The sequence below is a fragment of the Xenopus laevis genome, chromosome 7S (assembly GCF_017654675.1).
Source record: "Xenopus laevis strain J_2021 chromosome 7S, Xenopus_laevis_v10.1, whole genome shotgun sequence".
NCBI classification, from domain to species: domain Eukaryota; kingdom Metazoa; phylum Chordata; class Amphibia; order Anura; family Pipidae; genus Xenopus; species Xenopus laevis.
This window is the reverse complement of record NC_054384.1, coordinates 101,376,154-101,498,587: the sequence shown is the minus strand read 5'-3', so window position 1 is coordinate 101,498,587 and position 122,434 is coordinate 101,376,154. Positions and strand designations below refer to the sequence as shown.

The 122,434-nt window shown below is 39.5% G+C and overlaps 3 protein-coding genes across 4 annotated transcripts; 1 reads left to right on the top strand and 2 right to left on the bottom strand.

Annotated features, from left to right (window-relative positions):
- Nucleotides 1-14,239: 14,239 nt before the first annotated feature.
- Nucleotides 14,240-37,841, bottom strand: tmem143.S (transmembrane protein 143 S homeolog). Of its 2 annotated transcripts, none has more exons than XM_018228249.2 (8): nt 37,697-37,841; nt 33,592-33,813; nt 31,334-31,438; nt 28,341-28,535; nt 21,982-22,118; nt 18,492-18,771; nt 17,026-17,215; nt 14,240-14,944 (listed from the first exon to the last, which is right to left on the bottom strand). In XM_018228249.2, exons 2-8 carry the CDS (start codon nt 33,790-33,792, stop codon nt 14,775-14,777), a joined length of 1,278 nt encoding a protein of 425 aa, XP_018083738.1. In that variant the 5' UTR covers nt 33,793-33,813; nt 37,697-37,841; the 3' UTR covers nt 14,240-14,774. The 2 variants fall into 2 exon arrangements, with proteins under 2 accessions (XP_018083738.1, XP_018083739.1); XM_018228250.2 differs by lacking the exon at nt 37,697-37,841 and adding an exon at nt 37,572-37,682.
- Nucleotides 37,842-37,847: 6 nt separating this feature from the next.
- On the top strand, nt 37,848-50,604 carry syngr4.S (synaptogyrin 4 S homeolog). The gene is made up of 5 exons (XM_018228251.2): nt 37,848-37,978; nt 41,499-41,616; nt 44,030-44,267; nt 46,920-47,059; nt 50,383-50,604. Exons 2-5 carry the CDS (start codon nt 41,515-41,517, stop codon nt 50,581-50,583), a joined length of 681 nt encoding a protein of 226 aa, XP_018083740.1. The 5' UTR covers nt 37,848-37,978; nt 41,499-41,514; the 3' UTR covers nt 50,584-50,604.
- Nucleotides 50,605-58,931: 8,327 nt separating this feature from the next.
- kdelr1.S (KDEL endoplasmic reticulum protein retention receptor 1 S homeolog) lies at nt 58,932-78,234 on the bottom strand. The gene is given in 5 exon segments (NM_001089931.1): nt 58,932-59,411; nt 63,454-63,706; nt 66,129-66,287; nt 70,617-70,717; nt 78,021-78,234. Coding segments are annotated over 5 exon segments (639 nt in total). The 5' UTR covers nt 78,112-78,234; the 3' UTR covers nt 58,932-59,376.
- Nucleotides 78,235-122,434: the final 44,200 nt, after the last annotated feature.

Here is a 122,434-nt window from a genome sequence, read left to right as displayed (position 1 = left end):
TTGCAGCTAATCTATTGGCAATAAAATACCTCCATAGCTTTCCTTCTCCTTTAAAGAAACAGGTATCAATCATATCGGAATATCGGTATCAGCACTGCGGAATCATTTCATTTGTACCTAAAAAGTCTACTGAATAAGGAGTAAGAGACAGAAACACTTAAAACAGCTTTTATGGTTTCATACATTTTTTTTGGTTGAAGTCTATTGCCTAATAACACAACAGGGGTTCCAACCTCATTCCTATAAACCCGCAGCAGAAAAGGTCTTTTTGACAAGCCTTCCAGCAGCTAACATAGGAAACTACACACACAGCCCTTTATTTATAGCCCTGGAGCTATTTTGAAATAGTAATCTATTTTAGAAAATTTATTTTGATGTAATTATAGAGCAGTGTAATGAATTCTCCAGGCTATAAACTTCGGTCAGCAAGGCCCCATACTCGGGTCAATAAACTGTAGACACCGTCTGAAGTGGTTGGATCAGCGGCATATGTCGGCCTGTGCATGGCCACTTAAAGGGCTTGTCCACCTTTGAGTTGAATGCCAGTATGATGTAGAGAGTCAAATTCTAAGACAATTTGCAATTGGTTTTCATTTTTTATTATTTAAGTATTTCAATTAAGTAAATTTAGTAGTTATTTAGCTTTTTATTCAGCAGCTCCCCAGTTTTCAATTTCAGCAAGCCGGTTCCTAGGGTCCAAATTACCCTAGCAACCATGCCTTGATTTGAATCAGAGATTGGAATATGAATAGGAAAGGCCTGATTAGAAAAATGAGTAATAACAAGTAACAATACATTTGTTGCTTTACAACCATTTGTGTTTAGATGGGGTCAGCAACATCCATTTGAAAGCAGGAAAGAGTCAGAAGAAAAAGGCAAAAAATTAAAAGACTATAAAAAAAATAAATAGTGAAGACCAATTGAATAGTTGCTTAGAATTGGCCATTCTATTTCATACTAAAAGTTTAATTAAAGGTCAACTACCCCTTTAAAGGCACCTTCTCTTGCACAGCGGTACTCCATAGCTGCAAATAGGATGTTTAGCGGTATTGTCTAGGGTTAATTATGAAATTATTTTGGTGTCAAAATTCACGCATTCACATTTTAATCCCCCAATTCAAATGTGAGATTTACCACATCTGGAACATAGAAACAGTTCTAATTCGAATCTTCGCCACCTAAAATCTGCCGAATTCATTTATAAGTCAATGGCAGAGGTTCGATGACCCATTTGAAGATATTAATTGCCTTCCTCAAATTTCGTTCGTATTCTAATCGAATATGAATCAAATTTTCTGGTTGTTCCCATTCAATCTAATTTTAACAGATCAATTTTTTTCATAAATAACCTCCCAGTCGAATTGTGAGTACATTCGACTGGGAGTTTCGAAATACGACCCAGTGGTGTTCCCAGAATTTATTTGTGGTGCAGTTACATTCAAATGTGGCTAGGGTTGCCACCAGTCCGGTTTTGAACTGGACACCCCAGTAATTAGAAGGGTTGTCAGGGTCAAAACTACCTGCCTGTTTCTCCAAATTAGGAAAACCCGGTAGGATTCCCTGAGATTGACACAGCGATTGACCAATCGGCACGCCTCAAACCTCACTGACCCTCCCTCACCGCGTCACCGCCCTGCAACGTCCATCGTGGAGTTAGCAACCCTACATGTGGCTCAAACATTTCAGAATTAGTTGCCATAGAGATGATGATACCCAAATTTACAGAACAGTTACATTGCCATCTAGTGGTCAATAAGATCAATGTCCAAGGAATAATAGTGAATCCATAAAAGTCCATGAGGCAAATTCACTAACCTCTGAAAATTCGCCAGCGACGGCTTCGCTCACATCGCAAAACTTCCCAATGGGTAGATTCGCCAGGACAACGCTAATTCACAAAAATCCGGTTGCGTCCAGGGTGCAGAATGCTGCCGAAGTTGCGCTAACGTTACTGTGGAAATCAAAGCAAAGTTGCGCTAGTGTTGGCTAATTTGCATACGGCGGAAAGTTAAAGTTGAATGGACGTATATGTTGCAGCAAATACATTACACTACACAAGTCCGGGAAACAATATAATAAAATAAAGTTTTTATATTGCCCTACACCAGTGTATAGGAAATGTAGGGGGGAAGCCGTTTACCCCCAAAAAAATTTACGCTCTTTTTCGGCCTATCACCCTGAAAAAAAAAAAAAATGCTAACGTTTTTTGGGACTTAGAAAAATTTTCTTTGGAACTCCTATCTACTCTATTGCACTTTGCCTGGTCTGAAGTGGCGAAGGCAAGTCTGGCGCAAGAGGTAACGTTCAGTAAAATCCGCATCTTAGTGAATTTGCGTAGTTACGTCCATTTGCCAGAGCACAAATTCGCCAGGTGTTAGGGAGCAAAGTACCGCTAGAGTCTATCTCCTTCGCTAGCAAAGTTATGCCAGCGTCCGTTAGTAAATCGGCGACATTTCGCCAGCTTTAGTCACTTCGCCCTTTAGTAAATTTGCCCCCATGTGTTTTAAAAAAAGTAAATTCCACTGATGCTCCCCTCCACCCATTCCGAGTGTGTGAAATATCATTAATGCCGCAAGGAATACAGTGTTGAACACTAATGAAATAAGATAATTACGCCTCTCCTTTGTGTCATTGGGTAACTGTTTCCCGGAGTTCATAGATGCACTGAAAGTGACTTAAATTGAATTCGGAGTCTTGGTTGCCATGGTAACAATAATATAAGTCACTTCTGGATGTCAATGTTACATTCCACTCATCTGCATCAGTTTCAGATTGGGAGCAGGGGGCACATAGAGCCAGTAGCCTCGGATAACTTGGACAAATCATCAGATTCTGCTAAATCCTATCAGCACATTATTCAGTTGCTTGAGCATTTATGGCAGTGTGTTCCCAATAATATTATATTTCATTATATATCATTACCAGTAAGGGGGCACCGATTTCTACAGTTACGCCCCCCCACTAGCCTGCACTATATGGTAATAACCTGCGAGTATCCGGCTGGCCTGCACATCACTAGTGCAGGAGATCAAAGAGAAAGTCGGGACATTTCATTAACAATCCGGGACTGTGGGTTGAGCTGTCAAAATCGGGACTGTACCGCGAAAAACGGGACAGTTGGGAAGTATGGACCAGTTGTGACTAGGCAGGTTTAAAAAAGTAAAAAGGTTGAACTTGATGGACGTGTGTCTTTTTTCAACCAAACTTACTATGTTACTATGTTATGTGACTCCCAAAATGGGTCTTCAAAATGGTCTTCCATTTAAGACAAGAAGAAGAAGAAGAAGAGAATTCCAGCACAGCTAGACTGCTATTTGTTTATGCATAAAGTGATTTTTCCATTTAGGCTGATCATTGTGATGTCATTAAAATGGAACGGAGTCAGCCAAATTGCTTGGCAGGGGGCCCGCACGAATAATCTGGATCATAAAGTCCCACCAGAAATCAACAGAACTCTATGAAATATTGCTTCATGGGCTGGAGGAAAAAACGTACTAGACATCTACTAGACATGGCCATTCCAGCTACAGATAAGTTGTATCTTCTGCCTTTTCACAATAAAATGAGCATTTGTATAACAAGAAAAGCACATTAAATATGGATTTCATGCAAATAACTCGGTATAGCAAAATCCCTAAAGTAAGTATGAGCAATCACATTTATATCCGTTTTATTTCTTTTACATTATTTTTATTGAAGCTCATGTCATACACTGAATACATTCCGATCCATTTCCATACGTTCAAACAGAACAGGCTCCCCATCAATCCACCCACCCCCACCAACCACACACTGTATATTTATAAGTAGAACCAGATTTTCTGTGGCACATTATGGGGTACACTGTGATATGCATCTCCCTCTTATCCCATCACCTCAAATTCTGGCAGCCCACCCTTGGAGTATGTGAGCCCCCATGGGGCGAAATTGTACAATGAGAAACCAGGCTATAGGTTTGATCAGATTGATCCAGTACAGGCCATAAAATCAACATACTTGATTGCCCCAATGTTTTGCCAATGACTTGATCCTTCTCCTCGCCTTTAACTTTAACAGGGTTGTTCACCTTCCAAACACTTTTTTCAGTTCAGTTGTTTTCATATTGTTCCCCAGAAATAAAGACTTTTTTCAATCACTTTCCATTATTTATTTTTTACCGTTTTTCCAAAATCGAAGTGTAAAGTTGAAGGTTCGTGTCCCTGGTGTTTCAGTCTGACAGCTCAGTAATTCACTCTGAACTGTTACAATTTTGCAACATTTAGTTGATACATTTATGAGCAACATCTCTGGAGTATTAGCAACTATTGTATAAAGTCTAACAGCTGCCTGTAATGAAACCCAGGGATTCTGCTCAGCAGGTACAAGATAAGAAATGTATCCATGTATAAATGTATCCATTTAGAACAGTTTACAGGGTCGGTGACCCCCCTCCCGGAGCTGCTTTAGAAGGTGAAAAATTACACTTTACACTTCAATATTAAAAAAACTGTGACATATAGAATATAGAAAGTAATTGGAAAAAGTCGTTATTTCTGGTGATCTATCTGAAAACAACTAGTTGTTTAAAGGTGAACAACCCCTTTAAGGCACAGATTTCGCATTGTGAAGCAAAGTAGGGTAGAGCTCTAGTCTATGATTCATTTTGGCTCTAACAAATCAGCACTACTTCTTTGGCTGCCAGGGTCAGCGACCCCTATCTGACTGCTGAAAAGTAGAAAAAATTCATTAAAAAAACTGAAAAGTAATAGTTAGCAATAGGCCATTCTATACCATACTAAAAGTTAACTTAAAGGAGAACCTAACGCCCCACTAATAAAAACCCCTACCCAGTACCCTACATGGTCCCCCCTCCCCGTGATAACACTTGTAAGTGCCCCTAATATTTTACTCGCCTATAGGTGCAGAGTAAGCGCAGCAGAGCTCATGGGCGCTATCTTCTGGCTCTTAAGATTTCTTCGGGAAGTGAACGCTGTATTGACTCATGCACAGTTGGAGCAGTCTTCTGCAGGCAACTGCGAATGCGGCAAAAGTGCCGGAAATTGCCAATGGAAAGGAAGAGGACCCGAAGAAATCCAATGAGTCGGAAGATGGCACCCATGATAGAGTCCTGCGCCAAACCAATTTGTAAAACACGAACCCGACCCGCACACTTACCTGCTTGGACCCGCAAGTACCTTATCCGCAACACGATCCGCCACCCGCTGACCATCAAGAAACAGGTGCTGTCATTGTAAACCAGAAGTGACATCATTAGAAGTATCACAAAACAAGAGACCTGCGGCACAACTGTTGCAATTGAATAAGTGATTAGTATTTATTCATCTCATAAAAAAACGGCAACGTTTCGGGCCTCCACTGTGCCCTTTATCAAGCCATCAGGCTTGATAAAGGGCACAGTGGAGGCCCGAAACTTTGCCGTTTTTTTATGAGATGAATAAATACTAATCACTTATTCAATTGCAACAGTTGTGCCGCAGGTCTCTTGTTTTGTGATACACAATTTTTGGGCTTTTTGGGCAGTATTGAGCCCGACACCTGAAGGCACCTGACACCAACCCGGTGATACAGACCTGTGACAGCACTCCAATCTTGGGATCATTAGAAGTAGGCGTGATCAGAAAAAAAGGAGTAAAACAGGAAGTGTGTCGTTGTAAACTGGAAGTGACATCATTATAAGGCGTGGTTAGAAAAAAAGGAGTAAAACAGGAAGTGCTGTCGTAAACTGGAAGTGACATCATTAGAAGTAGGCATAATCAGAAAAAAAGGCGTAAAACTCACTATTGTGAAGACCAGCGACCCAACAACCCGAAGAACCGGCAACCCGCATTTTTATTAGTGGGTGGGTTGAGTTTTCCTTTAAGGGCACTCGCCTATTGGCTTTTTACTTGCACTGCAGGTATTGATTGATTTTGGACTGCCCCGTTAATCTGCACCCACACCATGGCACATCTGATCAGAACTGGATTAAGATCAGGATTAAAAGAATCAATTAACACTTGCACTGCTGTGAGAAATAGGACTGCACATAAAATGTAAGTAAAACAGTCATCTTAAACACCCCTCACGCCAAAATCACCCCCCCCCCCTTTTCACAGCTGCTTCTTCAATACAAATATTTTGGCAAATGCAAGTGTTATAGAGAGAATACAAGGCCTCTGTTATTAATTCATATAGTACAATGCTGATCCCAAGAATAATCACTAACTTTTTATCTTTTTTTATGTACAGCAGGATTGGTCGCCTCAGCCGATACCAGCGAATCAGAGACAGTTTATTGTTCTTTTCTGCCTTCCCCTTGATCAATTAGAAGATAAGTGAGGTTGAACTTGATCACGGTCTTCTTTGTAACTTTAAAGGGGAAGTGATTAACTTTTAATATGTTCTAGAATATCTATTTCTAAGCAACTTCTCAATTGGACTTCATTTTTTTATTTTATTTAGTTTTTCAATTATTTGTTTTCTTTTTTCTGACTCTTTCCAGCTTTCATATGGGGGGGGGGTCACTGACCCCATATAAAAAAACAAAAGGCTACACATGTATTGTTATTGCTACTTACCTCACCTTTCTATCCAGGCCTCTCCTATTCATATTCCAGTCTCTTATTCAAATCAATGCACGTTTGCTAGGGTAATCTGGACCCTAGCAACCAGATTGCAAACCGGAGAGCTGCTGAATAAAAAGCTAAGTAATTTAAAAAACCACAGATAATAAAAAAATGAAGACCACTTCAAATTGTCTCAGACTATCACTCTCATGCATCATACTAAAAGTTTTAATTTAAAGGTCAACAACCCTTTTAATACTATGCTGTTCCAGAAAAAGCAAAACGATATGGGAGATGTTCCATATGTAAATCAAGTGGGTGCACTTAACCCTTTATGTTGTGAAAAGAAAACCCCACTTCCTTTATACGTGGCTTACTGGGTGGGCACACAAATGCAAAAGTGCATTTTCAGTTGTAAGGAAACGATGCGGTGACTTTCACCAATGAGTATATAGCTGCCAAACTGTCAGCCATTGCTCAAGTCCTGTCTAAGTGCCGGTTCCACTCTGCTGGGCTCCAGTTAATAGGCAGCAGCACAGCCAGGATTCCCTGCTCATGAAGCACAGCTCTGTGTAAAGACACCCAGCAGTGTGGAAAGGGGGAGACAGGGAAGGGGATTGGAATTAAAGCAAACAGAAGGTATACTTTCCCTTTATGCAGTGCCATTCTGATCACAAAGATGCCAGCTAGACCCGTGTCATTAAGCTGAATGCTCAGCACCTGGGGTTTTTCCGGATAACGGATCTTTCCGTAATTTGGATCGTCATACCCGAAGTCTTCCAGAAAACCATGTAAACATTGAATTAACCCAATAGGCTGGTTCTGCTTCCAATAAGGATTAATTATATCTTAGTTGGGATCAAGAACAAGCTACTGTTTTATTATTACAGAGAAAAAAAGAAATAATTTAAAAAAGAAATTGGATTATTTGATTATAATGGAGTCCATGGGAGGCTGCCTATCTGTAATTCGGAACTATATGGATACCGGGTTTCTGGATAACGGATCCCATACCCGTCATTAAATTCCGATTTCCACTAAATGGTTACACGCAGGGTCAGACTGGGGGGCCCAGGGCCCTTTCAGGGACCCCTGCCGAAACGTTAGTTACCCCTGCCTGGTAACATGAAGTAATGGTGACCATACACGGGCCGATAAAAGCTGCCGACAGACCGAGTCGGCAGCTTATTGGCCCGTGTATGGGCCCCCCCGAAAGTCGGCCAGATCTCGATCGGAAGGGACTAAAAATCCCGTTGGATCGCGGCCGCATCTATTCGTTGATGCGGTCCCGCGATCCGACTGCCCTTTAGGCATCGTTAGGATCCGATCGTTGGGCCCTAGGGCCCACGATCGGATCAGCCCGATATTGCCCACCTCAAGGTGGGCATATCGGAGGGAGATCCTCTCGTTTGGCGACATCGCCAAACGATCGGATCTCTCCATGTATGGCCACCTTTAGGTTTAAAATATGCCGAACTCTGTGATCAGTGTTCCTACATATCTGGTATGTATGGTCCTAGGGCATAAATACAGAATAGAGATAAAGGTATAGGATCTATTACCAGAATGCTTAGTACCTGGGTGTTTCTGGATGAGGGTTTTTTTGTAATTCTGGATTTCATTTATTTGGTGCCAAGGATGTGTGTTTGCTTTACTTTGGCATTTAATTAAACAATGTTTAATGCAGGTATCCCTGTTATCCAGAAAGCTCCAAATGACAGGAAAGCCAATTCTCACAGAGCCCATTTTAAGCAAATAATTCTTATTTTTAACAATGATTTCCCTTTTCTCTATTAATAAAACAGCTCTGTCTGCGCAATGGTAACTAAGCTGCATGAATCCATAGGTGGCAAAAAAATCCTATTGGGTTTATTTAATGTTTAAATGATTTTTAGCAGACTTAGGCTAAGGCCACACTAGGCGATAGCGCCGCGATTTGACTCGCGGCAACTTTTCAAAATCGCCTAGCGAGGCATTTTCGAGCGACAGTAGAGAAAAGATCGCCGCGTGTGTTTTTACGCTGGCGATTTTTCGCGATTCCCCATAGACGCCAGCGCAAAAGTTTCCCCAGCGATTGCGGCTTAAAAGTCGCGGCGAGAAGTCGCCGCGAGTCAAATCGCGGCGCTATCGCCTAGTGTGGCCTTAGCCTAAAGGTATGGCGATCCAAATTACAGAAAGATCTCTTATCCAGAAACCCCCAGGTCCTGTGCATTCCAGTTCACAAATCCTATACCTTTACCTAATATAAATGTATGGCTTTTGAGTTATTTTGCTTTTTATTCGCAGCTATGAATAAGCAATTTCAGTAATCTGTTTGCTAGGGTCAAAATGATCCTAAGAACCATACATTGATTTAAACAAGAGACTGGAATATGAATAGGAGAGAGACTGAATACAAAAAGGAACAATGAAAGTTCCAAGAACAATAAATGTGTAGCCTTACAGAGCATTTGTGTCGAAATGGGGTCAGTGACCCCCCATTTGAAAGCTGGAATGAGTCAGAAGAAGAAGGCTAATTATTAAAAAAAAAAAAAACTATAGAGAATGCAAAAATGGCGACCAATTGAAAAGTTGCTTAGCATTAGCCATTCAATAACATACTGAGGGGCATATTGACAAAATCTACATTTTTCTGAGTATTAATATAATATTAATATTTATTTGGAGTTTTTTCCCAAATAGCTTTTTTTTTGGGCTTTCTCCCCCGAAAAGCCCAAATTTTTGCCTGAAAAGTCCGAATTTTTTCTGGCTAATTCCGGAGCAGACCACAGAAACTTCCAAATCTGATAGGGACCACTCCCATTGACTCACATACAACTTCGGTAGGTCTGCGGCGTTGGATTCTGTCTTTTTCCATCCTCGGGGTATACCGTAATAAATCTTGAAAAATTCAACTTTTTTTTCCACTAAAAATTCAGATTTCATGGGTGGAAAAAATATTAAAAAAAAAAGAATTTTTGAGTTTTTGGCATTCAGACTTTAAAGGGGTGGTTTACCTTTAAAATGTTAAATGTTTAATAACGTTTAGTATGTTATAGAATGCCCAATTTTTCAATTGGTCTTAATTATTATTTTTTTTTATAGTTTTTTAGTTATTTGCCTTTTCCTTTGGATTCTTCTCAGCTTTCAAATTGGGGTCACTGACCCCATCTACAAACAAATGCTCTGTAAAGCTATACATTTATTGTCAATGCTACTTTTTATTACTCGTCTTTCTATGCAGGTCCTCTCCTGTTCATATTCCAGTCTCTTATTTAAATCAGTCCATGGTTGCTTGGCTAATTTGGACCCTAGCAACCAGATTACTGACATTGCAAACTGGAGAGCTGCTGAATAAAAAGCTAAATAACTCAAACAACACAAAAAATAAAAAATGAAAGCCAATTGCAAATTGTCTCAGAATATCACGCTCTACATCATACTAAAAGTTAATTTGAAGGTGAACAACCCTTTTAATAAATAACCCCTTAAAAGTTAAATTAAAGGTAAACCGCTCTTTAACCCCTTCCTAAATAACATATCTATATGAACAGCAACAAATGGGCCACTACAGTAGCAAGTAACAGAGTTGATACAAGAAACACATGATTTTACAGACTTCCTGCATGACGGAGCCTAAACGATTGTCTCTTCAAACGACTCTTCTTGGCGTATTTGTATGCACTTCACAGCTTAATCTAATTTAGGAATGTAATCGAATAGCGCTCTCCCGGCATCTCCAACGCTGGAATTTAATATCTCAGAGTTTGGTGGTGTCTCCAGTAATTCATGTAATTATGCTAACTAGTCATTTTCTTTTATGGCCAGAAGAGATAATAGCGTTTTCAGCCCTAATTTTTCAAACGTAATTAGCGATACAACTCCCTGTCCGACAAAGACGAGACATTTATTTCCGTCGTTGGTTTTTAAAAAAAAGAGAAAAAGGAAACGTCACTTGATTCCAACTCTTTCTGGGTCGCCGGGATCCATCAAGGTAACAAACGCGTTCCGCGGCTCAATGACAGGTTCATTTTGCAAAGAAAATGTTTTTTTTCACTTTCGCAGAAAAAAAAAAAAGGGGGTTCTGGAAACCTTGAGCAGCCCAAATGAAGTAATGCTTCAGCGGCCTTTAGCAACAGCACTTGGAGCATGAAATCTCTGGCAGATGGAGTTTCTCAAGACTGCAGATTTATAAGGAATAGAATGTTGATGAAAGTATTTGCAGGTAGTAAATACGATTGCTGTATTGCTTATTTCTCCATCCCTCTCACTGTATAGATTCTACTTGGGGTGTCAGTATCTACTGCCTCTTACTGTATAGAATGATAAGGGCTCGAAAATAATTATTTTGTTTGAAACAAATTCAAAGATAGTGATTAACTGTGGAACATGTTTGATTTGTTTTTTACTGGTGTTTCATCTAGGCATCTCTCTCGGCATCTGTTTCTCTTCATTCTCTCTTCATGCAGCAGTTGGGTGTCAGATATTCATTGACAGTTAGATCCAATATATCTTATAGGGGCTCCCTTTCCTAGTAGATCAATTAGAGCTCACTCAGTACAAACAAAATCTAACAAAATAACTGCCTTTTGCACAGATTCTGCATGTAGAGAGACAGGATTTCTGATGATTTTAATAGAGTGAGCTCTAATACATCTTCTAGGCAAAAGGAGCCCCCCTATAAGATATATTGGATCTAACTGTCAATGAATATCTGACACCCAACTGCTGCATGAAGAGAGAATGAGGAGAAACAGATGCTGAGAAAGGAAAAGTGATTATAAAATTGATTATTTCAAAAAAGGTACAGAATTTTTAATTGATTGAATTTAGAAAGTTTCTTATTTTAGTATGAGGAAGATTATATTAAATTTTCATTGTCGCGATAGTTCCCCTTTAAGGTAATATTTGCAATCTATCCATGTCTGCACTGATCTAACTGGCATGCCTGGGGTTAATGAATCTCTCACTAGGGATGGGCGAATTTGACCCATTTAGTTTCTCCTAAAATTAGCTGCCGGCGAAATGTCGCCAAAGCCCATTAAAGTCTATGGGCGTCAAAAAAATTTTGTTGCGCGACAACATTTTTTTGCGCGCGTCTTTTTATTTTGATGCACGACACCATATAAGTCTACGGGCGTCATTTTTTCGGCAAAACAAGGCGAAAAAATTCGCCCATCCCTATCTCTCATTGGACATTTTTGCTGTGATCATACATGGGAATAATGGAGTGCTCATTGTCCATTTCTGGAGTGATCTGGCAGGGTAATATAATGCCCACAGATCATTTCAGAAGTGATCTTACTGGCATGTCCGGGGTTACTATGCTTGTTATCCATTTTCTGTAATTGTTATACAGCTATGACTGGGATTAATATGCTCATTATCTATTTTCTGTATGGTTATACTGGCATTTATGGGTAATATGTCTGTAATCCATTGTCTATAATTAATAAACCGTCATGTCTGGGGTTAATATGTTCATTATTTTCTGTAATTATTATAATAGCATGATTGGGGTTAATATGCTTGTTATCCACTTTCTGTAATAATTATACTGGCATGCCTTGATAGTTACCGATAAAGGAAGTTCTGCCAAAGCAGTAGTGGCCTAACATTTTCAGTGTACATTTCATCCATTTTTTGGGGTCTAAAGCTCCACTTTTGCCTTAGGCTGCACTTTCCCATGTATATAGAACAAGACGACAGCTAGGGGGCATGGTGGCAGGCAGGCTTACATGTTTGGACCCCTGGGATGAGGTTCTCATGCGGGCCCTAATTACTCCAGTACAACACTGTACTTGGGGGTCAGGGCCCCCCATAAAAGTAATATTGGTGGTCAGGGCCCCCCCATACAAAAAACATTTGCGGGCAGGGCCCCCATTAAAAAATTATTGGTGGCTAGGACCCCACATGGTAAAAAAATTGATGGCCAGGGCCCCCCTACATTATAAAAACATTGGTGGCCAGCGCCCCCTTAAACGTCCATGTAAAAAAAAAAATTGCCCCCCAGAAGTTTAAAAAAAAAATGGTGCCCAGGGAGGAGGACAGCATTTTTTTCCATTATTGGTCACAGAATTTTAAGTCCCAGTAAAGCTGCATGGCGATTGGATGAGCTGGAGGGGAAGTTCAAACATCAGCTATCCAATCCCTGGCATCTCAACTGGGACTTAAACTCTGTGACCAATAAGGGAAAGGAATGGACAGAAGATACCTCCCCCTGTGCTCCCACCCTCCCTTCCGAAGTGAGGCTAATCAAGTAAGGGCAGCGCAGCCGGGCCCCCCTTACCCTCCGGGCCCAGTACAACTCTCCCCACTGATGGCGGCCCTGACTGTTGGTGATATAAAAATAAAAAGAGGGCTTATTTCGCCAACTGCGGACAATTGTGTGTGTGCGGATCTGTGAACTACAGGAGTGCGTTTGATCTAACACATTATAGTAATTTATCCACACCAGTTTGGCTATTCCAGTCTTGATAAGGCAATAGTAGTAGTATGGGGGCAAAATCCTTTATTACCCAATCTTCCAAGCAAAATGCAAGAAACCAGTGATACCACTTTCACCCCTGAAAGCCAACAAATACCAATATGGCAGATTCAAATCATAATAAATCAGTAAAATACTTATTTTCAGTGCATTTATAAAAAAAAGTGGATGTAAAACATGCTATAGAACAGTATATATTTTCCCTTTTGGTAAATGGAACCACAGGGCCATCGGTCTAGAACCTGACATTTGGGGGCAGCTCTATCAAAGGTCGAATTTTGACTTCACGTGAATTTTTTTTTTACTCTGATAAATTCGAATATACTCAAAATTCGAATGGGAGGTTATTTAAGAAAAAATTTGAACGTCTAAAACTCGAACGAATATTACCGACTTCAAATTGACTAAACTCTAATCGAGTTTTTCTTATGAAAAAACTTGAATGTCAGGAAGGCTTTTAATATCTTCAAATGGGTCACTGGACCTCTGCCATGAACTCGGCAAGGTTCTAGCTGGCGAATAGTCAAATTTGAATGTTTCCCAGGGTACAAGGTTTGATAAATTTCGAGTTTGGATTATTCCTAATTAGAATTTGTGAGTTTTGACCAAAATTACAAATTAGAAAATATATAGGAAAATTTGAATTTACTATTCGACCCTTAATAAATCTGCCCCTTGAAGTTTCTAGTTTACGTTTGATATGTAAGCTTTGGTAGAACCACGCAACAACTCTTAATTAAGACGAGTTAATTAAGACGAGTGCAAATCTATTCCAGTGCAGTTTCACGGGAACAATTCACTTTAGATATGGTCAGAGCAATTCTGATATTAAAACCAAATGTTTGGATGGTTGCTCTGGGTTTCTGCAGCAATGCAGTTTGCCCCATAATAGTAATTTAGCTGCCTCCGAAGTGTTTGGCTTCTGGGTATGAACAGCCATCCCTCCTTGTGTATTTAAAGGGTTTGTTCACCTTTGAGTTAACTTTTTGTATGATGTAGGGAGTGATATTCTGAGACAATCTGCAATTTTTTTATTATTTGTGGTTTTTTAAGTATTTAGCATTTTATTCAACAGCTCTCCAGTTTTCAGTTTCAGCAATCTGGTTGCTAGGGTGCACATTACACTAGTAACCATGCACTGATTTGAATAAAAGACTGGAGTATGAATAGGAGAGGTCCTAAATAAAAACTAGCAATAACAATAAATGTGTAGCCTTACAGAGCGTTTGTTTTTAGATGGGGTCAATGACCCCCCTTTTGAAATCTAGAAAGATTCAGAAGAATAAGGTAAATAATTAAAAGACTATAAAAAATAAACACTGAAGACCAATTGGAAAGTTGCTTAGAACTGGCCGTTCTATAACTTGTTGAAAGTTAACTCAAAGGTGAACCACCCCTTTAAAACAATAAGTAATAGCAAATACAATCTGAGCTCAAAACCCACCCACTCATGTGCACTTGACATTGTTTTATACTTACAGTCAGTCAGTCACATCAGAATAAATAATGTTGCAAAACATACAAGCAGTAGCAGCAGAGTAGACAAGCACAAGCATAGAGATTGCCATGCTCACAAGTCAGTTTTAAGAGTCCAAGGTGACTTTTAGGAAATGGCAGTGAAATTCAGATCCAAGGAGCCCTTGGGGTGCAGTCACCAGACGCAACAGCAGCATGGATCATACAAAGAAAAAGAAGTGCAAGTTTCTTCACTGAACCAAGTATCACAAAAGATATCTTTGATTCCCTTCAAATGGGCAGTGGCCTCACGTCAGCTTCTCCGAACTATTTGGTAGAGGCATTTCTTTGTTTTTTTCACTTAAATTATTCATATAATGGAGCGCACGCTGAGCAGAAAATGTGATCTCTAGTCCTGATTTTGATTTCAGCCAGGCTTCCACTTGCTCCTTGACTTGTGCAACTGTTTTTGGATCCTCTGAAATGGAAAAGTGAGAATGAAAAAAAAACAAGTCTTGAAATCTGTTATATTTTCTTCTGCTCTAATGTCTGACTTAATCAGACCGTCTGCTGTTTAGGAAAGATATAAGAAGACTTATGTGAGGTTTCTAATGTTTTTCCTAATCAGAAATAAGGGTTATTAAGCTGTATTAAAAGAGGCATTGATTCACGGCAGGAAGGGGTCATTGTTCCACTTTATAGAGCACTGGTAAGGCCCCATCTAGAATATGCCGTACAGTTTTGGTCTCCATCACTCAAACAGGACATTATTGTATTAGAGAGGGTGCAGAGAAGGGCAACTAAGCTGGTAAAAGGTATTGAAAATCTTAGCTATGAGGAAAGACTGGCCAAATTGGGGATGTTCACGCTGGAGAAGAGGCGCTTAAGAGGTGATTGCCGGAACGAGCGGCCATGTTGTGTATAGCGCATGCGTCTGCTCCAACATGGCCACTCTTGTCGGGAGCTCCCTCCCTGTGCAGATGTCCTAGCGCTGGTTTTAAAAAAAAAAAAACTACTGTTACCCCCCAAACCTTAGTGTGGGCTCTAAGTGCCCTTTAAAGGGGAAGTAAAGTCTTAAATAGAATAAGGCTAGAAATGCTGTATTTTGTATACTAATCATAAACATGAACTCACTGCACCACAAGCCTAATCAAACAAATGATTTATGCTTTCAAATTTGGCTACAGGGGGTCACCATCTTGTAACTTTGTTAAACATCTTTGCATGACCAAGACTGTGCACATGCTCAGTGTGGTCTGGGCTGCTTGGGGATTGTCATAAATTATCAAAACAGCACAAGTCAAATAATATCTGCCAGAAGCTGATACAGCAAGACTGATTAATAATCAGAATATACAGACTGCACTGGGTCCTGTGTTGTCATGTAATCTAATGGGGATTTTATTGTTTTTGTATTGTTTAATACAAATTTTCTCCAACTCTGCACAACCAGCGGCTGCAGCAAAATAATCCTCCAAATAGAATCCCAGTTTATCTGTTTAAATCTGGCTCCATGATCTTTGTCCCTGCAGTTGGAAACAGTAAAGGCAAAAATAAAATCTCTAAACAATCGCCGACTGCTCTACGAGGAAACAAACAAAGCTGCTTGAGTTCTGCATGGCTGGGAAGTAAGGTGGGAGGGCTCCCCATGCTGTTCAAAAGTATGATCGTTTCCCTGCAGAGCAGCTAGGGACCATCTGAAGTTTCCTATCTACAGCTGTCAGATCAAGTAAATGAAGGGAGAATTTCACTGAAAACAGTCAGGTTTCTTATAAAAACGGTACACATTTTTTAATTAAGTATATTGGTTTCTTTTTCATTAAAGAAAGTAAAAATGGGATTTTATTTTTTTTGCCTTTACATGCCCTATAAAGGTAAAAAAAAAGGTTATATGTACCCCGTTCAGGGTGGGAAAATACTTTCTTAGAATAACTGTTTAACGATTTTGTTTAATTTATTTTACTAGCAACACAGATCATATGATTAAAGGACCAGTAACACCAAAAACTGAAAGTGTTTTAAAGTAATGAAAATATCATGAAGTGTTGCACTGCGCTGGTAAAACTGTTGTGTTTGCTTCAGAAACACTACTATAGTTCATATCAACAAGCTGCTGAGTAGCAATGGCGGAAATTGAAAAACGGCTATATGGCACAGGATAAATAATGGATAACAGATAGCATTATGTTCTACAGAGCTTATCTGATATCTGCTGTGTAACTTGAGCATTTTCTCCTTTGAATAGCTGCCCCCATTGCTACATAGCAGCTTATTTATATAAACAATAGTAGTGTTTCTGAAGCAAACACAGCAGTTTTACTAGTGCAGGGCAACACTACATTATCTTTTTATTACTTTAAAACAATTACATTTTTTGATGCTACTGTTCCTTTAACAAAGCTAAACTCAATAGATTCAACTGCTGTAGTTGATCGGCAATTAGCTTTGAACAGTCTACTACGCGTTAGAAATGAAAAGCAAAAATGTGATTGGTTGCTACTGTACTGGAGCAATTTAACATCTATGTTCCCCCGTGTCTGTACAGACATGAACACTTGCCTGCTTCATTCCCTTCTCTTGGAAGGTTGAGTTTTTTCAAGAAGCTATGAGCCAAGATCACCTCCTTAGCTTGTTCTTCTTGAGCCCTGAGAGTGAGGGCGCCGAGCAGTTCAGAGTTATTGGAAGTGCTTTTGTAATACAGCATGTGTGCCAGTTCCAGTGAATGCACATTCCGACGCTGAGAGAACACCTGAAGTGGGAAGCAAAGGGGAGACGATATGTCACAGCTATAGAAAACGTTATGGATGCAGAAGCAGTGAACTGTGTAACTGTAGCCCAAGGCTAAAGACAGCATGCCCAGCTGTAAGGATGTATATGAAGTTGTCAGCGTTAGTACGAATAAAGCTTAGATAAACTTCTCATTACATTGCGCTTTATCCCATGCTTTTTATGTTATCCCAATCATTTTTAAAGGGGTGGTTCACCTTTAAATTAGCTTTTAGTATGTTATAGAATGGCTAATTCTAAGCAACTTTGGTTGGCCTTCAAATTTTCTTTTATTATAATTTCTGAATGATTTGCTTTTTTCTTCCGACTCTTTCCAGCTTTCATATGGAGGTCACTGACCCCATCTAAAAACAAGTGCTTTGTAAGGCTACAAATGTATTCTTATTGCTACTTGTTATTTCTCATATTTCTATTCATGCCTCTCCTATTCATATTCTAGTCTCTCAATGCATAGTTGCTAGGTTAATTTAGGCTCTAGCAACCAGACTGCTGAAATTACAGACTAGTGAGCAAAAAGCTAAATAACGGAAATAACCAAATAACAATAAAACGAAAACCAATTGCAAATTGTCTCAGAATATCACTCTCTACATCATTCTAAAAGTTAATTTAAAGGGGAACTATTGCAAAAATGAAGATTAAATATAAGCTTCCTCATACTGAATTAAGAAACTTTCTAAATACAAACAATTAAAAATTCTGCTTTGTTTATGAAAAACAGTAATCAAGTTTATCTTCACTATGTCTCTCTCAGCATCTGTTTCTCTTCATTCTTTCTTCATGCAGCAGTTGAGTGTCAGATATTCATTGACAGTTAGATCCAATATATCTTATAGGGGGGCTTCCTTTCCTAGAAGATGTATTAGAGCTCACTCCTATAACTGATTCCAGTACAAACAAATTCTAATAAAATAACTGCCTTTTGCACAAATTCTGCATGTAGAGAGACGATAATGATGTGTGATGATGATTTTAATAGATTCTAATACATCTTCTAGGCAAAAGGAGCCTCCTATAAGATATATTGGATCATTCACTTGACACCAAACTCCTGAATGAAGACAGAATGTAGAGAAACAAATGCTGAAATAGTGAAGATAATTTTTTTAAAATGTTTTATTGATTGTATTTAGAAAGTTTCTTATTTCATGATGAAGCTTGTATTAGTTTTCGCGATAGTTCCCCTTTAAAATTGAACAACCCCTTTAAGAGCTGGCTGGTCATTGTTCTTACATTACCTTCCAAGCACGAAATGTCATGAATCCGGCAAAGAGGAACAGGAGTAAAGAAGATCCAATTTTCAGATCTGTGAGGACGACCATGCCCACGTTGACAAATACAATTCCTCCGCTGACGAGCAGCATAGTGTTGAGCAAGGTGCGATCAAATCTGGAAGTGCGAACTTTCACCACAGGAAGCAGCTGCTCCAAACCTTCGAGAGGGATGTCCTTGAAGCATTTTAAGACCATGTGGCCATTCCTGGGACGGGCTGCCACAAGGACTCTTTTAAAGTAGCGCCTGTTCGTAGCAGATACAAACCAATTGTAAAAAATAAAGGTGTGAACAGAAAAATGCCACTAATTTTTAACAGGAAAGTAGTTGATCAAATAGATATAAAAAATATATATAGCCTATTCTCAGGAACATCATTCTTTCATATTTCAATAAACTAAAATTCTAATTTTTTTCTTGCATTAGGAAGTATCAAACTGTGAAGTCTCTTTCCTTTATCTCAGAAAGTGGCAGCTTTCTTATATGCTATGGCTTAGATTCGAATGACTTCAAAACAAAGGGGCGCAGCAAACAACTACATTATATGATGTTTAAAGGGGAAGTAAAGTCTTAAATAGAACAATGCTATAAATTCTGTACATAAACTTACTGAACCAGAAGCCTAATCAAACAAATGATTTATGCTTTCAAAGTTGGCCACAGGGGGTCACCATATTGAAACTTTGTTAAACATGTTTGCAAGATCAAGACACATGCTCAGTGTGGTCTGGGCTGCTTAGGGATCGTCATAAATTATCAAAACAGCACAAGTCAAATAATATCTGCCAGAAACCGATACAGCAAGACTGATTAATAATCAGAATATACAGACTGCACTGGGTCCTGTATTGTCATGTAACCTAATGTGGATTTTTATAATTTTAGTATTGTTTAATACAAACTTTCTCCAAATTTGCAGAACCAGTGGCTGCATCAATATAATCCTTCAATGAGAATTCCAGTTTATCTGTTTAAATCTGGATCCACAATCTTTGTCCCTGGAGCTGGAGTTGGAAGCATTAAAGGCAATTCCTATCCACAGCAGTAAATGAAGGGAGAATTTCACTGCATACAGTCAGGTTTCTTATAAAAAAAAGGTACACATATTTAATTAAAGTATATTGGAGATAGGTTTCTTTTTCATTAAAGAAACTAAAAATGGGATTTTATTTTTTTGCCTTTACATGCCCTTTAACCTGATTTATTTAGACAACTAGTGAACAAGGTTTTAGAGGGGTTTGCACCTACATTTGTTAACACTGTGTGATCAGAACTGCTAGGATTGCTTACATTCCTCTTTGGATCTATGTTAGCAAGTACGGCTCTTAAAACTATTATATATCAAGCTGGCGGCATGCACATGCACTTTTTGGGGGAGTCAATGGTAGGCAGGCAGCATAGGACAAAGGAGCAGAAAGACAGGGACACACAAGCTTCTACAAGGAAAACAGGTTTATTTTCCCACTTCTAAACAAACACAGTCAATTATGCACAGGGGTGATTATTGTGGCAAACAAACATAAAATAAAAACCTTGCCCACTGAGCACTAACTTCACACTTTGAAGTACCGTATATACTCGTGTATAAGCCGACCCGTGTATAAGCCGAGGTACCAAATTTTACCTACAAAGTCATGTGACTTGTGCCTGCACTTTAGGAGAGAAATGCTTTCTGGCAGGCTGCTGTTTTTCCTTCTCAATGTAACTGAATGTGTCTCAGTGGGACATGGGTTTTTACTATTGAGTGTTGTTCTTAGATCTACCAGGCAGCTGTTATCTTGTATTAGGGAGCTGCTATCTGGTTACCTTCCCATTGTTCTTTTGTTTGGCTGTTGGGGAGAAAATGGGAGGGGGTTGATATCACTCTAACTTGCAGTACAGCAGTAAAGAGTGATTGAAGTTTATCAGAGCACAAGTCACATGACTTGGGGCAGCTGGGAAATTGACAATATGTCTAGCCCCATGTCAGATTTCAAAATTGAATATAAAAAAAATCTGTTTGCTCTTTTGAGAAATGGATTTCAGTGCAGAATTGTGCTGGAGCAGCACTATTAACTGATTCATTTTGAAAAAAACAAAAACATTTTTCCCATGACAGTATCCCTTTAAATAGCCTTTCCACAGGACAGCTTTCCTGTGGAAGGTGAACTCCAATGTCTGGACTGGATCTGTGGAATGGATTCCCTGGCTACTAGAGCACTGATTCTATGTTCCATAACTCCCTTCCTGGAGCCTCTCTCAGTCCCTGGGGAAAAAGTAAAGGCTAGAGTGACCTTTTTCCTCCTTTTCCCTGTCAGTCTACCACACCTCCTACTGCAATATTCCACGTTATATTTGCATTGATGCTGGTGCTTACTAATAGGATAACAAAGCAACATTTCCTTTCTGGTTATGAACAGAAATCCCTTTCAGAAACTGTTGCCCTGCCCCGCAAGCCATCAGACAGAGCCCACAATTTAATTTAGTCACTATTAAAAATGAACAGCCAGGCAGGCACTACAGACCTTAGGGTATCAATAAGCACCTTGTACATTTACAAAAGGTCAGCATCACAAAGGCAGCCTAATGATGTCTGCAAATGGAATTAGCCGTTTTTGAAGTCTCTTTTTTTATATTTTAACAAAGTACATTTAAGTGTTTTGTAGTTTCCGGTAATTCATTACTGTAACAAACTGATAGCCCTTGTCACACTAAAAGGACAGGATGCTTATTATATTCTGACAAGTGTCTGCTATGGTGAAACAGAAGCATAATTTCTATTCGCCTTTACTTGTTTTATTTCAGTGTTGCACTTGTAAAGTGAGAATACAACTGGCAGTGCTGCAACAAGGTGTTAAAAGAACAACTAGAACTTAATATGTATATTACTGTGTGATTAAAATTGACTGTATTTTAATGAACTGTTTGCTTACATGTGCTTTAGATCAACCCTGTTTTGTTTTAGCATTCAAAGAATACTATCAGACCAAGGAGTTCATTCAAAGAATACTTTTAATTACTTTGAGTTACTATATTTATTATAATACACAAGTTTTAGTGAGTCATGTGACAAAATGATATCACTACTCCCCGGTTATAATTGATGACACACCGTTTATAAGGATATAATTTACAAGATATTCATGAATTTTATATCCTTATAAACGGTAAGTAGTGATGTCATCAGTTATAAACGGTGAGTAGTGATGTCATTTTTGTCACATGACTAAATACTAAAATGTATGTATTATAATAAATAAAATACCCCGTTGGAAAACGTAACCTCGGAGTTCCATGACCTGTATAAAAAATATATGGTCATGGAACTCATTGGTGGGTTATAATATCATTATATTTTACAATAGGGGGTACTTTATTCACTATATATATATATTTATTTAACAAAAAATGTATCTCAATAAAGAGGGCACCCTGTATTTACATTGCACATGAAGAACACCCATTAATAGGTCTTGCCTTTCTGGTGGGGTGCGAGGAGACCTGGAAAAGAAGGAACTCTTGGGACTGGTGTTCATCTGAGTGGATAGGGGTCCCAGTCTCTGTCCGAGGGCCCAGAACCGTATATATTCATATTTGTCAAGGTTCACATAGACCTATAAACAGAAAGATTTAGTTACATAGTTAAATCGGATTGAAAAAAGACAAAGTTCATCAAGTTCAACCCCTCCAAATGAAACCCAGTATCTATACACACACCCCTCCATACTTTCACATAAATTCTATATACCCATATCTATACTAACTATAGAGTTTAGTATCACAATAGCCTTTGATATTATGTCTGTCCAAGAAATCATCCAAGGCACTGTTAGGGGTAGATTTATCAAAGGTCGAAGATCCAAGTAATGGGAGTTTTTTTGAACTCCCATAACTTCGAAATTCGAAGAAAAAAAGATGAACCGAAATTTATTAAAAAAATCTAAGTTTCTTTCTGCGGGTGAAAAGGCTGTATTCGAATTAAGATCGTTATTTGATCTACAGATGGAGTCACTTTATTTTGTACGTTTATCGCGCTGTAACGCTAGTTGAGCTGCAGAAAGTGCGATGTGTCATGAAGCCTCAACGCGTTTAGCGCATTTACCAACATGTAATACAAGTTGCTGCCACTAGAGGCCGCTAAGCGCTAGGTATTGTGATCAATTCCAGTATGCAGTGCATGGTTTACTAAGGGAGAAAAGAGATAGAGGCATTTACGTTGTAGTAGTGGCCTAATGGATTAAATGCTTGCATTTTTGCCAAGGGGTTCAATGTTCAATCCCCGCACTATATGTAACTTTTCTCCCCCTCTAATTTATATTAAAAAGATAAAGATAATTTATATTAAAAAAAATGATTTATATATTATCCTCCCAGATTTTTTCCTTCAGCCATCTCCATGTCTCTCTCTCTCTCCTTCCTGATTTTTTTGTGTCTCTCTCTGATTTTTCATTTTCTCCTGTGTCTGTCTCTTCTGCCGATTTTACATTTTACCCTGTGTCTGTCTCTTCTGCCGATTTTTTATTTTACCCTGTGTCTGTCTGTCTCTCTGATTTTTCATTTTCTCCTGTCTGTCTCTCCCTCCGATTTTTCATTTTCCCATGTCTGTCTCTTCTGCTGATTTTTCATTTTCTCCTGTGTCTGTCTCTATCTCTAACTTTTCATTTTTACCTGTGTCTGTCTCTTCTGCCGATTTTACATTTTCCCCTGTCTGTCTCTTCTGTCTATTTTACATTTTCCCCTGTGTCTGTCTCTTCTGCCGATTGTTACATTTTCCCCTGTGTCTGTCTCTATCTCTAATTTTTCATTTCTCCCTGTGTCTGTCTCTTCTGCCGATTTTACATTTTCCCCTGTGTCTGTCTCCTCTGCCGATTTTACATTTTACCCTGTGTCTGTCTCTTCTGCCGATTTTTTATTTTACCCTGTGTCTGTCACTTCTGCCGATTTTTCGTTTTCCCCTGTGTCTGTCTCTCTCTCTGATTTTTCATTTTCTCCTGTGTCTGTCTCTTCTGCCGATTGTTACATTTTCCCCTGTGTCTGTCTCTATCTCTAATTCTTCATTTCTCCCTGTGTCTGTCTCTTCTGCCGATTTTACATTTTCCCCTGTGTCTGTCTCCTCTGCCGATTTTTCATTTTCTCCTGTCTGTTTCTTCTGCCGATTTTACATTTTACCCTGTGTCTGTCTATATCTCTAATTTTTCATTTCTCCCTGTGTCTGTCTCTTCTGTCTATTTTACATTTTACCCTGTGTCTGTCTCTTCTGCCGATTTTTTATTTTACCCTGTGTCTGTCACTTCTGCCGATTTTTCGTTTTCCCCTGTGTCTGTCTCTCTCTCTGATTTTTCATTTTCTCCTGTGCCTGTCTCTTCTGCCGATTTTTCATTTTCCCCTGTGTCTGTCACTATTGTCTATTTTATAGTTATGAGAAGTCGTTGCTACTAGTAACAGTCTTCACTGTTAGGAACTTTTCTTTACAGAATCCACAAATCAGTGTGTCATTGGAAACCCTTTGTTACATTTACATAAGTGGTGACAATGACGTGTGAATGCTCAACTAATTCTTGTGCAAATCAGCTGTGGTTCTATTCCAAGATCACCTGTAATTGGAAAAGGTGCCCGAGCTCTGCTAAATCCACACAATAGATTTTTCATTTTCCCATGTCTGTCTCTTCTGCTGATTTTTCATTTTCTCCTGTGTCTGTTTCTTCTGCCGATTTTACATTTTACCCTGTGTCTGTCTCTATCTCTAATTTTTCATTTCTCCCTGTGTCTGTCTCTTCTGCCGATTTTACATTTTCCCCTGTGTCTGTTTCTTCTGCCGTTTTTACATTTCTCCCTGTGTCTGTCTCTTCTGTCTATTTTACATTTTCCCCTGTGTCTGTCTCCTCTGCCGATTTTTCATTTTCTCCTGTGTCTGTTTCTTCTGTCTATTTTACTTTTTACCCTGTGTCTGTCTCTTCTGCCGATTTTTCATTTTCCCCTGTGTCTGTCTCTCTCTCTGATTTTTCATTTTCTCCTGTGTCTGTCTCTTCTGCCGATTTTTCATTTTCCCCTGTGTCTGTCTCTCTGATTTTTCATTTTCTCCTGTGTCTGTCTCCCTCCGATTTTTCATTTTCCCATGTCTGTCTCTTCTGCTGATTTTTCATTTTCTCCTGTGTCTGTCTCTATCTCTAATTTTTCATTTCTCCCTGTGTCTGTCTCTTCTGCCGATTTTACATTTTCCCCTGTCTGTCTCTTCTGTCTATTTTACATTTTCCCCTGTGTCTGTCTCTTCTGCCGATTTTACATTTTACCCTGTGTCTGTCTCTATCTCTAATTTTTAATTTCTCCCTGTGTCTGTCTCTTCTGTCTATTTTACATTTTCCCCTGTGTCTGTCTGTCTCTGCCGATTTTACATTTTACCCTGTGTCTGTCTCTTTCACAGGGTAAACAGACACAGGGGAAAATGTAAAATCGGCAGAAGAGACAGACACAGGGAGAAATGAAAAATTAGAGATAGAGACAGACACAGGGGAAAATGTAAAATCGGCAGAAGAGACAGACACAGGGTAAAAAGTAAAATAGACAGAAGAAACAGACACAGGAGAAAATGAAAAATCGGCAGAGGAGACAGACACAGGGGAAAATGTAAAATAGACAGAAGAGACAGACACAGGAGAAAATGAAAAATCAGCAGAAGAGACAGACATGGGAAAATGAAAAATCTATTGTGTGGATTTAGCAGAGCTCGGGCACCTTTTCCAATTACAGGTGATCTTGGAATAGAACCACAGCTGATTTGCATTTGATAAAGCACAAGAATTAGTTGAGCATTCACACGTCATTGGCACCACTTATGTAACAAAGGGTTTCCAATGACACACTGATTTGTGGATTCTGTAAAGAAAAGTTCCTAACAGTGAAGACTCACAGAATTACTAGTAGCAACGACTTCTCATAACTATAAAATACACAATAGTGATAATTAAGTAAGACACTATTATCAAGTATCACTATTGTGCATTTTGTAGCCATGATAAGTAGTTACTAATAGTAGCTGTTTATCTAGTTACATAATGTAGCTAAGCCAAGATTGAAATGTACATACATTTACATTTATTTAGCTCTGTTACATGTAATTAAAATATAGTTTTTATTGATCTAGAGTTAAAAAAGATTCGAATCTAAGACCTTTCATTTCTAAGACCATTTCCTTCACCACTACACTACAATAGTCACATATTGAATGAATGCCGTGGGAGAGGTACTGAGGAAGATGAAACATCGGGAAGCGAGGAACAGAGGGGAAAATGTAACAATGGCAGAAGAGACAGACACAGGGGAAAATGTAAAATCGGCAGAAGAGACAGACACAGGGGAAAATGAAAAATAAGAGGGAGAGAGGCACAAGGGAAAATGTAAAATCAGAAAGAGAGACAGACACAGGGGAAAATTAAAAATCGGCAGAAGAGACAGACACAGGGGAAAATGTAAAATCGGCAGAAGAGACACACAGGGGAAAATGTAAATTCAGAGAGAGAGACAGACACAGGGGAAAATGTAAAATCGGCAGAAGAGACAGACACGGGAAAATGAAAAATCGTCAGAAGAGACAGACACAGGGGAAAATGTAAAATCGGCAGAAGAGACAAATTGAGTGAAAAAATAAAAGTATGTTGGGAGTTAAAACCAGCACTCTATCCACAACGCTACTTCCAGTATATGTTTGAATGGATTTATCTTACTTAGTGCCACAGGAGACCTATACAGAATACAACTTGTAAATAGCGTGTAAGATCAGGCGCCACCTGGTGGTCGTTCATGGAAGCACACCTAATTTAATTTAAGCTCCTTTCTTTTCTGAACGTCGGGGCATCGTGTTTCCCTGCATGTAACGCGACCAGCGCGTTTATCTTGATCCGTTACAGCGCGCCAGATGTACAATTCCTTCTGGCTGCATCTGTACTTCCATTCGAAGTTTATCCAAAAAAAAAAAAAAAACTTTGATTTTTCAAAGTCCACCAAATGACTCCAAAATAGGTTTCAGGAGGTCCCCCGTAGGCTAAAAAACAGCAATTCGGCAGGTTTTAGATGGTGAATAGTCAACGTTTTATTTTAAGTTTTAAAGAGACAGTACATCGATATTCAAATTTTTTCAAATTCTAATTGAATTTTGGCCAATTCGAAGTACACAAATATAGCTCAAAATTTGATTTTTTTTTTTACTTCGACCTTTGATAAATCTGCCCCTTAAAGTCATTAACAGAATCAGCCATCACAACATCACCCGGCAGTGCATTCCACAACCTCACTGTCCTGACTGTGAAGAACCACCTATGTTGCTTCAAATGAAAGTTCTTTTCTTCTAGTCTGAAGGGGAGGCCTCTGGTACGCGATCCTCTTTATGGGTAAAAAGGTTTGTCTATAATGTCCTCTAATGTACTTGTAAAGTCAAATCATGTCCCCTGACATTTTTTCTCGGTCCCTCTTGACAGGTCTATTAATGGAGAACCTTGAAATCTGCCAGTTTGTTATCTGCTTTATTCTCTTCACTTTATGAATAGGGTATGGATCAATGTTCACTGTTTATTTTGTATATGATTATAGCTAGATGACTGACCAATGATTTTGAGATGTGACTAGTTTGCATTTAGGGCAACTAGTGTGTGGACGGAAATTCCTTCTTTGAGGAAGCTATTAAAGGGGAACTATTGCGAAAATGAAAATGTAATATAAGTTTTCTAAATACAATCGATTAAAAGAAAATAATTACGTTTATCTTCACGATCTACACTATCTACCTTAGGCATAGAGGCGGGGCAGGCAATTACTTTCACTTTCCATTCAGCACTTCCTAGAAATTGCTGCTCTCCCCACATTCCCCCAGTTCTCTTAACAATTTTAATTGTGTAACCAGGGCATGGAGATGGACATCGGGTCCCCCATTCTGTTGCACAAACAAGATTCTGAGATGATGCAAGGTTTGCCTTAATAACAGTGTCCACAAAATGGCTCCTGCCTGCTTCCTATAATTATGAATTCCCAGAATAAAGAAAACAAGATTCAAATAATTTATACAGTGTAATTAAAGTTTATTTTGCTTGACTTTTATTTGCTTCACTTGATAAAATAGGATTTGGAATAATTTTTTTTGGTCCCCTTTAAGATATGAAGATCCAAATTGTGGAAATATCCATTATCTGGAAAACCCCAGGTCATTTGTATTCTGAATAACCGGTCCTGTATCTGTAATAACAATATTTTGATGCTGCTTAGCAACAAGCTGTGCACAAATGAAACCAACTGTCCAATTGTATATAAAGAAAGGGACTTAAATACAGTAATTCATTCTGATAAGGACTAAGCACAAGTGACTCTCTCCTTATCAGCGTTCACACAGACTCATGTTCACATGTAGTATAGTCAGATCAATTACTACTTATGGGACATCTGGGGATACATACTAACTACACAAAACATTCATGTGTCTCTCTGTGTCTAAGGGGTACAAAAAATATATAATTTATATACAAACAAAACCGATCACATTAGCTTGCTCTTTGCCTGTAGGCAACTATAGCATTTCTGCTGCTACACACACACAAATGCTCTCTGAAGCCTCATCACAGAGAATGTGATATATAAATATTTATTCCTACGGTAAAGAAAATCAGCACCTTTACTAATACAAGTATCTTTTTACAGCGATGAATAAAGAGAAATATATTTATATTCCATGGAGAGTTCATAAAAGCACGGAAAACATAAACACCGTCTTCACCACGGAAATAACAAAAGTAGAAAATAATAATTATGCTCTCTTACGTGAAAACACATCAAAGCTTATTTGGATGTTTTACCTGTACCCCATCCTGAGGGTGATGAACAATGAGTGCGTACGCTAGGGCATCCTCTGACAGAACGTTGAAATTGGCCTGATCCAACACTGGCTGCAGTTGGTCCAAGACCTCTTTTTCTTTAAGGAGTTTCTCGGAATCCATTAAAGGTACCTCGAATATCGCATCACGGTCTGGGTTAATGGGATCATACAGTAACTTTGGAGGAAAAGTAACATATAAGTTTGTATATTCTTTCTTGCATGCATTTAAAAATAAGGCACCAATATTAATTTTTACAGAAAGTGGAATGGCTAAAGGAGAACTAAACCCTAAAAATAAATAGGGCTAAAAATGCCATGTTTTATATACTAAACTTATTGCCCGAGGCTAAAGTTTCAGCTTGTCAATAGCAGCAATGATCCAGGACTTCAAACTTGTCACAGGGGGTCACCATCTTGGAAAGTGTCTGTGACACTCACATGCTCAATGGGCTCTGATTGGCTGTTGAGAAGCTAAGCTTAGGGCTCGTCACTAATTATCCAGCAGAAAATGAGCTTCCCCTGTAATATAAGCTGATGCTACAGGGCTGATTATTAAATTCTGATGCTAATTGCACTGGTTTCTGTGCTGCCATGTAGTAATTATGTGTATTAATTACTAATCAGCCTTATATTGTGACATTTCTATTCTATGGGTACTGTATATTGTGAGTGGCTCCCTAAGTTCAGTAAGTGACAGCAGCACAGAGCATGTGCAGTGAATCAGCAGAAAAGAAGATGGGGAGCTACTGGGGCATCTTTGGAGACACAGATCTTTACTGCTAAAGGTCTGTGGTTGCCTTGGGCTGGTACAGAAGCACAAAACATAATGAACAAAATTTCTAGCCTGCTTATTTAAAGGGGTTGTTCACCTTCCAAACACTTTTCAGTTCTGTTGTTTTCAGATTGTTCGCCAGAAATAAAGACTTTTTTCAACTGCTTTCCATTTTTTATTGTTTTTACAGAATTTAAGTTTAAAGTTTAATTTTCGTGTCTGCGGTGTCTCAGTCTGGCAGCACAGTGATCCAGGAGCATCTGAACTGTTATAATTAGGGATGGGCGAATTTGTCCCGTTTCATTAAATCCCTAGTTATAATTTGCTACATTTATTGATACAATTAGTATCTCAGGGATTCTGCTCAGCAGGGACAAAGATAACAATTGTCTCAACTAAATGTATCCTTTTAGAACACTTAGGGCAGGCATGTCCAAAATCCAGTCCGCGGGCCAATTGCAGCTCGTTTTCAAATTTACACTGTCCCGCAACCCCTGGGGCCCACAATCGGATCAGCCCGATATCGCCCACTTCAATGTGGGCATTTCGGGGAGAGATCCACTTGTTTGGCGACATTGGTCTATGGCCACCTATAAAGAAGGAATCACCCATTCATGGGCAGGCCCAGATTAGGAGAGAGGCCGCCTCATCACGGGCCTAGGGCGGCCGTCCAGTATTCCAGTATAAGCCAAAGCATACCACTTGCTCAGCTCTGACTGTTTAAAATCTGTGGCATTTATTTTCACAAAGCATTGGCACCCAACAAGCCACCCCAACCCATGATCCGGTACCTTTTTTTCGCTCACGAAAACGGGAGTAGAGAGCAGTGCCTTCTATCTTCTTCCTGCGGCGGCTGCGCGCAATGATGTAATGGCACGTTAGCGCGTGAAGTCATGACGTCACTGGATTAGGTGCTAGTTCTCGCCGGAGGGTGTCACGGAGCCAAATCGGGCACTCGTAGCAAAAAGTTTGGACGCCACTGATTTAGGGGGTTATTTATTAAAAGCGGAATGCCAAAAATTCTAGTTTTTTTTTTTTTTTACTATAAAATCCGAATTTTTAACACCCTCGGGGTATAATAAATTCAGAAAAATTCAAGTTTTTTTTTCCATAAAAAATTTGGATTTTATAGTAAAAAAAACTACTTTTTGGCATTCAGACTTTATTAAATAGCCCCCTAAGTGTTCTAAATTCAAATTGAAAATTAAATTTTTTCTGAATTTATTAAACCCCGAGGGTGAGGAAGTTTGAATAAAAAAGTACTCCAACTCAGACCTGCCGAGTTCATGCAGAAGTCAATGGGAGAAGTCCCGAAGATATCCAGATATTCGATGGGTTTCGTGCAATAATCCGAAAGTTTTGTGGCTTTTTGGGCGTCAAATCCAAAAAATTGGTAATTGGTAAACTTTTTTCACGATTGTTTCGAGTTTTTTTCCCACTCAGGAAATTTTCAGAAAAATGTATTGATAAATTAGGGGACACAAACTGTGAGGATTTGGTCGGAGTAACTTTAAGAAAATAATTCGATATTTTCAGATTTCGATAATATTGGAGTGTAAAGTTTTATTTTTTACCTTTTACAGCAGCTCTGAGAGGGGGGGTCTCCGACTCCAAGGGTGTTAAGAGTCGGAGACCCCCCCTCTCAGAGCTTCTGTAAAAGGTAAAAAATAAAACTTTACACCCCCTTAGTCGGAGACCCCCCCACCCTCTCAGAGCTGCTGTAAAAGGTAAAAAATAAAACTTTAAACTCCAATATTAGAAAGTAATTGGAAATAGTATATTTCTGGTGAACAATCTGAAACCAACTGAACTGAAAAAAAGTGTTTGAAGATGAACAACCCCTTTAAAGGAGAATTCAACCCTTTACCAAAAAATGGGGTTCCCAGATAATGGATCTCATATCTCGACTACTTTTAGAGCCAGGTATTCCATATCATCTAATAATAAATCGTATTAAATATAATCACACATTCTACTGTAGGATATATCCTACTTACTTATAACCCTGCTTTTATGGTTTCCGGGGAACCACAAAAATAATTAGGAAATTCTGGAAAAAAAAATCAAACGGTTCTTTCCTGTGATGGACTGTGAATAATTTACTAGTTATACAGTAGAACATAAAAGTGGGGCTCTACTGTATTATCTATAAGGCACAGATAAAAATAATGATATTTATTGAAGAGATAAAAATGATTTACCTGAAGTGCTTCAAGGGTGGAGTGGTAGGGCTGAAGAAGGCTGAGCTCCAGCTGGTCTACAAAGGACAAGAAAGAGCGTCTTTCGGAGTTATCACAGTGAATGTCCTACAAAAAGTTGTATTTATTATATTAAGAAAATTAACAACTCTGGATTCAAATTGTTGAAACTGGAATATAATTATTGCATACATAATAATGCTGGGAGACACATTGATACGGCCATCTACTGTCCCAAACATATAAATATATTTTCCATATGATATGGTCTTCTTCCGCAGACAGTGCTGATGTAGATATTCAACTGGGCCCCCCACTCCCCATACCAACTGCTATTCATTGGCAGACAGAGAATGAAGTCTCGACAGTATCTGCAGTCCAACCAAATGACTAGGGATGCACCAAATCCACTATTTTGGATTTGGACGAACCCCCGAATATTTCACGAAAGATTTGGCTGAATACTGAATCGAATCAGAATTTGCATATGCAAACTAGGGGTGTGAAGGGGAAAACATGTCTTACTTCCTTGTTTTGTAACAAAAAGTCACGCAATTTCCCTCCCTGACCCTAATTTTCATATGCAAATTAGGATTCGGTTCAGTCGAATCTGGCTGAAACAGGCCGAATCCCGAACCGAATCCTGGATTCGGTGCATCCCTACAAATAACTAATGTGTATTATATGATATCAGCGGCTGGTTGATTCCTTCCAGACAGTCAACATCTTATTGTCCTGTGTATGGGGTCCTCTCAACCAATAGCTGGCCAAAAATCATCCAGACATTGATCAGGCAGCTTTAAAAATCCCTTTAGCTTGTAGCTGTGTCCCTTCTCCCGGAGTCCTGCATTTACCATTGTTATTGTAGTCATATGTTACATTACAGTTACGATCTAATAATTTGACCCAAGGCGCATCTCATCAACTCAATACCACCAACCTCAAGGTTAACAGGGAAAGATCAGCTTTTGGAGACCTCGACATACAAGTGTATCTTTACAGGTCAGATTTACGAACGTTCGAATGGTGAATTCAAATTTTTGAATTTCTTTTTGGTCAAAACTCACGATTTCAAATTTAAAACCACCAACTTGAATTCAATCAATCACATCTCGACCCTGGAAACAGTTCAACTACTCGCCACCTAAATCCTGGCGAGTTCATGTACAAGTCAACAGGAGACGTCCGTTGAACCATTTAAAGATGTTTATTGCCTTCCTGACATTCAATGGTTTTTTTTTCGGAGGAATTCGATTCAAATTTTTGAATCGTTCGTATTCGATCAAAGGCATTCGAGTTTTTACATACATAATCTCCTATTCGAGTTGTGAGTACATTCACATAAAAAAATTCACATAAATTCGACCTTTGATAAATCTTCCCCTAAATGCCTGCTCAAGTCATCCATACCTGTTACCCAACCAATAATACACAAAGGATCCCTAGAGGGAAAAGTATTTACCGTATGCACTGTTTGAGGCAAAATATAAAGATATAAGAAGTCAAATTCTCTGACCTATATATAAGCACGTTGTGCTCTCCTAACATTTTACACTTATTTAATAAACAATGACACTGCTCATGAAATGTCTTGGTGACTTCTAGCAGAGGTTAATCTATCCATATGCTGAAGTCTTGCAATGTAAAGGTTTGCAAGTGTTAAAGGAGAAGAAAAGCTACTGAAGCAGTTTATTGCTAATAGCCACAATAGTGCAAGCTATAACACTATATTTATTCTGCAGAATGCTTCACCATACCTAAACAGCTCTAGAAACTCTCTCTTTTTGTTTCGGATAGCAGCTGCCATATTAGCTTGCTGTGACATCGTCTCCTGCCTGAGTCTCTCCCTGTTTACTCATAGCTCTGGGCTCAGATTACAGCAGAGAGGGAGGAGTGAGGGGGGAGAGGAGCAAACTGAGCATGCTCAAGCCCTGACCTGGAGGTTTAAGCTGAAAACAAGAAGTCTGTTACAGAAGCCCATGAGTACAAAATAGAAGGAAAGAAATGTAGTGTTTCTTTTGACAGAGGACTCAGGGCGTAATTATTACGACTATGGCCACCTTAAGAGCCCACTTGAAAATCATAGAGCATGGAAGAAGGTTCCAAAGATAAGCAGAGCAGCAGACATTGAGCAGCTGCCAGGGTTAATAAGTGACAGTGGGGTTCATTTAGACTGTAGTCTGTAGGGTAGGATGGATATTCAGACAATCAGAAGTTGGAGTAGTAGTTAAGTGATTTGATACAGGAATATTTCTTCTCACCTGAATTAGATGCTGTACAAGTTGGCCCTTGGATAAAGGTATATAGCGTTCTTGATATTGCATTAACCAATCCTTTGGCTCAAATGGCTTCCACATTTTTCTGTATTTTGACATTTTAGCAGCTAGTGTTCCCATGCTGCAGGCAACTGGAATTCGGATCCCAGATGCTATTCGAACAGCTCCAATAGTCGCGTACAACATTATGGATGTTAAGACTATTCCCTAAAACATAAACAAGGTATATAACTGTTAATATCGACTGTCACACAAAGACATAAAGCTTAAACTACTGGTTCTGAACACTTAGGCTCCCCCAAGTGATTATATATACTTACCTTAGCCCATGCTCCTATTAGGAGAAAACTGCACCGGCCCAGGGTTATTCAGAGCACCATGGAGTGATTGCCTTCCTGCTTCTTCATTATTCAAATTTCCCAAGGCAGAAGCATGCACAGTAGAACTAAACAGCAACTTCTTCATTAATTTTTTTTTTTTTTGTGCTACTGCACACGCGCACCTGGGCGAAGAAAGAAGGAGCTGGAAGCCGATCGATCCGTGGTGCTCGCTGGAAGAACGCTGGGCCAGTGCAGTTTTCTTCTGATAGGAGCACCGGCCCAGGGTGTGAGGTAAGTAAATTATTGTTTGTGGTTTTTGAGTTATTTATCTTTTTATTCAGCAGCTCACCAGTTTGTAATTGATTGGGTCCAAATGCCGTTTGGGCAAATGCCTAATGGGCCACTCCATTTAGACTCCATTTACATGGACCACTCCATTTACACTTAACTAGGGCACTAAAGCCAGGAACCGCCGAATGGAAGCCAAAGCCACAGAGGGGAATGAAGAAGCTGCTGTCGCCTAGGTGGAAAACCACCTGCCAGATTTAGTTTCCAATGAATACCAATGGCCTTTTTTTTAATCCCTGCCATCAATGTTTTCTTTTTTTAATTTTTATGGGGGGGGGTGGAAGAGCCAATTCGAAGGATTTTAGTCCATCGATCGAAGGATTTTCCTTCAATCAGAAAATTGTTAGGAAGCCTATAGGGAACTTCCCCATAGGCTAACATTGGCCTCGGTAGGTTTTAGGTGGCGAACTAGGGGGTCGAAGTATTTTTTAAAGAGACAGTACTTCGACTATCGAATGGTCGAATAGTCGAACGATTTTTAGTTCGAAACGTTCGATTCAAAGTCATAGTCGAAGGTCAAAGTAGCCTATTCGATGGTGGAAGTAGCCTATTCGATGGTGGAAGTAGCCAAAAAAATCATTTGAAATTCCAAGTATTTTTTCTTCTATTCCTTCACTCGAGCTAAGTAAATGAGCCCCTAATTGTATGTTAAATTATTCATTTTTGTAAATAAATTACATTGCATCGAATAACCCCCAAAACCCACATAATAAAAACAAAAAAAAAAGAAAAATCAACAATTCTAGCTCTGATTATTTTTCTAATGTGTGTCTGATAGCATGCCATTTCTAGGGGAAAGTGTTAAGAAAGTAGTGGTCTGACCATGTGGGTATATTTCCAAAAGGGCCATCATCCATCACTATCCGCTAAGTTGTGGTGATTCTCTTGACATGTCCGTAGAGGTCTAGCCATGTTCCTGTCATAGGTCAGTGGGTTTCCCCAATAGTTTGTATGTATGGGGCCCAGATGGGCAGAAATTTGGGGGTTCGGTTTTGCATATATGCTATAGTGCTCTCAGTTTTTTATGGACCTCCACTGTGAATGGTATGATAGCTGATTTCCATTCAGCTGCTATTAATATACTTTTTACCGTTAATATATGGTTCACTAATTTCTTGGAAGAGTTGGATATTTCATTTATAGGTTTTCCCAGTAGATTATTATTAGGCTTTTTACGGAGTTCTTACAAGTGACTTTTGTTACCAATCTATGTATCTCATCCCAATACGTGTTGATCATAGCAGATGATATAGTGTCACTGACGTGGAACATCCACTCCAGCATTGGTCTGGGACAGTTGGATATATTTTGTTCAGCTTTTTGGGGGTCATGTACCTTATATACATTTTTTAGTTTTTGTTTTACACATGTCACCCCTGTTTTGGCGTTTTGCCATATAGCTTTTTTTTTTTTTTTTTTTTTATTTGCCTTATTCTCCATCCAGCATTCAAATGGGGGTCACTGACTCGTCTAAATCCTCGGAAAAGCTACAAAAGTCCTGTTATTGTTACTTTTTATTCTATATTTTAATTTCTATGCAGGTCATCTTCTATTCATATTGCAATTTCTTATCCAAATCAGTGCATGTTTTGTCTTGCCGAGCTTTCCTTGGCAGACTTATCATGGGCAGGGATAGAAATAAAACACACTCACATGCTGATCAATATTAGTTAAGAATAATATATTGTAAGAAAATGAATACATCGCCGAACACAACGCAACGTCTAGATGAGCTTCCCTTGGCAGACTTTGGAGAGGAATGTCAGCTGGGGGACCCCGGGCCAAGTACAGCGAACTCTCAAAGCCAGATCAATCGGGCAAGGTTCTACACAACACGTCTGCTTGTAGATGAAATCCTGAAGCCCCCCTCCACTGAGTTCTCTTTTTATACTAGTGTAACAATAAAATAATCAATCATAACAGAATTTGGCCATTATCCTAATTGTGGACATATACCAAAATAATGGCCATATGCCCAGAACTGTGACCATGAGAAAGAAAATAATCATGTGAATGAGATACAAGATTCCTTCCTGATAAACATGTTTATATATTTATGAGTTAATTACCTCAACTCCTGCTGTTCCCTGGTCTCCAACTAATGTTAATATATCCATATAATACACAAAAGCCATGAATATCTTGTAAATTATATCCTTATAAACGAGTACTGATGTCATCAGTTATAAACAGTGAGTGCTGATGTCATTTCTGTCACATGACTCACTGAAACTTGTGTATTATAATAAATAAAGTACCCCCAGTTGCAAAATATGAGGATGATAGAAGTTATCTTGGAGTTCCATGACCTGTATAAAAGCAGTCGGCCTTTGGCCTTGTGCTTTTATATGGTCATGAAACTCCTCAGTAACTTATAATATCCTTATATTTTATAAGAGGGGGTACTTTATTCACTATATAATACACAAAAGCCATGAATATTGTGTAAATTATATCCTTATAAAGGGTGAGTTCTGATGTCATCAGTTATAAACGGTGAGTAGTGATGTCATTTCTGTCACATGATTTACTGAAACGTGTGTATTATAATAAATAAAGTACCCCCTGTTGCAAAATAGGAGGATATTAGAAGTTACCTCGGAGTTCCGTGACCTGTATAAAAACACTACGGCCGAAATATGGTCATGAAACTGCTCGGCAACTTATAATATCCTTATATTTTACAAGAGGTACCTCAACTCCGGTTGTTCCCTTGACTCCCAACTAATGTCAGTACATCCATTTTGTAACTAAGGAGCCATATTGGATACACTTGATCACACTCTCATTCTCTGCCATGTCACATTTGTATCACAGGTTGCTAGGGTTTTGGACCCTAGCAACTTGATTGCTGAAATTGCTGGAGAGCTGCTGAATAAAAAAAAGCAAAATAACTCAAAAATCCACAAATAATAAAAAATGAAAACCAATGGCAAGTTGTCTCAGAATACCCCTCTCTACATCCTACTAATAATTAATTCAACGGTGAACAACAACTTTAATAACATAGGGCACCAGTATAATATTTACCAGACAGGCCATGTGCCAACACTATAAATATTGGTGGGACCACAAAAAACTGAAAAAATGAGGGAAAACTTAAAATCAAGGGATGTAAAATGGAGTTTTCAGAGTATGTGAGGGATATTCGGTTACAGCTGTGACAGAAGCCTCGTCAGGGCACAAATCTCCACTGCTATAGAGGAGTATTGGCAGCACTCAGTTGATACACAACGAGGCTAAACATAAGGTAAGTCTGACAGGCAAAGGTATAGTATAATAACTGCACAAGCTCACACAGTCCAAGCACTGAAAAAACAATCTCTAAGCAGCCCCCTCGCTCACAGCTACAGAAGCCTGAGCTTTGCGTTAGTTACTGCACCTCCCCCCTCACAGCAAATCCCCAAAACGAAAGCGCTAACCTCTATACGCGCAGAGCTGACTTTCAAACCCGCAGCTGCGCAGTAGCGCCCAGGCGCTCCAGCCGTCCATTGACGATGACGTCACGGTGGCTCTACGCTCAAGACGCGAAGCCTCAGAGAGCCCGACACGCATGCGCGCACTTTCCCGCCTAAAGCTACTTGGCGAGTCAGTCAGGCGAAAGAACTGCTTTTGAAGAGAGGGACCATTACGCCGCTTTTAAAGCTTATCATTCCGCTTCGATCCGTCATAACAAGTTCATCGGCTTGGAAAATAGATTAGGGGTATGGCATATCGATAGGTGAAAGTGTAAAATAGCGTTTATATTTGAAGCCTGCTTTAGATGAGCTGTCTGTGATGGTGCGTTAACAGCAGGGAAGCAATTTGCTGGACAGTATGCAGTGTATGCTTAGAAAGTACTGTTGCCTTAGAGTTTTGACAGGATTTCACCTGTGGTGGATTGTATGCTTACAGGCCCAGGTTCGAACTGGGCCGGCGGGACACCGGGAAAAAACCCAGTGGGTCCCGGCTTTTGTGGGCGCTGCCAACCCAGAACCGCACCCACATCCACGATAAAGGCTTCTTAATCCCAGAAAAGCATTGCATGGCTGCGCATACTCACACACTCGAGCGCCAGCGCATGCATACACACGAGCTGCGCTGGAGCAGGAGGGGGGTCGGACCCCAAGTCCGACCCTGTACAGGGCTAACAACAGGGAAGCTGTGAAGAAGGTGAAATCCAGTTATTTAGGAAGGAAGCCATTCTTATAAAAATGATTCCTGTCATAAAGTCATAACTTTTGGAATAGAAACTGGTGTGGAGCATGTCTATGTTACTTTAAAGCAGGGATCACCAACCTTTTTGACCCGTGAGTCACATTCAAATGTAAAAATAGTTGGGGAGCAACACAAGCATAAAAAAGTTCCTGGGGTGCCACATAATAGTGATGCGTGGAACGGTTTTTCCCACAGCCGCCTGGCTTCCGGGTTCCTTTTATAGACCTACCCCCGTCGATGATGTCACTATAGGGGTGGGGCAAGCAGGCGTGCGTCTCTAAAAGTTGAAGTTGGAAGCCGCCATTTGTAAGGTCGCGGGCGTGAAGAGCAGTCAGAATAGCTTAACCCAGACCCAGAAAAGGGGGGTGCGAGGTTGGCCTGACCCGCGGGTATCGGGCCAGCCCGCACATCACTTCCATATAAGGCCTGTGGTAGGCTATTTGGTAGCCCCTGTAGGGACTGACAGTCTACAGGAGACTCTTTTTATGCAACCAAAACTTGCCTCCAAGCAAAGTATTCAAAATAAGCACCCAAGGGGTTGGGACAGTGTCTGGGACACCAGGGGCCCACCCAAAAACCTTAGACCAGGGGCCCACTCTCAGTACTATTATTCTTCCTCTCCTCACTCAACTTCTATTCTTCTAGTCTCTATTCTTTTACTACTATAAACTATTATTCCATCTATTTAGTTTCATAGAAATAGGGAATGGCCATGAAATAGGCCAAATGTTAAACAGCATGAGGGCCCACTAAAACCTGGGCCCAACGGAAGTTTTCCTGGTACCCCGTTGGGCTGGTCCGATAATATATTGCACAAAACAGCTCATAAAACCCTCATGTAAATAAACCATTTTCATAATAATATCCTTTTTTTTAGTAGTATGTGCTATCAGTAATCCTAAATAGAAAATTGCCATTTTAAGGACTAAGGGCCGTCCCCTGGGTTCCTACAATTCACGGTGGACACAAAGAAATCATACATGTTAGATTACATAAACCAATTACCAGACAAAGCTGGGCTCTGCTTCACACTTCTTCCTGTTACAGTCAGAGCTCAAGTATTTCTGGTCAGGTGATCGCTGAGGCAGCAAAGAAACCATCATAGAATGGTGGCTCAAGGTAAAAGATGTAAAAGGCCAATATTAACTAATAGCTATATTCCAGTTTAGTAAGATTCTTTAGTATGCCACTTAATATGATATAAATTGTCTGTTGCGTAAGTATTCATTTTATTGGTAGAGTTTTCCTTTAAGGCATTGGAATAATCAAGGCAAAGATGTATTCCGTCTGTGCAGCTCTATTTTCCCAATAAATTTATCAGTTCTGCCTCCACATCACTTTGAAAAAATGCACGTCTGCTAGAAAATCCAGGTGTAAGAAGGAATAGTCTGACCACACAGTCCTTGTATTCAGGAAAACGATACCACCTGAACATTGTAGGTCACATAAAACAGCCCATATGATATATAACTACGGTATACTTTTCTAGTAGTTTGTACCATTGAATATACTAAAAAACACTCGGACGATCCCTTTGCTTAAATCAAAATGCGTTATCCCGCGATTGTAGCAGAGGTCTGACCTAAGTCAGTACTTGATAAGGTAGCAAAAACAACAGAAAAAGTACCCCGCTTATAATCTTACTATAGCTCTTACTTATATAAATTGTTTCAATACCTGTTAGTTAAAAAATTGCATATATTGCCGTGCAATCCCTGTGATTAACGTTAGACCAATCCCACGAATTGGTATTGACTTAAAGTGCCGTGCTATGAATTCATTTATGTAATAAATAGAAATTAAAAATGAAATTAATAGTAAATAAAGTGCAGTGCAATGAAATTGATTCAGTTAAATTACAATTAAAAAACCTTTGAATAAGTCCAGCCACAATGAATCGATTAAAAATTGTGGCAATATTATATGTTGCGTGATTGAGGTAACTGCGTCCAAATTGGACAACAATTAATTAATAAAGTGCTTGGCAGTGCTAATTCAATAATTCATTATAACTCAGGTAATTGATTATAAATTAATTAGAGTAACCGCATTGATTAGGATGAAAACTAAAAAACAATACTCAGGTTCTTGAAATGAAATAGGAAAATGGAAAAGGAGAGAGGTGGAGTTGTCCCAAATCTACTACCTTATTTATTTCTAATCCCTGGGACACCACAAAGGCAAAGAAGGCAGAGCAACCGGGACTGTGGTCTTGTATGTTAATCTAAACCCTAAACTGTCAAGAGCTATGCTAGCCTAAAAAAACACAAATCCACGGCCTGCTGTAAATTCATTATTGCGAGAGGGAAGAAAAAGTGAACCGAGTACTGAATTAATTATTAACCACCCCTTCCATTCCCATTTAACCCAATTTTTTAAAAATATTAAAAGATTGAATTCGATTCAAAAACGCAGATGCGCGTTTCGCTATACTGGCTTTGTTGTAGTTACTAAATTCTCATGTGGTTTCTGCATTTGTATTATTTCACTTCGTAATAAAAAGATCACCACCTATAAACCTGCCAAGCTTTTTAAATTTTTGTCAGGGAAAAAAATCCGATCAGTAGGAAGGCAGTATTTAAATGAAGAAACCACGCAAGATTTTAGGTAATTTACGAGTATTTGACCCAGGAGAGTTCTTTAGGGTCCAAAACCCCACCCCAAATTTCATATAGAAAAGGTCAGTTATTTTGGTCTACTTCAAAATTTTGGTGACCCACAGTAACATAACAGGTGACTTTAAGTTGGAGAAAAATTAGTTACATACCACAGTTTTAACAAGGTATACAGTACATGAAAATGCCTATTCTAAATAAAATCTCAAGTGGCTAGCCATGTAGTGGCCAAAACTGTATAATTTAAAAAGCAGAAAGCAGATTCCTAGATTCCATTTTAAGAACTGAAATGATATTATATATAATATATTTTGAGGCTCTATGTACTTTTTAAGAGTTTCAGTGAAATGTGTCTAAAATGTATTTACATGAGGAAATGGAGACTTTTTTTTCCATTTTTTTTTTGTGCCAGGATACATCACTTTAAAATGGAACATCTCAGATTTACTTCGGTTCAGAGACGCATAAGGGACAATCCAGTCAGTGCTTTCATATTCCGACCTCTTACCATATGGAGGGTGCTAACTCTGGTAAGGGATATATTTTATGCTAAATCAGAAGTGCTGACTTTGGGCCATATTTATAAGGGGCTGTAAATAAAATGTCAGAATTGTGTCTGTGAAAAGTAGCATTAATATAGCAGTGGCAAGAAAATAAGTAGTTAGTGTCCTTTACACAACATCAGGTAGCCACAGGGTTCCTAAATACCCTGACAAGGTGCTTTTTCAAAATAAAGCTGTAACCAGATGTGTTGTAGAATACCTTCCAAAAGTAGTTGGAAATCCTTGAAGCAACCAGTATGCTACTTTCTTGCACTTGCCCGCTCAGAAATGATACTTTACCAACACAGAGGTTAACAATAAAGATCCAATGGCAGTAACTCTGTAACCCTTAATAAAAATTTAGCAGTCTTCTTGGCTGAGAGAATTTAGACTGATGAAAGCAATTATCTGATGTATGTATGATAGCTATAGATTATTAGAATAGGGCAACCATCACCCACATTTCTGCAATATTTGTAGTCTGCCATTGTAAGAAAGTACTTGTTTTTTATTCTATGTTTTTTCCATACTGTGCATGTTTACTTTTTAAGCAGCTCATATATGGGCTGATAGTACCTGCTGAGTTTGCAGAGTTTTCACATGCTGGCTTCCCTGACCAATATCTGGTTGGGGTTTGCCCAGATTTCATTCAAGCTGGAAAAACCTGTTTGATGAGGAATACTTTGGATGCAGTCCTCTTTCAACATGTCTGCAGAGGATGTCCCAATGTTATCTGATTTTTTACAAAAACAATTGGATCAGCTGACATGTGTGGGTAAATTAGACAAATATCTGCTTGTCTGGCACTGTACTAACCAAGGGTCCTTTAGGCTACGGCCAAACGTGGGCCGAAACAGCTAGCTGAAAATATGCCGGCTGATTTCAGCCTTACCGCAGACAGTAGCCTCCTCTCTTTTCCACATTCGTAAGTGTTAAATTGGCATGGTGTGAACAGACTTCAGTGGATTTTAGCTCAAAATGCAGAGACTCTGTGTTCTTTGCCTAAATCTGCCGAGTCTGTTTGCACCAAAGCAGATTCAGCACTTATGAATACGGAAAAGAGAGGCGACTACTGCCCTGTGTAGGGCTGAAATCAGCCAGTGCATTGCAGGTAGCAGATTTTGGCCCCCATGTGGCAATAGCCTTAGGGGCAGATGTATGAAGGGTCGAATATCGAGGGTTAATTAACCCTCGATATTCGACTAGGAACTAAAATCCTTCGACTTTGAATATCGAAGTCGAAGGATTTAGCGCAAATCCTACGATCGAAGGATTATTCCTTCGATCGAACGATTAAATCCTTCGAATCAAACGATTCGAAGGATTTTAATCCAACGATCGAAGGAATATCCTTCGGTCAAAAAAACTTAGGCAAGCCTATGGGGACCTTCCCCATAGGCTAACATTGACTTCGGTAGCTTTTAGCTGCCGAAGTAGGGGGTCGAAGTTTTTTTTAAAGAGGCAGTACTTCGACTATCGAATGGTCGAATAGTCGAACGATTTTTAGTTCGAATCGTTCGATTCAAAGTCGTAGTCGAAGGTCGAAGTAGCCCATTCGATGGTCGAAGTAGCCCAAAAAACACTTTGAAATTCGAAGTTTTTTTAATTCGAATCCTTCACTCAAGCTTAGTAAATGTGCCCCTTAGTGTATGAATAGCTTTAATTCCAATCAAATCTGCTGGAAGGCTTGATAGTTAACTAAAAAAATCTGTTGACCTCATATGTGTCTGCCAGTTAGTTGCTACTTTGATCCAACTGTACAAGTGTAACAAAACAGTGGGGCTCATTTATTAACATTGGGCAAATTTAACCATGGGCAGTTACCCATAGCAACCAATCAGTGATTAGCTTTTTAAAGCCAGCTGCAAGTAGAACAATGAATGCAACAATCTGATTGGTTGTCATGGGTTACTGGCCATGGGCAAATTTGCCCAGTGTTGTTAAATGACCCCCTGAGTCTATTATTTGCTTGAGAATCTGATCATGACAGAAGCCTTTGGTCTCATATAGTTATTTTTATTTCTTCTACATACAAACTAAAGTAAAAACGTCACCGTATATTCCAGTTGTTCTGTTTATGAATTATTAAATAGGAAAACTATATGACTAATTTTTAAAGAAAATGGTAACCCTTATAAATCCAGGGTATCTTCGGTTAGAAAAAAAACAGAAGACTCGAGGAGCAAGCTATTTTTATATTTAATCTGATTTGCAGTGGTTGGAAATCCTGAAAGCAACCAGTAAGCTACTTTCTTGTGTGGAGCTAACACACAGCCAGGTGCATGAAACCTTCCAGAGAAGTTTAATAGTTATAGTAATACGTGTGTTTGTTACTGATCTACCATCAGGTTTTGTTTATTGGATCATTGTTTTAATCTAATTCTTGTAATACATTTTGTAGATCAGCTCCATTATTGTTTGTGTGACACTTTTATCTGAAGGATATCAGCATCTGCCTACTTCATCTTTCCTGAATTGCACCCTAAATGACAACAGCACAGCCTGTGAATATGGCATTAGCATTGGCATTTTTGGCAGCATCGTTTGTTTAGTATTTTTCATACTGGATATCGTCAAGCCACTGTTTGAAAGGAACTTGATTAAAAAAGTTGTCAGCATTACCGATCTTTTCTTCTCTGGTAAGTTATTTATCGACAACATATGTGTACAGGTTCTTTAGCTCTATGAAATTAAGGTGCGACTCAAATTAGGTTTTAGACATTCCAGTTCACTATTATTCCGCAGTGTATAGTATTCGCATAGAATTAGACATTAAAAAGGACTGCTATATCCTTATATGAGTTGTGCTTGCTACAGTAGAATACATTGGCGTAGCTTTATGATATCTCTCCATACACACTATGAGGAAAACCTTGCAAGTTGTCCTTTCTATGAAGAGCGTTACAGACTGCTAGGCCGCCTATCCTTCTGGCTTTAAGTAACGAGACTATAACAAAATAGGATAATAAGTTTGTAAGCAGCTTGCCAGAGACAGGGTGACTGCTTAGGCATGGCTGAAACTATAAGGCTTCATACAGTTAGTAGTCACAATACTTCCCAGTGGCTCTGTACTCAAGGGACCAGAGATCAACAGTGAACACACCGAAAGGAACAAGTTTAATATTTATTGCATTCAGTGTTGAGCGCCACTGGCGTAAGATCTATTCTAGAGGAAAACATGAAAAACTTTAACCAATGCATTGTCATTTGGTGGACTCATCCAGTAGGTCATCACTGCACAGCAGATGGACTTACAAAAACAGATCCTGGCCACCATTTGCAAGAAGGCTAAGCTAAGCCAGCAATTCCTTCATTAAATCGTGGGTAAAGAAAGCTAAAAGAAAATAAATATGCTTTAAACTGTTGATATTTCAATGGAATATTTAAAAAATGAAGGCATAGTGTATCTCTAAAGGAAAACTGGCATTGGCCGACCTTTTTGGCATTAGAAAGTCTTCTTTATTAACCCAGTGAACCAGTGGCTTGCCATTGCTTCATATATGTAAAAAATCTCCTAAACTCCACTTAACAACTAGCAGAATTGCTGTGTACATTTGAGGCCACATTAGAATAATGCTGCATTTAAAAAAAAAATAGGCATAGTGATACCTTCATTTCATCATCCTATTAATATGTGAAGGACATGTACCCTTCCACCCCCAAGATGAGTGAGTGGAGTGTTTAAGACCGTACTTACTAAAGAATGTGTTAAAGAAATTGCAGATTTCTAAATTTACTTAATTTGACCTCTTTTACATCTACATAACAATTATTTTGTGTTTGAGAATAAATATGCAGGTCTAGGCAATGGGTGCTAGCATGACATCTGCTTATTCCAACTTAGTGATGCAGGAGTTTCAGGAGAAACACCTTTTTGGTAATCTATATTTTTTATTCACATGATTAAATATTGGCATTAGCAGTATGTAAGATGGCTGTAAAGAAATGTTCCATAGTTACATACATAGTTAAATCAGGTTGAAAAAAGACAAAGTCCATCTAGTTCAACCCCTCCAAATGAAAATCCAGCATCCATACACACACCCCTCCCTACTCATAAATTCTATATACCCATATCTATACTAACTATAGAGTTTAGTATCACAATAGCCTTTGATATTATGTCTGTCAAAGAAATCATCCGAACCCCTCTTATAGTCATTAACTTAATCGGCATCACAACATCACCCGGCAGTGTATTCCACAACCTCACTGTGAAGAACCACCTACGTTGCTTCAAATGAAAGTTCTTTTCTTCGAGTCTAAAGGGGAGGCCTCTGGTACGGTGATCCACTTTATGGGTAAAAAGGTCCCCTGCCATTTGTCTATAATGTCCTCTAATGTACTTGTAAAGTGTAATCATGTCCCCTCGCAAGCTGCTTTTATCCAGAGAAAACAACCCCAACCTTGACAGTCTCCCCTCATAATTTAACTCTTCCCTCCCTCTAACCAGTTTAGTTGCACATAGTCTCTGCACTCTCTCCAGCTCATTTATATCCCTCTTAAGGACTGGAGTCCAAAACTGAACTGCATACTCCAGATGAGGCCTCACCAGGGACCTATAAAGAGGCAGAATTAGGTTTTCATCCCTTGAGTTAATGCCCTTTTTTATGCAAGACAGAACTTTATTTGCTTTAGTAGCCACAGAATGACACTGCCCAGAATTAGACAACTTGTTGTCTACAAAAACCCCAAGATCCTTCTCATTTAAGGAAACTCCCAACACACTGCCATTTAGTGTATAACTTGCATTTATATTATTTTTGCCAAAGTGCATAACCTGCATTTATCAACATTGAACCTCATTTTCCAGTTTGCTGCCCAGTTTAGACATAACACTCTGCAAAGTGTCAGCATCCTGCATGGAACCTATAGTTCTGCACAATTTAGTATCATCTGCAATAGAAACAGTACCTTCAATGTCCACCTCCAGGTCATTAATAAACAAGTTGAAAAGCAAAGGACCTAGAACAGAGCCCTGCGGTACTCCACTAACAACACTGGTCCAATTAGAAAATGTTCCATTTACAACAACTCTTTGTAGTCTATATTTTAGCTGGAAAGCCACAAAGTTCCTTTCATATAAAGTTTGTAGAAAAGGATTTAACAAATTTAAAATGTTCAGTGTCACTCAGATGATAAACTGCTTCCAAAGTCATTTTTATTTCGCAAAATCACTTTTCCAGTTGTGTGTGTCATAATTATTTTCTATAGCTACAATATTTTACATGCAATATTTTAAGGTAATAAGTCAGAACTATGTATGTAAAACATTTCTCTTGTCTCTACAGTTCTCTTTGCCGTGCTTTGGATATTTGGGTTTTGCTACCTTACTCACGAGTGGTTTATGTCATTGCCTTATGTGTTTGCCTTCGGTAAAAAGGAGACAGAGACTGCTATTGCCTTTTCTTTCTTTTCAATTCTGTGCTGGGTAAGTTATTTTTTTAACAAAATCATGATGTTATAGATATTATCACCTTAATTTGCGTGTCATTTTGCACAAAGTTAGATATCATTCTTTAGGGCATATTTAGAAAAGGGGGATTATAGCATTCACCACAGTGAACTATGATGAGGAACTCAACAACTCCGTATTCACTTGTATATGATTTTGAGGGTTATATTTACTGTGAAAAAAAATGTGAAAAATATATCCCTGAAACATAATGAACAAGTGAATAGAGGGGCAAATATAAAGGGGGGTGGATGACCATATCAAGTCTGCAATTTTTGCAGCCTTCTAGACAAGATTAGACAAACCAGACAATATTGGCTTTGACAACTTCCAATCTGTATATTTTAGTCATACCTACAAGAATCTTCTTGCTTCACCGCTCTACCTTGATCCACAGCCTCTAAATCTTTATATTCCTACAGGAATATCAAAAAATGTACAGCACCGCTCAAGTGGTTTTTATAACTCTGAGGTATAGCATATAGCCATAGCACAACAAATTTACAGATATAGGACACAATTCCTATATACGTATGTCTAGAACAGAAAAAGTGTTCAACTCCAAATCAGATTCTAATTGACTTTCAAGCTCAACTTCAAGAGATGACATAATCATTCTCCCCAAATCCTAACTAACCTTAAGCGTGGTGGCAGACGGGGAGATGTCGCCCAGCAACAAACCTTCTCTACTGCGGGCGACTAATCTCCCCAAATGCCTTCCCGCCGGCAAGAATGCAAATCGCCGGCGGGATGGCATATGTATCACTTTGTTTTCCAAAGTTGCCTCAAGAGAAAACTTCGGATGACTTCGGAATTCCGAAGAGATTTGTCACTGGGCAACTAACAGGCCTGTATTTGTGGAAAGGCCACCAAGGCCCCGGCCTAGGGCGGCAGGATTTTAGGGCATGGCATGCTGGCCAACCATACCCACATTGGTTCAGACACACTGCGGATGCGATACAATTGTTTTTTTACATTTCCCGTGCAGCAATCCCCATTGCTCCGATCCCGATGATGAAAATTGGAGTGAATAAAAGGCAGGGGATGGGGGCGGCAAACAACTAATATCCCACGTCTGCCACCACCCTTAAACTGGCAACCAGCACAGACGTTGGTCTTACCTGGGGCAGCATAAACCAATAATTAAGACTTACGGTTATTGTTTGATTTCTATTAAAAAAGGTTTCCAGAAAAATAGATATAGAACAAAAGAGCCAAACACAAATGTGTCTTAACTGTTTATGCCATAAGGGAAATCAATGAACTACTGTAGTTAAAAAAATCAGTTTCAACCTTACTTTTTCCCCAGAGTTGTTTTCAAGCAATTAATTCTAATTTTTATAAATGTTGGTGGTAGAACAAATATATTGGGGTTATTTACTGTTTAAAGTACAGAAAACCCCAGGTTTCAACTGTTCTGGATAATATATCCTATACCTGTATAATTTAAAACTCTCTGTTTATGCAAACAGTATATTTCATTACAAACATTCTGCCAAGTGAATAGTGTAAATTGTCGCCAATATACAGTAAATCACAAAAGTGATATACCCTGCAGCATCATGATAAGTGTATAGACTGTGTTTTGCTTTAGGAGTAAAAATGCTTTTTTTTTAATGTACAACATATATTTTTAATACTATATGACCATTAATGAATACTATCCTATATATTGAAAGTGTACTGCACAAGTATGCAGAGATTTAAAAATGCTCAACTTTTTCTGGATTACCGTATAAATTATTCATATTAACGTACATATTATTATTGGAGTTGAGAGTTAATCATGTTCACCCCTTTGCTACCTTGAATGAAGCTGACCTAGAGGAAGGTTAAAAAACCCATAAAGGATAAGGCACTTTTCCACTGAAAATTAAAGTTAATTCCATTTTGACACCAGAATAGCAATCAGACAACTGCCAATCAATACTGTACTATTCATTTTAAGTGAGATTTGGAGCTGAACACTTTTCCTGTTCTAAATATTTCTGGACCCATTAGCAATGCATCAAATTCAGAATTTGGGTGAATCTCATCACTTTTTGGGATGGGAGGGTAGGGCATCTGGAAGGACATATGATGTATAAATGACTTTTCTTTTCCTTTAAATTGCCTTTATCCAACACAATACAAGTATACATCCTTCTTTTTATAACCATGTTACTGATATGGTTTCACCAGGTGTTTTTTCAGTAACTTTAAGCAACCTAGTCTTTTGTTTAGGGATGCACCGAATCCACTATTTTGGATTCGACCGAACCCCCGATTAGGCCGAATATGGAACCAAATCCTAATTTACATATGCAAATTAGGGGTGGGAAGGGGAAAACATTTTTTTACTTCCTTGTTTTGTGACAAAAAGTCACATGATTTCCCTCCAAGCCCCAATTTGCAAATGCAAATTCGGATTCAGTTCGGCCGTACAGAAGGATTCGGCCGAATGCTGAACCGAATCCTGGATTCTGTTCCTCCCTACTTTTGTTGCCCTGTGCCAAGTTTTGAAGCATGTTGCTGACATCACATTCAAATTTTTAAGAAAACACTTAAATTTCTCAGTTTTAACATTTGGAGGCCCATTTGTCAAAGTCCGAATTTATCTCATTATTTTCTGAAAACTACTGTTTTTTCCCCCTTATTTATCAATACATCTTCCCGAAAATTTCCTGTGCGAGAAAAACCCCGAATTTTTTTGAAAAAATGGGATTTTTACCTGAAAACCACGAAATCTTGGATTATTGCAGGAAACCCAGTGCAGATCAAGATATCTTTGGGACTTCTCCCATTGAGTTATATCTGACCTCATCACTTCTGATATGCCGGATTTTCGGATTCAGGCTTTTTCCATCCTCGGGGTATAATAAATCCCTGAGAAAATTTGAGTTTTTTCTCCACTAATACTTCGGCTTATATAGTAAAAAAACACAAATGTTTCAGGCTTTTGGCATTAGGACTTTAATAAATAACCCCCTTGTTGTGTCGTCTTTGTATTATTTGCAATAGAATATTGGATTGAAATGATTTGAAAATCATTGCATTCTCTTTTGATATTACACAGTGCCCCAACTTCTTTCTTCTTGCACAAATAACTCAATTTGTTTCTCAGTATTATTAAAATCAGGAACAGTGAGGTTAAATGAATTAGATAAAAACTTTGCAATCACCTGAAATTATTTTATATAAAAAATAAAAACATTATTTCAGTATTACTATATACTACTAGGTGTACAGGAAACATTATGATGCATGTCCTTCTCAACATTATCACAATTTTTCGTTGCATTTTATTTAATGTTATCCAGGTTATTTTGATATATCTGGAAGTTTTACATTTCCGTGAAAAATACCGTGATGCTCGCAGTATGTCGATGGCGTCACTGAGAAGAAGCAAGTTCCCTGACATCGGCAGAGTTGAAGAAATTGCAGAGCCTCCAAGTCTACCATCACCCACCATTGTTTCTTTCATTATTCCTTCACCTGTTACAGATCCATTCGATGAGTAATATATGGCAATGAATGTGTAAGGCAGGTTGTGGATTTTCATTTTTGGCAAGAAGATATTTCTGATGTCTCAATATGACTAAAGGTGATGGCACACTGATCACTTCAGTTAGATTTAAAGGGGAACTAGCTCAAAAATGAAATTGTAATATAAGCTTCAGCATACTGAAATAAGAAGTTTTCTAAATATAATCAATTCAAAATGTTGTACCATTTCTGAAATAATCAATTTTATCTTCACTATTCCTCTCTCAGCATCTGTTTCTTCTCATTCTGTCTTCATGCAGCAGTTGTGTTCAAATGAATGATCCAATATATCTTATAGGGGGGCTCCTTTTGCCTAGAAGATGTATTAGAGCTCACTCTATTAAAATCACCAGACATCATGTCTCTCTACATGCAGGATTTGTGCAAGAGGCAGTTATTTTGTTAGATTGTGTTTGTACTGGAATCAGTTATTTGAGTGAGCTCTAATGCATTAGGGATGCACTGAATACACAATTTGGGATTCGGCCAAATTCCCGAATCCTTGATGAAAGATTCGGCCGAATAGCTAACAGAATCCGAATACTAATTTGCATATGCAAATTATGGGCAGGAATGGGAAAAAATCTCTTTTGTGATAAAGTCACGTGATTTCCCTACCCACCCCTAATTTACATATGCAAATTAGGATTTGGATTTTGTTCAGCCAGGCACAAGGATTTGGCCGAATCCGAATCCTGCTGCATCTGTAGCTCTAATACAACTTCTAGGCAAAAGGAGCCCCCCTATAAGATATATTGGATCTGTCAATGAATATCTGACACCCAACTGCTGCATGAAGAGAGAATGAAGAGAAACAGATGCTGAGAGAGGGATAGTGAAGATAAACTTGATTACTTCAGAAACAATGCAGACTATTTAATTGATTGTATTTAGAAAGTTTCTAAATTCAGTATGATGAAGCTTATATTAAATTATAATTTTTGCCATAGTTCCCCTTTAAAGTGCTAGAATTGCCCTCTTGCCGTCTCTCATTCATGTAAATGGGTCACACGTGCCTGTAGAACTTTACGTCACTGAAAAGTCCCACTTACAGTAAGTGAATGGTGGGGAAGCAGAGAGCACATTAATTCATGAGCTTCAAGGTTTCTGAACCACCAGTGTGTTATTAGATTAATTACAGTTTCCGAGACAGTGATTGTTCCAACGTTGTTTTTAAAATACTTAAATGTAAACAATGGTTCGGTTGTTCAAGCCACAACTTACTTACCTCTTGTTTCATTTAATATTTATGGTGGCCATTGGTATCTACAAGATTTTGATTTTCTTTTTGCTGTTGACAGTTGTGTTAGAAATAAAATATATAGCATTTGCCAGAAATAGAGAAAAAAGCACTGAAATATTTAATTTCTCATAAACATGGAACCTATTTTTCAGACAAAATATCACCCAGAAATGCCACCCATTGATTGCTATGACAATAACCTGCAAGCCTTAATGCGAGTGCTTGGGGATTTTAGGAAACATTGCACCCAAAACATATGCACAAACATAGCGGCCAGTGGGGCAGTTTGGCTGTTCCTTCCACGCTACCGAAAATCACTAGCCCTTTGTGCCATTGTACTAAAAAAGTGTTTCCTACCTTTCTGTTTTGGCAGGTGTGTGTTGGGTGTCACAGCCAACAGTTAAACAGATCTTAGAGTTGGTTTCTGGGAATGTTTTACTAGTTTCTTTCTTTGAAAAATGAATGCATATTTCTACAAACGCTTTTATTTACCTGACTAAGCATGAACAAGCAAATCAGTCGATTTACCATAAAACAATATTGTACACATACAAACGATTTACATAAAAACGACCCGCAGAGAATTGTTCATTCACCCTGCCCTACAGACTTTAAAGGAGAAACAAACCCCTTATTAAAAAAAAAAACCCTACCCTCCACCCCACATAGACCCCCCTCCCTCCTCCCCCCTAGCCTAGCTGCTACCCCGTGCAAATGCCCCTAATTTTTTTTTACTTACCCCCCCCTGTGCAGATTCAGGGATCAGAGTTCACGGAGCAGCGCATGCGCAGTTGGATCAATTTCTTGGTTTGTGACAACTGCGCATGGATGGAACTTACCGAAGTGCCGGAAGAAGACACGAAGACAAGATGGCTGCTGTGAAGACACGAAGATTCAAGATGACTGCTGTGAACTCCGATCCCTGAATCTGCACTGAGGGGTAAGTAAAAAGTTAGGGCCATTTGCCCAGGGTAGCAGCTAGGCTTGGGATGAGGAGGGCCCCTATTTTTTAATATGGGGTTTGCTTTTCCTTTAAGGGAAGCACTGATTTCTTCTTCATATGATGCTGAGGTTTAGCAGTGGACAAATTGCTTGATAATAAACAAAGATGTAAGACCCAGCTTGTTAAGCACTTTGATATGGAACTGAAATATACAGTTTACATACTTTAATCCTTTTGCATTTGTTAGCTTTTAATTTTGTTTAGTTGTTTTTATTTACTAGAGATGCACCGAATCTACTATTTTGGATTTGGATTTCCTTCACGAAAGATTCGACTTAATACCGAACCGAATCAAAATTTTAATTTGCATATGGGTGGGAAGGAGGAATTTTTTTTACTTCTTGACTTTTGTGACAAAAGTCACACAATTTCCCTCCCCGCCCCTAATTTGCATATGCAAATTCGGATTTGGTTCGTCTGAGAAGAACGCGGCCAAATTCTGGATTTGGGGCATCCCTATTATTTACTATTGCACATTTTATTCATTTCTATGACCTTTTGTGATTATATATATATATATATATATATATATATATATTCACCACAAAACCATAACAGGTGTGAAGGGTAAATCACTCTCAGTGATAAACTGTCACATTTTCTCCCAAATTTACAACCTGTTCCTCTGTATACATGATATTAGCTCCATTTCTGAGCCAGCCTTCTCCAATGTGTCAGCATATTACTGTGTGTGAGCTGGTTTAGCCCTGGTATAAATGCCTCATGTGTATACCCCGAAACTCAGAGCATTCTGCATAAGCAATGATGTTTGAGAAGAGATAAAGAATTGGGAGCCATTGTATAGGGTTAGGCAGTTTTGGCATCTAGTCAAAATGTAATTCTGAGCTTTTTGTCCCTTTTAATTTGTTATAGCCATGACTATCTTAAAACAACATTCCAAGATGATTTTAACATTTTATAGATAATTTACTATTAAATAAATTTTCATTTTACTACAAGGTAACCCCTCAACCTCTCATGTTGTAAAGTGGATTGATAATCTATAAAGCTTCATACTAGTAGTAATATTATCCGAACATATCCTATATACCATAACGTTTTGGAGAAGAAACAGAACTATTTGTATTTTAGTTATTGCAAAGCCCTTTGTGTATCACAAAATAAAAATGTATCTATTGTGTTTAAGTTTAAATAAATAATATTTTAGAGCAAAACCAGTGTCTTTTGCTTCTCATGGTGAATAAATAAGAAAAATAAATGGAAAGCTGTGGTTAGTAAAAGCTTTGGGTGCCATGTAGTGGTGACCTACGGTATCTGCAGTTGCTTTAAAGGGGAAGGTCCAAACAAAATTAAAGTTGGGAGACTTGGGAGAATATTTGTAAGTGTATATAACCTTTGGTTCTGCTTGCTTCGCTCCTTCCGGTCTACAAGCTCACTCTTGAAGGAGGATGGAGCAGCTGGCATATGGTGGGACAACTCACATCTTTGAAATAGGATACTTACTAAATACATAAGCTGCAAATTGGATTTGCTGGATTCGTTTTTGCTTTTAAAAAGGTTAGATGGTAGCCCTACTCAAAACTCTTGTCTGCAAGATGGTTCTTGAAGATGGAGTCCAGAAAAACAGCACTTTCCAGTCATCTCAAGTCATTAATGGTTTTTAATGGTGTGACTCAAAGCTTGGTTATAAGAGATATAAGATATAAGAATATCTTATACTTATTGAATTACCACTTTTCTGATCCCCCTATCAGATTCATTTAAAATAATTGATTATAAATATATAAAATGTGTTTATTTTAATGAATTAAAAATTCTTATTGCCCTAATGGAATTTGTGGCCCTTTAGATTTTTTTTTTAAATTTGTGTTTTTATTAGATTGTACAACATGATACAGTAATAGCAGTAGATTCACATTTCTTCTGTGCGTTTCAGACAAAAGCGTGTGTTTTTGTTTGCTTCTGACAAAACCGATTGCAACGAAAAAACTGCTCAAATGTAATGAAGTGTAGGAAGTGGTCTCCAAAAGGTAAGAGATGTTAAAATACACACAAGATAATTTATTCTTCTGACACAAGAAAATGCATTTTTTCTCCTGCATAGGCCATCTTCTGCTGCAAACTTCCCCTTACCTGCTTCTTAAAGCAGAGCTGTACATCAAGCTAGAGTCCTGCGTGGGTCCATTTTTTGGAACCCGTACCCGGCCCCTACCCACAACCTGCAATCCACAACCCAGACCCGCATTCTTACCTGCTTGGACCCGCTACCTGACCCACAAGTACCTTACCCGCAACCCAGACCCACTGACCATCAAGAATCAGGAAGTGCTGTCATTGTAAACCAGAAGTGACATCATCGGAAGTGGACGTGATCAGAAAAAATGAGTAAAAATCACTATTGAGAAGACAAGAGGCCATGCACTGAAATATCACAGTGAAATATTTCTGAATGTTTGAAAAAATCATCATGAATAAAAAGCCAATAAAGAAATTACTAATTCTTTATTGGAAAAAAATATAGTTTTTTTAACATGCTTTAAAAACCATCACAATTAAAAAAGGAAGTGCTGAACCAGATGAAAAAAAATGTGAGTTACATTACTAATGTTCATTGGCAATGAAGAAATAGTTCATAAAAAATGCTTTTGATTGTCTCTTTAGAGCTCTTTCCGTTATGGTTGCTAGATACTTGATGGGTTGGCCATTGGGAATAAAAGGCATTATGGGGCAGATTTATCAAGGGTCAAATTTCGAAGTAATAGGAGTTTTTTTGAACCCCCACAATTTCAATAAAAAAAGACCAATCAAATGTATTAAAAAAAAAAACTTAGTTGTTAACTTCTTGGGAATAAGCTGTATTCAAATCTAAGTTTTAGCGTATTCGATTGAATTGGAATCAAAAGTATTTGCCCCAAAAAACGTAGATTTTTCAAAGCCCAACAAATGACTCCAAATAGATTCTAGGAGGTCCCCCATAGGCTAAAACAGCAATTCATCAGGTTTTAGATGGCAATGGTCGAAGTTTTAAAGAGACAGTAAATGATAAATTTCAATATTCAAATAGTCCATTTTTTTTCAAATTCGAATCTTGGCCTATTCGATAGTCACAGTACACAAAAATAGCTCAAAATTTGAATTGTTTTACTTTTTTTTTTTTTACTTTACTTATGACCCTTGGTAAAACCCCGGTTTAACTCGCTGTGTGTGATAGCCTGCTTTACTGGATTACTCGTTATTTTGGGGGTGCCGTCTCCCTAGGGCTTCTAAGCACCAAGCGGAAACACCATTGAAGGGCCTGAGTGTGCACGTGACCTTCCTTGTACCTTGGTAAATCTGCCCCTATGTGTTCAAGACTATGTTTGTTCTTTTAAAAAACAGATTTCAGTTCAGAATTCTGCTGGAGCAGCACTATTAAGTGATGCATTTAAAAATAAATAAAAAAACATATTCCCACGACAATATCCTTTTAAGATCCTGAAGTTTTTGCTGAACCACCACAGGGGCAGAGGACATTACTTAGCATTCTTGTTCATTCCCAACAGAATAATGAGATTCTTATTTATTGACAAGTTGGGTCTAGCTCATTTGTATTTAACTTGAATAGAGCAGCCAAGTGCTTAATTAATGTTCATCAAATTATTTTTCATAACTGTATGTAATTGGAATTGGAAAAAAATGATGTTTCGCCCATTACTATAATGCATTTTAGAAATACACTGTTAAAAAAAAAATCTAGACACCCCAAAAGGAACTAATGTAAAAGTTTTGCAATTTATATTCTTTCCTTTTCCCTCATAGTTTCAAGATATCGACAGTTTGTACTCATAATTTATTGAATTTAAAATAGCCACATCTGCAACGGAGCTGGCCAGCCATCAGAAAACAAGGTCAATCAGTTCTATTAATGATTTTAGTGTAAAAACGAGTAATATTTTGAAAACTAGGCAGGAAAAAGAATGAATGTAAATTGTGTAAGTACTTAGAGGAATAGTTTTAAAATCACTTATTTCTGGGCGTTTATTTCACATTAGTGATGGGTGGGTTGGCTTTAAACCTGCAGGCAGATTTGGGCTAATTAATTCTCCCTTCTGCGGGTCATGAGCATTACTTGCTGTTACCCAGCTCCACTTTTGTGATTGAAGAGACTGCCTGCTGTTTTTATTAATCACAGCATGGTGGGACAGTTTGGTCTCCGTTTTTGTGTGGGCAGATTAAAGGGGTGGTTCACCTTTGTTAATCTTTAGTATGTTATAGAATGGCGAATTCTAAGCAACTTTTCAATTGGTCTTTTTTATTTCTTAATCGTTTTTTGAATTATTTGCCTTTTTTTTTCTGACTCTTTCTAGCTTTCAAATGGGGGTCACTGACCCCATCTGAAAAACAAATGCTCTGCAAAGGTACAAATCTATAGTTATTGCTGCTATTTATTACTCGTCTTTCTATTCTGTTCATCTCCTATTCCAGTCTCTTATTTAAAAGAATGCATGGTTGATAGGCGTAAGGAATACTTACCTCCGCTCCGGTTTGGCGTCTTTCTTTTTGCTTCCCTTTACAAGATGGCGGTGCCCAGGGATCCCATGTGGTCTGTTCCATTGCCAGCGTCCAATGTTACCCAGCGTGTTGTCGTCAGCAACAGAATGGATGCCAGCGTCAGAGGAAACGCCAGCATCAGAATGCCAACATCATCGCGTCTGTTTTTGGCGCTAAAGGAGGCCTATTTAAGATGACTGGACACTGCAGTCTTTGCCCTATGATAGGTTCCACTTCGTGTGTCCTGGGTGCGCTATTGTGAATCTCTTGTGATCTAGACCCTTGCCTGTTTACCGTGTATTGAACCCTTGCTGCCTGAACCGACTTATTTGCCTGGACTTGACTTCCCTTTTGGATACCTCAAACTCTGTTGGACCTTGCTTCCTCCTTGGTCCGCTATTCCTGACCGAGCCTTCGGGCCCCTTACAGTAGGGTAATTTGGACCCTACCAGTCAAATTGCTTAAACTGCAAACTGGAGAGTTGCATAATAAAAAGCTAAATAACTCAAAAACCACAAAAATATAGCAATCTGTACATCATACTAAACGTTAACTCAAAGGTGAACTCTAGTATACACCTCTTAAACTGGCTATACATCTAAGGAGAGATTGCCAAACAAGTGGGGCTCTTTCACCTTGAGGTGGGCAATATCAGGCTGATGAGATTGTTTGGCCTTCAGCCCAACAATTGGATCGTAATTGCCTGGACCACATAAACACACATATGTGGTCCGCAATTTGACAAAATCTAACCTGATCTGTATTTGTCCGATATCTGTCTAGAAATCAGTTGAGCAGGCCTGGGCCAATAGTCTGCAGACTCCTGAATGGCCAAGTTGGCAGAGCCGCCAGCTTTTATCGAGGATTGTATTAGAGTCCTGAGCAGAACCAATTTGTTAAACCCGACCCATGACCCGCATACTTACCCGCTTGGACCCACAAGTACCTTACCCGCAACCCGATCCGCTGACCACCAAGAAACAGGAAATGCTGTCCTTGTAAACCGGAAGTGACATCATTAGAAGTTGGCGTGATCAGAAAAAAAAGGAGTAAAACAGGAAGTGCTGTCATAAACCAGAAATTACATCATTGGAAGTAGGAGTGATCAGAAAGAAAAGGAGTAAAACTCAGTATTGAGAAGACCCGCAAGCCGCAAACCTGGAGAACCACCGACCCACGTCTATACCCGCTCCCAAAACTTCTACCTGCAAACCGCAGGGTATCGTAGGCTTTTGCGGGTAACCCACAGGTACCCGACCCACTGCACGACTCTAGCTTGTATACCCACCTTAAAATACGGTCCGACCCCTGCTTAGTGAAGAAATGATTTGCTGTGAATGTCAGCTGCAGTGCTAAGGGTATCTGGTACATTTATTATAAGGCTGCTTCATTCAGCATCTTTTACCAAATAGAAAGGAGACTGCATAGGAATAACAATGCGAGAACCCACGGCATTCTGACGTTTAGTAAAGTAACACTTCTGCTAGAAAATTCACAACAAACAAGCTCATTTGGAATAACTGCAAATACTAAAAAAATAATCAATTTCTAGGAAACAATTAGTAGATCAATAACAGGCCCAACCAAACTGTCTAGGAGATCTTTAATTGTTATTTAAAAAAACTGATTTATCTGTAAAATAGGTTGATTACAGAAATATGAATGTGTTCTTGGTATCAGACATCTCCTGGAAACAATCAGGGATGCAAGATAAGAATAATAAGAAACAATCTAGCAAGAAATACCGATTTGGAAAATTTTTTGTTTTGTTTTGTTGCTAAGGCCCAAACTACAAATAGCCAACTTGGAGACCAGTCTTTGTAAAAAAGGGTCAGAAGTCAGCTTAGCTGTAGTATATATTCTCTGAAAGTCTTTCTTTTAGTATCATTTCAGGGGCATAGTTGAAATGCAAAAGCAACTCCTATTCGCCATGTATCATTTCTGGTTCAAGGAACTTTCACGTTTCCTACTTTGTTTCCTTTCAGTGGGGTCCAAAACAGTTCGCAATACGGAAGAAGGCCGTCTGGTGTTTTATGCTGGTAAACTGAGCTTCTTCCCCTTTAGAACTGAAATCAGAACAAAAACACAACAGTTACTAAGTAACATTTGATGTAAATGAAACTATACCATGTGCGATACAAAGAGCAAAACAGTATCATTAGGCAACATATTCCGCAGCACTTGTAATAGCTTTATTCTTCTGGGCATCAGAAAGGAACATTGTAATTACATTGGTTTTTTTCCCCTACTTTTGATATTTGTTATACTGCAGTAGAGATGTGTTTTAAAGATGTTTAGGATAATACTACAATAAAAAATATGTTACACACAGTTAAAATGCCCCCGACACCTGTATAACAATTTCCACTAGTGGACGGCTGTACAAACTGCCTACATGTTGTATTAAAGGACCAGTAACAGCAAAAAAAATTCTAAAAAAAATTCGCCAAAAAGACACCAACACATATTAAACTTTAAAATCACTAAGTCTTTATTAAGAAATAACTTACCGAAACTCCACTTGCAGCTCTCTTGGTTTCCACTGTTTGGTTACCAGGCAGTAACCAATCAGTGACTTGGGATGGGGCACATGGTTCATAACTGTAGCTTTTGAATCGGGGGATCAATTGCAAACTAACTGAACAGTTATGTCCCATGTGCCCCTCCTTCAAGTCACTGACTAACTCAGAGTTAGAGAGCTGAAAAGCAGGAAGTAGTGCTCTGGCTATTATGTTAGACATCCAGTCACTCCAGTCTTTATACATTACATTTTTGCCTAACTAACTATATTAGAAACATTATTTATTTTGCACAGCCTATCTATTTACCTAGCTTTTATTTTTACCCAGAACTGTTATTTTAAAGTTCCTGTCTCTGAACTGTTACAATTTGCTACATTAACGGGCAAATTTACTTATGGTCAAATATCGAGGGTTAAATAACCCTCGATATTCGACTGCTGAGTGGATTTTAAGCCATCGATCAAACAATTTTTCTTCGACCTAAAAATTGTTGACCTTCCCCATAGGCTAACATTGACTTCGGTAGGTTTTAGGTGGCGAACTAGGGGATCGAAGTTTTTTTTAAAGAGACCGTACTTCGACTATCGAATGGTCGAATAGTGGAACGATTTTTAGTTTGAATCGTTCGATTCAAAGTCGTAGTCGAAGGTCGAAGTAGCCAATTCGATGGTCGAAGTAGCCAAAAAAAAACATTCAAAATTCGAAGTTTTTTTTATTCTATTCCTTCCCTCGAACTACGTAAATGGGCCCCTTAGTTGATCCATTTCTCAGCAGTATCTCTGGAATATTAGCAACTATTGTATCAATTCTAACAACTGCCTTTAATGAAACTCAGGGATTCTGCTCAGCAGGGACAAACATAACAAATGTATCAACTAAACATATAAATTTAGAACAGTTTTATTGACTTTAAAAGGTGAAAAAATTAAACTTTACATTCAATATTAGAAAAACGGTCACAAATAGAAAGTGATTGGAAAAAAAAAAATCTTTATTTCTAACGATCTATCTGAAACCAACTGAACTGGAAAAAGTGTTTGAAGGTGAACAACCCCTTTAACTATTTCACAAGAACCAAAACATCAAAAACTTTGTGGTTTCAATGTTACTATTTGCCCTGTGTAGTTCAAGCAATAACAATTCACTAAAATCTATTAATTGAACTCAGTTCTGTCCGTATGGAGAAGTCCTTGGATTTGGAAGTGATAACTGAGGGGGAGCGGACTGACTGCGCTGATCACTTTACAGTCCTCAGCCTCACATTGTTTGTTATACCTTCAATCTATGTGTATGAAAAACCATCCTGCTATTTTACTATTCATTTCTCTTGTTTCTACTGTGCATTTCATCTATCCTCTTTCTTGTATGCGAATGATGAACAAGGGTCTTAAACTCCTTGCATACTGAGACTGCACGTTGTTAGAAAGCGATGTCCTGCATAATACGGCACACTGTTAACGGCAGTAAAATTAACACTCTCAAAAGACAATCTGCACAGACATAATTAGCTCTCTAATTTATTGACTATGCAAATACACAAGAGACAAGCGGACTCTCTGCTGTAGTTTACATAAAATATAATCAACTCAGCACGGCTTATTCATTTATGTTGCTTACAAGTTTAAATGACAACACTCACTCAAAACAAGACAGCGACGGTTGTGTAAAGTTTGTCTTTTTTTCTCCTTACTTTGTATTTTGATTGTAACTAGTTCACACACAGACACGTGTTCCCTAGTAGACCCTGAACACTGTATAGCTTCATCACTGTCTTATTTTCCTGTCGGAAAGCTAAATATTAACATATTCAGCTACAGGGTCGGACTGGGAGGTCCGGGGCCCACCGGGACTGCTGGTCTAGGGCCCCCCTACTGCGATATGCTGAGCTCGGCGAGACTGTGCTAATGCGCCGCTCGGTGTGCATGTATGAACGCCGACATGCATGCGCAAACAGCGATGGGCATCGCCGAAAATGTTTTTTCCCAAAATTTAAATATTGGGAGAGGGGGTCTGGCCGGCGGGGGCCCCCGGATTTTTTCCCGGTGTCCCGCCAGGCCAATCAGACACTGTTCAGCTATATTAATTCTGACTATTTTTGTTTTAAGTTTTGATTTTAAAAACGATCCCCACGTTACCTTAAAGCAGGGGTCCCCAAACTTTTTTACCGTGAGGCACATTCAAATGTAAAAAGAGTTGGGGAGCAACACAAGCATGAATAAGGTCACTAGGTATGCCAAACAAGGGCTATGATTGACTGTTTGGCCATAAACCTGGTTTTTATACAACCAAAACTTGCCTCCAAGCCAAGAATTAAAAAATAAGCCCTTGCTTTGAGGTCACTGGGAGCAACATGTTACTTGAGAGCCACTGGTTGGGGATCACTGCCTTAAAGTTTAACAAGAATACACTCTGATCTCACTATAACAAGGACTATCAGCTCCGGGAACTACAGTAGCCAGTTAGTGTGGGTGTTATTCTGCTAGCGGGTTCCTGTCAGTCATCAAAGATATTTCTATACATAAATATTATGATACTGCCATGCATATCCAGTGCATTGTAAGGATACAACTAATCCAGGATTTGGTTCAGGATTCGGCCAGGATTTAGCCTTTTTCAGCAGGATTCGGCCGAATCCTTCTGCCAGGCCAAACCAAATTTGCATATGCAAATTAGGATTCGGTATGCGGCCAAATCTTTCACAAAGAATCCCAAATAGGGTATTTGGTGCATCCCTAGTACATTGTAACATTAAAGGGCACCTATCACAGTCAAAATCAAACACATATTAACAATCTGATCAGTACAACCTAAACACATTTAATCAAACTACATATGTAGACTACGGAGACTATAACATGCAAATTTCAGGAGCATGCTCAGATTGTAGCACTGCCTTGAGTATTCTACCCAGAATGCCTTGTTTTAGTAAACTCCACTAGAAGTATCAGGAGATTTCCCTATCTTGTCCCCTGCTGGTGATGTTATTATGCAAATGAAGGGCACACATTAACTTCCAGCAGGTGGCAGCACTACTGTACAGCAGCTAACACACAGGTTTGGCTGATTTGAAAATAGCTTAGAAGGGTTGATAAGCAACAAGGAATTTCAACTGAGCATGTGCGAGATTTCAGAGCTGCAGTTGGCTGGGAAGATATAGGTAGGAGGAGCCAGTGAAATCCAAGATGGCTGCCTCAGCTAGAACTGCAGTGGAGATAGGGGAGATCTTTCAGAAGGAATAGTGAGCTGATCATTTACATTATACAAATAATTCTAACTGGTTTAAAAATCAGATTTCTTGAACTTTCACAAAGTGTATTTACTTAGTAAAGATTTTAGTTATGATTGGTGCTCTTTAACCTTGTGCTATAGATATATGGGATCCCTTATCCTGAAACCCATTATCCAGAAACGACGTCCAAACCCCTTGTTATGTACCTTTAAATCACAGACCTACTGAATAGGACAACTTCGTATTTAGCTGATGGAATTTTTGCTCAAAGCTAATTATACAAATTAGCATTCGGGTTCAGCAATTCTTTCTCTGTTCATAACAATGGCATATTGGTGAAAGCTCTTCATTACATACCTTTGGTGACATACAGGTAAAAGAAGTCACAGTACAGAACAGTCTGTACCAGCCCGGCAACAATTGCAATGAGATCAAAGAATCCCTCAAACTGGTAACGCCAGATCCAGTTGAAGAGGTACAATGTGCGGTAAATTCCCAAAGCAAAGAGATAATGACTTGTAATGGTCTCTGCTTCCCCAGTCTTGCTGACCATGAAGAGTTGAGGCAGAATGGCTACTGACTCAAGGTAGATAGAGAAGGTCCAGAAGATCTGGAAGAGAAATAGTAGACAGATACATTACAAAAAAAAATCAAAGTAAATATGCATTAGGGAGCTAGAGGAAGGTAGTTGGTCATAGCTACGAAGAGAAATCTCATTTTAGACTAGTTCTCTATAAATACAGGCATGGGATCCATTATCTGGAAACCCGTTCTCCAGAATGCTCCAAATTACGGAAAGGCTGTCTCCCATAGACTTCATTTTATCCAAATAATCAAAATTTTTAAAACGAATTCCCTTTTTCTCTGTAATATTAAAACTGTACCTTGTACATTTTAATATTAACCTTGTGAAATGGGTATATGGGATCCGTTATCTGGAAACCCGTTATCCAGAAAGTTACGAATTACGGAAAGGCCATTTCTTATAGACGCCATTGTAATCAAACTAAGATATAATTAATCCTTATTGGAAGCAAAACCAGCCTATTGGGTTTATTTAATGTTTACATGAATTTCTAGCAGACTTAAGGTATGAAGTTCCAAATCCATTATCTGGAAAACCCCAGGTCTTGAGCATTCTGGATAATAGGTCCCATACCTGTACTGGAATCCAAATGGTTATCTGTACAGAAAGAATTTGAATAAATCACTATAGTAAATATTGTAATAATAAGTAGGGATGCACCGAATCCACTATTTTGGATTCGGCCGAACCCCTGAATCCTTCACAAAGGATTCGGTCCAAATACCGAACCGAACCCTAATTTGCATATGCAAATTAGGGTGGGAAGGGGAAAACATTTTTTACTTCCTTGTTTTGTGACAAAAAGTCACTTGATTTCCCTCCCTGTTCCTAATTTGCATATGCAAATTCGGATTTAGTTTGGCCGGGCAGAAGGATTTGGCCGAATCCAAATCTTGCTGAAAAAGGCCAAATCCTGTCTGAATCCCAAACTGAATCCTGGATTCGGTGCATCCCTAATAATAAGTTGACCTCCCATCAATGAATTACAGAGACAGAGAGAGACAGAGAGACCTTCTTGAGCCACACCTTGGGGTTTTGATGGAATTAATTTGGTCAAGGTTATCTAAGGCAAATATTTGAAATCATAAGGAAAGAAATTAAAGGGATTCTGTCATGATTTTTTATTTCTAAATGCACTGCAAATAATTCACTCTACAATATAAAATTAAATTCCTGAACCAGCAAGTGTATTTTTTTCAAGTTGTAATATTGGTGTGTAGGTGCATCTCAGGTCATTTTGCCTGGTCATGTGATTTCAGAAAGAGTCAGCACTTTAGGATGGAACTGCTTTCTGGCAGGCTGTTGTTTCTCCTACTCAATGAAACTGAATGTGTCTCAGTAGGACCTGGATTTTACTATTGAGTGCTGTTCTTAGATCTACCAGGCAGTTGTTATCTTGTGTCAGGGAGCTGTTATCTGGTTACCTTCCCATTGTTCTGTTGTTAGGCTGCTGGGGGGAAGGGAAGATATTATTCCAACTTGCAGTACAGCAGTAAAGAGAGACTGAAGTTTATCAGAGCACAAGTCACATGACTGGGGCAGCTGGGAAACTGACATATGACATATGTCTAGCCTCATTTCAGATTTCAAAATTAAATATTAAAAAATCTGTTTGCTCTTTTGAGAAATGGATTTCAGTGCAGAATTCTGCTGGAGCAGCACTATTAACTGATGTGTTTTGAAAAAAAACATTTTTTCCCCATGACAGTATCCCTTTAATATCCATAATGAAGTTATGTGTCCTTTTAGGTGTCCTCAACCTATACTAACATTTCCTTACTCTTTAGTATTAGTTCAACTAAAAACACTTTCAGTATATTGTAGTTGAACATAATGCCTACTTTTGAATATACAGGGTAGTATATTCAATGTATTAGAGCTCACTCTATTAAAATCACCAGACATCATGTCTCTCTATATGCAGAATTTGTGCAAAAGGCAGTTATTTTGTTAGTTTGTATTGGAATCAGTTATTTGAGTGAGCTCTAATACAACTTCTAGGCAAAATGAGTCCCCCCTCCATAAGATATATTGGATCTGTCAATGAATATCTGACAGCCAAATCCTGCATGAAGACAGAATGAAGAGAAACAGATGCTGAGAGAGGAATAGTGAAGATAAACTTGATTATTTTAGAAATTATGCAGAATATTTAATTGATTGTATTTAGAAAGTTTCCTATTTCAGTATGCTGAAGCTAATATTAAATGTTCATGATAGTTCCCCTTTAAGAAAATAAGGCAAATTGCTTATGTCAGGCCTGGACATCTGTCATAGAATAGTAGCCTTTACAATTCACCCAAAACAAAAAAGCTGTGGACTTGTCTAAAGTCACTTCCCTTTATGGTCAACTGGAATCATCAAAAACGTAATCAGAAAAAACATTGTATCAAATCAAGGTTTCTTTGCAGCAATCAACAGAACAACGTCACTTCCAACTCTTTACCTCTAGCGGAGTGAAATCATGGTTTACAAGAAATGCCAAAATTGCCGTTGGGACAATGAGGAACTCCACGCGGAAAGTATCATGGTTCCCGTCGTAAGTAGCTTTGAATTTGCTGTATATCATCCATACTGTGGCATAGGAACTGGCAACATACACAACCTGAAAAGACACAAATTGTAATATTGAAACAAGGAAGCAACATTTCCCCAGAGAATTTCTTTGCATTCAACTGAATTCCCATGTTTAAGGCTGAATTAAAATCTAGACCACCTGAGCAAATTTCGAACACTGTTTCATTAGCATCTGTAAATAAATATGTTCAATTGTGTTTAAGGGTCAGATTCGAGGAGATTAGTCGCCCGGCGACAAATCTCCTCTTCTGTGGGGCGACTAATCTCCCAAAACTGCCACCCGCCGGCTAGAATGTAAATCGTCGGCAGGATGGCACTCGGAGAACTTCCTTTTCCAAAGTTGCCTCACGACAAAACTTCGGAAAACTAAGCGCTCCAAGTGCCATCCTGCCGGCAATTGAGATTTTAGCTGGCGGGAAGGCAGTGGAGGCAGCTCGGGGTAGATTAGTCTCCATGAAGAAGAGATTTGTCGGCTGGCAACTAATCTCCCCTAATCTGAGCGTGTGCCCTGACCCTTAAAGGAGAAGGAAAGCTACAGAGGCAGTTTATTACCAATAGATTAACCACAAGAGGGCAAGATAGAATGCTATATTTATTCATTAAACAGCTCGAGAAACTGTTTGTTTAGGATAGCAGCTGCCATATTAGCTTGGTGTGACATCACTTCCTGCCTGAGTGTCTCATTGCTCTGGGCTCAGATTACAGTAGGGGGAAAAGGGAGGAGTAGAGAGAGAGAACAAACTGAGCATGCTCAAGACCCAGCCCTGGAGGTTTATGTTGAAAACAGGAAGTCTGATACAGAAGCCCATGAGTACACAATAGAAGGAAAGAAAAGCTGTGTTTTAACAGAGGACTCAGAGCAGCATTACTTTGAGGCTTTACTGGTGTATTTATAGATTTACCTTTCTGATAAAGCTTATTTAGTTTTAGCCTTTCCTTCCCCTTTAAGCAAAGGAACCACACAACAAGTATTAGCTAGAGAATGACATTACAGGAGCTTGCATGCATGCTGCCCTTCTTCCATATTGCGGTTAATCCAGCACTCGTCATTCATTGGCTGATTAAAGCCCACTGCATTGTCCCAAACTAAAAGGCTGCTACTTCTTTATTATAACTAGCTTCATAAAGGGGGTTATAAAGCCAAATTGAAGGCTGCCCTGCAATGCCCCCTATTTTTCCTTTAAACGCAATTACACTTAGGGGCAGATTTATCAAGGGACAAATTTCAAATAAAAAAAAAACTAAAAAAAAAGTCCACCAATTGATAGGTGGACTAGGTCCTAGGAGGTCCCCCATAGGCTAAAACAGCGATTCGGCAGGTTTTAGCTAGTGAATGGTCAAAGTCGAATTTTTAAAGAGACAGTACATGATAAATCACAATATTCTAATTTTTTTCAAATTAGAATCAAATTTGGACTATTGCCTAGTCGAAGTACACAAAAAATAGCTCGAAATTCGATTTTTTTTTTTATTTGAATTTTCACTTAAGATAGATCTGCCCCTTAATTACACAGGCAATGTACTGGCCAAAAATGTCATTAGAAATCACCAGTGAGAATGCGGATTAGCAGAAATATGTCAGGCATCTTGTTGTTATTTTACCTACAGAGATTATAATGCCATTTTTGCTCTATTATACTGTATTACACTATAAGCACACAAGGACACAGTTGTTCAGTGCTGGGAAAATATGTTTATTGCTTCCAATTCCAATTGCAGGAACAAAGAATATGGAGCCATTTTAAACAGAACCTCAGTGGAGAATTATTTTGCATTTTAAACGACTGCTGGAATTACAGTTTACTAAAGGTTTGTCTACAATTTGTTTTCTTTAATTAGTGCACCTATTCTGAACATAACATGGTGGATAGGATTTACACTTTGATGTTCTATTGTTTAAAGTCTTTTTTGAACTAAATGCAAATACAATTATTGTTAAACTTTTGTTTTTTTTTAAACCAAGCAACTGTAAAAAAAGCAATGAATTATGACACTGTGTTCTCAAATGGTCTCCCAGTTCTTATTTAGAGTTTTGGAATTATTTGCAAGACACAACTCTCTCGTTTTCTCATTATTTTTTAATTTGCATTTAAAATTGCTATAATTAAGCTGTCATGGCAAATTCTACAGCAAGTGTACAATTATGCCAAAAATCGCTGGAACTTGAAACATACACTAAAGTCTTAATTAGTTATTCTCTCGTTCTCATAAAAGAACTGTTTAAAAATAAAAATCACAGATCATTTTTTAAGCATAACAACAATGAACGAAATGCCTTAACCATAGAGTTCAGGGTATTTCATGTTTAAGTTGACTTCTAGGTTGTTTTAAAATGACCACTAAGGGGGTTATTTATCAAAGGTCGAATTTATGTGAATTTTTTTTATTCTAATAAACTTTAATGTACTGACAACTCGAATGGTAGGTTATTTATAAAAAAAAAACAAAAAAACTTGAACGTCTAACATTCAATTGAATAGTCCCGACCCGAAAATTCTAATCAAATTTGAATTGAGTTTTCCTCCGAAAAGAAACTCGAATGTCGGGAAGGCAATTAACATATTCAGATGGTTCAACGACCTCTGCCATTGACTTGTACATGAACTCAGCAGGTTTTAGGTGACAAATATTCAATTAGAACGGTTTCTATGGTCGAGTTTTGATAAATCTCATATATGAATTTATATTCGAGTTAGTGCTTTTAAATTCGAATTTGTGAAAATTTGAATTTACCATTTGAACCTTAACAAATCTGCTCCTTAGAAAACTTTCATTAGATTTTCAATTATTTATTTTTTAATGTTTAAATTAAAATTGTTTCCCTTATTTTTCTGACTCTTTCCAGCTTTCAAATGAACCTGGAAGCCAAAAAACTGGGATCTGTGAGGCTACAATTATATTGCAAATTGCACTTCCAAATTTTCTCAAAATATCTCTCTACGTCATACTAAAGGTTAATTGACAACCTAGGCAACAGCTATGAAACTTTCTCAACTCTAAGGGGGTTATCAACATTCAAATTCAATGTTTTATGGCAATTTCTTTCTTTTTGCCGGTAAAAATTGTGAATTCGATTTCTGAAACTTGAATTTTCGAGGCTTTATGGGCAAAAAAATATAAAACAATATGGCATCTAAAAGCTTGTGAGTTCATGTACATGTTAACGGCAGTGGTATTCGCAAAATTCAAGCAATTTTTAAATTCATCAACATTCACATTCAAGGTTTTATGGCAATTTCTTTCTTTTTGCCAGTAAAAATTGTGAATTCAATTTCTGAAACATGAATTTTCGAGGCTTTATGGGCAAAAAAATATATAACAATTTGGCATCTAAAAGCCTGTGAGTTCTTGTACATGTTAACGACAATTGTATTAGCAAAATTCAAGCAATTTTTAAATTCATCAACACTCAAATTCAAGGTTTTATGGCAATTTCTTTCTTTTTGCTGGTAAAAATTGTGAATTCAATTTCTGAAACATGAATTTTCAAGGCTTTATGGGCAAAAAAATATATAACAATTTGGCATCTAAAAGCCTGTGAGTTCTTGTACATGTTAACGACAATTGTATTAGCAAAATTCAAGCAATTTTAAAATTCATCAACACTCAAATTCAAGGTTTTATGGCAATTTCTTTCTTTTTGCCGGTAAAAATTGTGAATTCAATTTCTGAAACATGAATTTTCAAGGCTTTATGGGCAAAAAAATATATAACAATTAGGCATCTAAAAGCCTGTGAGTTCTTGTACATGTTAACGACAATTGTATTAGCAAAATTCAAGCAATTTTTAAATTCATCAACACTCAAATTCAAGGTTTTATGGCAATTTCTTTCTTTTTGCCGGTAAAAATTGTGAATTACATTTCTGAAACTTGCATTTTCGAGGCTTTATGGGCAACAAAATATAAAACAATTTGGCATCTGAAAGCCTGAGTTCGTATACATGTTAACGGCAGTTGTATTAGCAAAATTTAAGCAATTTTTCAATTTGAGTTTTTGATTAATTAGAAATTTGGCATTGAAAAGGATGGATAGAATGTGATTTCACTGTGTTAAAGTTTTCTTTTCATGGCTTTCTGCAAATTTGTTTTTAAAATTTGAGATTTTTGAGTAGGCAATTCAAAAAAAAGCTTGAAACTTATATTTTCGAAAAGTCTGCTTCCAAGTGCAAAGGTCCATGTCATTTTCAACTGGTTCGTACTAAACTTATTGCAGCTAGTAGTTAATAAGAAGCAAAGCAAAATACAATTTTCAACACGGGTAAATTAGTTTTGACTGATGTAAATGTTACAACGACAGCCAAAACGACACAAATATATTTATTTAATACGCAATAGTGCAGAAGTCACAACATTACCTTCATGGATGTATTGTAGAAGGAGATATAGTTTGTGAACAGATCGAGATATCGTGCCGTGAAAACAATGGCAAAGAGCAGCTGACTTTTCCCAGATATACCTGGAAGAAAGGAACAGCAAGGGTTAACCATTTCTTGTATCATGTTTCTGTATTATTTTAAAAAAAAGTCTCTCCCTTCTGATACAGGTATGGGCCCTGATATCCAGAATACTCGAGACCTGGGGTTTTACGAATATCTGATCTTTCCGTAATTTGGATCTTCATACCTTACGTCTACTAGAAAAGCATGAAACATTAAATAAACCCAATAGGCTGGTTTTGCTTCCAATAAGGATTAATTATATCTTAGTTGGGATCAAGTACAAGCTACTGTTTTATTATTACAGAGAAAAAGGAAATTATTTCTAAAAATTTGGATTATTTATATAAAATGGAGTCTGTGGGAGATTAACTTTCCATAATTCTGAGCTTTCTGAATAATGGGTTTCCAGATAATGGAATACCTGTACATGTAGAGTTATAGAACAAGTGTAAAACACGGCATGGGACCATCCACCAAGCCCTATGGCACACTAAGAATTTTGGAAAAACAGAGGTGGCAAAAGGGCAGACACGTGTGTATGTAGGTTTATATACGTGCGTACGTGTGACATGTGTGTGCAATTTCCGGCCAAAATCTATCCCATGTGCAAAGTGTTTTAGCCCAATCTGATATTTTCTGCTGGCAAAGAAAAAGTTACTTGCCCTTTATTAGGGTTTTTTTTTATTTCTTTTTTTAATACATCTGCCTCATAATAAGCCAAAAGCCTAAAGGTGGGCATAGACACACCGGCAATATCGTAGAAAACAAATTCTCGTAAATATCGGTCCATGTATGGTGGGAGATGAGTCGACCTATATTGTTAGAAGACTTGGATATCTGTCGGCCCGTTGATCGGGCTGGCCAGAAAATTTTCATCGGGCGCCATTGAAGGCACCCAAACATCGGCCATTGTTAGTGCAGAATCGTTAGATACAGGTAGAATTCTATTGTTTCTCTCTGTATATCTGACGTTACAGCTCTACATGTGTGTATTGAAATGAACAATCTTTCTTGGAAACATCTTTTCCAGGCAAGATCACCATTTTAACATCTATGGCCACCTTTAGGCTCCGTTGAACACAACCGGTAGGACTCTGTTCGGACAACACGTACCAAAGCGGTGAACAAAGCAGTGCTGAATGCAAATACAATTCGGTGACAACAAATTTATTCTTCAAAAAACTAGATTTTTATATTAGAATAGAATTTCAGATGGACAAATTAGAAATAAACAGCAAGTCAAGCCAAATACTACATTCTCATTCTTGAAGCTACATTTTTTTTTATACAATCGTTTTTTACCTTCATCAAAGTAACAATAAGGAGACCTTAGCACTTTAGCATGAGATACAAACTACTATTTAACAACAGTTTTGCGACATGGGACCCTTTTCTTTTAGCTCCACCCTAAACCCAAACCTGGTCCCATTCGGAATATAATACACAAAAGCTATGAATATCTTGTAAATTATATCCTTATAAACGGTGAGTTCAGATGTCATCAGTTATAAACGGTGAGTTCTGATGTCATTTCTGTCACATGATTTACTGAAACTTGTGTATTATAATAAATAAAGTACCCCCAGTTGCAAAATATGAGGATATTAGAAGTTACCTCAGAGTTCTATGACCTTCAGCCTTGTGTTATTATATGGTCATAAAACTCCTCGGTAACTTATAATATCCTTATATTTTACACGGCACTGGTCTATAGGAAGAGCTCCTTCATTTTTATTTACTCTTTATCTAACTATTAAGAGGGTTATTTACTAAACTCCAGTCTTGACTTTTTTGAGATTTATTAAAGTCCGATGCAGCAAAAAGCCTGAATCCAAAAATCCAGCATCTCAAACTTGCCGTGGTTGTATATAAGTCAATGCGAGAGGTCCCTATCCTATTTTGAAGTTTCTGTGGTCTGCGCTGGAATTAGCCCAAAAATCTGCTAATTTGAAAAATGCTGGCTTTTCAGGGGGAAAACCCAGAAAAAAACGAGCGATGCCAAAAAAAAGACTCATGCAATTCTTTTATTGAGTTTTTACCCGAACCGATTATAGCTTTTTTTAATAATAAATAAGGTCAAATCGTGGATTCTAGTTTGGTCAGACTTTTTTTTATCCTTCCATCTATGAATAATGGCAAATAGTAGCTCTCACAAACGGTCCGCAAATGAGGGCTGCAGTACTACTAGAATACTGCCAATCCATTGTATCATATGCTACGTACTGCAAGGTTATTATACTGCTCTTCAGCACATGCAGGGTTATTCATCTAGCGAGCCAAGGGTGCTGTTCCTCCTTTGGAGAGAAGCATGGAGCTTGCACTCACTCAGCTTCTCATTCTGATCCCACACCAACCTGCAAAATTAATCACCATTCTCCTCCTGTAACACAATATGCAAATGAGAACACTTGCCCCTAATCTCTAAATTTAAAGGAGTGGTTCACTTTTAAGCAACTGCGTTATTTATTTATTTTTAATACTTTTTTTATTTAATTATTTGCCTTCTTCTTCTTCTGACTTTCTAGCTTTCAAATGGGGGTCACTGACCTCATCTTAAAACAAATGCTCTGTAAGGCTACACAATTAAGAATTTTAAAGTAATGGGATTTTTCAAAATTAATTTGATTTTATTCACAATTCGAATGGTATATTAATAAAAAAAAAAATGTAACGTCTAAAATTCGATTGAACAGTCCCGCCAAAAAACTCAATTGAATTTGAATCGAGTTTCGACTTTTTTTGACGAGCAACATTTTTTTTTAGAGTCTATGGGGCGTCATTTTTGAAGCAGAACTTGCCAAAAAATTGGCTCATCACTATTATTATTATCTTCAAATAGTTCAAGGGACCTCTGCCATTGACTTGTACATGAACTCAGCAGGTTAATTGAATTAGAGACATTTTTAATCGAGAATAATCTAATTAGAATTGTTTCCAGGGTTGAGGTGTGATAAATCTCAAATTTGAATTTGTGAGTTTTGACAAAAAAAAAGAGAAAATTCAAATTCTTTGTATTGCTTTGTATTACTCATCTTTCTGTTCATGCCTCTCCTATTCAAACATCTGTTTCTTATTCAAATCATTGTGGTTGCTAGGGGAATTTAAATCTGAATTTTGCAAACTGGAGAGTTGCTGAATAAAAAGCTAAATAACTCAGAAACACAAATAATAAAAAATGAAAAGCGATTGCAAATTGTCTCAGAATGTCACTCTCTGCATTATACTAAAAGTTCAAGAGCAAAACGATTTCGGAGAAGAAACTATGGCCGCTCCTTTGCCGTTACTTTAAATCAGTTACTGTTTGACCAGCCCCGTGATGCATCCGTGCACATACAAATCGAGGAGCCTGTATCTCTCATGCACCTTGCCTTAATATCTAAGCTATTTATTTCCCCATTCTGTAATTAAAGGGGACATTTAAGCATATCATTAATCTACTTCGTTATAAATGGAGGCAATTATCTGAAAAGTAATTGGTCTTTTCATTTGTATCTAGGAAAAGATTAATGTTGTGGCCATGGGATAATAGTGAAATTGGAAAGTTTCAGATTATACGAGTGCTGGGCTGAGGGTCGTAAAAATGGCAACAAAAAAAATCAGAGAAGACAAGGAGAAGGAGAAAGGATTATAAAATAAAGTTTAACTGCATCTAAACCAATAGCTGTAATACTGTGAGACCTGCCAGGACATATGCTATTCCTATGATATACTCCCTACTTCACCTGTCCTGCAACCTCGGCTAAATGTAAAGATTACTCTTACCGGCCTTAGACATGGTTGGTTTTCATATGTTATTATTTTGGTTTTTGAGTTATTTAGCAGCTCTCCAGTTTGCAATTTCAGCCATCTGGTTGCTATGGTCCAAATTACCTTAGCAACCATGCAGTGATTTGAATAAGAGACTGGAATATGAATAGGAGAGGCCATTCTATAACGTACTAAAAGTTAACCTAAAGGTGAACCACCCCTTTAAGGTATGAAGATCCAAATCCAAAAAGATCCAAAAGCCGTAGGTCCTGAGTATTCTGGGTAACCGGTCCCATACCTGTATACTCAATTTATAGGGAGTACTGGTCCTATAATCACTTTTTTGATAGTCAGTGCATGCACTAAATGAACTGAGATATATGGTATATGAGATATATGGCTGGCCATACACATGCTGATATAAGCTGCCGACAAACAGAGTCAGCAGCTTATTGGCCCGTGTGTGGGGCCCTCCGACGGGATTCCCCGTTCGATATCTGCCCGTAAGTCGGGCAGGGGTAAAAATGTAGTCGGATCGCGGCCGCAACTGTTCGTTGATGCGGTGCCGGGACCCGACCACCCGTATTGGCTGCATTATGATCCAATCCAACCTCAATGTGGGCATATCGGGGAGAGATCCAATTGTTTGGCGAAACGAGCAGATCTCTATGTGTATGGCCACCTTTAGACACAGGAATAGCTCGATACATTTATCCGCAGCATCAGGGAAGTAACAGAAAGAAATGTATCCAATTGTTTCTCAGTGACAAGTGACTGCTGAGCAATGTATCAACTAATTAGATTTTAAAGGTTTAGAAACCACTGACCTGGCTTTGCTGCTGACAAACAGGAGGAAAGGGTAGAAATTGATTTTCAAAACGTATATTTTGGTAAAAAGTTTACTTTTAGTTTTTTTATAAACCATTTGTAATGATCTTCAATGCAGCTGCAATCAGACAATTTATGATTTAAAGGAGAAGGAAAGGTATTTTATACTTGGGGGAGCCAACAGTTAGGCAAGTGATTATATCTACTTACCTGACACCCCAGGTCGGTGCTCCTATCAGGAGAAAACTGCACTGGTCCGGGGTTCTCCCTGCGAGCACCATGGAGCGATCCTCTTCTGTCTTCTTTTTTCTTCTTACAGGTGCGCATACGCAGTAGAGCGAAAAGCTGAGCTTTCTTTCTACTGCGCATGCGTCTGCCGTGGGAAATTTGAAGACAGAAGCCGGAAGGGGATCGCTCCGTGGTGCAGAATAATCCCGGGCCAGTGCAGACTTCTCCTGATAGGAGCACCGGCCAGGGGTCTCATGTAAGTATATATAATCACTTCCAGGATTCGGTTTAGAATTTGGCCGATTTCAACAGGATTCGGCCCGGCCGAACTGAATCCAAATCCTAATTTCCATATGGAAATTAGGGGCAGGAAGGAAATCACGTGACTTTTTGACACAAAACAAGGAAGTAAAAAATGTTTTCCCCTTCCCACCCCTAATTATCATATGCAAATTAGGAATCGGATTCGGTTTGGTTTTCGGGGCAAATCTATCGCGAAGGATTCGGCCGAATCCAAATTAGAGGATTCGGTCCATCCCTACTTGGGGGTGCCAAAAATTAGGCAACCCCAAGTTAAAAGACCTTTCCTTTAAGGGCAAGACTGATGCTGGCCACCCAAGTAGTGATAAAAGTGTACAAAACCAAGTTCTAAATGATTCCCAATATGGCAGCCGAGCAATCTACTCACTATGGATATCCGACAGTTTGATGACCAGGCAGGCAAATCTCATCTTTTCACACGCTGTGTTGGCTGTGTATTAGTGACACACGGGTCAACAAAGAAGTTGAAACCTAAACTGCCGCCCATCCCGATCTTTTAGCCTCACGGAAAGGAGTGCGGTCATTGTAAACCGGAAGTGACATCGGCCTCGTGTTTTTATATGGTCAGGAAACTCCTCGGTAACTTATAATATCCTTATATTTTACATGAGGGGGTACTTTATTGACTATATATAATCTACAATCTGGTCATTTCCTTATGGTACCAGACTGTAAATTATATCCTTATAAATGACTTTGAATTTGACGCTGTGCGTCCGAATTTGACACTGCGCGTCTGAATTTGATGCATTCAAATTGAACGCTGGCACGCCCGAATTGGACACCGGCGTGCCCGATTTGGACGCTGGCAACCAGAATTGGACACCCACCCCCCCCTCCTGACTTTTCACACAAAATGTAGATTATAATGCACAATGTACCCCCTACTGAAATCTATAAAGATATTAGAAGTCATCTCGGAGTTATGTGACCTGTATACAAGCACTCGGCCTGCGTGTCAGCGACATAATATCTTTATAAATTACATTAGGGGGTACAGTATCCACTATATAAATTACATTAGGGGGTACAGTATCCACTATATACAGTGCTCAGTGATATCACTGCTTATTATTGTTTCCCAGTGCTGCCATTTGTGTCATGTGAGTGAAGGTTAGAGACACGTGGAGATTCGGGGAGATTTAGTCGCCCAGCGATAAATCGACTCTTCTGCCGACGACTTATTTCCCCGGACTGCCTTCCCGCTGGCTAGAATGTACTGTAAATCGCCGGTGGGGTGGCACTCTGAGCGCTTCGTTTTCCGAAGTCACCTCACGAGGAACCTTCGGGGTGACTTCAGAAAACGAAGCGCTCCGAGTGCCATCGCCCGGCGATTTAGATTCTAGAGGAAGGCAGTTTGGGGAGATTAGTCGCTCGAAGAAGGGTCGGTTTGTCGCCAAATCTCCACGTGTGTCTTTGCCCTTAGCAGAGATTAGAAGTGGTCTTGGAGTTGTGTGAGCTGTAGAAAAGCCTGCAGACTTGTACCTTTATACGCCCACTGACCGCCATGCTGACAATTATCCTTATATTTTACGGTCGGGGGTACATTACATGCCTGTAGCCATTAGAAATCCCCCCTCCCCCAAGAAAAGTCAGAAAGCCCCCAGCCGCACAGTGCAGCCCCAGGATTCTCAGCACAGCCTTTCTCTCCTCATAGAGTCTTATCAGTGCCACAGCTGTGGCTGAACTACACCTCCCAGAATGCTCCAACGTCAGAACACTTGAGCAGAATAATAAGTGTATAATGGAATGGAATGCTTGGCTGCCTGCACCTTCAGCTTCCACGTCACCAGAGAACTCTGCACTTCCCATTCTCCCCCGCCCAATAAGGGCCCTCAGTTACTGTGACAAGCCTGGGGCCCCAATCTCCTCACATTCCTATCTGACTGGGACACTCCAGTGGCTGCTGTTAAACTACAACCCCCAGAATCCCACCAGTCCAACCACATCTGGAGGGCTCTCTTGTGTACACACAGAAAACTACCAAACCACACCCCCCACCCCATCAGCACCAATGCGGAGCCGAGATGTGGCACTGCTGCAAAACTACACCTCCCATCAGCCCCTCCAACTGCTCTGCTGACTGAGGCACGCTGGGAGTTGTAGTTCAAAGACAAAGGTCGCCTTTATACACTGACTAGACAATCATTATCAGTATTATTATGAAGAGGAGAAGGTTTATATGGAGTTTCTTACCAGCACAGGACCTGGATTTCCAGATCTTCAGCAGGAGGATGAAAATGGCAGAGAGATGGGAAATATCCCCGAGGAACCTAAAGATATTCATCCTGACAGACAGGCGCGCTGATGGGCTGCTATCGGGGGTCCTTGCTCAGTGCTCAAACTACAGAGTATGATATAAAGTTGCCGGTATCGGGAGCGGGAATTAGTTCAGCGCTAGGCCCTTGGCTGGGAGAAGGGAAGCACCGTGCCGGCAGCTATAGCTCCCCCTACTGGAATCTGGAACTCACTTCTCATTCTCTGCCGCGCAGGCGCTGTCCGTGCTGCCGATCGCTGCACTACATTTCCCAGCATGCCCCGAACTGGTAATATATGTAACATGACGCTGGGAGATGTAGTCCGGCAGCAGGTTGGGGTGGAAGGATAATCGTGGCGGGCAGTGATTTTCTTATAGCGGAGCGGCCGAATAGTGTGACTCGGTTTAGGGGAGAGCAAAAGCGGCCATTTACCTTTAAATGTGCAGGGGTTGTTGTTGGAGGGGGCTTCATCGTTGCTTTAACTTTGTGTGTTATAGAATGGCTAATTCAAAGCAACGTTTCAGTTGGTCTTATTACCTTATAGTTTTTTTTATTTGCCTTCATCTGAATAGAGTTGCCAGGTTTGCGGTTTTACAGCCAAATTGGGCTACTGATTTAAAGCCCAGGCGGGTTTTTTTGACCGTACAAACTTGTCAAGGTACAGATTTGGGCTTTTGGCTGGTTTGTACAGGGCCGCCATTAGAAATCACGGGCCCGTGGCCCCGCCCACCCTGGCTCCCTAGCCCCGCCCCAGATCCCGCCCACTTCACATCACAGTTAAAAGACCGCACAGACATCAGCGCTTAAAAAGTAACCACCCCCCCACACACACACACAAGTTATAAAAAGCTATCGATGATCAGGGCCCCTGTTTAGAAAAAAACATTGGCGCCAGGGCCCCCCCATAATTTTTTTTTTAAAAAGCATTGCTGCCAGGGCCCTCCTTAGAAATTAAAAAAATTGGGGCCCCAAAAAAATTTTCTTTAAAAAAAAAAACATTGGCACCAGGGCCCCCCTTACAAGTTAAAAAAAATTGGGGCCCCAAAAATTTCTTTTTAAAAAAACATTGGCACCAGGGCCCCTCTTACAAGTTAAAAAAAAAAATGGGGCCCCAAAAAATATTTTTAAAAAAAGCAATGGTGCGGGGGCCTATAGAGTATTAAATTAATACATTGGTGGCCAGGGGATTTAAAAAAAAAACACACAAATTGGTGTTCAGTAGAATTTAACTTGTTGCTTCAGGACTTCGCCTCCTTTCATGACTCTTTTTGCCACTTCAGGACTTCAATTCCGGCTGTTTTCGTGACTTCGGGTCTTTTCAGGAGTTCGGCTTTTCAGCACTTTCAGCTGTTCGGGATTCAAGAATGGCCGCAAATCTTCGGTGCTCACAAGGGGGGCCCGGCTCTTTCAAAACTGCAGCACTGCCAGGCCCCCCATCATGCCCGGGCCCGGGACACTTGTCCCCCCCTGATGGCCCCCTGGGTTTGTACTTTGGAAACCAGACAAAGTTATTTCTTGCCCTAATGGGCCGAGCCTGCGTCTCCCAATGCATGTTGGGTAATGTAGTTTTTGTTTAACAATTTGCTGACTGCCAAGTTTAGAGTAAGACTACAATACCCAGCATGCAATGGGACTGACTTGTGTAGAAGTCGGGACTTACCAAATTTTGGGCTCTGTACCCCAGTCTCCCATCTTCTCACATTTTCTGGTAACTTTCCTCAAATTTGGGGCAAAAATCTAGAATGTCTAGAGGTTGAGCTGTTTTACCAATATTTATTGAAATTGTATATGTATTAGGCCTTATGGGGACCCTATACCCCCTCTGTAGTTACACCCCTGGTGACGGCCGAATCGGTACCGTTTTGCTTCATGGAAAAATTTGCGAAACAGTGAACATTTGAAAAAGGCGTATTTTTTTTTTTTATAAACATATATTCATTTATTTTTAGACTTTTTCATTGCACATATTGTGCTATTTTTGGGCTATTTTTGAAGTGCCTCTTGGCTAGTTTTGGGCTGGTTTTGTATCCGACTTTGGCTGTTTTTTTTTTAAAAATTAGACCAAGTAATAATAAAAAATGAAAACCAATTGCAAATTGTCTCAGAATATCCCTCTCTACATCAGTGATCCCGAACCAGTAACTCATGAGTAACATGTTGTTCTACAACCCCTTGGATGTTTCTCCCAGTGGCCTCAAAGCAGGTGATTATTTTTGAATTCCAGGCTTGGAGACAGATGTACTGCCAAACAGAGCCTTAATGTAGGCTGACAATCCACATAGGGGCTACCAAATAGCCAATCACAGCACTTATATGGCACCCTAAGAACATTTTTCATGCTAGTGTTGCTCCCCAACTCGTTTTACTTCTGAATGTTGCTCACGGGTTCAAAAGGTTGGGGATCCCTGCTCTACATCATACTAAAAGTTATCTCAAAGGTGAACAGCCCCTTTAATTATGTATTATCCTTCCCTCTGGCCCATCGGGTCTTTTGCTTTGTATTCAGCAATAGCTGGAAGGTCTCTTCTGCAGGTCCCCATAGGTATAAAGTTATTAGCATGCTCTGAATTATTTGAATTTATTTGCTTTCTGTTCTGCAGCTCTCAGGTTTGGAATTTCAACAGCTGGACGACTAATCTCCCCGAATCTGAGCGTGTGACTCTGCTCTAAAAGTTCTGTCCATCCGTAGATGCCCCCCGTAGCTCCCTATCATCCATAATTCACCTGCCACCCGTCCTTTCAGGCTAGTGAAGCATATAGGAATTATCCTCCAATCCTACCCCACCTCTGAGTCATGTGACAGGGTTTAATTGTTTAAACTGAAAAATAGATTTTGTTTTTTTTTATGGCCAATAAGTCAATAAGCCATTCCTTTATGGTTCTGATGACTGATAGATGATGTTCTCCCTAATTGACAGGTCAGAGGTTTAAAGGAGAAGGAAAGGTCCAAGACTGGTGTAGTTTTCTGGAGCACCAGCTTGGGGCATTAGGAAATTGATTACAAGCCTGGGGGAGCATAACATTTGCCTCCCCCCCATCGATTGGACCTTTCCTTCTTCTTTAAAGGGGCGTTACAGAGGCACCCCGTCCCAGGTGCTGCTACCTTGGTTAACTATGCGGACAATTTTCAAATTATTTAACTTCTTGTTCAACTCTCCAGTTTGGAATTTCAGCACCTATCTCGTTGCTAGAGTCTAACTTGCCCTAGCAATCAGGCAACAGTTTGAATGAGAGACTGGAACATGAATAGGAGAGGGCCTAAATAGAATGTTAAGTGATAAAAAGCAACTATTACAATAGTTTTATGGCTGCTGGGGTCAGTGATCCCCATTTGAATGCTGAAAAGAATCAGAAGAAGAAAGCAAATTGTTCAAAACCTATACAAAAAAAAATATCAATTGTAAAGTTGTTAAAGAGATTCTGTCAGGATTTTTATGATGTGATGCAAATAATTGACTCTACAATATAAAATGTCATTCCTGAACCAGCAAGTGTATTTAGTTGTAATATTGGTGTGTAGGTGCATCTCAGGTCATTTTGCCTGGTCATGTGATTTCAGAAAGAGCCTGGAACTGCTTTCTGGCAGGAAGTTGTTCTCCTTTCAATGTAACTGAATGTGTCTCAGTGGGACCTGGATTTTACTATTGATTGCTGTTCTTAGATCTACCAGGCAGCTGTTATCTTGTGTTAGGGAGCTGCTATCTGGTTACCTTCCCATTGTTCTGTTGTTATCCGCTTGGACCCGCTACCCTACCCGCAAGTACCTTATCCGCAACCCAATCAGTGACCCGCGGAGAAACAGGAATCGCTGTCCTTGTAAAGCAGGAAGTGACATCATTTGAAGTTGGCGTGATCAGAAAAAAGGAGTAAAACTAGCTATTGAGAAGATCCGCGACCTGCACCTATACTTGCTCCCGAAACTTGTACCTGCAACCTGCAGGTATCCCGCGGGTACCCGACCCGCTGCAGGGGAAAAGGAAGGGGGTTATATCACTAAAACTTGCAGTAAAGAGTGACTGAAGTTTATCAGAGCACAAGTCACATGACTGGGGGCAGCTGGGAAACTGACAATATGTCTAGCCCCATGTCAGATTTCAAAATGAAATATAAAAAAACATATATCTGCTCTTTTGAGAAACGGAGTTCAGTGCAGAATTCCGCTGGGGCAGCACTATTTACTGAAAAAAAAAATTTTTTTTTCCTATGACAGCATCCCTTGACCATTCTATAACATATAAGTTAACGTAAGGGTGAACTACCCCCGTGACTGCATGTAACCATATCATTTCTATCACTGACCCCAACTGTAGTTCTTGGAGATACTAAATCCTGAGGATTTCCCTTGCCTTACTATTATTTCCTCATATATTCCCATCACCCCCAGCATGAGTCTGCTTCCCAGCAGCGCCCATTGTTATAAATCTTCATAGTAAAAAAGCTGCTGTTCTCGATGCCCTTGATCTCCCAAATCATAAGTTAGATTTACTTTCTGTGGATCTGTGAAGACTAACAACATGGTGTTTCTGAGCTGGCTCCAGCCTCTAGTATGATAATGTGGTGCATGGCACTGATGAATCTCCTGTCTACTATTATCATTCTATAACTGTTTCAAATGTGCATTCAAGCTGTTAGAAAGTTGCAGAATCCATCCTTTTATTAGCGATAAAGCAACTAACACTGCTGTATGCAACCCAGGGCTATAGTATAGATATATAGATTATGGTTGCTTAGAGGAAATGCTGAACAATTGGGGAGTTATTTATGTGGCTATGGGTCACTGCTAAAGCCAAACGCTTATCCTGGCACCAGTGTGAGGTGTGAGCATCCCTAGAGCACATTGATGTTGGGTTTACACGTTCTGATCTACTTATTTGATGAGGTCACCAAATGATCTTCACTTAGCTCAACCATTGGATTATAATGTGAACCTCTGGTGATGCATCAGGAGAGTCTCATCAGGCAGATATCAGTCTGGCAGGCCATGGGCCAATCAGCTTCTAACCTGGTCTGAAGGGACTGAGCCAGTGATCCCCAACCAGTAGCTCATGAGTAACATGTTGCTCTCCAACCCTTTGGATGTTGCTCCCAGTGGCCTCAAAGCAGGTGCTTATTTTTGAATTCCAGACTTGGAGACACGTTTTGGTTGCATTAAAATCAGATGTACTGCCAAGCAGAGTCTCAATGTAGGTTGACAATACACATTGGTGCTACCAAATGGCCAATCACAGCACTTATTTGACACCCAAAGAACATTTTTCATGCTTAAATTGCTCTCCAACTCCTTTTACTTCTGAATGTTGCTTACGGGTTCAAAAGGTTGGGGATCCCTGGACTGAGCAATCCACTTTTGTTGGCCCATGTATTCCCAGCTTAAAGGAGAATTCAACCGGTAACATAAAAAACCCCTACCCTACGTAGACCCCCCTCCCTCCTCCCCCCCCCAGCCTATCTGGAACCCGGGGCAAATGTCCCTAACTTTTTACTCACCCCTGCTTGCAGATTCTATCAAGGCCGCCATCTTCTTTTCTTCATTAAACTTCGGAAGCAGACTGTAGTTTTCAGAGCATGCGCAGTTGGAGAAATCTCCCGGTCCCGAACAACTGCGCATTCGCCGAAAGTCATTAAAATTTCCGAAAGTAGCGAAAAATTTCTTATTTGTTCTTTTACTACTTTATTTCATCTGAGTGGTTAGTGGCAGGTACGAAGATTGGGACGTACAATTGTTTGTTGAATACAAGGGTAAAATCTAGGGTAACCAGTCAGTGTAAACCAAGAGAGCTGAAAAGCAGGAAGAAGTGTTCTGGCTATTATGTTATACATCAAATCACTCCAGCCTTTATACATTACATTTTTGGCTAACTAACTATATTAGAAACATTTTTTATTTTGCAGAGCCTATTTATTTACCCAGTTTTTATTTCTACACTGAAAAATTCCTTTAAGGGGGGCCCCTGACCATCAATAGCTCTTTATAACTTGTGTGTGTGTGTGGGGGGGGGGTACCTTTTTTAGCGCTGATGTCTGTGTGGTCTTTTAACTGTTGTGTGTAGTGAGCGGGATCTAGAGTGGGGGTTGGGTTGGGCGGCCCGAAAATTCTGCAGGTTTTAGTCGAGAGACAGTACATGATAAATTTTGATATTCAAATTTTCGATTTTTTTTCAAATTCGATTTAAATTTGAACTGTTCCTGTTTGATTTTTCAATTTGACCCTTGATATATCTGTCCCTTAGCTCTTAGATTCTCTGAAAATATGCAGAAAAGGATCCCTTCATAGAAGCTCGTGTAGTGAAACAATTAAACGCTTTGTATGGCTTCAGGGAGTAAATCAATTGCGTAATCTTTACAGGGGATTGTATCGTATAACTACCCTGATGATCCAGCAGCCTCCAAGGCTTCAAATGATCACTGGACTTGCAGGGACCTAAAGCACGTGGCAGAGTGATGAATTCATACTGTCTGTCCATCACTTTTGGCAGGCGTTATTGCTACCCCAGGGTGTATCAAAGACCTGACAGGGAATAGAAAGCATTGAGTCATGGATAAGGTACAATATCCACAGCTGGTGCAACATCAGGAAAGCTGAAGCCAAAAGACAGGAAATTTAAAATCCCATTTACAATCAGCCCAGATGATTTTAGTAGCGGCAGAGAATATTGTCCTACCACAGGGGCAATGCTAATCAGTGAATCCAGCTGTCAGCTTCTAGATATGCCAAAATAGGCACCAATGTACTGCGTCGCTATCCTTGCACTATTGCAAAATAAAAGTGGATTTCAGCCTTGAAGGTGGTTCACCTTTAAAGGAGAACTAAACCCTAAAAATAAAAATGGCTAAAAATGCCATATTTTATACACTGAACTTATTGCACCAGCCTAAAGTTTCAGCTTGTCAATAGCAGCAATGATCCAGGGCTTCAAACTTGTCACAGGGGATCACCATCAGCCCCTTAATGTAGATATGCCAGTGAAGAAAATGCCAAGTGTGACAATAGCCTTAACCCCAGTTTAATTGACTATTGTGGCAATTCAGTTCTTTGTTACTATCTTACTTACCAATGGCTCAAGGGGAGAGTCGGTGGGGTTCGGATCTGGGCCGGGGCCCACCAGGTTTTTTCCGTGTATCCCGTGGGCCCAGGCCGACCCTGATTATTTCTGAATATGAATCTGAACCTGGTCAATTTTGCATCTTTTTCTGTGCCACCAATTTACCAGCTTACCTTCCTATTTCATTAAATGCCATTTTGGGATAAGCCAAATATTTTGCCACCAAAAAACGGCCATTGACTTCATTGCTAATTTTTGGCAAACTGAAACGTGCCACATTTGCCCATCACTACAATTTTATACCGCATACGATATAACTATAATATGGAGAATTACCAAATAAAGCCTGGTGCCCTACAAACTGATTGTGTAGGGTGCAGAAGGTTTACACAGGACACACCATTCATGTTATATCATCTGTTCTGGAATGGAACATATTAGTCTTTATTTAACAAGTGGCAACATATGCCCTTCAGTGGGGAAGGAAACCGACAAACTTGTGTCAACACAAATGAAGACACACTGCTACGAAAGGAGATTACATCCCCACTCACAACAGTTAATTAGCCAAGTTGATGGGTGATGGATGGAGAAACATCTGTGCTTTCCATATAGAATATTTTTCACTTGAGTGGAGAGATTTAAGCCCCTGCCATATGAACAGATTTAGAAAAGCTATCTACATTTTGTAAACCTGAATAAATGACTAATCAACCCTAGAGGAGATATATCTCTTGGCTTTGTTTTTCCCATCTAGTTGTTGGTCCTGCGGGGCATCATGGGTTTTCGGGGTAATGTGATCTGAATATCTAGTTGCTCTTGTGATACTCCACTGGCAGAATGGTTTGATCTTCCTTTAAGAATTCTCCAAGGGATGTTTGTATGCCTACAATTGTTTTAGGAAACACTCTACTCATAGACAAATAGTATATTAAAGAAAGACCCTTGCCTCCTAAAAAATGTCTTCAATGTTAATGAACATATTGTGATCACTACTATTATGTAGGAAAGTTAGCCAATGGGAAGCTTATGTGATGTCATGCCATGGGCTTTGAATTATGGTTGTCAGGAACTCCCTGGTTTAGGACCAGGGACCTGAGGTATTCTGGCCACTGCTCCTCTAGGACCTCAAGAGGAACTGTGGTGTTAGTCTACCAAGTAATGTTAATATCTTGCTCTGTCTGAAGAGATGTTCTTCTACAGACATGATTACTCTTTACAAGTACATTAGAGGACATTATAGACAGAATCGATAGAAATGGAAATATGCATTAGAGGCCACCCCTTTGGACTAGAGGAACATAACTTTCATTTGAAGCAGCCTAGGTGGTTCTTCTTGGGGTTGTAGAATGCCCTCCTGGGTAATGTATTGGTGGCAGATTCTATTAAAGCATTTAAATATCTCCAGTATCATTTGGAAGGGTTGAAGTTAAGGAATGTTTGTCTTTTTTAACTAAGATTAACTGTAGCTATGTCAAGCATGGTCTTGCACATTACAGGCAACCCCTTGTTTGGAAAAGTAGAGGTTGCAGCATTCTGGTTGGTAGACTCCATACCTCTTCTTCCCATAGCACCTCCATATTGAAAGGAAGGTTTTCCAGAGTTATCCTTTCTGTTCGTGTGTAAAGATACATAAATCTCAGGAAAAAATTATTTTGCTCCAGTGCCTGCATGTATATAACACAAGGGTATGAGCCTATAGGTTCTGTAAATTCTAGAAGAGTCACATGTCATTGCAAAGACTTTTTCAGGTCTATTATAGCATTCTCAAGGAGTACGGGAAGAAGAAGCATTTTGGTGCACAGGCTACAATTCATGGATAGAAAATTGTTTACAATTTCTCAGAATTGAAGAGAAATTGAAGATAATAAGGACAAGGTGTTTCATTCCCATTCCTTGAATCTGTTACAAGACATAAGTGTTTATCTCAATTTTCCGGCAGATAGTTTTATGCCAGGTCTAAAACATCAAATTTCTATGATATTTGAAATGTTACAGTTGTGAAATAGAAGGAGATGACTTAATGACAGGTATTTAAAGGATCTTTACAAATTGGGTTATCTTTAAAGGGAAATAAAGACTGAGATAAAATTAAAGTAAATATGTAGAAAGATCTGAGCAATATTTGAATGTCGACTCCTACAATGATCTTCACAAGGTGTTATTTGTGTCCCTCATATCCTGACACAATGCTGTAGGGAGACAGAATGGCGTCACCAAGTCCATTGCAATACCATCCCTCCCATCATCAGACCCAGAACATTAGGAACCGACATGGGTGTCTCATACAGGTGCTATATTGCTGTGCTGGACTTTTAGCACAGATATGTTCCTCAAAAGAAAATTGCAGTTTCATGACATTGAGGGTGGTGAGAGCCAAGGACACCCTATTCGGATGATTTCATTTTGATGGTCTTCCTATATTTTTGAACTTGCTACTAGGGATGCACTGATTTGAACCCAGGGGCTACTGACTTGGCATAGATCCTTAAGATTGCTGTAGGTATTGGCAAAGAAAGTTGGCAATTTTGGTTGATTTGTCACTACCTTCTGAGCTGGTAATAAATCACAGGTACCAAGATCACATATATGTCCTTATGTTCCATTTCCAAATTGTCTATGAAGAAAAGTATTCCTATTCTAGACGTGAAAAAAGTGGAACAAAGGTGATACCTTTATTGGCTAATTAAGATAATAGCAAGCTTTCAGAACATTTTAGTTCCTTTTTCAAGCTGAATATCTAGAGGTGGGGATAAGAATACTGCGAGGTCAAAAATCTTGGATGACGACAGGGCAAAGTGCAAAAAAACCCAGATACAAGCTGCCATGTTTTTTAACACACTGCCTCATGGGTGAGCACTGTCAGGCACAAACCTTTGTGTTTGGGAACATGTGGAACTACTCCCTCCCTTAAAATACAGCAGCACTGGCATAACTATAGACATGTCCGGATTTGTGGCAAGGCCACAAAGGACTGGGCCTAAGGTTGAAGAAATTCAGGGGCGGCATGCCGCCCAGCCGCATTACAGTCAGTTGTGCATGCGCAACTTCGCATTTTCATGATATGCGTATATAAGTGCACGCTGCCACACAAAGGGAGGGGGGACGGGGAGAGGGACGTGGAGGAGGAAGTAGAAGCTGAGGGGGAAGCAGAAGAGGAGCTGAGGGGGAAGGGGAGGGAGACGCAAGGGGGAAGCAGAAGGGAAGTGGACGAGGAGGGGAGAGAGACACGGAGGGGGAAGCAGAACAGGAAGGGGAGGGGGAAGCAGAAGTCTAGGCACAGGGGAGAGAGACGCGAAGGGGGGAGCAGAAGCAGAAGGGGAGGCGGACAGGGAGGGGAGAGAGACTGGGAGATGAGCAGAGACGGCCTAGGGGCGCCCCGTGTGTAAATCTGGGCCTGACTATAGAAGAAACAAACTCCGGGGGAACACCCAGACTGCAGGTCTGCTTCCTCTATAGTTTAGAAAATCCCCCCTCTCCAGCCGCTTGTTTACCTTTTCTGATGCAAGCGGCCGTGAGAGCGACTGAAGTTTTTTTTGAAGGGGGACTCTACGCAACTTTGTTACCTGTTGTACAGCAGCACTGCATTTGTTGGCTGGGGTTGGCATAACGGCATCCTCCACCTTTACCCTCAACTGCCTAAGTTGGGGAGCACTGATGGCTGCAGGGTACAAATGAGCCCTGTACCCTCTTATGTAAGGACAGGTATTCCTTCCACCTGCCTCAGGTCCTGATCTAGATGATTAATTATTGCTTTAAAGCCTGGAATAATAAGGCATGGTGATCAACTATTTATGTCAAATAGGGAACTTATTTTTCCCCTTTAGGCCTTTGGCATTTTCTCTGCTGGTGCCAATACACCATGTGCGCCATAGGCCTTAAGAGAACTGAGCGATTTCAGAAAACTGAATATTTTGGGTGCGACCGTGCTAGAAAAAGTTGAACAGAAGCATTAATTCAACCAATGGCATTTTCCAGCATTATAGTAAGTTCAACGTTTCCACAAAGTTTGGCAGTTGAGGAAAACATGTTTTATATGTTGACTCACAGAATTAAAGCAGATCAAAGTTAAATCCACTTTTAAACAAGGAAAGAGAAAGGGCTGACCTCTTTCTGCTGTAAAAATCCAGTGTTTTTTCCAAAGACTTTGTGAAATTCTCGTCTCCACAAAGTCACAGCGCTGCTTGAAGACTTTCTCTTCTACAGGAGAATTGCTCTCTTTTGCATAAATACAGTATTTGTTTGATGAATTAACAGGCCGAGAATTCATAATCCATTCACCCCTTTCGCTCGTGAGGCTTGAAGTTTTTGCATACTGTCAGCACACCCTCAGAAGTGGCCCATCCATCTCGTTTTTTTAATCAACGCTCTTTGTATTGAAGCGCCGTTAATAATCCATTTCTCAGCAAACTGAGCAGGGATGTAAGAGTTCTAGACCTTAAAGCATTGTACGAGAAACAGTTTTTGAATGAACAATGAGCATTTATATGAGAAAAATAACTTCACTTCAGTTCCAAAATCATTTCGCTTTAATGCCCCTTTGATCCTTTAATTACGTACATTTTAGATGACAGTGTTGCTTCACAAATGAAAGTGATCTTGGTGGGCACTTTCAAACTCTTTATTAAACAGCAAAAATTTTCTAAAAAAAATTTGTTAGAATGCTATGAAAAAAAGTCACCAACATATAATAAACTTTAAAATCGCAAAGTCTTTATTAAGAAATAACTTACCGAAACACCGCTTGCGCTCCTTTTCAGAAACGGCAACAGGGCGACGATCCATTGTGTGGCGCTCGATTTCTCCTCCCTGGCTATCTCCTATAAGGAAAGCAGGGAGGAGAAATCGAGCGCCGCACGATGGATCGCCAATCGCCTTTTCTGAAGAGGAGTGCAAGCAGATTTTCGGTAAGTTATTACTTAATAAAGACTTAGCGACTTTAAAGTTTATTATGTGTTTGTGTCTTTTTTTCTTAGCATACTAACAATTTTTAAAAAAAAAATGTTTGCTGTTACTGGTCCTTTAAGTACTAAGGGGCAGATTTATCAAAGGTTGAAGTGAAAATTCGAATTTAAAAAATTCGAATTTCAAGCTAATTTTGGTGTACTTCGACTAGGGAATAGTCCAAATTCGATTTGAATTTGAAAAAGATTTGAAAATTTGAATTTGGAAATTTATTATGTACTGTCTCTTTAAAAATTTGACTTTGCCCATTCGTCATCTAAAACCTGCCGAATTGCTGTTTTAGCCTAGGGGGGACCTCCTAGAACCTATTTCGAGTCAATTGGTGGACTTTGAAAAATCAAAATTTTTTGGGGGGGGGGGGTTAAAACTTTGAATCGCACAATTCAAATGCACTATTTCTTCGATACATATGGATCTATATGATCGAAAATGGACCTATTTGGCCAAAAAAAACTTGATTTAATTTCGGTTGGTCTTTCTGAAGTCGTATTTTGAATTTTTTCAAATTTGGAATTCGACCCTTGATAAATCTGCCCCTTAAAGTTTCATGCAAGCGGTTTCTAAGGGGCAGATTTATCAAAGGTCTAAGTGAAAATTCGAATAAAAAAGATTTGAATTTCTAGCTAATTTTTGTGTACTTTGACTAGGGCATAGTCCAAATTCGATTTGAATTTTGAAAATAATTCGAATATCGAAATTTATCATGTACTGTCTCTTATGGGGGACCTCCTAGAACCTATTTGTAGTCAACTTTGAAAAATCTAAGGTTTTTTTTTTGGAAAAACTTTGAATCAAATTTGTTTAAATGCGCTGTTAATTTGATTTGTACGATTCAAATTCGATCAAAAATGGAGCTATTCACTAAACATTCACCAAAAAAAAACATTTGGTTTTATAAATTTCGATTGGTCTTTCTTAATTAATTAATTAAAAGGTGGGTAGGTGATTCCCCAGGGATTTAACGAAAATATAAACCTGCAAAACCAATGAATGTAAAATGATTTTGCAATTTCCATGAGTTAGTATTGTTTCAATATCTCAAAGGGCCGTATTAGAAGTCCTCACACTTTTAATATAATAAATGGGCATCAACAGCGCCACCTGCTGTTTATTTCAGCTGACGAGATGCAGTCGGTAGAAAATGAAATTTGTGAGTCTTTTGATGAAAACTTAATAAACTAGAAAAAAAAGTAAATTGCAAAAGTGTTCAGAAGAGCACAAAAATGCAATTGATTTGGAAAGCCTCTTGTCTCTTGAACATGCCAATACCAGATATGTGTCATTTTATGTCGATTTCTAACTTCTAAAAAAACATCCAGCAGTAAATTACCGAATTTTCCAAGCACTACAGCAGAATACGGCATACTTTAGATTCCAAAGCCAAAAACTCTTGAAACAGCAGGTTTACCCCAGTAAACCATATATTTTTCAAAAGGGCACATTCTGCCGAAGCCAAACACTGTAAAACACTCTGGCTGCTGCAATATAAGCACCTGGCATGTGCCCTTAGACTCCCTAACAGTATGGAGACCCTAGAAAACCATAGATTTTTGAAAATAACACACAAATCCAAAATGGGTAAATATGTCTTTCTACTGGTGCTAAAAGTAGCAGTTTTTAATGACATTTCTGAAAATCATGTCAAAACTGCAATTTACCCCATTATATGCCCCAAATTTCATAACGCACCAACATAAAACACCCTAAATATGAACGCCTGGGGTCTACTTAGCTTGATGCTCATATATGCATATATTTAACATACTATGTGGCATAGCATACAGAGGCCCCTAAATGGATGTATAGCAGATACCTAGGGGGTTATTTATCAAAGGTTGAATTTTAGAGTAATTAGATTTTTTTTTTAAACTCAGATAAATGTGATTTTATTTACAATTAAAAATAAAAAGTGGTATGGTATGTATGAAAAAAATGTCAAAGTCTAAAATTCTATCAAATTGTCCCGACACGAAAACTTGAATTTGAATCGAGTTTTCCTCCGAAAAAAAAAACCTCAACTTTTTTCTCCTATTGGAGTCTATGAGGCATCATTTTTGAAGAAAAATTTGGCTCATCACTACTATTAACATCTTCAAATAGTTCAAGGAATCTCTACCATTGAATTCTACATGAACTCGGCAGGTTTAAGATTAAGAATATTCGAATTATGCTTCCAGGGCTGAGTTGAATGTGATAAATCTCACATTTAAATTCAAGTTGGCGGTTTTAAATTCTAATTTGTGAGTTTTGACCAAAAAAAATAAAATAAAAAATTCGAATTTACCATTCAAATCTTAGTAAATCTGCCCCCTAGTATAATCAGCAGTCAGAATCACAGTTTGAATGGTTTGCCTTGGATAAAAAAGTTATATGGACTATATAAAAATGCAATAAAATAGCTAAATGATGAATAAAATGGGTATAAATGCATCAAAATCACAAAAAATGAAATATAATCATCAAAATAACGGTATAACTGTAATAAAATCTTACCCTGGTGGTCTAGTGGGGGGATGGCAGGGACGCCTGCCGCCCCCTCGGCGGGGACGCCCGCCGCGACGCGCGCTTCCTTAGTGTGCGCGCGCATGCACACTTCTGTATTTAAAGGCGCATGCGCGCTGACGTAATGATGTTCCTGTTTTGACCCCTGCCTGGCTATTTTGACTATTCTGAATTCTGGATCCTGACCTTGCCTGCTTACGACTACTCTACTGTTTAACCCTTCGATTGATCACCCGGTTTTGACCCTTTTGCCTGTTTGACGATTCTTGTTATCTGCCTGCCTCGACCCAGCCTGTCTGACGATTCTGTTGCCTGCTCCATTTGTACCGTGACCTTTGGCCCAAAAGACTCTGCTACCTGCCGTGCCCCTCTGCTAGCCAGAACATCTTGCCTTGTACCCCTCGTTAAGTCCAGGTGGCACCCAAGTAAGCTGAGGGCTCCTCCCGAAGCCCAACGGTGGTCACACTACTAGTGAAGCCGCGCCAAGACCAGGGTACTTGGCAGCTGTTCTGGTATTGGGTGCCGAGCCGTGATAATAACGAATGCACTATTCACAATGGCAATAAAACATTTTTTCAACCAGAAAAAAACAATGCAGCAAAAAAAATATTCTAATTTGTGAGTTTTGACCAAAAAAAATTAAAAAATTTGAATTTACCATCAAATCTTAGTAAATCTGCCCCCTATTATTATCAGCAGTCAGAATCACAGTTTGAATGTTAAAAAAGTTCTATGGACAGTAACACCTTTGCAGAACTAAAAATGCAATAAAATAGCTAATAATTTAATAAATGGGTAGAAATGCATCAAAATCACAAAAAATGTAATATGATCATCAAAATAACGGTATAATGAATACACTATTCACAATGGCAATAAAAAAATTTTCAACCAAAAAACAATGCAGAAAAAAAATTGTGTGTGTATACTCAGCAAGTTGCATATTTTGTGGTTGTGCAGGTATGTGTCAGTGCTGTAAATGTGTAAAAGCCATCCTGATCGCACAAAAATGTATGTGTTTAAGTGTAAAAAGGGTTAACCATTCTGTTTCTCTTAGGGTAGAAACTACACGGGCGTTTTGACATCTGATACCTTTCATTCTGACGGGACGCATCTACTTATCTTTGATTCGGCACATCCGACGTGATGCCCGCGCTTCCTCGCGTTGCGTAAGAGCGTAAGGTTTCATATTTCAAAACGCCCGTGTAGTTCTACCATTAATGGGAAAACATTCCATGCTTATTAGCAGGCTGTTCACAGGGAGGCACATTTATCAAGGGTCGAATTTCGAATTCATGTGAGTTTTTTTTTTTTTTTAACTCACATGAATTCGATTTTATTTGAAATTTGAATATCCGACTGTTTATTAATAAAATTTAATTTATAAAACTCTGATGAATTTTACCGACTACAAAACTCAAATCGAATTCAACCAAACTCGATTCAAGTTTTTTCTCCGAAAAAAACTTGAAAGTCAGGAAGGCTACAAACTTCATCAAATTGATCCCTGGACCTCTCCCATGGACTCCTACAGTAATTTGGCAAGTTATAGGTGGCGAATAGTCAAATTCTAATTGTTAAAGTTCCAGAGTATGACAAACCTCGAAAATCAAATTAGAAGAGTTTGGATAATTCCCTAGTCAATTTTTGACAGTTTTGACCATAAAAAAATCTAAAAAAAATGTAATTCGAATTAGAATTTTCAACTCGACCCTTAGTGGCAGATATATCAATGGTCGAGGTGAATTTTTTTGTGTATTTCGACTAGGAAATAGTCCAAATTTGATTGAAATTTGAAAAAAAATCAAAAATCTGAATATCAAAATTTATCATGTACTGTCTTTTCAATCATTCGCCATCGAAACCTACCAAATTGCTGTTTTAGCCTATGGGGGACCTCCTACAACCTATTTGGAGTCAATCGGTGGACTTTGAAAAATCTACTTTTTTGGGGTAAAACTTTGAATCGAAATCAATTGAATACGATATTCCTTCGTAAGATACGAATACAACCGAATACGACCAAAAACTGACCTATTCCACCAAAAAAAAAACTTCGACTTAATTTCGGTTTGTCTTTTTGAATTAGAATTTCGAAGTTTTTTCAATTCGAAATTCGACCCTTGATAAATATGCCCCTTAATAAGTCTGCCCCTTAATCTTTTTATTCAATGATTTTTATCTGGTAACAAAGACAATACAAAAAAGAATCATTATGGAATCATTTGGGAAAGTTTGTACAAGCCTTGGGAGACATTTAGACTGTAAGCTCTTGTCAGCAGGGCCCCTGTGATCCAATTTTTATAATTTAACCCCATCTGTGATATTTTCATGTGAAACGCTGAGTAAATTGCAGGTGCTGTATTGAGAGTGTTTACCCTCTTGGGCTACAGGGATAATGAAAAGTGGATATAGGATATAACAAACAAGGTTGCCGATAGGGTCCAATTTTAGTTAAGTGCTCTAACCTCTCATCCATGCCTAACCCAAGGATATCTCAATGTGGTCACTCCTGTTTTGTCAAGGTCAATTGTTTATCTTAACTAAGTAGTAGAGAATCCCATGTCAAACTGTCATAGCCCTGACTGACCTGACAGTTATTGAATCTACGTGCACCAAGGTTCTTCTATGTTAAAGTTGCGCTTGGTAGGTTAGAGGAGCAGTTACAAATCACATGATACAAAGGAGCATTTATATTATAAAATAATTATAAAGTAATATTACCTGTATCTATCAATGTGCATCATAGGCAATCAAAAGAACACTTAGGGGCCGATTCACTAAGGGTCGAATATCGAGGGTTAATTAACCCTCGATATTCGACTAGGAATTAAAATCCTTCGACTTCGAATATTGAAGTCGAAGGATTTAGCGCAGATAGTTCGATCGAACGATCGAAGGATAATTCCTTCGATCGAACAATAAAATCCTTTGAATCTTCGATTCAAAGGATTTTAATCCAACGATCGAATGAATATCCTTCGATCAAAAAAAGTTAGGCAAGCCTATGGGGAAGGTCTAACATTGACTTCGGTAGCTTTTAGATGGCGAACTAGGGGGTCGAAGTTTTTTTTAAAGAGACAGTACTTCGACTCGAATGGTCGAATAGTCGAACAATTTTTAGTTCAAATCGTTCGATTCGAAGTCGTAGTCGTAGTCGAAGGTCGAAGTAGCCCATTCGATGGTCGAAGTAGCCCAAAAAAAACTTCGAAATTCGAAGTTTTTTACCTTCGAATCCTTCACTCGAAGTTAGTGAATCGGCCCCTTAACCAGCAGATAGTTTATAAGTCATATTAAGTGGCATATTAAAGAATCTTGCCAAAGTGAACTATATATATAGCAGTAAACATTGCCCTTTTACATCTTTTCCCTTGAGCCATCATTTTGTGATAATCTGTGCGCTGTATCAGAGATCACCTGACTAGTAATGGGCGAATTTGGGCCCTTTACTTTCCCGAAAAATTTGTGAATTTCCCGCGAAATTCGTGAAACGTCGTAAAATTAGTGAAACCCCGCCGGCATCTCGTTTTTGACGCCGGCGTCCATTTTTTTGGATGCCGGCATATTTTCGCTGGCGAATTTTCATTGCGGTTCCGCAAATTTATTCGCCAGTGGCGAATTGCGGGAATTCTCGCCTGCCGAATAAATTCGCTCATCACTACAGCTGACCAAAAATACTGCAGCTCTAACTGTAACAAGAAGAAGTGTGGAAGCAAAATATAGAACTCTGTCCTTTGATTGGCTCATGGGAATGAAAGCTACGGAGGCATTTTATTGCCAATAGATTAGCCACAATAGTGCAAGCTATACCACTATATTTATTCTGCGGAATGCTTTACCATTCCTGAAGCTCTAGAAGCTCTCTGTTTGTTTAGGATAGCAGCTGCCATATTAGCTTGTTGTGCCATCACTTCCTGCCTGAGTCACTAACTACTCACTCATAGCTCTGGGCTCAGATTACAGCAGGGTAGGGGGAAAAGGGAGTAGGAAGGGGAGAGAGGAACAAACTGAGCATGCTCAAGCCCTAGCCCAGGAGGTTTAAGCTGAAAACAGGAAGTCTGATACAGAAGCCCATGAGTACACAATAGAAGGAAAGAAATGTGGTGTTTCTTCTGACAGAGGACTCAGAGCAACATTACTTTGAGGGTTTACTGGTGTATTTATATAGACCTTTCTGATAAAGCTTACTTAGTTTTAGCCTTTCCTTCTCCTTTAACTTGTGTATTCTTTGGTATATTTATGTGCACCGTGAATCAGGGGACCCCAGGGGGCGGCCTTTAGCACTTTAAATGGCGATTTTCTATTGAAGTGTAGTGTAGATGTTGGCAGTAGTATATATGAGTCTGCTTTCCTTAAACAGGTGACACCCCAAGGCCCCAGTAACCAGGCACACAAGATGGCAGCGCAACAGGCACAACCTGACTTTATTAAACAGCTGCAGCTGTAAGAGAGGATTGGTTAGAAATGAGACAATATTATGAAAATTAGTATTCTGCTAACACTGCAGTAACTATGACAATATAACAAAAACACCCCTTGAAAAACCCTTCAAACCCCGGTGTGCACATCTAAGTCCCGAAACCGTTGTGTACCGATGGGAGGCCCCCCCCTTACTGGGTTGAAAGAACTGGATGGGCTGCAAATAGCACCCACAGTCTCTAGATTTCTCAGCACATCTCTCCATGCTGGCTGGTTTCTCCTCCCCTCTGAATCCTGTCCTTCTTCCTGGTTCCGGGGCAGGACACAGACAGTCTCCTTTATCATTGGCTGGAGAAAATCCCTTCCTTCCTGCAGGCTGAAGTATTAACTAGTTCCTCTGTGCTGTAGTGGAAGGCACAGGGGACTACATTACCCAGCAGTCTTACCGGTACAAACATTCAGTGTGCTACACTCACCCCAGTCTTTATAAATGTCACGTCCTCGTGACAGCATATCGGAACATATGTATCAATATGCAGACAGAGAATAAAGCATGGCAATATATATGCTGACATAAATATATACAGTTCAACAGTAACATCTCATTTACTAAACAATCTTTTCCACCATGGCATACCACTTTTGTATGTTTTATGGGCTGGGATGTCACCATTGGGCATCAAAACACAGGGAACATGGGCGACGGTAGCGTTTCGAACAGTAGGCACCATCTGATTGTGACTTGGTACCAGGATATCATATGTCAGTCTCTGTGGAGGTCTAACTGTTCGTTGTGGCCTGCAGGGCCTTTCAAGAGTCTCAGTACAATCCCTGGTTTCTGGAGTTGGTACAGGAGAAATTCCCTCTGCGTGACCACTGTCTCCAGCTGCTCCTGCTGTGGTGTCTCAGAAACTGATGGTCTTCCTCATCTGACCTTGCATACAAGTGATCTTTCCTGGAGCAACTACCATCTTTTGTCTGTTCAAATACCACACATTTCCGATCCCATCAGCTGGAACATTTGCTTCCTGCACCAGTGACTTTAGGGTTGGCTGTAGCAGTGGGTGAACTGGGACAATGGATGCCTCCTCTGTTGTCACCAGGTGATCAAGGAGTCTCCGTACAACTGCTGTGTTGGTTCCCACTACTAGAGCATTCTTCCCAGCCCCAGCGGGTCAGCTACACACCACTGCCAGTGTCTCCATAGGTTCTGCCACCCCTGCTACTTTTTGGGAGAATTCCACTTTGACTGAAAGTAAACCCTGATAAGGCAACTTCTTATCACTTAGGCCCCAAATCTCTAACTGTTTGTCCAGGGTTTCCAGGGGTATGTGCTTTAAGTAATTCCTGTAGAAATATTCATACAGGAGGGTCACTTGAGCACCAGTATCTAGAAGGGCTTCAGCATAAATGCCTTCAATCTATACAGGGGCAATAGGTGATGGACCCACCAAGCCCTTCGGTAACTTGGGCTCAGGCCCCCTCTTCAGCCTGTTCATTTGAATTTGCTTGTATCTGGCAGGCAAGGGTTGACTTTTCGCCATCTGCACAGACCTGGGCCCTTTACTTCTTTTCTGGATCTGTTTGGAGCAACTCTTGGGTGGGTTCTCAGTTGTCTCCTTTACTGAAGGCCCCTGAAGTTTCCCTGCAGCTTTTGGTGGCCCTTCTGGGCTGTCTTGCTTGCTCTTCCTTTTGAGGGGCACTCTCGCTGGAAGTGACCCTCCCCTCCACAGCAGTAACAAATCACTGGGCCAGTCAACCTGCTGCCTTGGGAAACATTGGGCTGTCCAGCTGGTCCCACTGGAACTCCTGTATTTAGCTCTTTTTGTAACAAAGGCATACCTGATTGTGAGACCACCTGTGTCATCAGCTCAGCCAGCTTGTTGACTGTCTGTTCTAACTGGACAATCCTTTGGTTGGTGTCCACAGCATTAACCAACCCAACTCCAGCGGTAAGCCCGGTCACTGGGTCTGCCATAGCTCCCTTAGCTGCTAGCATGGTTTTTTCTTCCCGAACCCACTTGATCAGATCAATGTAGCGGGTGGCCCCCCCAGCTGGGGATCACTGGATCACAATAGGGTTTAGTGGCTGCGCCCCTTGGAGGATTTGCTTCACTCCCACTTGATCTACTTCTTTAGAGTCTAGGCCTTTCTTTGATAAGATTTGGTGAATAATCTTATCAAGGCGTCGGATGTAGTCAGATAACTTCTCTCCCTCCCACTGGAAAGTGTGTTTCAGCTGGTAGCGGAGATCCTCTACATCCTCAACTCTGCCAAACACTGTTTGAAGGGCAGCAAGGTAATCATATGCCGTGCAATCTTGCTGACTCAGCTTTAAATTCTTTATTGCTTCAGATGCAGCACCTCTCAGACTCTCTGCTATTCGCTGCTTCTTTTGTGCCTCTGGTATGTCCCACTCATCAAGGGCCTGCAATGCCTGATCCATCCAGACTTCATATTCCTCTTCACCTGTGGGCAATGGCTGTACCCCCGATTATACATAGGATTACCCAATGGCAAATACTATCAATAAATAATATTTTTACCAAAATCGTTTAATTAGAGTACACGAAGCAGGGTTTTACATATGAGCTGTTTTAGGCAATATATTTTTATAGAAACCTATATTGTTTGGTGGGATTGTGTTCCTTTTAGGGATTAGGAATTAAATTTCTTTCATTAAAGGGATACTGTCATGGGAAAACATTTTTTATTCAAAATGAATCAGTTAATAGTGCTGCTCCAGCAGAATTCTGCATTGAAATCCATTTCTCAAAAGAGCAAACAGATTTTTTTATATTCAATTTTGAAATCTGACATGGGGCTAGACATTTTGTCAATTTCCCAGCTGCCCCAAGTCATGTGACTTGTGCTCTGATAAACTTCAATCACTCTTTACTGCTGTACTGCAAGTTGGCGTGATATCACCCCCCTCCCTTTCCTCCCCAGCAGCCAAACAAAAGAACAATGGGAAGGTAACCAGATAACAGCTCCCTAACACAAGATAACAGCTGCCTGGTAGATCTAAGAACAACACTCAATAGTAAAAACCCATGTCCAACTGAGACACATTCAGTTACATTGAGAAGGAAAAACAGCAGCCTGCCAGAAAGCATTTCTCTCCTAAAGTGCAGGCACAAGTCACATGGCCAGGGGCAGCTGGGAAATTGACAAAATGTCTAGCCCAATGTCAGATTTCAAAATTGAATATAAAAAAATCTGTTTCCTCTTTTGAGAAATGGATTTCAGTGCAGAATTCTGCTGGAGTAGCACTATTAACTGATTCATTTTGAATAAAAAATGTTTTCCCATGACAGTATCCCTTTAATGAAAGAAATTTAATTCCTAATCCCTAAAAGGAACAAAATCCCACCAAACAATATAGGTTTCTAAAAATATATTGCCTAAAACAGCTCATATGTAAAACTCATAATCTCATTTCACCTTTTGGCCTATGCATTGATCATCAATCAATAACCGCTACAATGCCCAATTATCAAAATCAAATCAATAAAATGGCCAATACATTGACAGCGGCAGTTTGAGATGCCCGGGAGACCCAGTGCTTCACTTGTGTCATTGTGGTAACAAGGGCTTACCGAGGGCATGGTTCTACTTAGCAATAGGCGCAGGCGTTTCAATTATATGAAAGCTGTCAGAATTTAATACATTCCCAGCCATGTTTTGGGCCTGGTGCCAACGTGCATTGTTGATTTCATAAAAGGAACATATTCAGCCACAATGAGAAATAGCTTTCTGTAAATCCGAGCATTTTAAGTGAGATTTGCTCTATTTCTTTCTGAATTAAAAATACCAACGTTGGGCTATTTATAGCCCTTACTTACATAGATATTTCGGTGCTGCCAATTCTTTGTGTTTCACGTGGGACATTTTGAGTGGGATTGCTGGGAAAGGAAGGGGGTTACAATTTGACTGCAACAAGCTGATAATATTCCTTGATAAACCATTCCATGCCTAGAATCCTTGTCATGCACCCTGGCATCATAAAACCCATTTCTCCTAAATGAAAAATTGAATATTGACCTTACATTGTCTCTTTAATTTGCATTGCTTGATTTGCACTGCTTTGATGTCTTCTGCTGTTTGTATTCCAAAGACAACATTTTGGAATAATTATAAGAATTTTGTACATCTGGCCATTGCTGCTATTTTTTTTTATATTGGATCGAGGAAACTTCCCCAGATTTAAAGGTTATTTTATCTTATCTTAAGTCTCTCTGCATAGATGAAGCATTAGGTTTTAGGTTTGGTAATTTGGGTTTTAGAGAAATTTTTCTTACACTATGGTCTCCCTATCTTAAAGTTCTGGAGTCTGAAGATAGGGTTTATATAGAAAAATGTATGTATAATGCTGACAAAGACTCCTCTCTATATGCTCATTGCAGTTCTAAGATTCATTTTGTCCATTATTTGGGTAAATATTGTCAGGAGCTCCCGATGGAGCGCACAGAATCCAAGATGGCGGCGCCCTTAGCTACCACGTGGGCAGCGGAGGCGCCGGCGCTGTGACGTGTCAGAACGCCGGTGCGATGACATCACACCAAATTCAAAATAAAAGGGCGCCCAGGACGCCGGTTCAATTCCAGAGTATAAGAATTGCTACCTTCGTTCCTGGGTGTTCCTAAATTCCTCTTGCAATAATTCCTGAACTTTGACCTTGCCTGGACTTAGACTTTGCTATTATTCTGCCTTCCTTTGAACTCTTGCCTGGACTTTGATTACGATTTTGCCTTAACCCTTTTGTACTGCGATTTTGGACTTTAACCCCTGAAGCTTCCTCCTTGGTCCTGACAACTCCTGCTGGGAGCCGATAGGCCCCCCTGACAAATATTTTTTTTTGGTTGGTAGATTTGGTTGGTAGAGAGGAAAATGTTATCTTATTTTATATTATTTTATTTCCCTTGATGAATTTTGTTATAATTTTTTGATGTTTTCTTAGCAATGAATTGTTGTGTAATTATCATTTCCTTATTATGAAATTGACAAATGTTATGCTGAGCTATTGCTTTGTTGCTTTTTGTTCCTTTTGTTTATTCAAAATGCCAATCAAAACAACTGGAAAAGAAAGAACCCATTTTCCTTCCCCATCACTCTCACCTCTTCAGGCGGCTTGGGGCATTATCATTAAAGAAAATAAACAAATAAAAAAATAAATAAGAACCATGGACAGATGAGAGTAACTAGGGGAAGTGTGGCACGGGGTGTTCAGTAAAGTACTTGGGGTAGATTCACTAAAGGGCGAATTGTCACCCGCAACCACTTTGCATACCTCACACCATTTCGCTAGGCGCAAATTCGCTACCACTACGCTAGTTCACTAATATGTGAAGTTGCGTCCAGGGCGCTGAACACTGGCGACTACTTCGACAGTACTCGAATTTCACAGCGAAGATGCACTAGCGTTCGTTTGTGCCTATCAAAAATTCGCTAGTGATCTTATGTTTAGGTCAAATTGAATGGGGCGGGTGCATTAAAGTTGTATGGACGTCTTTATTAGAGATTTTGGTGCAAATGCTTGAAGTGACCACTTTTTATTACACATGTACAAGGAACCTTAATAAAGACAAAAGAGTTAATATAATGCCCTACACATGAGCCCACTGTAAAATGAATGTTCCACATGTTCTCAAATGTCTGGGGAAAAATGTTAAGCCAAAAAAAGTTCAGTAGGACTTTTGCAGGCAATCCCACTTAAAAATTTCAGATTTAATGCATTTTCGTCAGACAAGATATGATATAACTGACATAAGATTGAGGAAGATCTAGCTTCATTTTAGCACTTCACTTGGTCTGAGGTGGTGAAGTCAACTTTGGCGAAAGAGTTAACGTTCAGTAAAATCTGCACCGAATTCGCGGATCAACTACCATTCGCCTTAGCGAAAAGCCTTCAATCAAGTTCGCTACCGAATTGTCATCTGCGCCTATTAATGAATTGCCGATGTCTCTGTGGATCCGATTTCTAACAAAAGTAGGCTATGCGACTTCCACTTCGCCCTTTTGAATCTGCTCCCTTGTGTTAGTGTTTCCTTCGTCCCATATGGACAGAACCTACAGAGATGCATCTGGAACAGGTTTGTGAGTCCTGGTATCTTTTATTGGTCAGTATTCAAGTGGTGACTCTTTGGACTGGGATGCCAGGGGTCCACCAGAATACCATAGACCACAGGCCCATTCTATTTTTCCTGCTCTTCTCACCATTTTTTTTAGTCTCCTAGTCTCTACTGTTTATGTACTATCTTCAATCCTTCCCACCATTTGTCTTCTTCTGATCATCCTTATTCTGGTACAACACTGCAGGGCTGGACTGGGCCAATGGGACAAAGGTAAAAAACCCTGACCCAGAAACCTACCCCTGAATTTGGTCACAATGGAGAAGTATAAGGAACATATTTGGGGGGGGGGGCGCTTTCAGGTTCAGGTCACGACTAGGGCGGGCAGTCTCTGAGGTGGCATAGGGGCCCTGGAGGTGGCAGCCACAGATGGCACAGCACTCCCTTGTCTGACATTTCAGAAATATGGAATGTTCATGTTATAGGCATATGAAGCCAATGGAGTGAGCAGGACTTCTCACTGACTCACTGGGAGCTCTCTTGGTATGCTGGTGGGCCAGTCTGATACTGCATAGAATGGTTAGTACTCTGTATGCCATACCTCATGCCCCTGTGCTTCAGCTTTAGCAGAGTAGTCTGCTCAACATCTTCAACCTCTTAGCGGAAGCTGTAAAAAGTTGATGGCCATTTTCAAAAGGGCCCATTTAATGTGACAGGTTCTAAATTGCACCAATCCAGCAACAATTTAATCATTGCTTTCACTTTCTAACTGGTAGTAAACTGCAGGACGGTAAGTAGAGGTAGGCATGTGCCAAGGACACACGGGTCGGGAGGGCACTGGGTACTGTATGTACTTCTTCTGCCTTCCGTAAGTAAGTCCAGCTTAACAAATCTTGCCCATGTGTCATACTGTAGGGGGAGTTGGCATGTAAGTTGCCCACAGGGTTGGATGTCAAGCTAAGGTGACACCGCCACTCAGGCCTGAACTGGCAATCTGTCTGCACGGGCAAATGCCCAAAGGGCCGTGCCATTTGCTGGTGAAATGGGCCGATTTGTTCTCGCCGGAGCCGCGGCCGGCTGGGATGGGGTAGAGACTACAGCACACACTGTTCTGTTTTGCTTCTTCCTTCACACACTCAGCGAGCAGCATTGCGTTCCGCCCTCCCGACCTCTCTCCACCTATGATTGGCCATCAGTGAGGGAAAGACCAATGACACCAAGCCCCTGTGTGTGTCTGTGTGTGTCTGTCGTGCGTTGTCTGTGTGTGTGGCTGTATGTGTTTGTGTGTGTCTCTGTGTGTGTGTCTGTATGTGTGTGTGTGTCTCTGTGTATGTGTGTGTTTGTGTGCGCACAAGCACTTGCCCGGGCTGTTCTTTACTCCCAGTCCAGCTCTGCCGCCACTTTCAGTATTAGTTTACTGTATGCTTATGCTTTTATGTTAGGTGGTTTCCAGAAAAAAAACACCTTTATTGTAGAAAATCATATTGCACAAAAGTTCTAATAAGAAAAAGCAGCTATGTTCTGCTTTAACTACTGCATAAAATGTTACGATAAATGATAATGCACCATCTTTTCAACCTCAGGCTCAGGTCTTTCCATTCTGTGCTGCTTTTGTCTCTCATTCTGACTGTGCTGTTTAATATAAAAATATACAATTATATAAAATAAATAAAACTAAAACAAAGTAACAAACAAATAACAGGCAATTTGTGTTTTAATTGTGTTGCATCCAGCCACTGGAAGGCAAGTTTCCAAAACTCTCAATGGGGAAAAAAAAAAAGAAGCAAGGTTGGAAAGGTATTCTACATGCAATCAGAGCAAATGTTAAAACCCAGACACATAATTTCATTTAAATGAAACCAATGTTCTTCATGTTACAGCAGAATGAAATTCTTCTCAGTGCCTGATATATATATATATATATTGCCGTCATTTTCTCTGCATTGTGCTTCTCGCTCACACAGAAGGCAGCAAAGCAGAACGATTGTTCCAAAATGAGAGGCGTCCAACCCTATGTCAGATAAAGAGCAGCCACTGTCTATATTTGCTATTCCTGCTGGAATCCTCAACCCTTAGTAAAACAGGTCCGAACATGGCAGGACTATTTGCAGTTAGTTATTTTCTTAATATGTTTTGGGAGATTTTTCCTTCTGGAGACCCCTGGATATTACATTGTTAAAACTGAAGGAAACGGGGGACTGGATAGAGAAATCGTTTATTTTCAGCTCAGAACCAACCGTTAACCAAACATGTTTTTAGTCACCTCTGAAATCCCACTGGCCGCTTGGGAAAAATTCAATTTCAATCATGGTAGGGTGTTATGAATCAGCGGCGTAAAGTAAGGAGGCATTTACAGTGGTACAATTTACAAGGCTGAAAGAAAACAGTTATTTGGAACAAATTAGACCCTTCATTGTTTCCTTGTTGTACAATGCCCAGTGTGCTTAGTGAGGTTGCTTATCGAGGAACACAAATGGCTCTCATGGTGATTCATAACTCAGGATCCAGAAGAAGTAAAATGATTCCAACAATCTTCCTATGTCTAGTTCATAATAACAAGGAGTTGTAGGTTTCTTTAGGCATAGCAGCCCCTTCTTTGATTGGCCAGTCCAAGTTGGTTTACTTTAAATGCAGGTAAATGACAACACCCTTACCTGTAGCCTTACCTATGAATTATACTATCAGCCAGCAGAGGTTGATGTTCTATCACAGAAGGGATTGGACACAGAATTTATGAATTGAGCCTGATTTATGTAATGTGAAATAATTCAAATGCTCATAAATGTTTCATGAGAGCACAGAAGAAGTAGCAGGCAATTTGGTACTGCCGGGATTTTCCTTTGGGATCCGGTGATTGAACTCAAGCCATAAGCATCGGCCATGCCAGAGAGTCTCAGGAGACCCATGCCTGCAGGACTAGGGAGGGAGCTTTAGCTTAATCACAGGCAGGTATGTCAGTGCTGAACAATGATTGAACAACTCAATAAACCCCTTAAAGGCAAATATATTTCATTTATACATATCATTTACTTTATATATTTATAAACATTCTATCTGCAGTTATTCTGTAGACTGTGTTCTTAATCCTCCTGATTAAATGGGCATTTTGTTTCTGTCTTTATTTTATTCCCCTGATGGTAAAAACACAACTAGAAAACAGTAGTAATAGTTCCAAATCACTTTTTATTGTGCCATGGGTACATGATTATTAGATCTGACTTTTTACTTCAAGAAAAATTCATACAACAAAATAATGGCAGGTTTCATCCTTGTACAATGGCACAATGGGCATTTTGTTTCTGACTTTATTTTATTCCCCTGATGCTTAAAACTAAAACACCGTAGTATTAGTTCCAAATCACGGTTAATTGTGTCATGGGTACATGATTTTTAGATCTGACTTTTTACTTCAAGAAAAATTCATACAGCAAAGTAATTGCAGGTTTCATCCTTGTACGACGGCACAATGGGCATTTTGTTTCTGACTTTATTTTATTCCCCTGATGCTAAAAACTGTAGTATTAGTTCCAAATCACTGTTAATTGTTTCATGGGTACATGATTATTAGATCTGACTTTTTAATTCAAGAAAAATTCATACAACAAAATAATGGCATGTTTCATCCTTGTACAAGGGCACAATGGTCTTTTAGGGGCAAATTCACTAAGCCGCGAAGCGCCGAACGCTAGCGTTAATTCGCTAGCGTTTGGCATTTTCGCTACTGCGCAAATTCACTAACGAACGCTGGCGTAGTTTCGCTAGTGTTACTTCGCAACCTTACGCCAGGCGAATTTTCGCTAGCGACGAAACTACGCAAATTCACTAACTTGCGCAGTGTACTGAACGCTACCTTTTACGCTAGACTTCCTTCGCCACCTCAGACCTGGCGAAGCGCAATAGAGTAGATAGGGATTGTTTAAAAAGCACGCTGGCGTGTTTTCTATATGATGGGTGATAGGCTGAAAAAGATCGAAAAATTTTTGGGGCTCCCCTTCCTCCCCCCTACATTTCCTGAATCATGGCAACTTACCTAGACAGTGGGCACATGTGTAGGACAAAATAAAATTTTTATTTGCTGATTTGAAGGATTTCTAGGCATTTGTAGTGCAGATACGTGTTCCTCCATTGAAATTTGAATTTCGCGCCGTATGCAAATTAGCCTTCGCTAGCGTAACTTCACTTTATATAGCGAATCAACGCTAGCGCAACTTCGCAACCTTACGCTACCCCTGTGTGCAACTTCGGATTTTAGTGAATTTGCGGAGCCCTGGCGAAACTACGCCTGGCGAAGTGCGGCAAAGTTGCGCCTGGCGCAACTTCGCATCTTAGTGAATTTGCCCCTTTGTTTCTGTCTTTCCTGGACCACAGAAATTAAATAGTAGTAATAGTCTCAAGTCACTTCCCATCATACAGACACGATGGCATTTGGCATACATGCACCAAATTCTGTATGGGTGTATTAGATTATGTGTGTGTGTCTGAGATATTAAATTATATGGGCCACAGGACAGGGATGAATTAATTAAACATTTTCTCCTCTCAGATATATTATATTATAAGCATAACAGATAAAAGACTATGGGCTGGGCATCCCTAGGCTAAAAGCAGTTGCCACACAGTGTAATTGTACCCTCCTGCGCTCCATGAAAAATTAACTTTAGTTTAATCCGCTCAGTGATATTAAAATGCTGCTGCCTTTTTCCCTGTGAAGGACTGACTGTGTTGGGGTTAGGGACACTGAAGCATGGCAGCTTGATTTGATTTTCCGTCTCGGCTTCTTGTGACGTCAGCAATGTCACTTATCCGCTTGTGTCTTATGCACTACAATTAGATTGTAAGGTCTATGAAACAAGGACTCGCTGATGGTGATGTTCCAAGGCCACAGACGTGTTTCTGATTTATCTAGAGCCTTTCTGCAAGGGGTTAAGAGTGATAATATATATTAGGTATGAGAGCAAATTGATAAAAATAATCATTGTTTGCCTACTAGATACACGGCTGCTAATTAGGTGCTATTTAATAAAGCTATTTGAATATACGGTAGATCTCTTTCCTATGACACTATAACAAACCACAGTGACCGGATAAAAAAAAAGTCAATTTTCTATTTCTCGCCTATACAATAAGATCCTGGTCTTGCAGAAAATAATGAATAAAAATAAACCACATGTTACTTGCCTTCTCCCGCAGCAACAGAGAGAGAGAGAGAGAATGAGAGAGAGAGAGAGAGAGAGAGAGAGAGAGAGAGAGAGAGAGAGAATGAGAATGTCCCAGGCAGTTTATAGGTAATCACAGTGAAAGGGAAAGCAGTGTTTTTCTTGCAGGTTCAGAGGAGATGCCGAACACAAGGCTGCTCAATCAAAAATGCAAGAAAAAAAAAGGATTTTCCATTTACAATGAAAGAAATCCCAGTGACTATTAGGGGGTTATTTGCTAAAATCCAAATGCAAAAATCACGAAAAATTCTTACGGAATTTTAGGAATTTTGTTTCGGAAATTAATTAAACCCCAAGGATGGAAAAGTCAGACTCAGAAAATCCGGCATCTCAGACCTTTCGAGGTTGCATATAAGTCAATAGGAGAAGTTCCAATGATTTTTTGACGTTCGCTGGGTTTTCGTGCAATACCCTGGGAAAAATCTGAGTTTTCAGGTGAAATATCCGAAGAAATCCTGAAAATCTGATGAAAAATACGAAAAAATCGTGAAAATCCGTTTTTTTCCTGCAAAGCAAATTTTTGAGAAAATGTAGTAATAAATAAATAATAAAAAAACCAGAGTGGACTTGATTGGGGATTGTAGCAGAAAATATTGAGATAAATTCAGCCTTTGATAAATAACTCCCCTAATGTCACTTGTTTAATTGAACATTCAATTCTGGCAGAACTGATATTATGACTGTGGTTTTCACTTGCATTTTTTCAGCTTTAAATGCAGAAATAGAAAATATTCCGTTAGCAATGCTGTCTTGCAGCACTGTGGTCATGGGTCTGATTAAGCCAGGGCGCTATCTGCATGGAGTTTGTATGTTCTCCCTAAGCCTTAGCTCCAGGTACTCCAGGTTCCTTCTAAACATGCCGACATGATTGGCTTCAAATTGAGCCTAGAGTGTGTGAATGGGATAAGTACCTTAGATTGTAATCTCCACTGGGGTAGGTACTGATGTATAATCATATCACTTACTGCAGAATATGTCAGCTCTATGTAAATAAAGAATAATAATTAGAGATGAACTTTAATGTATTTTTTTTATATTTCAAGTATGACGGAATAAGACAATGTGATTAAAGAATATTCCTTCTTGTATTTGGTTATATGTAGATCCATAAGAGCCAATTAACTGCCAGAGTCGGATTGGGCTGGCGATAAAAAATCCAGTGAGCCCAAGCCCAAAACCACTGCCAAACCAGGCCAACTGTGCATTTTATGGTCACACCCCCTAATTTCCATGTCCATTTTACAAAATTTGACAGGTTATAAAGGTTTTAACACATTTCTTGGAGTTTTAGGGCCATATTTTATGTATTATAACAGTTTTGCTCATGAAGGTGAACTTGTCTTTAAGCTGTGAGTCGCAGCTTCCCCAAGAGACCTGCTTATCTTAAATTGTTATGATTTTTGCTTTGCTTATCTTAAATTGTTACAAATGTATCGAAGTGCACCTGCCTCGTATTTCGGGCTGTCTGTCAAAAAGACTCTTATTTTAATTAAGTTTCATAAACTTTTCTGGCGTCAGTGCAGGAGATCAAAGAGAATCTAAGGACTTTGCAGTAACAAAGCCGGGACTGTGGGCTGAGCTGTCAAAATTAGGACTGTCCCAAGAAAAACGGGACAGTTGGAAGTAGTGATGTGCGTATCGGGGTTTTCCCGACCCGCACCTGATCTGCACCCGCCCTCCCCCCACCCGCATCCGCCTGAGCCCAAATTCAGGCTTCCCTATATAGACATGCGCCAAGCCGCCCCGCCAATGACATCACAGAAGGGGCAGGGAGAGCAGGAAGTCGGGAGTCGGCAGTAGAATGTGGCGGGTGGAGGAGAGCAGGAAGAAGAATACGACCCGGACCCACCACCTCCACGGGTATCAGGCCAGCCCGCACATCACTAGTTTGGAGGTATGGGGTTGTTGAAGTCTACTACCACCTCAGGCAAGATACACTTATGGCCCAGAAGGGACTTAGGGACAGACTGGATCAGGGAGGAGAAGGATGAAGAAAAGAACAAACTTCAAACAAGGCAGGACAAGGCTACAATACAATGGTAATGCAAGAATTCTCAGGTCACATAAGGATACGCAGGGCAGGCTGGATTTTTGCAACAGGCTAAAGTTCTCAGGATAGACAAAGTAATACAGCAATAGCAAGGCACTCAGTCTGAATACTGAAATGTAGAAGTGAAGAACTTATATAAAGAGGAATAAGCAGTGATTGTCTGCTCCTAAATAGCCAGCAGGGCAGCCTGGATTCAACGCACACAACTGAAAAGAACTGTCCAACACTGTGGTTTGACACAGGCAGCCTGAACAGAAGAGGTCCTAGGTTCAAATCCCATCAGATCCTTACAATGCAGATGACACAGGTCTTGGTGTATACTGATGCCACTGACCAATTTAAGGTAAAATGGAGGACACTAGAAAGTGTAAAACGGGAAGACACTAAAAAGGGTTAAACATTTCTGGCAGTTATAGAATTTAGCCAGTGGTGTTTGACCAAGGCATCAACATATCTTAAATATGTATGTAGAGACCCTGAGGTTTAGGTATGTTTTACGACAGTTTCCACTGTATTTGGACACATAAGTGATCCTTGGATTCACCAAAGGAGCTATGTCCCTTTTACTGGGTCCATTGTAGTTCAAGGTTTGCCCAGTAGGAGGCAGTGTTTAAACGTTTAAAAGGGAAAACACACTTATGCTCAAGGCTCTCTTCCTGGATCCCACCTTGCGGGGAGGTGGGTACAGGACTATGGGGTGCCGTTTGTCCCAAATACATTCTGTATACAAAACTATCCCTAATACACAGAATGAATGTCTCTCGTGTTATATAAGTATTTGTGACCATACACAGAGAAAAAAAATATACAAAAGACTTATTTCTATTAAAGAATAAAAACAAAATCTGGTTAGTGCACAAAAGGATGTCATTATATCACAAACTCCATTCTGTACAGTTTAACAAGCAATCTGTCTCACAAATGTATAACCTCCATGTAAGGGACGCACTTATGTGCAAAGTTACTTACAGAATGAATTATGTAAAAACAAAGTTGGACATAATATATAATAGTGTAACTAACTAGTGCTTGTCAAGCTAGATTTGACTGACAAAATAGATATCTGTGACAGAAAGCAAGATTTTATAGTACAGGATTCATTCTTTCCACAAAATGACAGTTTTGTTTCACAAAACAGATAAAATAACCATTCTGTGAAGCAACCAATAAGAACAAAGCGTATTGCCATATACAAACAAGATGAGAAGTGGCCAGCTCTGCTCCACATGGCTAAGGCAAAATATCTGACCTGCTATAGAGGGCGCCCTCTAATGTCCCCTGTGCTGCATAGTAATAAACATGAACAAACATTTCCTAAAAGAGCTGCTGTTAAACACTACAGGTTCATGAATGGAAGTTTTTACAAATGGCTGAGAAATATAATTCTGCACTTATAATAATTGTAGAGAAAGAAAAGTATGCAAAACTTATATAAATATGATCATTTTAGGTGATATGGCTATTCTTATTGTAGCAACCTGCTTGTGTGACCATTTTGGTTAAGGGCATTCCTGCTGTTTTGCCATTATCTTATGACTCACTCCTGTTCCTCTTCCTGTCTAAGCTGAGAGCAATAATGGGACAGGCCACACCCACCTGCCATATTGTATTAAATGTACCAGAAATTACTGTGCTTGTCTGGCTGCTTATAAGTTATAAGTTTTGTATATGATAGTTAGACTCCAATGTCTCCTCCTAGCTGTAATCTTGCACCAATTAGCTTGTAGTAGTCTCTTAGTAATGTGCTTAGCTATAGTTCAACTACTACATAATAGCTTTAGCCAGAGACTTGGGACTGATAGGGTTGCCACCTTTTTGTAATTTAGTTACCGGTTGGTGGGGGGGTGGGAAGAAAAAGGGTCTTACAGGGGATTGGGGGCGGGCCGAGAGGGTCTTTATAAGGGTATTACAAATGTACCGGCAGCTACATTGCCAGTAAATTTGTAATACTGGCCCTGGCCTTGGCTGGTGTTATACCGGCTAGGCTGGTAAAATACCGGCCAGGTGGTAACCCTAGGGACTGATAGAGTTGCCACCCGGCTGGTATTTTACCGGCCTAGCCGGTAAAACACCTGCCAAGGCCAGGGCCGGTATTGCAAATTTACCAGCAATGCAATTGCCGGTAATTTGAAATACCCTTTAAAAAAAGCCCCTGGCCTGCCCCAATTCGAAAATAACTTACCTTTTTTCCAGCGCTGTGCGATGTTGCTCCGCCCCTTTTGTGGCACGCCACATAGCTCCGCCCCTTTCAGCGGCACCCTGCGTAGCTCCGCCCCCTTTAGAGTCACGGACCGCACCCTTTTGGTGCCCCCCACTGGCCGGTAATTTTTTTTAATAAAGGTGGCAACCCTAGGGACTGATCATGTCACACATTGTGTATAGTATGATGTGTAGGTTATATGAGCAGCCACTCCTGAGTACTGTGTGTAAACAAAAGGCTTCAGGACTTCAACTCCTTTCGTGAATTCGGGTCTTTTCGCCGCTTCGGGACTTCAGCTTCGTCTTTTCGGCACTTCCGCATTCTGTAATATGTGAAATGGCCGCACGGCTCGGGCGCTCATAAAGGGGACCGGCTCTTTTAAAAATGCAGCACTTCTGTGCCCCCCTTCAGGCCCGGAACACTTGTCCCCCCCCTGCTGGCGGCCCTGGACATGCATGTGACATGGGCACAGTTGTGCTCTCTGCTCTAGTGTTGTGCCCCCCTCGACCTACTCTGATGTGAAAGGGTTAGAGGATTAGAGTCTTTTGTTATAAATAAATATAAAGCATTGTATAGCTTGTTGCTTCTATATAACTAGATTATGATCCCCTAAAATTGCCCCTGCCTAAATGACCCCCTTTTGTTTACACACAGTACTCAGGAGTGGCTGCTCATATAACCTACACATCATACTATAGAGAATGCGTGGTCATACCTCACAACATTTTGGAAGTAAAATTTTTTGTCATGTAGCGTGGCAATTTTTTTGACCACACCCATTTTTGTGGCCACACGCCGTAATTACCATGTTCATTTTACAAAATTTGTCAGGTTATAAAAGTTTGAAAATATTTCTCCTTATCTAAACTGTTAAAATTACTTATTTTCTTATTTTAAAATTGTTACAAAGTATCTTAGTTGCACCTGTTAGCTGTACTGGCCTCTCTGCCAAAAGCCAATTAAGTTAGAAATTTTGGACACAATAAAGATCTTTACACTTTGAATTGGTGCCTGCTCCTTTTTACATTTCGGTTCATCCGCCCCCTATGCTGAGTGCTCAGGGCAGTGCACCTGGGCCACTTCCCTTACGTGGTGAGTAATTAGTTTACCACATTGAAGTACCCATACTACAGATGACTTCTTGTAAGTTAGAAATTTTGTTTCTTTTTCTTGCTGTTCAGTGCAGAGAAAAGAGGGACTGTCCCTCCAAAAAAGGGACAGTTGGGAGGTATGTCATACCTCCCAACATTTTGGAAATAAAAAGAGAGACAAAATTTTTTTTTTTGCATGTAGTGCAGCAATTTTTTGACCACACCCATTTTGTGGCCGCACCCCCTAATTACCATGTTCACTTTACAAAGTTTAGCAGGTTATAAAAATTTAAAATATTTCTCATTATCTAAACTGTTAAATGTACTTATTTTCTTATCTCAAAATTGTTATAAAGCATCTTAGTTGCCCCTGTTAGCTGTACTGGCCTCTCTGCCAAAAGCCAATTAAGTTCAAAACTTTGTTTCTTTTTCTGGCTGTTCAGTGCAGAGAAAAGAGGGACTTTCTGGTACAAATGAGGGACCTCAGGTTGAGTTGTCAAAAGAGGGACTGTCCCTCTGAAAAAGGGACAGTTGGGAGGTATGTGTGCACATGATCAGTCCCAAGTCTCTGGCTAAATCTATTATGTAGTAGTTGAACTATAGCTAAGCACATTATTAAGAGACTACTATAAGCCAATTGGTGCAAGATTACAGCTAGGAGGAGACATTGGAGTCTAACTATCATATACAAAACTTTCTCTGAGAATCAGGCAAAGCAGCCAGACAAGCACAGTAACTTCTGGTACATTTAATAGAAGATGGCAGGTGGGTGTGGCCTGTCCCATTATTGCTCTTAGCTTAGACAGGAAGAGGAACAGGAGTGAGTCATAAGATCATGGCAAAACAGCAGGAATGCCCTTAACCAAAATGGTCACACAAGCAGGTTACTACAATAAGAATAGCCATATCACCTAAAATGATCATATTTATGTTTTGCATACTTTTCTTTCTCTACAATCATTATAAGTGCAGCATTATATTTCTCGGCCATTTGTAAAAACTTCCATTCATGAACCTGTAGTGTTTAACAGCAGCTCTTTTAGGAAATGTTTGTTCATGTTTATTACTATGCAGCACAGGGGACATTAGAGGGCGCCCTCTAAAGCAGGTCAGATATTTTGCCTTAGCCATGTGGAGTAGAGCTGGCCACTTCTCATCTTGTTTGTATATGGCAATAAGCTTTGTTCTTATTGGTTCAGGAATGTGACTGTCAGTGTTGCTTCACAGAATGGTTATTTTATCTGTTTTGTGAAACAAAACTGTCATTTTGTGGAAAGAATGAATCCTGTACTATAAAATCTTGCTTTCTGTCACAGATATCTATTTTGTCAGTCAAATCTAGCTTGACAAGCACTAGTTAGTTACACTATTATATATTATGTCCAACTTTGTTTTTACATAATTCATTCTGTAAGTAACTTTGCACATAAGTGCGTCCCTTACATGGAGGTTATACATTTGTGAGACAGATTGCTTGTTAAACTGTACAGAATGGAGTTTGTGATATAATGACATCCTTTTGTGCACTAACCAGATTTTGTTTTTATTCTTTAATAGAAATAAGTCTTTTGTATATTTTTTTTCTCTGTGTATGGTCACAAATACTTATATAACACGAGAGACATTCATTCTGTGTATTAGGGATAGTTTTGTATACAGAATGTATTTGGGACAAACGGCACCCCATACAGGACTGGGTTTGAGTGGTGACAGGCCCAAGCTAGAGAAATTGTATTTAGCAGTAGAAGTTTGTGTAATAGTCGCTCTAGGAGTGAAAGGTAGAGGCAGGTATTTAGTGAGCAGCTTTCTGGCTCCAGCAAGGAGAGTAGTTGTGGTTAGCACCCTTGTGGGTGCCAGACAGAGACATGAGTGGGTGAGTTCAGGAGCAGGGAAAGTGCCAAGGAGCAAGATACCCCATGGGGAACATCACCAAGACAGGCTGTACTACCCCCCTGAGAGAGATCTACTGTTAATATCTTTTATAATATCTTTACAGCGCTCTCTCTCTCAAAAGATAAAAGCACATGGATATAGAAATTGTGGTACATTCTTTTGATTAAGAAAAAAGCCTTGATTACAGCAGGTAAGATCCAAAGGGTTTTCTTTTAAAGCATATGAATATATAGAAAATCAATCGAAATCTTGTGATTTAGGGAACAAAGCCTTGGTTGCGTTGGGTAAAATAATACTATTATATGTAATTTTAATAAAGAGTCTTATTAAGATAAAAATGTCAGTTTTATCTGCCTTAATCATATTTTTTCATATTTGATTTCAAACCTTTGGGAAATTGCTTCAGTGTGTTTTACATATGTCTTATAATATAGTACCTGGAGCGTTCCCATTCTCAGAGACTCACAAAACAGCCACATGGATATAACTAAGTCAATATGACCTTAAAGGACAGAATTAATTAGCTGTTGATTGCTACTTTTTTTCTGCTTGTGCTTGGGGTGTAAGTTGCCCTTAATATTAATGTGGCTGCAGGCACCTGTCTAACTTTACTGTCTTGTTCTTCTCCATTTTCCTGATGGAATAGTCTTTAAAAATTCTCTATTTATCATATTTACTCTTTATCTAGGATTTGTGCACACCACACTGCCCAGCATTTGCACATGTGCAAGAATGTAACTAGGCACCAGACACAATCCCTTTCCAAAAGTGACAGTTGCTAAAGGTAGACTCTCATGGAGTTAATTATTAAAGTCCGGATGCTAAAAAGTCTAAGAATTCAAGTTTTTTTTTACTATTAAATCAGAATTTTTAGTGAAAAAAAAGTCACATTTTAATGATATTTAATGTACCCCGAGGACGCAAAAAGTCTGAATCCGAAAATCCGCCATCTAAGACCTGCCGAGGTTGTATATGTCAATTGGAGAGGTCCCTATCCTATTTGGAAGTTTCTGTGGTCTGCACATGAATTAGCCTAAAAATCCAACCATTTCGGTCTTTTCGGGCAAAAATCCGTAGAATTCGGGAAAAAGCCTGAAAAAATCAAGAGATTCAGGAAAAACCTCCTGATCCAATTAAATTGTGCTTTTAAAATAATAAATACGGTCAAATTGTAGATTCTAGTTTGGTCTGACTTTTTTTATTTTAAAATATCAGAAAAAGTCAGATTTTGATAAATAAATCTCTTAATGTTCCTGTTGCTGTTTTTTGACCCTGACCTTACTCTGGAATGGCTTTTTAACCAGAACTAATGGTCCAGAAAGAGAAAAATAAAATTTGCCATTTTGCCACGGTTTGCCTTTTGCCTTGACGTTAGTACCACACAGTATCGGACTGGGCCGGTGGGAAACCTGGGAAAAAACCCGGTGGTCGGCCCTCTTGGGCCCATGCCGGCCCAGACCCGGTCCTAGATTGGCCCTCTGAATGGAAAAAAAGTTGTGCGCTGCTGTATGCTCCCCATTCGCGCATGTGCGCAGTAGGCCAGATGTTCACCATTGCGCGCAGTGCGTCTGCCATTCACACAGACGCACAAGCTTTTGCGGATGTGCATGGGGTCCCCGAGGTTCAGAACCCGGTGGGCCCCGACTGCGCCAGTCCGACCCTGGTACCACACTTTGGCCAAAATGGTCCAGAACTCTTCCTTGGCAGTTCTCTTTCTTATAAGAAGGGGGATTAGGGGAATATTGATATATTAGAGATCAAATGCTTGGCCCAAACTTCACTGAAAATTCTCCACCATCTTTGTCTGCCAGCCCTCCTGAAGTTGCAGTTCCACCATCCTCTACTGCTCTTTTTCTACGGACCTTCAGCCTGAATCTAAGGCAGCTCTGTCCACCCTTAAAGGAGTTGTTCGACCTTTGAGTTACGGTTTAGTATAATGTAGAGAGTGATATTCTGAGACAATTTGCAATTGGTTTTCATTTTTTATTATTTGTTATTTTTCAGTTATTTCGATTTTTTTTTCAGCAGCTCTCCGGTTTGCAATTTCAGCCATCTGGTAGCTAGGTTCCAAATTACCTTAGCAATCATGCATTCATTTGAATAAGAAACTGGAATGTGAAAAAGAGAGGAACTGAATGGAAACATGACTAATAAAAAAACAATAGCAATAACAATAAATTTGTAGCCTTACAAAGCATTTGTTTTTTTTATAGGGTCAGTGACTCCAGTTTGAAAGCTGAAAAGAGTCAGGAGAGGAAGACAAACAATTAAATATCTCTGCAAAATAATAAAAAATGAAGACCAAGTTAAAAGTTGCTCAGAGCTGTTCTATAACATATTGAAAGGGAACTAAAGGTAACCCACCCCTTAGCACACACATGTACACATCTAAGCAGAATAAAGTTAGTGTGGCCATTTCTCTGCTATTTGGTAAACTCCATGTTTTGGGGATGCTGTCTACTAGAATAGCAAAGTTCTTTCCTGTGTTACACAGAATGGACCAATGCTACTTTGAAAGAACGTTTACAAATTGGACTAAAATTTATTCATCCTAAACTGCTGACTCAGATGGATACTGATCCAATGGACCTGGAAACAGTTCTTCTTTAAGTCACTCTGGTCTCAGTTCACTTAGATTCTCTGATCTTTGACATTGTTTTATGTTCTGTCTTGTTCCCTTTATCTTGGGTGCACCTGTCTTAGGGCAGAGACACATAGTCAGATTTGGGGAGATTAGTCGCCCGGCGACAAATCTCCTCTTTTCAGGGTGACTAATGTCCCCGAACTGCCTTCCCGCCGGCTAGAATGTAAATCATAAATCGTAGTGCTTCGTTTTCCGAAGTCGCCTGAAGTTTCCTCGTGAGACAACTTTGGGCAACTTCTGAAAACGAAGTGCTCAGAGTGCCATCCCGCCGGAGATTTACATTCTAGCCAGTGGGAAGGCAGGTGAGGCAGTTTAGGAAGATTAGTCTTCCCGAAGAAGAGGAGATTTGTTGCCGGGCAACTAATCTCTTTGAATCTTAGTGCGTGTTTCTGCCCTTACGAAGCATAACGCTATCATTTACTAGGATCGGATATAATACACGTAGTTTCAGAGGTGTTTGTTTCTCAAATCTAAACTTTTTATTCCAATGAACAAAGTGCATTTCGTTGGACCCATGTCTTCAGTTCATACCTGCTTCCTATCATAAAGTCCTGGAAGTTTTATAAAAAAGGAAGCTAAGATACTAACTCCACATTTATGTTTGCACATATAACAGGAACTATGGAGCTATAGGTACTGTCAGGACGAGGGTCTTGGACCTTCCTTCAGAGCCTTTATTCTTAAAGGGTTAAGTAAAGACCAAAGAGGATGTAGAAACGGGACACAGGCCGGTAGGTACTTAAAAACATAAACCTACTTTGAGGCGGAAACAGGTAATATGGTATAAAATAGGGTTAACAGGCTGATAATGACAGGGTAAAGACCAGAGCCAGACACACGAGGGTTAAGCAGTCTCAATGTGTAGATACAGGTATCAAGAGAGTCAACAGTCAAGAGTGAGTTTATTGTCATTTCATCCATATACGTTTGTACAGTACACAGTGTAATGAAACAACGTGGTGCTACACAACACAACATAGAAGTACCGGACAACAGATAAAAAGTGCAAGTGCAAAAATATGCAACTCCTGTAAGACAGGTCAGCACAGTGCAGGGACAGGACAATACAGCGCACACTCAGCAGATGTAATATGATAAGTAAATAATGCTAAACGTCAGACATGATGGGTGTATCATTGTGACATGACAGTAGTAAGAACATGATAAAGTGCAGATGTGCTCATAGAGAACAACTGTATCCAATGGCTATTTATTTATACAATGGCGTACAGTGTCTGTGTAACGTTGTGGTATATAGTAAGGTCAGATGGAGTGTGTGTGTGAGAGGGATCTGTCCGGTCCCTGAGTATCCAGGAGCCTTATGGCTTGGGGAACGTTACACAGTCTGGTAGTGAGGGCCCTAATGCTTCGGTACCTTTTTCCAGATGGCAGGAGTGTGAACAGTGAGTGTGAGGGGTGTGTTGGATCAGCCACAATGCTGGTGGCTTTACAGATGCAGCGAGTGGTATAAATGTCTGTGATGGAAGGAAGAGAGACACCTATGATCTTCTCTGCTGTCTTCACTATCCTCTGTAGGGTCTTGCGCTCTATGACGTTCTCTGAATGTATGCGTGCTTAGCTACTCTGATGGCACAGGGAAAGTTTGGCTCTCGCTGTTCTCAGGGCGACTTCGTCACCTTCCCTGAAAGCAGAGTCTCGGGCCCTCAGTAACACACGTACCTCTCCAGTGAACCATGGCTTCTGGTTGAAGTGGGTAGTGATGCACTTGGAGACAGTGACATCATCAATGCACTTTGTTTTTTTTTTTTAACAATATCTTTTTTATTGTAGATTTGTTGTACAGCAAAGGAAACGGGGTACAAAATAAAGAAAAGATACATTATAAAGTAAATAAAAGAAAATAAGAAAACGAAAATAAATAAAAAACAGATGTGCAATAACGTTCCTTGTGTTATACAATTTGTGAATATTTAGTACCCTGTACTTTACATAAATGTTCAGTAGTGTATTGCAATTACCTTCCAGAATTAGTATTCTCTTAGAGAAAATTAAGTCATAAGTGATAGTTGTGGTACATCATTATCCATGCAATTTTTGTAAAGTTTCCATTTGATTCCCACTAACTCTGACAATCTGGACTCTGTGAACCACTAGAATTAGCCCTCGTCCATCTCACCCAAGGATCCCACTGGTTCGCACCCCTACTGGATTTGCGAATATTATATTGGAAAAGTTTTTCCATATGAATTTGACTATTCACCCTAGAAATTACTTCCCGAATTGACGGGTGCGAAGGGGGTTTCCAATTTCGAGCTATAGTAAACCTAGCTGCTATCAAGATATGAGCTATTACCAATATACTTTCCTTGGGAAATGAGTCTATACCCAGGTTTAGCAACGCCATAGCAGGCTCCAAAGGAGGTGCCTTATCCCCTACTGATTGGATCAAATTTCCTACATCTTCCCAAAAATTTACTAGTGTAGGGCAACCCCACCACATATGGAAGCTACCCGCCGTTTGATTGCAGCCTCTCCAACATAACTCTGAAGTGGTCATGTGCATCTTAAACATTCTCAGCGGGGTTAAGTGCCATCTTAATAAATTTTTTCTGTTTAATTCAAAGTGATTGATACAGTGGGATGCCTTCTTTTGCCATTTCAAGGCTACTGCCCATTGCTCTTGTGAGAATACCTCCTTTAGGTCTTTTTCCCATTTATGGAAAGGCTTAGGTTTATCCCTATGGTCATTATACATCTTATAACAAAAAGTAATGCCTTTCACGGTGGAAGACTGAGATACCAGATAGTTATAAAATATTGGATGGGGTTGTGGAGTGACCTTAAGGAATGGTTGGACAATATGTCTTAACTGTAAATAAAGGTAAAAATTTTGTTTTGGGATACAAAATTTATCCTGTATTTCCTGAAAAGACTATAAAGTATCAGAGGAAACAATATCCGCAATAAGAACGATTCCTTTGTCTATCCACTTTTTAAACCCATTGTCACTAGTAATAATATTAATGGCTGCTAAAGGGATTTCTAACGAGTCGACACTCCACCACCGCTCATCAGTTAGTATATCCTTCCATACTTGACACATACAATCAGTAGTGGATAAGACCTGTAGTTGTAATTGTGGAATCATCAATGCATTTTGTGTTGTAGCTGATTACAGATGACATATACTCATCCAAGTTGATGTAGTCACTGTAGGTTGCAGCCTCCCTAAACATGTTCCAGTCAGTGCACTCATACCAGTCCTGAAAAGCAGTCATGGCTCCTGCTGGCCATGTTTTCACCTGCTTCAGATCCAGTTTAGAGTGCCTGACGAGTGGTCTGTAAGCTGGAATTAGCATAACAGAAATGTGGTCTGTGTATCCGAAGTGTGGGCAGGGCTCTTCTCGTTAGGCACTGGAAATGTTTGTGTAAACCTCATCCAGCATGTTTGGCCCTCTCGTAGCAAATTCCACATGCTGATGGAATTAAGGGAGCACTGACCTTAGATTTGCATGGTTAAAATCTCCATTGATGATAATCAGTCCATCTGGGTGAGGTAATGGGTAAGGGTAGGCAGTGTATATGAAAGCAACCAGTAAAAAGTCATGGTCTAAACCAGTAATGAGTAACATTAACAAGAGTTCTCACACCAGGAAGGCTTCCACCGGCAAGTCTGACCAAGACCTGGTACCCAGCATCAGTCTCCGCAGGCATTTTGCTCTGTTGGCACACTGATGCCCTGATGTCTAGTGATGTGCCGGTGGCCCAGTGGTGCATGATGATGTACTGAGCAAACACTCATGATGACATTGGTAGAGCACACACAGACCAGGAGCTACCTGGGTTGGAATCCCCTTCAGCCTCATCTTTATCCTCTCTGAACTGAACCGTATTCTTGAGCGTTATAGATTATAATCTCAAAACAGGTCATCGTTCACCTATCTACTAATGCTTCTTGGGTATATATGAGCTGGTTTGCATAAGATGGGGTGACAAGTGAAAAACAGCTTTTCAGTCTTAAAAATGACCAGTCTGATGTCTCTAATTATACATTTTTATACATACTTGTTAAGGATAATACATTCTCTACAGTTATTTTTAAATGTTATTTAAAATGTAAATGGCAATATTTGGACATTGTATCAGACCAGTTTTGTCACAGATTTCTGTCAACCAACTATCGACTTTAAGGTTTTTTGCCCATGTTTACTTGAAATTTGATTTTAAAGGAATTTACATCAGCATTTTATAGTCTGGGAATTCTATCACTGCTTGTACATATTCCCAGTGCAAAAAC

Bases quoted from the DNA above. Each gene is read 5' to 3' on its own strand.
- tmem143.S (XM_018228249.2), bottom strand. From the start codon at position 33,792: ATGTTGTACGCGACTATTGGAGCTGTTCGAATAGCATCTGGGATCCGA. The intron at 31,439-33,591 runs GTGAGAAGAAAT...AACTTTTTGTAG, and splicing joins TTGTACAGCATCTAATTCAG to GACATTCACTGTGATAACTC. The intron at 18,772-21,981 runs GCAAGACCTATT...TGCTACGAACAG, and splicing joins CCTCGCACCCCACCAGAAAG to GCGCTACTTTAAAAGAGTCC.
- syngr4.S (XM_018228251.2), top strand. From the start codon at position 41,515: ATGGAACATCTCAGATTTACTTCGGTTCAGAGACGCATAAGGGACAAT. The intron at 44,268-46,919 runs GTAAGTTATTTA...TTGTCTCTACAG, and splicing joins TACCGATCTTTTCTTCTCTG to TTCTCTTTGCCGTGCTTTGG. The intron at 47,060-50,382 runs GTAAGTTATTTT...AATGTTATCCAG, and splicing joins TCTTTTCAATTCTGTGCTGG to GTTATTTTGATATATCTGGA.